General features: G+C 37.8%; 1 protein-coding gene across 3 annotated transcripts; it reads right to left on the reverse strand.

The window, feature by feature from the left end:
- Nucleotides 1–41,599: 41,599 nt before the first annotated feature.
- Nucleotides 41,600–96,846, reverse strand: VGLL3 (vestigial like family member 3). Of its 3 annotated transcripts, XR_005984726.1 has the most exons (5): nt 96,474–96,846; nt 81,970–82,252; nt 72,923–73,456; nt 54,188–54,366; nt 41,600–42,115 (listed from the first exon to the last, which is right to left on the reverse strand). XR_005984726.1 is itself a non-coding variant. In XM_041735037.1 (4 exons), the coding sequence occupies exons 1-4, from the start codon at nt 96,576–96,578 to the stop codon at nt 54,323–54,325; spliced, it is 966 nt and encodes a 321-aa protein (XP_041590971.1). In that variant the 5' UTR covers nt 96,579–96,846; the 3' UTR covers nt 41,600–54,322. The 3 variants fall into 3 exon arrangements, 2 of the variants coding, with proteins under 2 accessions (XP_041590971.1, XP_041590972.1); XM_041735037.1 differs by having other exon boundaries at nt 41,600–54,366; XM_041735038.1 differs by having other exon boundaries at nt 41,600–54,366; nt 81,970–82,087; nt 96,474–96,845.
- Between the last annotated feature and the right edge of the window lie 47,333 nt (nt 96,847–144,179).

Below are 144,179 nucleotides of genomic sequence, written 5' to 3' on the forward strand. Positions count from 1 at the left end.
CAAGAGAAAATACACAATTACTTTTGTTGCAAAAGTAGTTTTGAAAAATAAAATAAAATTTAGCAATACAGATGGCAAGAAACTAATTTCAGATCATCACATAGATACGTACTTTTTTTCTACCATGACAATGAAGAATGACAATTTTTTAAAAAGATTTTATTTATTTATTCATGAGAGACAGAGAGGCAGAGACACAGGCAGAGGGAGAAGCAGGATCCCTGCAGGGAGCCCAATGCCGGACCAGATCCCAGGACCCCAGGATTCCGCCCTGAGCCCAAGACAGACACTCAACCGCTGAGCCACCCAGGTGTCCCAAGAATGACAATTTTTAAGTAGTGGTGGGTTTTAGTGGCAGTGATGTGTTATTATAATCTGATATCTATGTTGGAAAGTTACAAAACTTTGGCACCTATTTAACTGCCCAGTGATCAAAATACCCCAAATTAGCATATATATAGCTTTGAAAATGAAAACAACTTCGTCTAAATTTTTTTTCAGAAGAAGATAATTTTGGACACCAGGGTGGCTCAGCAGTTGAGCGTCTGCCTTCGGCTCAAGTGTGACCCTGGGGTCCTAGGATCGAGTCCTGCGTGCTTCTCCCTCTGCCTGTGTCTCTGCCTCTCTCTCTGTGTCTCTCATGAATAAATAAATAACATCTTAAAAAAAAAAGAAAGAAAAAGATAATTTGGGGGGATGAACTGATGCAAACTGATTTTAGTATTAACCTATTATTCATGTTCAAATACACCTATCTACTTTCCCATTGGAATTCTAACTAAAAACACATTAATGATCTTTCTTCAATCAGCACATTTAGCCAAGGGATTAAAATGCCTCCTTTAAAGATAAACCACAACAAAATAAACAATATAACTGAGTACTGAGCCCATATTCTAAAACCTCTGATATATATTATTCTCTGATGCTAGGAAAAATGAAGTAAAACTTACATATAAGAAGTAGGCCAAATATTGTGCTGTAGTATTTTCTTCTATAAACTTGGCAAATAATTACTTTTACTATGAAACCAATAAAAGCGTTTGGTATGATCTCCATCACATTATTATTTTTTCAGCATGCCCTCAAGTTTCTCTAAGTTACACATGCTATTTGGAGAAGAGAAACAAAGTCAAATTTACTGGCACATAGCCAACGCTGTTAGAGTTTGCTTTTGCCTTTGGACTAGTTGATATCAGGATGGTGGTTGAGGGTAGGGTGGGGGTTGTTTTTAGGTTAACAATGTAGGAAGAAATACTTTTGGGGGTAAGAAAGCTTAACTTATATAATTATTTTTCAGTGAGCCACTTTGAATTAGGCTCTAGGCTGTTAGTTATTGTAGAAATTTGAAAATTCAGAGGGTCTTGGGAGAAAAGAAAAAAAGCACCCACCACTGAAATATTTAGAAATATTGTTTTTTTCCTATAAGGCTCAAGCAATTCTATTTCTGTCTCACTGCTATAGTCTAAATAATGTTGAGCTAAAATACAGAAGGACCTCATGGGTATAGCAACAGATGCAGTGAAACTCAGATACAATGATGATGATGTTGATGATATATCTAGCATATACAAAGTACTTAATATGTACCTGGAATTGTTCTAAGACACATACAGATAGATAAGCAGATAGATAAGCAGATAAACAGGGACATATTTAACACGTCACATGTATATGTGTAGGTACATATACACAGATATAATATAAACATGTATATATAAACAGATATATTTATATATGACACATGTATATATGCAGATATATATATATACACAGATATAATATAAACATACACACACAGAAACAGAAACAGAGAGAGAAATGTCTACCCCAATTCCTTATGTGACGAATACTATTTTATCTTAATGTCAAAAGTAGGAAATCAGCATCGAGGATCTAATAGCTTTTTTATGATCAATCAGCACACAAATTGTGGAGGCAGGGTTCAAAATCAGAAGCGGGAAAGCCTTAGGGTCTACATGTTAAATCTCTACACCAACTTTCACTGTTCACTAAAGCCCCAAACTCTTATAAAGAAGAAAAATTCTGAGTTACATCCCCTAAATCTGCCTTCAAGCAAATGACCTTGGTCATGTTATTTTTGTTGCTTCTCACTCCAAGTTGATAGACTTCAAAGTCTGCCATACTTCAGTTTGGATACTGACCAATGTATTATTTACTCCATGTGTGATTTGGGGTTAATCACTTATCATTCCTGAATATCCGTTTCCTCGTCTCTAAACAATGGGGAATAATCATTTCCTTTTACTATTGTATACAAAATTAAGCAAAGCTCAGTTTGATTGTGAAGTTCTTGACACAGGGCATAGAAATTGGTAAAGCAGAATAAATGGCATTATTATTAATATAATTACTGCCATCATCATCATCATCATCATCCTTTGGCATGGTGTTCAGGTTTTTTAGACAAGTGAATAATATGAAATACACATTTCCTAAATATATATTGAATAATGAATGAGTGTTCATGTTATCCTATAACTTCTTATAGAGTATCAACTCTATTTTATCAACATTGTTACTGTTTTAGAGAATATTAGCCCTATACATTAAATTGAGGAAGTATGCTTGGGATGTGCTTGGGATTTTTTGGGATATTTAATTTGTATTAATAAATTCATTTCCAATATGTACCCACTACCCAGCATTCCTTCTCGGAACCAAGGTATTCATGACTATATCCAATTGACTTCAATTTAATCCCTGATAAATTTTGTGGTTCAGCCCATATCTTGATCCAAGTCTTTTTATGCAGTAAGAAACCTAATAATTTCTATAATTAATTGCACTTAAGTATGTTTAAGGAAAACTGACATCCAACACAAGAAACACTTTGTCTTTGAGCCATCTTTGAGGAGCAAAGGTCAATTTTCAGAGATTCCAAATTTTTCATTTAGATAGTTGCCTGATCTTGAACACATCTAAAAAAAATTTATCATTCATTATATGTGTAAAAAAAACTTCACCATGTTGGTGATCCTGCTTTAAACAGGTTTAATATTGACATAATATTGTAAATGTAGTAACAAAGACTCACATTTTCTTTAATAAGAGGAAAAGTTTCTCTACAGATTCTTATTTCTTCCTTTTTTTTTTTTTTTTAAATATGTGACAGCAAGGATACTAACCTTTATATGTGAATCTAAAAGCCCTAAAATCTCATTTGGTTCAACAAACACCTATATGGTATCTATTAATAAAATTAGCTATTATTTATTATCCATTTCACATTTGATAGACTTTTTAATTTTGGAAATAATCCCATTAGGTATTTTACGGAAGATAAGGTATTACCTCCTTTAAAATAAGAAAACTGGGGCACCTGGGTGGCTCAGTTGGTTAAGCCTCCAACTCTTGATTTCAGGGCAAGTCATGATCCCAGGGTCCTGGCATCAAGCCCGCATTGGGCTCTATGCTCAGCATGGGGTCTGCTTGAGATTCTCTCTCCCTCTGTCCCTGTGCCCCATGTTCTCTCTCTCTCTCTCTCTCTCTATCTCTCTCTCTCTCTCTATCTCTATCTCTCTCTCAAATAATAAATAAATCTTTAAAAAAAAAAAGAGGGAAACTAAAGCCAAAGAGATGAATAATTCAAAAGACGCAGAGCTATCACTGCAAGTAAATGTTGCAAGCTACGGCAGTAGGAGACAACCAGGAACAAAATAGCTTTACTGGGCAGCCTAGGTGGCTTAGTGTTTGAGCGCCCCCTTCAGCCCAGGGTGTGATCCTGGAGACCTAGGATCAAGTCCCACGCCCGGCTTCCTGCATGGAGCCTGCTTCTCCAGACTCTGCCTGTGTCTCTGCCTCTCTCTCTCAATATGTGTCTCTCATGAATAAATAAATAAAATCTTTAAAAAACAAAAAAAAATAGCTTTACACAAGGCACAACATAGGCTAAGCTGTATAAGCAAGATACTTTGCATGCACAGAGTGGGGAGTACATGATGCTGATTTCAGAAAGCTAGATGGAATTGCCCTTTGGTATAACTGGAAAGAAAAAGTGAGCATCTGAAACTGTTGAAAAGGACTGTTGAGGCAGAAGAAAGAATTTAAGCAAAGGCACAAAGGTGTGCCAGTGTAAGGCAAAATCAGAAATGAGGGGGTCGTCACATGCAGTTGTAGTGTGGAATGCCTGAGGAGATCTGCTCTCTAACTTCAGTGCACATCACAATTACCCAGTTAGTAGACCCAAGAGTTTTCATTTCTAACAAGTGACAAGGTTATTCTAATGCTTCTGATTCAGGGAGTGTACTTCGAGAACTACTAGCTTAGGGGCATATGTGTTGCTAAGTTTACTTCAAATTGAAATTAATTGCAGAGCATAAGATAATACAATTGCTTATAATTAGTAAAACAAGATGTCTAATTTTGGCCTACAATGTTAAAACCCTACGAGTGAAAGTATAATTGAATATAACCCTGAAGGACCGATTGAGAAAGGACTTGGCACAATGGAGTCGGCAGTTCCTATGACTGTATATTGGAGTGTCTGCTTAGAGCCCTGAGGATGAAAGCACTGTTAAAATTGGCATAAGATCAAGCTGCTTGTAAGAACAAACATTAAAGCAGCAATCAGTGCCCTGCGTGTGGTAACCTATCAACAATACACCCCAAATAGAGCCTAGAAAAGCAAAGCAACACCATGTGACATGTGCTAAAGGGATGCTATGTGAAACCAAGAAAACTCTTTGAAGCATCTCATCTCTGTGAAGATCTATTGCAAGTGGTCTATGAATTTGTACACGGCCCAAAAATATCTAGCTGGAGTAGAAAGGGGGAGTTAAAGTCCACCTTTAATCCTCATCCCCTGATGCTTGACATGGAAACCACTGTACAGTTTTTACTGGCACAAAATATTCATCGGTCCAGAGGTACATCCATTTGTAATTCATCATCCCACTTCAGGAGTCTAGCTTTACATTCAAACCCAACAAGCCAAAGACTTTGGGCCAATTTGTCAGTACCTGAAATACAGAGAGAAAGCACCCACAATCATAATGGGATACTGTAGTAGCTGGTCACATGACTGTAAGTAAGTAACCGGTCTAATTCTTCTAGGCCAGTTTCCTAAAACATAAATTGACATGGTTGGAATAAGTAATCTCAAGTGTTCTTTCATCCCTGATATCTAAAAATCCTATGTTTTAGAATAAAGGAAGATAGTACATGAATAGAAAAAAAGTCATGAGCTTTGACACTGAGCAGATCTGGGTAGAAATCCACATTCAGAATACTTCCTTCCTGACTGGTTTTAGATGCACCATTTAATCTGGATTTCAATTTGCTCATCTGCAAAATGAGGATAATGATTCTTACTTCATAAAACTGAAGAACAATGAGTTCCAACATAAATACTTTGTTAAAGTCATTAAAGCAAAAAATTGTTTCCATTATTTGTCTGTCTTTGGTAAAATAAAGAACCAAACAGAAGAAAATTCACACCCACTCCCATATCACATCTCCCCTCGTCCAATCCTGAAAGGTTTAAATCTATAGTTAAATTTCCTTAAAAAGTTGGGAAGGAGGAAAGAAGGGATAGAAACAGATGGAAGAAATAAGGAAGGAAAAGATGTGGGGAAGGAAGGAGAGGTCTTTTAAATCTAGAAGAGAACTCTTCCTTTTTATTCCTAAAGTGATGAAATCAAATCATGGCAGTACAAATATAGGCCATGTGAAAAATTACTATAAAAATTAAATTGTCAATAGCTAAAGTATGACCACAAAAGGAATAAGCCAGCAGCAAAAGAAATATTTCACAGGTATCTGAATAGAGAAAAGATTTAGCCTTAGCAGGTAAAATTCTCAGAAGGATCCTTAAAAGATAGGAGGTGCTATACTATTTTCTAGGAATATTGGAAACATTGTGGGTACAGAGGGTCAAACCAAATCCTATTTGAATCTTGATTCTAACACTTGTACTCCAATAATGTGACATGGAACCAGTTATTTACACTTTCTCAGAGGTAATTCCCTCATTTATCAAATGTAGATAAGACTACCTACTTCCCTAATAAGTCTGTTGTTTACTAACCAGGCAACCCCATGACAAATGTAAATTTTCCAGCCCTGTTTCTGGGCCATCTCTAAGTATTGTCTCTTCTGGGGATTAAATATGATAATGTATTAAAAGTACTTGTATGTAGCACTCATTCAATAAATATCACCTTTATTAATATTAATGTTAGTATAAAAGTACTCAGGCTACATTCAGTTAAAGATATTTACCTGTAGATATCATCATTTCAATTATTTTACCACCCTGTGATCTTTAGCTTTGTGAAAATAAAATATTTATGCTTACCTCCAAAATTAGTAAAAGCTAAATGAAGATAAAGAATTTTCTACAGATTCTGTTTCTTTTCATGGGACATAAGAGAAACATGACCACTTCAAGATTCAGTTTTTCTATACAAGTCAAATCCTATTAGTAGCATTTCTCAGTATTTGTCAATTTATCCAAGCAAGCAAACAATAACACAGCGGTGCCTGCCTAAAACACAAGTAGAAGAGTCAGCTATTTATGTGTGAGCCCTGAACACTGTTTTTGCACAAATCCCAAACTGATAATGCCCCAACAAATATCCTTTTATCTCCTCAATACCTGAAATTCCAAATTTTAGTGTTTCATTGAGTTCAAAGCTATGATCCCCCTTATTATTATGTTCAAATGCTCCTGGAGAACATACTTTTCAAGATAATCAGTGGGTCTCCATACTTAGTCTCATATGTAATCATGATTTTGACCAACTGCCTCCCCTAACATAGTCAGTCTTATAATCCAGGTGACTTTTCTACTCCTTGTGGTTGTGTACTTAAAATCCAAATGTTAGCCCACTTGAAATGATTGAATAATCAGTACTACTATTCAGGCTACAAACTAAACCCTTTATTATTAGTAGTAATAAATATGTAGGTACATTGTGCAAATTTCAAAGAAAAACAAAAGTTAAAGAAGAAAATCAGTATTACCTTTCACTCAGAAGTATGTGACTAGCAACAGAAAACTCATACCTGACTATTTTCATATATCTTAAGTATTTTCCCTGGTGATTAAAATTTTTTGTAACTGTTTCTAATGAGTGTGTAAGATACATTCACACATTTTTTTAATTTTGTAAAACTTCTTAAAATCTAAATTTGATTAGCTGAGTACATCCTTAGTTTCAGATGTAGTGTTCAAGATGCAGTCACACATCTGTACTATAATTCGCTTCAACAACTCTTACTATTGATGCCATTTTTTTGGAATCATAAATGGTATTACAATAAAAATTATAAATAAACCTAAGAATTATGTATTATTTTAAAATAGCTTCTTAAGAGGGGAATCCCTGATCCAAGGTTAATAAATAGAGCTACTGTTGGTAAGTATTTCGCTCTCCAGGAAGATTGTACCAGTTAATGTTAAATAAGATCACTGTTTAAAATATTTCCTTCCAGTATTTCCACTGATGCCCCCCTGGCTCAGTGGATGGAGCACATGATTCTTGATCTTGAGTTGTTAGTCTGAGCCCCATCCACTGGGGAGGGGTCAAAATTTTATTTTATTTATTATTTTTTAATTTTTTATTTATTTATGATAGTCACACAGAGAGAGAGAGAGAGGCAGAGACATAGGCAGAGGGAGAAGCAGGCTCCATGCACCGGGAGCCCAACGTGGGATTCGATTCCGGGTCTCCAGGATCATGCCCTGGGCCAAAGACAGGCGCCAAACCGCTGCGCCACCCAGGGATCCCTCAAAATTTTAAAAGTAAATAAAATATTTGGTTTTTGGAAGATTTTATTTATTTATTTATTTATTTATTTACTTATTTATTTATTCATGAGAGACAGAGACAGAGAGAGAGAGAGAGAGAGAGAGAGAGAGAGGCGGAGACTAGGCAGAGGGAGAAGTAGGTTCCATGCAAGAAGCACGATGTGGGACTAGATCCCAGATCCTGGGATCACGCCCTGAGCCAAAGGCAGATGCTCAACCTCTGAGCCACTCTGAGGGGTCCCAAATAAAATATTTCCAATAACATTGACTTTTAGTTTTATGGAAGTATAATTAATTTATGTTCTTTGCAAAAAAATTAGAAAATACAGGAGAAAAAAGTTTAAATCTACTAAAAATGTTTATCATTCACAATGAATAATTGTTCCCCCTTTCAGCAGAGCTTTTGTATGTATACTATACACATAATTTTTCAAGGACAATTAAGAATATATACTTTGGAGCTCTACTGTTTATTTTTGACATTGTATCATGAGCATTTTCTGACTTTCAATTCTTTTTTTCCCTATCTCAAATCAACCCCACTATCCACCCTAATCAGAAACGGAGGAATCACTCCAGACATGACTTTGTTTTATCCAATACCAACAGCTTACCAGCTCTCAAATGTCCATCTTTAGAATAAGCCTCAGGAGCTTCAGCTTTCCTACAACCATATTTCCACTGATTTTCTCACTCCTGTTATTGCAAATACCAGGCTCTTTCTAAGCCTAATCCAGTTATTGTATATCCCACACTCCTTGATGCTGGAGAGTGTTCTTTCTGTTGTTGAAATAAAACCTTATCATTCCAATGTTTATAATGATTCGTTTAAGATAAAAATCCTGTTTTTTTCAACGTGATGTCTAACTCTTTGGCTTCAAGATGCCCTCAGGCAATGCCAAACCACTAGCTCTGCATGTTGCTCTTTCAGTGAGTATGAAAATTCCACATGGGAAGACTCTATAAGGACTAAGAACAGGAGCCCTGGAGGCACACTGCCTATATTTAAGTTCTGGCTGTGTCCACTGCTTACTCTGGGCAATTCACTTAACTTTCAGGTGTGAATCACATGGAAAATTAGGATAGCAATAGTGCTTACCCCGTGGGATAGTTATAAGGATAGTTACAAGGAGTTAACGTTTGTGACATGCTTAGCATAGTAACCAGCACAAGAAAGTGCTATGTGTCTATTAAATAAAGGCTTTCATTTTGCCTATTATATTGCTTAGTTCATACAGCCTGCTTAACTTCGAAATCTCTCCAAAAGTATTTCCTGAAATGAGACTGAGATGCTTGCTTCTACTCTTTTACCTTGGTCCTATCACTTTTCACACAGAAGTGATACTGTCTACATTGGTGACTTCCAAAACAGACAGTTGTCTGGGAGGAAGGTCATTCTTCTTGTCTTCACCTGGCAGCTAGCATAAAGGCTAAGGAATGCCCTGCTGCATGTGGTCAGTCACTATCTGTTTTGCAAATGGACCATATTTCAGAACTGGTGGTTTTATTAAGGTCTTGTGCACCACTTGTTTTTGTGTGCAATATGTTTTCAAGACCCCAGTTAATAAAATATTTTAAGGGTCAAACCTCACATTACAATAAATTACAAACATATATTCTATTTTTTAAAAAGAAACAGTGAAAACCCGCTTTAATCTAGTATTTTGCTGTTTTCTTCATGGAGCAAACAAGTAGCACATGTCATATATTAACAGCGCAAATTAACAACCAACTAGCCATATTTCTGAGATCATAAATTGTGGCAATCAGAACTAAGTACAATGAGAAGATGTGAAGGAAAAGAAAGACACAGATCTTACTTTAAAAGATCTTGCGGCTCTCTTTTGTTTCAGAACACACATCTACATGATTATTCAGGAATGCCTAAAGTCATGCAACAGGATAGAATTCAAATAATAAACAAATTAAGATGATGTATTGTCCACAGGTATAAAGAGGCCATAAATGGAATAAACAGGACAGACTCAACTCAACAATTAAACAGTTTAAGGGAAGTGAGATTTAATTCAGATTACAAGGACAGACAATTATATAAGAATTTTAAAAAAAGAGAAGGCAAAAATAGCTAAGGGAGATGAATAGCACACTTATAATCATGAAAGTGGAAATAAGATGGATAAACTGAAAGCTTTTTGAAGGATGTAAAACACCTGGCAAACTCTCTCTGCTTGATAATCAGAAAACAAAATAGGTGAGTACACTACAAAGCCTGGAAGTCTTTTTCCAGTTGTGTCTTCAATTAATAGGAAGTTAAAACACTTTGTAAAGAAAGAGGTCCCTAAAATATTTTTATAACCCCATTAACACTAATGTCACTATTAAGTCTCTATTAACAATAATGGCAAATAATGCCACAATAATATCATCACAACTGATTGTAATGAAAATGATGAAGATTATCATTATATGAATAGATGAGGGGAAATAAGATAGGAGGACAAATATAGATATTGTAGATTATGTTATTTATATACTTGAAAAACTGAACACCTGGGTATCTAAAAAGAATTATCCCAAAGAATATGCTATTCCTTTAGTAACAAAAAGAGCTTCAAAGGAAAATAAATAAATTCCAAAGTCTTTCTGGTCTCCAAGTCTCTTATACAAGAGGAATTTGATGAGTTAAGTACAAATGCATAAGAAACATGTGGATTGCATTTTCTTTAAAAATACACAAGGGCTTAAAAATTAAGGAGAAAAGTGTTTGGCACAATGCATTTTTCATGAAGCCAAACCAAAAACATTCAAGACAGTTTCAGATTGTAGTATGACCTTCAACATTGTTGTGTTTATATCTGTTACATTAATCTAAAAATAAACACTATTTTTAAGTAGGAGAGCTGAAGCAATAAAATATTCGCCAAGATATAGATTCAAATGAGTAAAAGTTCTGCTTTCTTTCTGCTTGCTTTCTTTCTTTCTTTCTTTCTTTCTTTCTTTCTTTCTTTCTTTCTTTCTTTTTCTTTCTTTCTTTCTCCTTTCTTTCTTTCTTTCTTCTTTCTTTCTTTCTTTCTTTCTCTCTCTATCTCTTTCTTTTCTTTCTTTCTTTCTTTCTCTCTCTCTCTCTCTTTCTTTTCTTTCTTTCTTTCTTTCTTTCTTTCTTTCTTTCTTTCTTTCTTTCTTTCTTTCTTTCTTCCTTGTCTCCTAACCAGAGATGCTCAAACAAATGCCCACCATATGTGTCATACTCTATGTCTATTCCATTATTTCTTCATAATGTTTCTGGTTCACATAGTAGAGGAGACAACATCTGAATATGTGTAAGAAAAATGTCAACCCTCCCCTAGTGGTAGGATTAACTTAACCACAACTTGTGATCTTCAATTGGTTTAAATGTATTCTCAATTTGAGTCATTTTTTAATACTTTCAGCCTGTTCTTTGTTCCAATCTCTGCCTATGTGTTTGTTGCAAATACACTTTCTGAGATGACATTTTGTTCCCGTAAATAGGCAAGCATGAAACTTGAATAGCTGGGTTGAGCTACACTGATGGGTGGGTCAAGGTGATGGAACCTACACCAGGATAGGCAAGATCCATGTTGACAGCCTGCAACAAGTGGAAGGAATGATGAAGTGAGAATGGGAAAATTGGTGCTTTTATTTTCATTGTTTGCTGCTGGCACACCTGGTGCCTCTGTTTGAACGGAGCATTTCAATGATTTGGGGCTGTTACTTTGTTTTTCTTGAACCAGAGTTATCATAATGAACATTTTTCTCTTCCTCAAATTGCCCCAGTTATCATTCATGGTCCTCAGCTCCTTCATTTCTTTTATATCAAGCATGAAGTCTTGTCAATGATTACTTTGCACCTTTCCTCAAAGACATCCTTTCTTTTTATTTTCCATTACCACCTTCTAAAATGGCCTTATCTCTACTCCTAAAATGCAGTTATAAAAAGGAAGAGATCATCTCTTTGTTTTCTGTTTCAAGGATGTCCCCATACCTATTGACAAGGATGTATTTCTAAAGTAGTTTTTATTCTACTACTTTTCTGCTCAATCTTCAAGGATATCCTAGTGCTTAAAAGCAAAAATTCTAACTCAGTATAGTAGGAAGTAGTATTTATTCAATAGTTGTTGAGAGAATCTATGTATTCTTCTCATTCATAGCCCTCTAACACCTATCTCCAAACCACCTCTACTAAATCTTGAAGCACACTAAGTTTCTGGTAGGCAGAATAGTTCTTCCAAGATGTCCAACCCCTAATCCTAGGAACCCATGAATATGTTATGTTATATGGCAGCAGAGAATTCGCTGATGTAATTAAGATCACAGATTCTAACATATGAAAGATAACCTGGATTATCAGCAGCTCTTAAAAGAGAACTTTTCCTGGTTGCAGGCAGAAAAAGATGGGAAAATGCAAAGTAAGGGATTTGTGGCAGAAGGGAAAGTCAGGGAGACTCCAACCTTGACCATAGTTCATGTGCTCTTATTGGGTCTCAGATAGAAGGACCTGGAAAGACCATGAGCAGCCCCAATCACACAGCCAGCAAGGAAACGGGAACCTCAATTCTACAACTACAAGGAACTGGATTTTTCCAAAAACCTGTGTAAGTTTGGAAATACAGATGGTTCTAAATTTATGATGATTTGACTTATGATTTTCCTACTTTACCATGGTTCAAAAGTGATTCACATTTAGTAGAAACTGTACCTCAGTTTTTATTTTATTTTTTAAAATATTTTACCTATTTACTTGAGAGTGAGCATGAGAGAGAGAGCACAAGCAGGGGGGAGGTGTAGAGGCAGAAGCAGACTACCCACTGAGCAGGGAGCCCAATGCAGGACTCCATCCCAGGGTCCTGGGATCATGACCTGAGTTGAACTCAGACCCTTAACTGACTGAGCCACCCAGGAACCCTGTACCTCAAATTTTAAATTTTGATCGTTCCTGAGCAAGTGGTATGCAGTGCAATATTCTTTCCTGATGCTGGGCAGTGGCCATGAGCAACAGTCCCTAGTCAGCCACACAACAGTAAACAACTGATACAATCATCTTGTTTTTCACTTTTAGACAGTATTCAATTAATTACATGAGATACTCAACACTTAATTTTAGAACAGACTTTGTGTTAAATGATTTTGCCCAACTGTAGGCTAATACAAGTGTTCTGAGCATTTTTAAGGCAGGCTAGGCTGTTATAATTTCAGTAGGTTAGGTATATGGTTTTTATTTTATTTTATTTATTTATTTATTTATATGAAAGAGAGAGAGCAAGAGAACACAAGAAAGGGGAGCAGTAGAGGGAGAGAAAGGAGGCTCCCTGCTGAGCAGGACCCTGAAATCCCAGGACCCAAGCCAAAGACAGATACTTAACCGACTGAGCAACCCAGGTCCTACTCCATAGGTTAGGTGTATTAATGCATTCCTGATGTACAATATTTTCAAGTTACAATGGGTTTATTGGGACATAACCCCATCATAAGTTGAAGACCTGTAGAGTCTTCCCAAGAACTCCTATAAAAGCCAAGTTTCCCAACATCTTTATGTTAGCCTTCTGAAAATGTCAAATCTCAGAGGACAGTAATTGGCCACGTTGGAATCACTGTAAGATAATAAATTTGTGTTGTTTTAAGCAAAGTTTTTGGTTGTTACATCAGCGACAAAAAACTAATATACTCTCTAAAATACGTTCCTTCAGTTCCATGCATGTATATCACTGCCTCTTTACCTGTGATTGACACTGTTTATCTATGGCAATATCACACTGTTTATATCACTTCCTTTCTCAACCCCAATCCACAAGACTTCTTTAAAAAAACCACAATGAGTCCCACATAGAAAAATTTTAATTAATCTGTTCGACTGAAAGGAACAATGTCTTTGTTTGACTGAAAAGAATAATATACCTTTTGGAGCACATGTATAAAACTTTGATTCATGACTCAGGATTTAAGAAAGAGAAACACTTTAAGCTAGTACATAGCAAACCTAAGTCTTCAGGTATAGTACATAGGGATCATGTTAAAATACACATTCTGATTTAGTAAGTCTGGGATGGGCCTGGAGAGTCTTCATGTCTAGTCAGCTTTCACTGCATTCTGCCATTTACTTTTTGTGTGACCTTGGGTAAAGCATTTCAAAATAGAAACATAAGTTTTCTATCTGTAAAGTGGACATTGTGAATATAAATGAGATCATGTGTATAAGGGAAATGTTTCTGTTTGTGCCCCACGCCACATGCCCGTGGCCCGTTCTAAGCTGCATTTGTTATAGGGCACAACACACTCACCACATCCCATATGAAACACAAGCCACATTCACTACTTCTATGGTACAGCAACTATATGCCAGTCAAGCAGCCCAGGAATGTGTTCCATGGACAAATCTGTCGATCAGTGGCGTTCAGGAGTTGGTGATGAAGGCCCAGGCTCTCGTTCTTCATCCAGGGGTACACTCAACACAGTTCTTAAAGAGACTGAGGCTCACCGTGGATGAGTCCAGCTACTTGCAGTGGGATTGAGTTCCATTGTTCTCAGTTGGAACAAGGTTGTTGTTTTTTTTTCCTTTTATCCTGTTCCTGCCATTATCTTCATATTCATTAGGAGTCTCACCTTCTTTGCAATGGGATCGGGGTGGAAGAGAGAGACAATTTGGACTTATGGAGTAGCTTTAATATTTAAACTGCCTGGGGACGATGTAAAGACAGTTTTAGAAATCATGGAATTACCTAACTTTTTATTTGCATTGGAAACTTTGGAGAAATAAAATGCCAGCCTGAAATTACTACCTAAAAACTCAGAGAATGCTGGGAAAGACAGAAGATCTTCATGGAAATGTTTTAAAGATCCTCATTTCCTACAGCTGAGGGTAGACACTGGTGAAATTCAAACCTAGAATTTGATAGTAAAGGAAAAACTGCAGGGAAGACAATGTTTGGCCTTAGTGGGTCTTCTATGCTAAAATATGGCCAAGATACTGATTATATAGGAAGCTGAGATCTAGCAATACTTGGTATACCCAAGGTGTGTGTTAGTGTGGAGAACACTAGCATCTTTGAGAAACTCAGTGTGACTGTCCTCTGTAGAAACCAAAATCACAGGAGATGATGATTTTATGAGAGACAGGCTTCTAGTGTCATTGAAAAGGACACTTCCAGAACAGCAAAAGCCAGGTACCTACCCATCAGAAGTAGAGTAAGCATAATTACAACAGAGCAGAGCAATATGAATATGGCACAAAAGGGGTCTTTCACTTGCAGTGTTCTCTTCTGACGGCTAAGAGACTGTGGTATGTTTAGCTAAGTGAAATAAATGAGCAGCCAGCAAGGGTGTTGCTTGATTTGCAGAGAAATCTCAAGGTTTCTCTTTAACCTATTCAACAACAACAACAAAAATCACCATTCCTTGCTCAGTTTCCAAATCTGAGCTGGCCTCAGATATAGGATCCTCTGACCAGAGTGAAGATCATTTTCTTGAGGAAAGATTGTGTTATACCACCAAAATAATATCAAATAAATGTTACACTAAACTTTCCTTAAAGGACCTCTGACCTTGTGCCAGAGTAATTGTGTATTGAGAAAAAAATATTCAAAATCTTTCAAGAGATGGTGAAAATGGAGTCTTCTATAATACTAAAATTAAAGTGACCCTAAACCCTGTACATTATCGTAAGGACAATTTCAAATGGTTCTAGAGAACTTTTGGAAGTCACTTGAAATTAGGAGATGGCTAACCAAGAAAGAGAAGGATCCCAGTACTGGAATATACAGATGTGGAAGACAAACATTGAGATGATTGACAACCATCACCTTCTAACCTCAAGTAACCCATTGGGGAGCTTATGATGCTCACTCCCGCAGCAGTAGACTCTGCAGAGTTCAAGGCCTTCAACCTCATTTGGAAAATGTTTCTTCTATGGGATGTACTAAGGGTTCTTTCAAAGCTAAAGTAGGCTTCAACTTTTGCCTACTCATTTTTGGTTCCTCATGGCTTTAGAGCAGCAAGTAAATAAAAGAATTAGTAAATCAACAGTGTCATTGACTCTATCATGAGTTTCTAAGGTCACTGCCACATCATAAATGCATAGAGGAATGTATTGGGCCCTGCGAGGGATCACTATGGTATCTGCTGGTGTCTCTATGCTCAGTAATAACAGAAAGGAAACAAGGCTTTTGTAGCAACAATTGCTTGATAAGGGGCCCTGTAACTAAAGACTCAGACACCCAAGGGACAAAGGACTAGGTTTCTTTTTCAGGTAAGCAGCTTATATGCCAACTGGAGAGCTGGCTAAGCATGAAGGGCCTCTAGGATGGATGGTATTGATGGGAGATATGAATATCAATAACAGACTTGGGACCCACCACTGTAGCAGGAACCTGTTTTATATTCTTTATTTCAATAGTTCGTGACCAGCCATAATTTTTCTGAGTTATTAAAAAGCGTGAACTTAGTGTGAGGCAGTGAGTTTTCCGAGCAGTGACCAGGGATGCTATGGCAGACAATGAGTGGTGGCTCTGTGTTAAGTTCCCTGAACCAACCTACAATTCAGCTGTCACTCCAGCAGCAGCCCACCTCAAGGGCCTGCTTCACTCCTCTGCTTTTGTGGAAGTCACAGCAAGCTCCTTCACTGCACACAGGACACCTAGGATTGCCCCCTGAGGCGCAGCCCTCAACAACAGACAAACATCATGATAAAGACCCCAGCTTCCTATCCTTCAAAGAAACAATTCTAAGAGTCCCTAGCAGGACTGAGCCTTAGTTGACCTCAGTGGTCAACTAAGATGCTGTTGGCATCTCTTCCTGCCCTATCTCATTCAGCTTGCTTTTCCATACAGTCTGTCTACTGTCATACTTCTACAGTAGTTTTATCAAACATGGAGTGTCACTAGGTCCCTTCTTCTCAGAGATACAGGCAGCTGGTGAAATCTTAAGAGAAAGGTCTGCCCCTTGCTATACACCAAATTCTTCCCATGAGCACCTACATGAATGTAACATGTTTTGAAATGTAGTCAAACCTGAAAGTAAAACTTTTGTTTGAGATGAAGGCAGTTAGAGCTTAAACTTGGGGAATTATAAAATTCCAGATTCAAGGTAACTCCTAATTGATTCTATTTAAAACTGAACCACTTATCTCAGGAAAATGAACTTGAATAAAATTCTAAGTAGGTAAGAGTATGAGTAGGCATGCTGTGATTAATTGATGTGAAACATAATCATTTTATCAGACTAGATATGTCCAGTGAATAAATATGAACAGTTAGAGTCTTTTATAAAACTTCCAAAAAATAATATATTTCTAAATATATTATTTTAAATATATTATTTCTGCATTGATTAGACTCAAAGACTGTAAAAGTAGTCCTAGGATTGCAGATTGTTAGAAAGTCCGGTAGAGAATGTCCAAACCATCCTCTGTCTCTTTGTCACCCTTTTGGCTCAGGAAAAGAAGTGTGACATTAAGGTTAAAACTAGAATCTGGAGGCAAACCATCCAGGTTCCAAATGTGGCTGCAACAAAGTTACCCAACTTCTCCAGCTACCAGTTTCTTACCTGTGCAATGGGGGTATTAATAGGAGTAGCCAGTTACAGGGCTATTGGAAAACTGAGTGACTTAATCCACAGATCTTAGAAGAATTTGTCAGACACTGAGTATGATAAATTTTATTATTTTTGTTTTTCTTCCTTCAGTCACTGTTTATTGAGTGAGTACCCACCAGATGCAATCACTGACCGGGTACTGCAAATATAAAGATGACTATCATGGTTTTTTGCTTTCAAGATGCTGAGAAGCTAGGAGGAGATGAACACAAAATTGCACAGGACAAGAGTGCAATGAACAGACTGAATAAATTTCTGGGAGCAGTCTCTACAGATTAGAGGATATTTTAACTAGCTTTTGAAAGTTAGGTAAGAGCTCTCTGATAAGATACTACTGTTGCTGCTGTTTCTGAGGATAATAAGAAATACTAACTAATAATACAATCTTTAGTTAGTGGCTAACATTTACTGGGTCCTTACAATAGGCCAGATAATCTGTAATATCAATATGTATTATTTTGCTTAATCATGAGAAAGTTCCCATGAATTCAGTTTAATTTTCATCTTGAAACTGAGATAAATCTGAATTTAAGAAACTGAGGCCCAGAGAGATAATGACATTTTCTGAAGGTCACTAAGAGAGTAAATGGCAGAGCTACAAAGTGAGCACAGCAGAAATGCATTTTAAGCATTGAGATAAACAGTGGAGAGCACACCTAATTATGAAATAGCAAGGCATGACCTGAATGAGAAAAATATTCAGAGTGGCTCTAGCAAGGAGTGCTTGAGATGTTAAGGATGGTGGAAGGCGATATAGAAACTTGAATATTTTGCTAAAAGCTGTAACATAATACAGAAGGACCCAGTAGGAAAGGAGACACTTGTGGAAGCTTACAAGGGGGGAAATAAGCGAATTGCAACTGTTTACTAAGAAATTTACATCCATTCATTATCTCATTTAATTCTCCCCAAATCTGTGATCCATATAATCATATCTTGTTTGTACAAAAAAAAAAAAAAAAAGGGAAGCTTACATTTAGAGGGATCAAGGATCAATCACTTTCCTAAAAATGTTGGAAAGATTATGTGGGAGTCAGTCACCCGAGACATGTCTTAATGGGAGGGGAGGGTAAGATGAGAGAAATGATAAAGTCAACAGTAACTGTAGTTCTGTCCTAGGGTATCAAGTAAAAAATGATACCATTAAGTAAGATTCATAAGAGAGTTTGAGGAGTAGAAGAGGACATAAAGAAATCAAGTTTTACATAAAGACTTTCATCATTATTGGACTTCCCAGAAGTTTTTCAAAGGGTAGTTGAAATATGCATCTAAATTCAGGAAAGAAGATAGATGAGAATGCCAATGCAGGTAATGATATGAAAAGCATTAATATACTGTACTCTTGACCTTTTCTGCATATATAACCATCATGCTGATTGACCTAAGGTCCAGGGCTGTAGGCATCACTGGGGGATGAGAACATGAAAGTGTACTTCAGAAGAAATGTAAAGAGAAAGAGGATGATAACAGTTACCCTGAGGATGATAACAGTTACCTTATCAGTAATATTTTACAAGACTATGGATCCTAAATTTTGTCATTACAGAGAAATAGGATGCTTGATTTCTTGAGTTTACATTAAAATATATAGGGTTAAACCAAGTATTTTGTAATAGGGAAAGCAACCATATTCTCCAGAGGTTAGTATGCGAAGGACCATAGTAAGTGAAATAACACTTCCCCTGATCCTGAAGGTTGGTCAGAGCCTGGAGAGGGAGACTGACTTGGGTCTTAGTATTTCCTCTCCGGGTTTGACTTGAGGATGAGGAAAGTCTATTAGATAATTGAAAGAGTACCAAATTCAGGGACTATAATGCACTTTTTCAGTTGAGATCATTTGAGTGGAACCACTATGCTCTGTGAACTTTGCTAATATGAAGTAGCCCAGGCCAGTAAAGAAGGTGGAAGAGCCCAGTAAAAGAGAAACATGGTTGACACTCTCTTGGGCCTGCCATAGTTCTTTAGAGCGAGACCATGCTGGAAGATACCAGGTCTGTGAGCATTGTTACTCTAGTAAGTTAGGATAAGTTTTTATATCACTATACTATATCACTTCATGAGTAGTGTGAGTACTTTTAAATAAAATAACCCTAATTCCTTCTTTCCATCCCTTGTATTGTTAATGTCATTCATTTCACTTACATATAAGCATATATAACAAATATGTGTATGATTCATATATAAACATACATAACTAAAACATTGTTGCTATTAATTTGAGGGGGAAAAACCTGTTACCTATTAGAACAAAGAATAATAAGAAAACTAAAAGTTGTTATCTTCATTTGTTCCTTCTTCAATGTTCTTCTTCTCTTTACATAGGTCTGAGTTTCTGACCTATATGATTTTTTCCTTTTCTCAATAGCTTTGTTTTATTTTGTTTTTACATTTCATGTGAAGCAGTTCTATTAGCAAAAATGTCCTCAGTTTTTGGTCGATTGAGAAAGTCATTATTTCTTATTTGCTTTGGTTTTGTTTTTAAAGATTTTATTTGGGGATCCCTGGGTGGCTCAGCGGTTTGGCACCTGCCTTTGGCCCAGGGCATGATCCTGGAGACCCAGGATCGAGTCCCATGTCAGGTTCCCGGCATGGAGCCTGCTTCTCCCTCTGCTTGTGTCTCTGCCTCTCTCTCTCTCTCTCTATATATATATATATATATATGTCTCTCATAAATAAATAAGTTTTTTAAAAAGATAATAAACATTTTATTTATTTATTTATTTATGAGAGACACGGAGAGAGAGAGAGAGGCAGAGACACAGGCAGAGGGAGAAGCAGACTCCATGCAGGGAGCCTGATGTGGGACTCGATCCCGGGACTCCAGGATCACACCCTAGGCTAAAGGCGGCGCTAAACTGCTGGGCCTCCGGGGCTGCCCTCTTACTCGTTTTTGAAGGATATTTTCAGAGGGTACAAAATTATACTTTGGTGGGGTTTTTTTTTCCCCCTCTCAACACTTTGTAAATATTTCATTTATTTCTATTATTGTTTGCATGGTTTCTGGGAAGAAGTGGGATATAATTCTTATCTTTGTCCCTCTTTAGTTAAAGGTATCCCCTCCCACAAACCTCCCCTCCCCTCCTCTCCCCACCTTCTCTGCCTCTTTCAGGAAATGATGCTAAAGGTGTAATAGTCCTTTTTTTCTTTTTAGTGTTTATCTTGCTTGGTGGTTTTTTTCTTCCCCTTCTTTTTTAAGATCCATTTATTTATTTGAGAAAGAAAGAGTACATGCAGGTGAAGAGACAGAGGGAAAAACAGACCCCCCACTGAGCAGGGAGCCTCATGTGGGGCTGGATCCCAGGGTCCTGGGATCAAGACCTGAGATAAAAGCAGATGCCCAACTAACTGAGCCACCCAGGCACCTACTGCTTGGTGTTTTCTAAGCTTCCTGGATCTGTGGTTCAGTGTCAGAGATCTGATGTTAATTTTGGGAAATCTCAGTCATTATTGTTTCAAATATGTATTCTGTTCTTTGTTATTTTTCTGATAGTCCCAGTACATGTATATCTTTTTTAGTCTTTTCTCCCCTTGTCCTTAGACATTTTTTTCTGTTTTTCTCAGGTTTTGCTCTTTTCTGTTTTTGAAGATTCTATTGATATTCCCTTTAGGTCAGAGATTCTTTCCTCAGCTGTATCCAGTCTACTAAGTTCAAAAGCTTTTTTCAGTGTTTTTGATCTCTAGCATTTCTTTTTTTGTTTTAATTTTGTTAAAGATTTTATTTATTTATTTATTCATGAGAGACAGAGAGAGACAGAGAGAGGCAGAGACACAGGCAGAGGGAGAAGCAGGCTACATGCAGGGAGCCCTACACGGGACTTGATCTCCGGTCTCCAGGATCAGGCCCTGGGCTGAAGGTGGCGCTAAACCGCTGAGCCACCCGGGCTGCCCTTTTTGGTTTTTTTTTTTTTTTTTTTTTTTTTTTTTTTTTTTTAGGATTTCCATTTCTTTGTTTACACTGCCCATCTGGTCTTGCACGCTGTCTACCTTATCTATTAGAGCCCTTAGCACATTAATCACAATTGTTTTAAATTACTGGTCAGATAATTCCAACATCCTTGCCACGTCTGGTCTTGATGTTTGCTCTGCCTCTTCAGATTGTGTGTTCTGCCTTTGACAGGATTGTGATTTTTTTTCTTGAGAGTTAGACAAGACGAGTAAAAGGATCGCTGTAAGTCAGTCTTTAGTAATGTGGAGAAGTGTAGGGCAAGGGGAAACTTTCTACATTCCTAGGATTGGCTTTTAATCTTTTAGTGAGGCAATGCCTCTGGGCTGTGAACTTCAGAAGAGATTCTTGGGTAGCTGGAACAGGGTAACTAGAGTGGGTTGGGGTTAAGCATTTCCCTTCTGCCATGAGCTGGGTATCCCCCTTCTCCAGGTCAATTAGTCTTTGATAATATCTCGGCAGGTTAGGACCTGGTTAACTCACTTCCCCTGAGGGCAGGACTTGTTAAGAAAATGGTACTCTGGATTATTTCAAAAGGTTCCTTCCCTTCTCCTGCCCCGCCTCCCCCCCCTCCAAAAAAAAACCTGCAGGAGGCCTCAGGGTATTTTTCTAGATAGTTACTGTGAGGAATTTTGTCAAGGTCCTGGAGGTAAATCAAATCGATGGCCCTTCTCCCCCTAAATACTCCTGGAGTTTTAAACTCTCAGGCTTTCCCACCTCACAGAGCCTCCAGAAACCTATCCATTGCAGTTCAGGTTTTCCTACCCCAACAACTGGTTCCTGTGATGCTTTCAGCTCATGGGTCTTTGTTCCCGCAGCCAGGATTCCCTTTATTCGCCTGTTTAACCAATCTCAGGGGCACCAGTTTGCTCTGTGTACTTTGCTCTCTTAGGGACTCAAGAGAATCGCTGATTTTTCAGTCAGTTCAGCTCTTTACTTATCCTTAGGATGGAATACTGACTTCTAATCCCCTTACATGCAGAACTAGAAACGAGAGTCCACCCATGTTCTCTTCCAGTGTGCTATCCACCTCAGGAGAGAAGGGTCACCATATATGTGCAGGCACACTTGCGGATGAAAGAAAAAAAAATCACAACAGCAAAGCCTTCTCTCCAAAATTTGAAGATAATTTGAGTATTATTGCATTCAAGAGGACTCCCTGGCTGGGAATTGGCAAAGGAAGCAAGAGAAAACACTCCCTCCCCTTTGTTGCAGACTTCTGGTAGTCAAGCAATGAAAAGAAGAAACCTTGGGGAAGGACCATCAGAAAATTACAGTTGAGTTGATGTTGCCCTCATTGCCTATTCATAAGCTCTCACAGACACAGAACCACATCAAAGTGCTGAGGATTTAAAATATATATATATATATATATATATATATATATATATATATATATAATCTCCCAGGGTTTGTTTGTTTGGAAATAAATATCTATTTGAAATACATATACTAATAAAATCTGATAGAAATAGCATCACAAAAATCTCTTTCATATTGTTAGGACTAGAAGCATCACATTAGATATACCTATGGAGGAAATATGTTGCAAAATTCTATACTGGGCACTTAAGATGGAGAAAATGCCAGAGGAAAATAAAATGTATATTGCTTAGGGGTCAGATAATGGGAGGCTACAAATAGCTAAGCAAGAGTAGGCTGAGGAATCATTGGTTGGTAGGGATTCAGTTCCTTTGTTTTGCTCTGAAAAAATATTTCCAGGAACTGCAAATAATGTTGAAATTTCCAAAAGTCTCAACTGAAAGCCAAGAGTTTATAAAAATGGTTGGACCATTTCAACTGCTACAGATTTTGCAACGATGCTATCAGGCATGTTCTTTTATACTCCCTGGACAATAAGTAGTAGGAGTAGGTGTAAAAAGGAACAAGCTTGTGAAAGAATTTAAAATTCTCTTCCCCATTCCCTAAATAAGTATTTATTTAACTGCCATAAGGAAGAAGAATGCTGTCATTTGAAAACATAAAGAATCCTTTCATCAGGGCTTTCTTTTGAAATTTAGACTGGCTATATAGGTAGACTCAAAAAAAAAAAAAAAAAAGAAGAAGAAGAAGAAGAAGAATAAAAGAAAAAAAAAGTCACTCTTTTTTCTAAGATTTTATTTTTAAGTAATCTCCACACCCAACACAGGGGTTGGACTCACAACTACCATGATCAAGAATTGCCCACCCCACTGATTGAACCAGCCAAGTTGCACCTTGAAAGAACAACTTCTAGAGAATTTGAAGAGAATTTTAACCCTGAATTGAAGGGAACAGAACCCTGTAGACTGTGATACCTCAAGATCTTATTAAGGAGACTGAATAGTAAAAAAGAGCTCAAATTTATGCCACCCAGGGTAACAAAAGAAGGCACAAAACATTAGAACGCTTAATGATGATAGAGGCTTTCACGCAGTGCCTCATTTATAGTAATTCTTTAACCTATGTATAAATTGGAACTCCTTGTCAAACTTGATGATTAAAGATGATAAAAACTAAACTCAGTAAAGATGGTATCAGATTCGGGGATCCCTGGGTGGCGCAGTGGTTTGGCGCCTGCCTTTGGCCCAGGGCGCGACCCTGGAGACCCGGGATCGAATCCTACGTCGGGCTCCCGGTGCATGGAGCCTGCTTCTCCCTCTGCCTATGTCTCTGCCTCTCTCTCCCTCTCTCTGTGACTGTCATAAATAAAAAATAAAAATAAAAAAAAAAAAAAAAAAAAAAAAAAGATGGTATCAGATTCAATGTCCACTAAAAATCAGAGCCTGATCCAAACCCACATTCACTTTTTTATTTGTTTTATTATAAAAAAAAATTTTTTTTTCAACTAATCATCACTTCCAGGATATTTTTTGGAGTTCTTCAAATGCACCAGAGGAGAAAATGTCAAATATCAAAGAAATAGTGAGGACTGGTATAATTGTGAGGGCACAGTGCACTTTTTAATAAGATTTTATGATTTAATATACATTTACCTTATCTCCAACCCATCCAGCTTCCTCCTTGTACTGTCGGCATCAAGAGGTTCATTTTCTTCTTGAACAAGTTTTCAGAACTCACTGACTTCTATTTCAAGTTGAGTTGCTTGGTTTCTACATTGCTACTTATCTATTATTCAGAAATTTCTATTCTTGAGTTCTCTGAATCTGGTATGTGTATTCTTGGATTTCTTTCAATCCCCCTCCCCCAATCCATCCTTCATTTTGCCATAATACACATTATTTTTTAAGGAAGAATTTACAGGTAGTAAACTGAGATTTTTACATTTCCGAAATGCCTTTGCTTCTCACCTTGATATTTTGCCTGAGGCTGGATATCAATTTTAAAGCCATTTATCCTAAACATTTGAAGGCATGTTCTATCATCGCATATCCAGTGATGCTTATGAGAAATATGAGCCCATCTTAAAACTGATCCATTGTAGGTAACTGCTGAGTGCAATTTTCAGTTTTGAAATCTCTGCCAACAAATTTTAAAAATCTTCTCTTGTTCTAAATTTCGTGATGTATCTACCTGTGTTCTCCACCCCACCCCCACCACTGAATGTTCTTTTATACTTAGAGAGATTAATTCAATTTCAAAAATACTGGGTTTTTTTTTTATTTTGTTTTGTTTTTGCCTTTCGGAAATCCCACTCTGTTTTCCCCTTGGTTATTTTATTCTCTCTTTATTAATTTCCCACTGCTACTGTAACAAATTACCACAACCGCAATAGCTTAAAACAATATAGTCATTATCTTGCTGTTCTGGAGATCGGGAGTCTTGAAATGAAGGTGTCAGCCCAGCTGCATTAGTTCTGGATGTTCTCAAGGGGCATCTATTTCCTTGTGTTTTCCAGCTTCTAGGACCTGCCAGCCTGCCTACAAGCCTTGCTTCAAGTCCCTTTCTCAAATCATCCCAACCCATACTTCCATCATCACATTCTCCAACTCTGACCTTCATGCCTTCCTCTTATAAAGACCCTTGTGATTACATTGGGTTCACCCAATAATAATAAAATAATAATTCAGGGTACTCTCCCTATCTTCAGATCTTTAATTTACAGCTGTAGATGCTGCTCAGTCCTGTATGGTAACATAGTCACAGGTTCTGGGAATGAAAACATAGACATCTTTGGGAGCCACCATGTTGTCTACCACACCCTTCATTTTCTTCATTCTGCCTTCAAAGAACTCAGTTTCACAGATGCTGACTTTTTTAGAATGATCATTTATCTCCAATATTGTTTTCTTATATTTTCATCTCCTTCTCTTTCTATATATATTCTGGTAATTTCCTTGATATTTTTTCAAGTCTATTTTTAGCATTTTATGTTAATGATTGTGGGGTTTTTATCATACACAGCAGCTCCTTTCAATTTTGTGAACTTTTCTTTTATAATAGGATAAACCTGGGTGCCCTTCATCTGATGTATATTTTCAATAATTCCATCTGAATTTCATTATTTAGAAATTAAATGTTCTAATGCTAGCCTCACTTCACTTAGCAATTTTTTCTTGTCATCTCTACTTCTGTATTGTCATTTCACTGAATTCTCGGGAAGTGAAATAAATACATGTGTCCTGTGTAACAACTTAAACTGGAAGTTCTATGAATCTGAAATTTAGTTTTACTATGCTTTACAAATAACAAAAGATCCTCTGTGACAGATGGAGGAAATAAGAAAACCTAAAGAAAAGCATCACTAGGAAGAGAAATAGGGACAACTCAAAAGGCAGATAAACAGCAGTGATGGCAGGAAAGAGAAAGAATGAAAAAAGAAAGAAAGAAGGAAAGAAAGAAAGAAAGAAAGAAAGAAAGAAAGAAAGAAAGAAAGAAGAAAAAACATCAGAGAGAGGTATCCTAGTAGACAGAAATCTTTACTATGTGGAAGAAAGCAATTACATGTGAGATGAATGTTAAACTGACCTCTTCACACAAGGATAGTAGGAGAAATACACATAAGGCAGTGCATAAAGGAATAGAGACCCTTTTAATCTGAGTGCTAATGAGGAATTAAATTTCAAGCATAGGCTTAGATGAGAATTAAAGTGGTTAATATTTAGGCTTTTAGTATTTTGAGTGCTAAAGATTGTTTAATGATATACATTTTAGTCCATATAAACTGGTTTGTGTTATGTAATACTTCATGTTCTGTGTTAAACATTCAACAAAATCCAACAAACATTCAACAAAATGTGATGTGTGAATATGGTGGATATTTTTACCATCTAATAAACATAAGTCGTGTGGTGTTTGGTAACAGTGTAGGTATGGAATTTGTTGGACTGGGGATATGACTCTACTTGCACTCAGGGCTCTATCTATTCTATAAGAGCCAGCCAGGTGACACTAACTGCAGACAATCTATCTCTGAGGCATCTTAATTGACAACATATAGCAACTCCAGCTTTGCCAAGGGAACTACTACATCACAGGATCTCATGTCAGCATCAGAAGCACAGCTGAACTAAAGCCAGAGATATAGAGGACACTGTGGCCTTCTGGGTTGTTCCTGGGCAGACATGACTGCCAGCACTCGGCCTGCAGATGGCAAGAACTTCATATTATTATGAAGTTCATATTATTATGACTCTAGGGAGGTATCAAAAATTATCCCCACAAGGCAGGGACCAGAGAGAAACCCTAGGGTAACAAAAGTACTGGTTGCCTACTTTTATCAACTGCTTTCAAAGCCCAATTATTCTATTTGGGTTAACAACTCTAAACTCAGAATCTGCCCCATCCTTGTGCAAACCTTCCTATACAACAACCTGAAACATCTAATGACATGTGAAATGGCTTAGCGGGGGTCCACTCCTTGTGTCCAGACTGTGTATGTTTGAATTCCATTTCCTCTGCTCATTTAGTCATATGTGAGCTTGAACATGTTACTTAACCCTCTATGCCTCTGTTTTCCTTCTGAACAATCAGGATAATAACAGCACATTTTTCCTAGGGTGATTGTGAGGATTAAGAGGGTCACTATATGCAAAGTCATCAAAAAAGTGCCAAGATAATTAGGCACTGAAAGAATGTAAGTGTTGTTACCTGTGCTTTCTTGTCTCTCTTCTTTCCAGAAATAAGTGAAGGGTGAACCAATCAGTGTATCAATATATTGATTAATAGTCTGCTTTTTGTTTTAGTGTTCATGAGGCTGACTGATGCTTGAACTACATCTGTGATGTTCTTGGACAGCTGACAACATTGCTACCTCATTCCCAACTCAAATGACCTTGTCCAGAAAGTCAGGCCCTGCCTAGCCCCTTCTGCTGTAGCTTCTTTGGTACAGAGTAGATCTGGACACCATGGCCCAAGAGCTTAGTAGAGGCCAACCATGTTTCCTACTTGCAAGCTCTTCATTTTATGTTTGGGTTTCCATTTTCTTTCTGCTTACATTTCCAAAGCAAAGCAACTATCTTTGTTTAATTCTCAAGGTTGTAAGGGTTAAACTATTCTCTCACTCTGCTATGAGAATTGCATTGCTCCCCACCCTCTTATTGGAAAGAGGCTTGCCTTTAAGAGAAAGGCAAACTTGAATACTACTGAGTCATGATAAATGATGAAACTTCAGCCCACAGAGCATTTATCTTTGAACATATTTTTGTTCTGACATCTTGAAAATATATTATGCAATTATCTCCACAAGTATTTATTTAAACCACTTTCCATTCCAAATGGAACCTCAGGTTATTATCATCATCCTCATCCCATGAACTCCTACTTGGTATAAGCTATTTTAAGGATATGGCTAGTAATAAGAACTGTGTCACAGATATTGGCCACTAAGAGGTTAAGACTGTTTTGGGAAATTGTGCAAGCACAGAAAAATTATGGTCCCAGACAAGATTTGCCAAGTGGCTTGTAATTGTAGCAGGTAATAGGTGTGATATACAGAGTATAAAGCAGTTTTGAAGGGTCTTAAAAGATAAGTAATATTGAGACAAGGGCAATAAGTACATCAGAGCATTCTTGACAGAAGAAATGTAGTCAGCACACATGGTGGAGTCTGGAAATCATATGTCATGCCTGAGAAACAAGACTCTACCAATTGTTTGGTCACTGAAGAATTTCAATATGGAATAGTTTTTCTATTTTATTTCATTTATTCAAGGATTTTATTTATTCATTTATGAGAGACACATAGAGAGAGGCAGAGACACAAGCAGAAGGAGAAGCAGGATCCATGCAGGTAGCCTGATGTGGGACTCCATCCCAGGACCCCAGGATCACACCCTGAGCTGAAAGCAGATACTCAACCACTGAGCCACCCAGGAGTCCCTCATTTTTTCTATTTTAGTAAAAAGTACAGAGTTCATAAGAGAAAAGGAAAAGAAGCCCTAAACATCAATAAAAACACAATATTAATGATAGCTCTTAGGTGAGTATTCTTGCTGTAAACAAATATTTCTTTTGCATGTCTTTCTTTCTCTTCCTTTCTAATGGCAACCTAATGTTCAAAGAATCCATTTGATTTTGTCAAGTTATATGACACCAAATGAGAACATCTTGAATTTGTTTTCATGAAACAAAGAAATAAAAAATAAAAAACAAAAAAATCTAGAATGATTATCACCTGAAGAGTATAGAAACTAAGAAGAGCCAGGTGGTGTATCCAGTATGAAATGGGTCCAGTGTGTTTCGAAGGCCTCTGCTTTTAGCCCATGTACTCGGCTAGTTTTGTTGTATTTCAAAATATGGTCAAGTTCTGTGGTGTATTGAACTACTTGTTCTTTTTCTCCTTCTCTTTAGTGGTTAAAATAAGCAAGAGAAATTGGGTGATGATCATAACAGGAAGAATGTGGGTATGGGAGGTGTGAGGAATCAGTGCCTGGGGCTTGAGTTGGTTCTTTTTAGAATGACTGGAAGTAACCATGTGGCCTGATGACCAGAACGCACACCAAAAATTTCAAGAAGCTTCAGTCCAGGCCCAGGGGAATAGTATTCTGCAAGTATGAATCTAATCATCCCTTACGTTTGCCAAAACAATTAGCCAGGAGAAGAATGTTCCTCTCCCACCGGGTCCTGTTTCTTTGTCCCAGGATGTAGTATTGCCTGTTGCTAATGAACCCTTAGGACTGCCTCAAACACACCCTGACAGCTGCAGAAGATTTTGGTAACAGCCCTAATTCTAGTTTCCCTTCCATCTGTCTGCAGATGTTTTAAATTTGACTCCTCAAAAAAAAAAAAAAAAAAAAAAAAAAAAGAAAAAAAGAAAAAGTATCCTACCAAGAGGCAAGTACTATGCTTGTATATTTCCCATTTAAAAAATGACAGGATTGTGATTTGCAAGAGTCTTGTAATTGTGGATTATGTTGGGAGTTTGACACTCATTCTGGACACGGAGATTTTTTACACTATTTGGGGTTGGATCGCTAATATTTCACTTAGATTTATTCAAACTGTCAATCATAAAGACATAGGAAATAATCAGAAATGTCAGCCATCATCCTGAAGGAAGTAAATCCTTTCAAAATTATTCATTGCTTTTATTTTTCTTTTTCAAAATATCTTTCAACTACAATAGGATGATACAACACCAGAATGTTTGTGTATCATGTGCCATCTGGATTTCCTTTATTAATTATATAATTCTTTCTACAAAATTTTGCTTCTGAGAATTGCAAAGCAATTTTAAGGTTTTATTTCAATGTTCCCCACATAGTTTAAGGGGGTTATTTTTGTATAAATAATATAACCAAGACAACTTAGGAGAAATAAACGTGATTAAAATCCTAGAATAGGGGATCCCTGGGTGTCTCAGTGGTTCAGCACCTACCTTTGGCCCAGGGCGTGATCCCGGAGTCCTGAGATCAAGTTCTGCATGGGGCCCCAGCATGGAGCCTGCTTCTCCCTCTGCCTGTGTCTCTGCCTCTCTCTCTGTCTACGTCTATCATGAGTAAATAAAAAATCTTAAAAAAAAATCCTAGAATATTTCAAAGAATTATAGGCTCATAGAATCTTTAGGGCCTCAAAGCTTTCTGGTCCCAGTCTCTCTTTTGCTAGGTGGGGGTCTTAGGTACAGGAAGGGTTGATCTGCCCCGACTTACTCCTTTAGTTTCCCACTAAGCCAGAAGGAGATACTAGTTCTCCTGATGCCTGATTTGATACTTCTTGTATTAAATTTTTCCAAAGATGTACTTTTGACACGTAAGTCACACATAGTCATTCTTGAATAAGTCAAGTTTTTGTACTGCTTTCATTCCTCTATAAATAAAAATCTCTGAAATAGAAGAAATTTCATTGGTAACATACCAAAGCAATATTTTAAAACACTTGCTTTGTGTACAGTACTGTAGAGCTTACCAAGAGACACAATCCCTGGTGTAAAAAAGCATTTTATTCCCTGGGGAAATAATCCTGGGGAATCAAAGCCAATGCATGTGAAAATATAATTAAGACTGTAAGGATGCATATTATAGAAAATGAAGGACACAGTAGATACAGGAGAGAACAGGGCTTCTCACTGGCTTTCAACAGGTACTGCATGAATACTTACTAAGGCATTGAGCTATATTTACTTGGAGAACTTTCTGGGAAGAGGAAGGATGAAGTCAACAATGTCACCTACTAATTTTCAGTAACAATTCTATAGTCTTGGGCTTAATTTGGTACTAAGTTGTGTGCTTTTTATTTTTTGTAATCTTTAAATCTTTATTCATTTATTTTAGAGAGACAGCTAGAGAGGGAGCATGAGCAGAAGGGGCAGAGGGAGAAGGAAAGAGAATCGAGCAGATCCTATGCTGGGCCCAGAGCCCAGCTCGAGGCTTGATTTCAGAACCCTGAGATCATGACCTGAGCGGAAACAAAGAGTAGGTGGCTGAACTGACTGCACCACCCACACACCCTAATTGTAAGCTTCTACAGCATATTTAAATGTAAAATAAGTCTGGAAAGACATTTGGGTGTTATGCATTCATTCTATAAACTTAATGATAAAATTATGGGTTATATTCATATGTGAGAAAAAAAATTATTTCTTTAAATAATTTTCTAAGTATTTTACCAGTAGCTTTCTGAGCTGTGATGGTAAATTTTATATGTCAACTTTCTTAGACCACAGAATCCAGATATTTAGTCAAATACAAGTCTAGATGTTGCTGTGAAGGTATTTTTCAAATCAGTAGGCTAAGCAAATCAAATTACCCTCCATAAGGTTAGTGGGTCTTATGCAACCAGTTGAAACGAGTGTTTCTTGCATTAAGCACCTGAAATTTGGTTATTGTAATCTCAGCATAACTTTCCTATCCTGGCTAAAATAGGTCTTAAGAGAAAAAACAAAAAACAAAAACCTGTTATCTCCCAGGCAGAAGGAATTCTGACCACAGTCTGCCTTCTGATTCTTTTTTTTTTTTAAGTTTCATTTATTTATTCATGAAAGACATTTATTCATGAAAGAAAGAGAGAGAGGCAGAGACACAGGCAGAGGGAGAGGCAGGCTCCATGCAAGGAGCCTGACATGGGACTCGATCCTAGGTCTCCAGGATCAGGCCCTGGGCTGAAGGTGGTGCTAAATTGCTGAGCCACCTGGGCTGCCCTGCCTTCTGATTCTAACTGCAGCATCAATTTTTCCTGGGTCTCCTGCCTATAAGTGTACCCTCTCAATTTGGAACTTGCCCAATGAATGAACAAATGAACGCAGGAACAAGTAAATAAATGAATGAATAAGTAAATAATACACACACACACACACACATTGCTTCTGTTTCTCTGGTGAACTCTGACCAATAATACACCATCAACCTACAAATTTAATAAAGTATCATAATAAAGGGCTATTCAAAGGAAGATTCATCTCAGTGGTTCAACAGAAAAACAAGAGTGACACAGAAATCAATAGAGAATTATCACTGTGTGTGACCATCTAACTATTGCCTTGGATTTTGGCTATTGGTATATTGTCTTGCAGGTAGAGAACTGCTAAGTTGTACCATTAAGGCAGAATAATTTGTGCTGTAGTCTCAGAGATGAATTGTACCTTGTCTCAGTTATTTCTTGGCTGTATATCTTGAGTAAGGCATTTACACTCTCTGAGTCATTATTTTTAAATTATAATTGATTTTAAAATTGCCTATAATAATAACACATGTATATAATAATGATAATAATAATAACAATATAACTACATTCCTATCCATAGGAAAAATATGCTATAATATTTTATTACTTTTACTGGTTATTCTCTTTCTTCCTAATGTGGATGGATACTTGATTTTTGGAATCCTTAGGAAAAGTTGTATCATTTTAGTTGGATGACTGTATTATTGAAGAAATACTTCCATGGTTAGCTTTTAGGTTTCTTGAAGACAGTTGGGGATTAATATTTTATTCTGTGCTCAGGATTTTGCCCAATAATTTACATATTTGTAGGTCCTCAATAAATATGTGTTACTGTTGGTGGCCGCAGCAGAGAAAATGTTCACCAAGTATTTCTTGCCCAGTTTTTCCCATGTTCTTATAGCTGGATAGGACCACGTGAATAGTTTGAACCAATTAAATATGGACAGAAGGAGGGACATGTTTAACTTCTAACAGGAATCCATTCTACATGGCAGAAACCGAAAAGACTAAGGATTCCAGCTGTTGGAACTTCAAGATGCAAAACCTTCCTTATTCTGGGTTCTAGAGTGATGGAAGTTCCTGTCAACTTCGATACTGAGGGCAGAATAAATGTTTCTTACATTAAGCCTTTGAGGTCTTATAATTATATTTCCAGCCTAATGTTCCTATCCTGTCTAAAACAGTGCTATGTAATGCTAACCCCTCAATAAGAATAATTAGAGACATTCCCAAATAACTGGATACTCCAAAAAAACACTACATTAAGTAAAATATAATGAATTATCTACAATATTTGTGCTGAGAAGACAAGATAATGAGATGACTCAGATTGAAAAGGGTATTTTCTTTTTAACCTTTTGCTTCTACATTTGTATTTAAAGTTTGATGTTTAAGGACTCTATATACTCCTTACTTCAAATAAAACTCATTCTGAAACTCTTTATAGTAGGCTTAATCAATTTTAGGGAGACTAACATATATTAAATGGGTTTGGCATTTTTAATTACAAGGCATATTTTAATATTTAAGATAAACCCTTTTATCTGTACAAATTCATAAATTTCGTTTCAGAAAGTTGAAATGCCATTTCCACTAACACTCAAATATCATTGCAGAGTTGAGATTGTGTCAGAAGCTAAAGAACAATATCCTTCAATTATTAGAATGTTTAGATATTGGAATGGTTCTAGAATGTGTTTGAAAGAAACTTAGAAGAGCTGTTCTAGTATTAGTAGAACAATTTCTATAACTCTAGTACTAGTTATATAAAGAACTATGACTGGGACATATTAGAATGGTAAGTCATTGGCAAGATCTTTATAATATTTAGTATCTTGAACCATAGAAGCCATGGTCTTGTCAAAAGTACAGATCATTTTAAACTCCAAAAAGTAAATTTCCTTACTAGTTTAAAGTACATTAGATCTAAGGGGGAAAAATCCAGAAATACATTAATTCTTTATACTTTCTAGAAATTGTAATGCTTATCTATATTTCCAATAATGGTCATTCTAGATTTTAAAAAGTCCCAAGTAATTTAACCTTGCTTTGTAATAATCTAGCTGGTCACAGATAGTTATTTAAAATATATGTATATACTAATAATGACTTTGGAAAAGTCATTTACAATCTAGAAATGTTCAATTTAAAAAGGTAATATGCCCCTTTTATAAAATTTCCCACGCAAATACAATCTTAACTCTAAGTAATTGAGCATGTAAAGCTAAATGAAACAAAGACATGTGAAAAAAAACCCTTTGAGATAACAGTACCAAAATTATTTTCAAAGAAGACCTGTGGGGCACCTGGGTGGCTCAGTTGGTTAAGCATTTGACTTTGACCAAGGTCATGATCTTAGGCTCCTCTGATGGAGCCCTGCATCAGGCTCCCTGCCAGGTAGGGAGTTTGCTTGTCCTTCTCCCCCTGCCCTTTGCCCCACCACTTGTTCTCTTTCCATCAAGTAAATAAAATCTTAAAAAAAAAAAAAGAAGACCTGTAAGGAGTTTTCATATAAAATATCTGTGACTATAAGTTACGTTCTGTAAGTCAGAAAAAAACTAGTGAAAGGTCAGATTTTAAATAAAAAAAACAAAAGCAAGGATGATTTGTGTAATCAGTGTAGGTGGTTAGCTCTAGACAGGGTATCTTCATTAACTGAGGGACAATTTTAAGGTGCCATCTGCAGAAAAATAATAGTTTATATGTGCATACCATTTTAGTGTCTCAAAAATGTGGGACATATATTCGTTATTAATTAAGAGAAATGTATTAAGCATGCACAACCAGTAAGTGATGAAGACAAAGTGCTCAATGCACAAAGATGTTAAAATGCAATTACATATGGTTCTGTCCTTAAAGTCTAACAATAAGATAGTAAAATAAGACAGATATGAAAATGAGAATATGTCTACTTTATTTTTAATTTTTTTAGAATATGTCTACTTTAAACTGTATACTAAAGAGCTATATCTTAAAGATGTTCATTTATTTTAAAATAAGTGTGAAATAATTTGAGGGAGTAAAATGAGAATTTCATTTATGTTCAAGTCCTACTCATAGGACAAGTATTGGTAGAAGAATCTGTTCCAGACAGACAAGAAAATTTTTGTCTAAATGAGGAGGATAAATCCTAAATTTTTTTTAAAAAAATAAAATTTTAATTGGGAAAACTTACATGTGCTAAATCAAAATCATGAAATGGAGTCAGATCTATATAGCTCATTATCTGGTATCTAGAAAATCAGAAGAAGTGAGCTTTCCATGTAGGGCAATTCCTTCAGCGGTCTTAATAAAAGTCTGAAGACCTTAAGATCTCTTACACGATGTACAGTAAACGCAGCTTGCTTCAAGGACTGAACTGAAGTGACCACACTGACCCTCTCAAGTTTGGCAGATAAGAAAGCAGAAAATTAGATATTCTCTCCTATTTTACCGATCCTGAGCTCCCATGAGATGAACTCATGCTTGAATCATGTTTCTTTCCTGGGAACTGACCTCAAGTAGCTGTAACTTCAGAGACTCCCCACATAACGAGCACTAATGAGGGACGCCTGGGTGGCTCAGCAGTTAAACTCTGCCTCTGGCTTAGGTGGTGATCCTGGGATAGAGTCCCACATCATGTTCCCTGAAGGGAGTCTGCTTCTCCCTCTGCCTGTGTCTCTGTGTGTCTCTCACAAATAAATAAACAAAATCTTAAAAACAAACAACAACAAAAAACAAGCGCTAATGGTACCACGTCTGTGGTGCTCGGGGGCTATGTTATTTAACCCTTATGGCTGTTACTCTTGCCCTTGGCCTATACCTCAGATGGTCAGGTTTATCACCTACTGGGGTATCAAACCTACATTTCTGAAGGATCTGAGTTCCCGGGCCCTGCCTCTATAGGTTTTGTATCATCTTCCATTGATCTTAGTATGAAATATGGAAATACTAAGATATATCCTCTAAGAATCCCCTGAATTCCATATACATTTCTTCTTACCACAAATTACTAGCAATCTATTTCCTCTTGGTTTTATAACCTTCCTCCATACCCATTGGTTCAGTACCATGAGGAGCTCAAAATAGCCAGGTGTTAGTCTCCACTCCCAGTTTAACAAAAGAACTCTTGCAGGCCCTGGTAAAAAAATGTTCCTTCATTAGGGACTGAGATCATAGCAAAGCAGCACTCAAATCTGTAGGAAGGTAAAGCAAAAACTTGCAAAGTGGATTTTTTATTGCAAAGAAGTCACAAATCTGCACCATGAAGAACACATGTGCTTACAATGTATACAGAGAATTTATTAGATAAGTATTTGTGTGTGTGTGTGTGTGTGTGTGTGTGCTCTCATTGGGGAATAGCACTTATTGGGGAGTAGCTCATAATAGACAAACAGTACAGCATACACTGCCTTCTGGATTTAGGAGCTTCTTCTGAATTCCACACTTAAGCAGGGTAGACATGGCCTGGATGCACCGATTACTGTCCCCCAAAGGGGACCTGCCAGGATAGAAGGCTGGAGGAGCAAAAGAGACCATGCCAAGACAGCAAATGAGTCCCAAGACCACATCACATTGCACATTTATAGGTGAGTCTAAGAAGAAATAGGAAAAAACCTAACTAGACTGAACAAGAAATACATCAAGTTATCTCTGGGCCCAAGTACAATGTTACAGAGGAGGCATTAAAATGATTCCAAGGCCACATACTGAGCTCCCTGAGAAAGTCTTGCATGCCGGGAATGCATACATAAATTAAAGCCTTTCTTGTTTCTCTGTAGGCTTTTGCTCCTGCTGAGCCAGCTCTCTGCTAAGATACCAAAAAGGGAGCAAAAAGGAGCCTCTGGTCCATCTAGATTTGTCTCTAATCAGGGTTATTCCTACCTCCCTAAGCTTCCACACCAGTGTCTTCTGATTGTGGCGAAGATGGCACCACATAGGAGCTATGATTTCAAAGCAAGTTCAGCAAACTTTGTGAGAGCATGTTGTGCAGGTGGCCCCCACATGGAGTCTGTGGCCATCCCACCCCTCTACCGGGCCAGTGGGTCCAGGGGTTAAGTACATTCGGTGGATGTGGCCGCGATGGTTTTCCTGGTTGGCAGCAGGGACCAGGGGCGGCGGGTCCTGAGGCTCTCCTGGAGGAAGCAGCAGGTGCCCCACTGGGGCAAGTCAGCTTGGGAACTATGTATCCATTTTTTATGGAAATCAATTTTGCTCCCCAAAAGTCATTTCTTCTCCTGAGAGATACATTGTGCAAGTCCAACAACCTGCCTTCCACCTTTGGATTTTCCGACATGGTGTCAGAAATGTTGCTGACAGGGCGGGAGTTGGAATCTTCACTTATTCTGTTTCCTGCTCCCTACACACAAATAACTTCCTAGGTTTTAGGTTATGTTTGTGATGCCTTCCTCACCAGACGCGATCGGCCACAATGTCATGGACTAGTGGAATGTGCTAAGGAATACCCTGGTCAAGGTCTTGAGGACTTTATTATAAACAGAAAACAGGAAAATTAAAAAGCCCCAAGATATCGTAGTGCCTGTACCCTATATTATATATTTATACATTCTGTACACTGACATCCCTGACAGGTGAAATTCTGCTAATCCTTGCAAATTATTACGGAGAAGAAATGATTTGCCAGCCAGCTTAATAATTGTGTACTAAGTTCCAAGGGCCGCTCTGATTTTTTGTACTCAGGATACGCGCCTGGAACAGGAGTTACAACTGGAGCCGTCACCTGCTTAAGTTTATGACACACCACAGCTGGGCTCCAAGGCCCCTCCTGCTTTTTGTAGATGAGTTAAATATAGGAGTCGGGAGAATTGCTATTCCTTCATCCTTTATTTCTTTGAAGGGAAAACTGATACATATTCAGTTCCTCAAGAGTTAGGGTTTGGCTTCTCGTTAACTTCTTGAGTCTGGATGGGCCCTTCCATGAACTGACAGGTGGCTCTTCTTATCAATGGCCACTGCAGGGATTCTGACATTTGCATCTACTTTACCCAATTATGTGAGCAGGAACCTGGACAGTAACCAAAGGATGGACTCAAGGATTTCATAGGCCCGCTGTGAGGTAGCTTGGGGCCAACACCATTCACCAGCCAACTTTCATAAGCTTCAGTGAACCATAATGGCACTTCAGGGGCACAAGGATTAGGGTTTACTCAACGTCAGTGCCTGGGATTTTTCCCTTTCTCCAGTGCAGACTGTAGGAAAAATAGCTATGTACCATATCAGGAGATGCTTAGATGTTTAAAATCTGTTCACATGACAGTGTTGCAAGGTTTTCTCAAGGGGGACCTGGTCTGTCCTTCAATCAAGGGGTTCAGGTTTACAGACTAGCTTGGGTGGAGGAATTGGGTAAGAGACCATGACTTGAGGCAGTGACTCCCATAAGATTTCTGCTCCATAAATTTCCCATAATATAGATCAAGTTATATTTTATTATTATTTATTTTCCTGGGACTCTGTAATCTATGAGCCATGGCCCAGATCCCTAATGGTTTTAATGTTTTACATTCTAAATGTCAGTCCATCCCTACAGCCAGTTACAGTAATTGAGCTGTTCCTATCTCTGATGGTTAAGTCCTGCCACCTGGCTTCTGTTGCTCTGGGATCCCACAATTCTCATTAAAATCATGTGAACTACGTCAAGAGTGGCAACTCCCACCATCACTCCCAATCTATGGGTGACAGCCAGCATCAAGTTTCAAAGATTCTGCTATTTCTCTCATAACACATTTCTCAATGCCCCAGGAATAGGAGTGTTTTCTGTAACTTTTAGGTAACATTGTCAGAAGGAGAGAAAGTAAGTTGTACATAATAAGTTTATCTAACATTATCAAATTTGTGATTCTGTTGGATTCCTTACTTTAAATAATTGCAGGGAAGTTCTGGCATCTTGACCTCATTAAACCTAGCCCCTGTGGCATCCATGCCTTAGTCGGTCAGCCAAGCAAATTTTGGAGCCATTTCCAGTCAGTCAAGTTAGTATATGAAATCTGGCATCCAACAGATCTAGCCAACCTAACTTTCTATTCCATCTCCTTGGGCTAACATGCTAAGGATCCATTCTTTTGCATGCTTCTCAGTTTCCAAATGGTAAATATGAGCAAATTCTTACAATCCTTGTGATGTGTAGGCTATCTTCTCCCAAGATAACTAGCGATTCTCCCCTGGGTCTTAGTGGAATCTGAGGAATTGCTTTGAGTAATAAATGAATTTTAGGATTCAATTATGGAATTTATTTAATTATATGATTCCAGAATTTCCAGCTTCATCTAAGAACACCTAAATGTTTCAGCTGGCATCTAAAGGAATCATTCCTTCCTTACTAAATCCCCTAAGATTAATGGAACACACTTGTTAAAGTTGTCTGACCATTTTACTTCCTAATTCTCCAAACTGTACCAAAAGATTTTAGTCTTGATCATCAGCCATGCTTCCTCTGTGTCCATAATGAATAAAAACACTCATTTAAATCCGTCATGAAGTTTTCTGGGTTTCTCCCCTTGTATTTTGACCAACTCAAATACTTGGTCCTTCCTCCCTTCCTCCCTTCCTCCCTCCCTTCCTTCTTTCTTTCCTTCCTTCCTTCCTTCCTTCCTTCCTTCCTTTTTTTTTCTTTTTTTTCTTTCTTTCATTTCTTTGGAAAACCTCAGTGCAGTCCCAAATACTTTTCTAACCTCTGCAGTACTGGTAACCATTGTCACTGCCATAGTAGCCAAGTTCAGCAGACTTCATTTCTTAGTCTCGGGATGGTTCAGGTGCTTGTGATGCCACTGCATATCATGGATTACTAAAGTTCCTCTCTCTGCCTGCATGGGGTCATTCCTACACTCATGCTCTCACCTGGAAACTCTATGCCACAGATCTTTCTTGAGAATTTGTTTCCTGGGACTAATCCTTATAGGCAAAGTGTTCCTGCCACATTCCAACCAAGTAAGTAAAAACCACTCTGAGTACTTAAAATAGCAAATTCAACTTAGGAATATGGTTACACAGTAATAGAAGAGGTAAGGAGATGGTGAAGCAAACCAGAGAAGATCAATGTCAAGGCCATTCCCATGTGTAGAGGCAAGATGAGAAGCAAAATTCAGAGAGCCTAGGGCCAGGGCACCTGGCAGGAGCTAGAAGGCTGGTGGGAGCTGAGGCCAGACAGGAGCCATAGTCATTGCCAGAGATGTAGCTACTGCCAGAGATGCTCTCCAACTGCACACAGGGCAAGAGGCAGCAAAATATCATGGCTTCTCTTCACCTTCTGGTTCCATGCTTTCATCTCCTGCCAGTGCCACGGGTCAATCCTTCTGCAATACTGAGTAGAGCATTGGAAGATCTAGGAAGAGATCTGAGAGCACACAAACATGCAAAAAACAATGTGGTTGCCCTTTCTAGACCTGAGTGGTTTGCTCAGGAGGAGAAAATCTTCTTCTTTCCACCTCAGAATAGACTCATGGCTCTGTCACACAGAAAAAAAAAGCACTGCCCAGTGAGGAGAGCATCAGGCTCCCTGTGTGCAATCTACCTACAATTAGAAGGGTGAAAACCAACCAATCATGCATTAGGATATTTACTAGGGGGAATAAATTTTTTTTGTATATTTTCTTATTGGAGTTTGATTTGCCAACATATAGTATAACACCCAGTGTTCATCTCGTCAAGTGCCCCCCTCATTGCCCGTCATCCAGTCACCCCATCCCCCCACCCACCCCACCCTTCCACTACCCCTTATTCGTTTCCCAGAGTTTGGAGTCTCTCATGTTCTGTCACCCTCTCTGATATTTCCCACTCATTTTCTCTCCTTTAAGGGGGAGAAATTGAGGATAAACAGACATTGACTTATAGAAATGAAGGAAATAAAATAGGATTTATTTGGAAAAATTATTGACAGAACATAATGTGATTGAGATCCAAACAAATGGTACTTCCAGACCAAGGAAGTTGAAAATATTTTTAGGGCACAGGGGCTGTGTTCATTTAACTCATTTTATCCAACATAAGACATGGCATCATGAGGAGATGGTAAATGATTTCAGATTATGGTGATGAAGCGTGAATGGTGTAGGTAATTACATGAAATTTTGGACAGGAGATTTAGTCAACAAATGTTTATTGATATTGAAGTGTATTCAATTATTAGTTTCCAGTGGAAATCATAGAAGCCAACATGGTTTGTTAAAATTAAGCTGGACATGTCACAAGGATTTTGTTTTTTAAACCATTTAGAGCTAAGTAGAGGGTAAGACTAGATAACTTATTATGTCTTTAATGATATATGTCTGTAACTTCATCTACTGTGTGGACATAATTAGTAATAAGAATGCTGTAAGCGAATTCTTTTTGATTTGTACATTTCTATTTTCCCCAACTGAATAATTCAAACCAGCAAGTGGAACACATGGGATGAGCAAAAACGTCTAAATTACACACAGGTTTGAATATTGGCTCCTTAAGGGATAAACTGTGTTAGAAATACAAATTCCAGAATGTTCAATTTCTGGAGGAATTGTGTCTCTCGCTTTAAAAAAAAAAAAAACTTCAGATTTATATAAATACCAATGGCATTTGTTGCAAAAATATTTTTTGGAATTTTTCTTTGTTCCACTCTGTACAATATTGTCATGATTGAATTTTTCATAGCTCGGACTTACAAATTGACATCCGAAGAAGTTGTCAAATAATCTTTTCCAATTAGGTTGTTCTTTCCAAAGTATTTTAGCTCCAGGAAAATTTTAATTCTAATGTCTAAATAGGTTAATGTATTTTATTTAAAGAAAACACGTGTAGAATCTCAGAACTTTTAGAACTAGAAGAAGCTTTAAAGATTGTCTCATTTAATGTTGTATTTTACAGATGAGAAAACACACCAAGGACATTTAGTGATTTTTACAGAAGCACATGAGTTGTTAATGATAGAACTAGGTCAGAAATTCATTTTTTTTTCTCCAGATAATCTAAGAAAGCATTCTTTGCTTCATTATGCAGTAAGACTTCATTTTTTTGAACATGCTATATAGTGGTCATGAATAGTTGCAAACATCATATAGTCTTTTTTTTTTTATCCTTAAGATAAACAGGACTGTTTTTTTCCAGGAGATAATTCATTCCTCACTGTTCTCAGCTTCAGGCTATTTGTCCATAAATTCTTCAGTTCAATCATCTTGCAAACTATTTTCTCCTTGTTTGTCTATGTTGAATTCCTTCCAAAAAATTTCAGCTTTTTCTTCTGTCTCCCTCTCTCAGACTGAAGCCTTTTAAAATCTTGGTTATTCGGTATGGAACTCTTATCATCTTTGGATTTGTAGTTTAATGTACTGTAACAGACAGGAACCAGAAAATTAAAAGTGTGAAGCCACATATTAATGTTGTTGTAAGTAGGACTTCTTTTCTTTTTCTTTTTTTCTTTTTCTTTTTCTTTTTCTTTTTTTTCTTTTCCTTTTTCTTTTCTTTTCTTTTTTTTTTTTTTTACCATGGAAACAAATTTAAGAGGTGTGATTTGCTCTAAGCTTAGGAGGATAAAGCTTTTGGGTCCTTTATTTGAACAGGCACCCTCCAAAGCTCTGAGATGAATCCTAGCTTTCATCTTCACATAAGTTTTTGCAAATTAAAAAAAAAAAAAAGCTATTTTAACCACAATCATATAAAAAAAAAAACCTTTTCCCCTCGGATGTTCCCTCCACCACCTTTTCCTTTGTGGGGTGGGAAAGATCTACAAGATACATGTAGTTTGAATTTGGATTAGGGTTTAGTGGGAAATATTTAGACCATTCTCAAACACTTACAGATATAAGTAATCATATTCTAGTGAAAAAATGGTGTCTCGGAATATTGTAATCCCTCACTATGTTGTTTCAAGAGCGGCTGAGAACATATTACTCTATAAACAGAACCTACGTATTCTACCACCAAATAAGAAGCATGTTTGAAATATGCTAAGGTTAAAATGAAGATAAATGTGCTAGTTGCTGGAAGAGTAGTATGTTATGCTATCCATGTAGCTTAAGCACGTAGTTAATACAAATTCACATGATTTTTCTGAATTTTGTATCTATAGTATTCATCAACTTTTCAAAATTCTGTTGTCTCATACATATTCTAAATACATACTCACTTTCATAATTTAGTATGCTTTTCTATCTTCTTACAAAACTCCCTTCTGGCCCCCTCTCTTCCTCAGTGCTGCCTGCCGAGGTGGCAGCCATCTGCTACTGGATGTCATGGCTGCCCTCAGACCTCTGGTAAAGCCCACGATTGTTAAAAAGAGGACCAAGAAGTTCATCCAGCCCCAGGGAGACCGATATGTCAAAATTAAGCGCAACTGGCAGAAACCCAGAGGCACTGACAATAGGGTGTGCAGAAGACTCAAGGGCCAGATCTTGATGCCCAACATTGGTTACAAGAGCAAGAAGAAAACAAAGCCCATGCTGCCCTGTGGCTTCCCAGGTCTCAATGTCAAGGAACTTGAAGTGTTGCTGATGTTCAACTAATATTACTATGCAGAGATTGCCCACGATGTCTCCTCAAGAACTGCAAAGCCATTATGGAAAGAGCAGCCCAGCTGGCCAGCAGTCACCAATCTTAATGCCAGGCTGTGCAGCAAAGAAAATGAATAGACAGCTTATGTGCATATAATATTTATGTAAAACCATAAAACTACAAAAAATAAAAACTCCCCCCTCCACAACTTTTATAGGTTTCAGATCCTAGATCAGCCCTTGGGTAATGAACTTGCCAAAGTTAATCCTTTCTGCCTTCAGGTTGGCCTGGTCCTGACATGCTCCAGGAGCTAGAATTCAGTAGGCCTGGTGGAGGAAAGACCTACATGAACAACCAAAGAAGTCAAAACAGACAAAAAAACTTCTTCTGAGAAGTACAGGAAAAAGATCAACATCAAAACTATTGAATTCTATTGACAGGTGTAAGGGCATCATCACGGGGCCAGGGAACACAGGTTAAGTTCATAAGCTTCACAGGTAGGCCCAGACATACAAGCAGAGAGCAAGAAGCAGTAGTTGCATCTAGGAATATTTCCTTGAAAAAGCTGGCTTTCTTAAGACTTTTTATGAAGGCGCGCTGCCTAATAGGAAGGTAGTTTGGTTTAACTCAAATAGTACAGATGCTGTATCCACTGTCAGCTGTCTAGGCTAAAGAATTTAATATCCATATGACTTCAAGATCATGGCCCCTGGGGATTGAAATCATTATTTTACTTGCATACAGTTGATCTTGTAGAAAAACTAGATGCAGAAGAAAAAAATATGTTACACACACACACACACACACACACACACACAAGGTTCTGGAGTTCCAGGAGCAGAGAGATTTCTACTGCTCCATTTTCATAGGATTTGGATGAAAAAGAAAATGGGAATTATTCCAGTTGGCTAAGGAATTATTAAAAGATGCTCACAGCAAATACCTTCAGATGTGACAAGAGCAAGAGTTTCAGAGGGTAGTGTGGTGGTCTAAGATTCTTTCTTTCTTTCTTTCTTTTTTGTTAAATCTGGCTTGATTTGGTTGGATCCCCTGCTCTGTCACTTCTAGTCAAGTACCCTTGGGCAAGGGCTTGACTGTTTTCCTAAGTCCCTAAATTCCCTAAATTCCTAAAAAATAAGATTAATAAAAAGATAAACAATAGTATTTACTTAGTGGTAAATGATTTATATATGTTATTTAATTCTTGTGACAACTGTATGAAGTACTTTTAATATCTTCATTTGACTTAAACTGGCTTAAACTTAAAAGAAACTTAAAGAGGCTGAGGAAATTGTCGAAGGACATCCAGCTTCTAAATAGCATGGTTTTTATATTGCTAACTGCCTCCCAATAGTGCTGTCTACATATTGCTATTTGTGAGAATTCTTTAATATAAATTCATGCAATGCTCATGATATATAGAGTTTTAATAAATACCAATTCCTGTCTCTTTGTACAGTACTTTTAGTTTTCTCAAAATAGTTTACATTTATTTTATTTGATCTTTATGTTACTGATAGGGAAACTGACTAAATGATATCAACAAATTATGAGTGGAACTGGTCCTAGGTCCCAGGGTTTCTCGCTTCACATTTGCCACCTTTTCATCTCCAAACTTGTCAAAATGCTGTAAGAAGAGGCTTTCATTTTTAGCCTCTTTTGGGTCCTCCCTTCCTTTTTTGGGCTGTAGGTAGAAAGGCATATGCTTATTTTGCTAAATGAATGAGTGCCTTGATGTTACAGAACCTGATAGCATGCATTTAAAATGATTACTTTGTGTTCTTTGGGAACATCATAACAGAAAGGACACGCAAAACCAGACGTTCCCTCCCCTTGCAATGACAAGCCTTAATGGAATCTGGCCTGCAGAGTGTCTGGGCTGTGTGCGAGGCTGGTGTCAGAGCAAGTGCAAGCAAGTTGGCGATGCTCATCTTTTAAAACATCGCGTAACTCGAACAGTCCTTCAAGGCACCACCCACCTTTTCCAGGGGGAATCTGCTGAAATGATTCTCTTGGAAGCAGCATGGAAATAGGGGGTAAGGGTGTTAAGTATGTGCTTTTATTTGTGGATGGGTGAGTGGGTGGGGACAGGGGTGGGGGTGGGGGTAAGGGAGATGGAAGCAAAGATGGAAAAAACATCCACCACTGCCACCAAAATATTCTGCTCAAGGATGAGGGAGTACACCCTACAGCTGTTAGCACTGTTTAGCATATTTTGCATATTTACATATACCAAGTATTTCCAAACAGCCTTGTATTTGTTTTAAAATCCCACACGAAAATGTCTGGTAAAGCTGTCACTGGAAAGCTTATTTTCTTGGTGATGTTTGGAAAACTGTTTTCAAGATTCTGTATATATACATCATAAACCAAGCAGAAGAGTTAACTGTCATTACCAACATTATACTCTATACTAGTCCATCTACTCATCCGACAACACTCAGAGCAAAACACCCATGTTCTAAGGCAAAGAAAACACCATTGGTTGAAGAGGATTTTTCACAATTACTTTTTTGGTTCTGTACAAAGTGAAACACAGAGCATCACCCAGTGATTCTCAGTCTCAAAGCCACCAAAGTGTGATTTTCTTAATTGCTATTGACTTTCATCTTTGATTTAGAAATGTTTTATTTTGGGGACTTTTTTTTTGGTAAGAAAAATGATTAATACTGGATGGATTTCTCATATAGCCATTTTTTTTAAAGAAACATTAAAACACACATAGCCCATTTGAAAAAAATTAAGGAACTTCCAGCAGAAGGAATGGGGTAGTTAAAGGCTATATTTTCCTTTTAGCAAGATCCACAATAAAAGGATAGAGTGTTGTGTTTAAAGGGGAACAGATTTTGTATTTTTTGGCATGATAATAAATCCTCTGTTGCTATATTTGGCTCCCTGCAAATAGTCTCCTTTACAAGTGCAAAGCAAAGATCAATGCTGGTGTTCTCCATTCAGCCATAGCCAGACTTGGGATGGAAAGTGAAAAAGTTGTGCTTAAGTGTTGTTTCTAAGACAATCTAGCTCATTTGCTGATCAACAGCATTCCAAAGCATAGGTACCTACTTTACACTTTAAATGTATCAAAACATGTTTGCTTTCTGTAACGGTTGTTCCATTGCTTAACTGATAACAGATGCAATGATTCACTCTGGACAAAAATGTAAAAGCTTTACCATGTCAATGTGGTCATATATATTTTGTCAAATGTGTATAAGCAGGTCAAATGAGATGCTTGGAGACTGAGGACATCATAGGATGATCATACGTTCCCCAAAAAGGAAGCAAAACAATTAAATGGTAGTTGATTATCCCCAGAGAAAAGACACTTCAGCTAGGAAGAATCTGCACCAGATGTCCTGCTCTCCACCCCTGCGAGTGCTCCTCTGACATAAATACCGCAGAGTCCTTTAGAGTCCAAGGCACTATAATAACCACATGACATGTTTGAAATAACAACAGAAAATCCCTTCGTATGCAATTATTTAAGTGAATGAAGATGAATCCTACACAAATGACCATTGCAAACATAGAATAAGCCTTGCTGGTTTCAGTGATACACTAAAGACTCCCAGATGACAGGGCTGATGAAAAAATACGCTGAAATCTACTACTAATTGTGGTAGTAGAATAATGCCCCTTCCAAAAAAAAAAAAAAAATCCTAATCTCTAGAACCTGTAAATAGGTTACCTTATGTTTAAGGACTTTGCAGATGTAATTAAATTAAGAACCTTGAGATGAGGAGACAATCCAGGCAGACTCAACGTAACTACAAAGGTCTTTAAACATGTGAGAGAGAGGCAAGAGAGAGAGGGTCAGAGTGATGCCACGTGAGAAGGACCTGACCAGGGGCTAATTGCTTAGAAGATGGAGAGGAAGAGTGCCATGAGTCAAGGACTCCAGAAGCTTGGAACAGCAAGGAAAGAGATTCTCTCTTACAGCATCCAGAAGGAATGCAGCTGACACTTTGATTTTAGCCTGACAGCCGTGCTGAATGTCTGCCTACAGAGTGGTTAAGATCATAGATTTGTGTTGTTTGAAGCTATTACATTTTTTTATAGTGGTAATTTTTTATAGTGGCTAAAAAACCCTCATAACACTAATCTCGTTTAAATATAGCATACAGGGGCACCTGGGTGGCTCGGGCAGTTGAGCATCTACCTTTGGCTCAGGTCATGACCCCTGGATCCTGGGATCCAGTCCCGCACCAGGCTCCCTGCATGGAGCCTGCTTCTTCCTCTGCCTGTGTCTCTGCCTCTCTACCTGTGTCTCTCATGAATACATAAACAATCTAAATAAATAAGTAAATCAAACAATTAAGAATGCCAAATTATATCTCCTATATGTTGGAGGGTCTACTGATTTAAACACTTATTTCTAGACTTTTGCACTTTTATACGGAAGATTCCTTTAAGAAGAAAGTAGAGTCCACTGTAGGGAAACTCTAGCTTCCTTCAAAAATATAAGGTCTTGGAAATTTCCTCTCCAGGTGCAGTTCTTTGGTGCCAATGAGTTGTTAGGAAAGTTTTCTTTCTTTTTTTTTTCTTTTTCCATAACAGTTACAGCAGGTTCTGTATCAAGTGTAAAAACAAAGCAACACAAAACTCATAAAGAGTCTACTGATAAACTTAGAAGCATTGTATTAAAAAATTCATTCTCAAGCTTCCTGCTGTTACGTAATGAACATAGCCCATTTCACTTGCTCTTCCATTATAAACACCTGTTTTATAACCCACTCCTCACTGTAACAACTAAATTCTTTGGCCTTAGAAATTAACCTCATAAAAACAGACAAGTAAAACACTAGATGTTTTAATTTCCAAAGATATTTATAAATTGCTTAATTGGATAAGAAAACAGAGACTTAGTTAATTGTCAAGAAATGCAGACCAAAGCAAAATGCTACATTAAAATATAAGCATTAAATTCACATTATTTATTGAACAAATTGAAGATGACATTGTTTTTACTACAAAGTCCTCCACCATCTTTTATCACTGACACGTAGTTATGCGACCTGCATTTGAGGAGTGAACAGAAATATGAAAATGTCTTTTACCCTAACCCCAAGAAAAGTAGAAGAAAAATTAATATTTTATAATTAGCTTGTAAAGCCAAAAGTTTTATGAATTTTGTAAATTAAGACTGACAACATGGGTAAGATTAGTTAATTAGTCTTTCTTTCTGGAAATGTAAAATTAAGATAGCATAAAATTTGTTCATGAAACTAACAAGTCTGGAATTTCATTATATTTCAATGTTGTAAGATAATATTTCTATTAATAGTTTTCAGTTTACCTAATCAAATGACAAATGTAAAGACTTTCACACCGTTAATTTTTTTATAAAATTACTTCACCTTACCTAGATTTATATGATAAAAACAAATTAATTCATGTTTTCCCTTTCAATATATACACTTTAAAATGATACAAAGAATTCACATGAAAACCTTTCCCTATATTGTATATCCAGAAAAATGTATGGAAGAGTATTTTTAAATCATATATAATATATAAGATTGTAAATATCCTAAGAAATTAAATCATGTGTGTAAATAATCATTATTAATTTTTGCCTTAGCCACGGCTTTAAAAAAATGCACATCTCTATTAGTATAAAGGGATATCGTTAGAAAAGTTCACATCTTGTGCATACATCAAAAAAAAAAACCCTAAGAAATCTTATATTCTAAAAGTTATTCTTAAGTCAAAATTTAGTAGTCCAGAAATTATTAAAAAGAAAGCTAATTGATATTAACCTGCCCTTTTCTAGAAGGTATCCTCACTTCCTTATACAATGGAATTGGTAAATTACACTTAATTCAATTAGTATTTCTTGGACCTTTAAAGGTAGATTCAGATAAATTTATTGGATCAAACTAATTTGCAATTTCAAGTGAACACTAGTTTGATCAATTATTTGAAACTAAAAATATTTTTCAAACAAACAAAAAAGCATAATGGACAATAAAGGAAATAAGAAAATCACGATATTTTAATAATAATGGCTATTTCTTTATTTTGGAAAAGTGGATAGGGTGAAACTCCCAGAGGCACTAAAAGAAAAAAGCCTGCTGAAAAATTCTAGAAGTTTGTTCTGTGATCAATGTCCACGACCATGTTGCCAAGGTAATTAACGTTTTGAAACTCTTGAGAATGAGGCTTCCCTGCAGGGCCCACCCCATACCCCAATCTTTGATTATCCATTTTTGTATAATTTACACACTTGTCTTCCACATACATTTTTGAACTAAAAGTATAACCTTATTTTAATACTTTAATAAGAGATTTAAAGAGCTCTTAGGCCATGTTTGTAGGGAATAAATTTGGATTTTTCAAAGAAGCCTTCAATTTTCTGAAAGATGTGTCTTTTATACTGGAGGAAAGAAAACATAAAGCAAAACAAAACCAGGTCCTTAAGATCCTGTACATTAAAATCGGTAGGCTGATTTCAGTCTTGGTCTCATAGAGTTTCTGCTTTTCTGCTGTCCTTATGTCTGCTGTGAAGGTGATCGATCACAGGGATTCTAACTGACATCAATACTCTTTTGTAAATGCAATGGTTCAAGTGAACTCTTTCCATCTTCAATAACTGACACAGTGTCAACATCTGCTTCCAATAAAATTGTTTCTTTTTCTCTCAAGCAGAGTAAATCTGCTGAGATCGTAAAGGGATTTTTTTCCCTCCCCTTTTCATGCAAACGATTTTTTCCACCATATTTTGCAATTTTTCCTCCAAGGCAAGTAAAAAAAAAAAAAGAATAATTTCAAAAGAGATGTTTTCAATTCCAGGTGCTAAGGAAGACCACAATACAATGGCAAAATATAAACTTTGGTGATTTAGAAAAGGCGTTGCCTTAATTTGGGAGAAAATACTAAATAAGATCCTGGATGAATGAAATTTTGAAATATGTAAGAAAACTCACAATTGGACCTACATACCACTAAAAGGTTAATTTATTTTCCGTAATAAATGACACACTAAAGTAACAGAAATAATTAAGAAATTTGCATTTTATCTTCAACAAATAGTAGTGGACAAAGATTTTCTTGCAACAATTTGTTATGAAAAAGCAGTCATATATCTATCTATTTGATTGCTGCAGAAAAGGATATGGTAAGTATAAAGAAGAGACATTTGGGAGCTCAATTTTATGACCTACTTACTTGACAGACATTTGTGGTACCTGTCATTTATTGAACATCTACTATGAAACAGATATGATTGATCATATACATATAGATAGGTAGATATGATTTCCACACTTTGCATCCTACTGGTTAGATACTATTATCTCACTTTACTCATAAGATAAATAAACCCCAAATGACACATATCTAATGGTGGCCAGGCCAAAATTCAGACCTGATGCACAAGCCAATGCTCTTTTCCATGAATTCATTCTGCTTCTCTATTCATCCTGCAGCCAAACACTCCAATATATAAACTTTCCTTTTCCACCACTTAATGCCACTGTCCTATTGACTTAATCTGGCAAATATTATGTAACAAAGGGACACTCACTAAGAACCGAATTTAGTTTCTTGAAATAGAGTTTCTGACTGCAATTTTAAATGACAAGTATAACATTAAACCAGATAGCAAATGCAAAAACTAGATAGATCCTGCCCTATTCTGCAGGTCTTAGAATAGGAATAGGAAATATGAGTTTGCAAAATGAATAATGAGCTCCTAAAGGTCATGTTTTATGCCAGTGCCTAGAATTTTTTTTGTTTGTTATAAGGTTAAAAGAACTAATTCCTTAATTATTTGCAACCCACTGGTTCTCATTTGCAAAATGTAGAGTAATCCTGGACATTTTGGCTTAAAATAATAATGTAAATAATTTTAAGAGGACAAAGAAAGAAAAAAAATTGGAGATGAAAGTTAGGAGGGGAGAGTTAACCTTCTTAAAAAAAACACTGGTTTTTAAAACACTTAGAGGCTCTTTTCAAATAAACAATGATGGACAAAATAGCCCGTTGATATCTAAATTATCACTTTAATGCTGTTCCCTAACTCATGTTAGTTTAGTGGTCCAAGCCTAGATTAGAGGTCAAATAAATGAGATGATTTCATAAGGTCTAGCTCACAGACCTTTAAAAACCTTGAATGAAGTCTGATTTTTAAAATAGTCAAAGGTGGAGTGCTTCCAAATGACTTGGGGAGGAAACCTGTAGCCCTTGGTAAAGCAGTATATAAGCCTCCAAGTTCAACAGCATCATTCTGATGTGAGAAAAGCAGGCCCAGAGAGTGACAGCATTTTAAACTTAAAATAAATTCAGAATATCAAGCTAAATTGCAACTCATCCTCTTTCATAACTTCTGGTGGTAAAGGTAATATGATCGTAGTAAGGGGATGCCAGGCAAAACAAATGAACCAACAAACAAAAACCAATTAAAAAAAAAAACCTAAACAAGGGAATGCCAGGCAATTATAGAGACATTAAAGAGTCTTTTTACTTGGACTTTGATCCATTCCTTGTCTGTGCAAGGATCTAATCGTTGCAATAGGTCAACAATGTCTTTTCTCAACAGGAGATCCCACTTACAAATCTGTCCTGGATACAGCACAATTCAGGCCCCCAACTTTTCTTGGGCCCCAGAACCCAGGAATGTGTCACACTAGAGTTACCAGGGGTATCACAGAACACAGTCCAAATTCAGGGTGAAGTTAGCCAGTTGTCTCTCTCTCCTTGAATTCAATTCAATGGAGACTAAGGAAAGGAACAGAGAGTTAATAATTTTCTTCTCCCTTAATTGGGAAAATCCAGTTGAATGAACTGAATGAATTGGGCCACAACGCTGTTCTAAGAGAAACGGCAAAGGAAGTTAATAGGTTCCAAGGGAAGAGGAGGAAAATAAATAATCCCCAGTGAGTCATCCCATGGGAACTGCCGAATACTTGTCTTTGAAAACTTAGGAGTACACAAGAGGAAACCAGTTTTAGAGATTCATTTAACTTCATGCTCCACCGATTGGGCAAAGGACATACAACCGTAACAAGTCAAATTATAGATCAAAATACAGATAATTTAACCAAGCCACTCCCTAGAAATCTAAATTCATATCATTAGTAAGTTGAAAATTCCTTAAGTTTCGACCTCACATTAGGTAAAAATATGCATATTGTGTTAAGAAGAGTCTGATTAAGAAGAAGCAACTTATAGTGATAAGAACACAAGACAGTATACAAAAAAAAAAAAAAAAAGAACACAAGACAGTATATAGACATAACTCACCAGAGGCACAGGAGGCGGGGGGGGGGGGGGGGGTGGAAACTAATGTAAAAAAAACAGAGATAAGGGAACTACTTTATATTATCTGTAAGAACCCTGCTTAGCTGAGCAGAGGTTGTACTGTTCTTATACCTAAAATGTTTATGCACAAGATATACAAATTTAAAATAGAAAGTGGTATGTCATTGAACACTGTATTTCATATGGGCAAAGACAAGGATGGGGCACATTTAAGAACATTTACCAAACTAAAACTTCTATATAACACTAACTTTTTAATGTGGCCCATCTCTGGAAGCAGCTGTAAGAGAATGGACTTTGCATCAAAATCCTTAAAATATTAGTAACTGCTACTTTTATAACCCTAATCTTTTCCTAACAGGGTCTTAATGATAATTCCAATTTCATCTTATTTAGATCCTGAGGGTCATGCCAAGTTGAATCCTGAGTTTTCAAGAATAAATTTCTAAGAATAAATAGTCAATTTATTATCTCAATTTAAGTACTCGTGGCATAAATTCCAATTTAAATTTCATTTTGCTCTAAACATTTTTCTTAAAAGAGTTTAATCTACTAAAACCAGATTTAAACAAAGAATACGGGGAAAAACTTACATTTAAAATATTACATATAATATACTATTTTTCAATTTACAATGATGAGTAACATTATCAAAACTAGCCATTGAATTAAAGGCTTTGTGACGTGTCTAGTACCTTCCCAAATATTACCCTTCAAACCATCTCCAGGGAAAAAAAAATCCACTTAAAATATGACCTTCAAAATTGCCATGACTGAATAATTAGAAATAAGGAAACTAAGCCATCGGCAATCAAAGGTAGCACAGATGGGTAAATGCGTTTATTTTCCAGTAGTTGGATAAAAACCGGTTCCATTTATAAAGTTGGATGGGCTAGAAAGACAATTATATTCTCTAGGCAAACTCTCCATCTGACTTCCATGTTTCTGCAAACCTTCATCTTAGCCAATCTCCAAGTACTCTTTCGGACAAACTGAAGTAATGTAATACCTTTTTTTTTAGTGAGGTCATTAAAACACTTCCCTTTCAAGCTATACATATAACTAAAAGCTAAGTGAGCTAGCATGGAATTAAATCTTCACTGAGATTTAATGTAGAACAATACTATATTGGCTTGGCTACGGTGCTACTTTTGTAAAAAAGGAGAAACTATCAAACACTTGAGGTAAGCTAGAAAGCACAGAGCATATCACAGACATCTTAAAGACAAGCATTTTCAACATTTTTGCCAGTGCTTCTCTGAGAGCAAGTTCTTTAAACAGAACTTAACAATTTTTACAATATTAAAAAAAATACATCCCTCAAAAATAGCCCATCAATGCTAAAGCAAATTTTTTGTATTTCTACAAAAATAGATACACATAGAGCTACAAAATTGTATTCCTGAAGGAATGGGCATTTTCATTTGTGGTTCATCTTTTCCTGACAAGGTTGGTTGGTTCAAAAAGGAAAACAAACAAACCCCAAAACATCAAAATGAAACAAAAATTAAACCATGTATTCATAAAAGCAAGACAAAAAAAGAGAGTTGCACAGTTGGCAAAGGCTCAGATGAGGGGAAAATACAAACAAAAATGCTTTTCTTCAATGTCTAGGACCCACTCTGCTTTCTCAAAGAAAGGCTCCAAACCAAAGTCAGCTGGCTGATGCTTCCTCTTCTCCTTCCATGTCTATTGTGTCCCACTGCAGAATGGAAAATCCTGCCACCATCTTTTCCAGTGGGCCCATGGATTCACACTCCAACCTGACTTGCTAATACTGTATTTCAGTACCAGGGTGATTCCTTGTTCTTGTCTTGATGCTGTAGACCTAGAAAAGGTAACAATGAGAGAAACAGAAGGCCTTAATACAGGAAGCACTCGAAAATGGGCATCACCTACAATCCACTGGATATAGAAACCAAAGAGATGAGACAATCTAGGCAACTGTGGGGTATGGTCAAAGGATGACCTGATCTCTAAAGAAATTCTGTTTGAGCTCACAATTTTAAAAAAGCCAACCAACACAGCAGTTGGCAAAAACTAGACTAGCATAGTGCTATTTGTACATTAGACATTCTTCTTTTTTTTTTTTTTGACACAGTAGAAATTTCTTACTATGGTTTTTATTTTCTTGGAGTGTGAGTGATAACAAATAAAATAAAATAATATAAACAAAACCTTTTTATTTCTAATTTGAAAAGGAGCTGATATTTGGAGAAAACAAGTTAACCAATCTTTGGGGCATTTCAGTTAATACTTTTCAGCAATAAAAATGATAGTTTTGAACTAAAATTGTGAGTAAATTCTGGTGCCATTTTAAAATATAATCCATACCACAGTGGTATTGCTATCAAATCTGATGAGGAATTAGACATGGTTCAAAACTGGATCTAATAGTGTAAGTAAAATAGACAACTGGCTCATAGATAATAGCATAAACCTATATTATTTTTATAAATTTACTTTTTTTTTAAATCTTCTTCCAGAAAATATTTAAGATGGCTTACAAAAATTTATACTTAATAAGAAAATAAAATTTACAGAAAAGTTTTTAAAAGTAGTGACAAAAGGAAAACAAGTGAACATGTAAGAATTCCAACTCAAAGCTAAAGTGATTAAGAAGTTTATCAAACAGGAAAAAGAAAATGTGACTCTGATTTGGTTCCAATAGTCAGCTGACTAATTTCTGATGTGGACAATTAGCATAGCACCTTCAGCTTATACCACTTGAAATCACTTACCTCAGTTTCCTTTATTTTTGCCATAATCGTTTGGAAGAGGAAAGACCAAGTAATGATTGTCTGTAAGTTGTTTACAACCAAATACCAAAACATGAAGGAAGATTACTGAATAAATGGGCAGAAATGCAGCACGACTGGGTGTTCAGATCACAGGATGTTTTCTTGATCTAAAACTGTTGTATGTCTGGGCTGGATGTCAGAAATGGAATGGTTAAATTATAATTGTTACTAAAACAGTTGCAGTGATTTCATTTCTTGTCCCTCCAACTTATCAAAGAATTTTACAAAACAATGGGTGTCATTAAAAAACAGACAAAATTATTTAGTCATTTATGGAAGACATAAAGACAATCTATGTAAAGACTACATAAAGGAAGAGAGAATAAACAGAAAAAGACAATGAAGTATCTATATCCTGTAGCACTTGCATACTGGGGGGAAAAGCAACATTTTCTAAAAAAAGATTAGTTCCATCTCAATTTTTTTTTTCTCATGCGGCTAGTATTTTTTTTCCATGCAGCTAGTATTATGTTTAGATACAAAGTCAACAGTTTTCCTTTCAAAAAGAGAGGAGACAGAGGAGAAACAGAAGAGGGGAAGGAAGAAATAAAAGGATTTGGGGTATACTAGTTCCCTCTAAATTTGCTCTACGCGTTTTCAAATGATTTTATGGTTAGAAGAATTTGCAACCTGACACAGTCTCTGTTTGGTGACTTTCATAATCTAAACCACCTTAACTGACAATCTGCTGACTGCATAAATATTGTTTTCATTATTGAAATGTCTCATCTTCTGTATGACTCAGTATTTCCACACTTGAAGACTCCATCAATCTATAGAATGTCAGCACGGCAAGTCATGAATAGTGTTGGAATCATCAAGTGGTTTGAGTGTCTTTCTTTTCCCCCTTAAATAAAGGCAATCCCTAGTTTGCTTTGCAAAGACATATGACTTTCAAAATCATGTTAGGCTTTTTCTGCAGAGGAGCACTGCATTATTTACCATACCTCTACATTCTCCAGCCAGAATAACGGAGGGCATTCTCTCATTATAACTTCATCTTTTCATTGTTTTTATTCCAAGTCTTTGCATTACTTTAATGCAAAGGATTTTAAGGATTTTAATCCTTAAAAAAAAAATCAATTCATCTATAGCCTAAAAAAGTAAATATCTAAGTGGTCCTTATACAAGGTTTAGCTTCTTGGTGATGGTACATTAATTCAAGCCTTTGATTTAATTACCAGGTATTTCAAAAATACCCATAAAATTCCACAAGAGGCATTAAAAAACACAAGAAAGTGAACAACCACAAACAAAAGACCCTAGTACTAAATAAGTTGCAACAGAGAAGTGGTGCTAGGGTTTTTCTTGTTAGACAACTGATGAAGACAGACCAGGATATTTAAGAGTTAGCTGGTACGTTTAGTTTTCTCAGTAAGGGTTGAAGAGGACAAAATCATTGACTTTTATCCTTATGAGGTCTACATACAACATTTCTTGCCAGAACACAAAATCCCTCTGCTATATTGCTCCTATTCAGGCTTGTTTTGCCTCTCACTTTCCTGACAAAAACCTATAGAAAATTGGTTCATAGCATATCCCGAAATCTCCCCACTGGCTGTCTGAAATCACCCATGTTTATCTTCTTGGTATCAGTAACTCAGTTTTAATTTTATTGTTTAGTCTGTGAGATTTTTAGTAGAAGACAAAATAAACATCATAAAAATGTCAGTGAACGTTTTCTTACAGCTGAATATGACAGACACTGTGTGAAGTGCTTTTCATGAAATATTTTATTTAATGTTCCCAACGATGCTATAATAATATTTATTTTACAAATGAGAAAATTGAGACTAAGGGAAATTATGGAACCATTAAGTGGTAGAACTAGGATTGAAAACAAAGTAGTCTGGTGTCAGAGTCAAAGGTCTTAACTATAGCATATATAGCTCCCCCCCATCTGGACTATATTTGCCAGACACTATCTCACTATTCTACACTACCACAACTCCGCAAGTCAAAATCCTTTCATTAAATCAACTTGATGAAAAACACATTTTTATATTCCTTTTTGCATTGTTTAGAAATAACCTGATTTAACAGAAACAATATCAGAGTTAACAATAGAACTCTCTTACTAACCTTTTTAAACTATACATCTGCAATGTTTTTTATAAGATGCAGTAATTGATTGCACAGTAGTTTATTAGACTTAGATGAAGACTCTTTCAGTTGTGTAAGAGGATTTTCCTGTGTTTGACATATAACCCCCCTGCCACAAAAAGAAACCTTCCCCAGTTTGAACGCTGATGGCAAAGGGTGGCATTTGGGTCATGAAGTTTTCAGAAATAGGACCAGAAAACAAAGACATCAGATCATTGGCTTTTCAGAGTTTGAGAATCTGGGATTCAGTTTGGAAAAAAGCTTGAAGGGAAATGCAAGCCCACAGACCCAGTTTCTCAATTCGATTCCAACACCACTAACACCTGACCACCAAAAGAACAAGAAAAAAAAAATCTAGACGTAAGAGAGCAAAGGAAGAAATATGGACACAGAAAAGAAGTATATGATAATTAGAAGCAGGAGAGAAGTCTTAGTCAAGGAAAGAAGATTATAACAGAATTTCCCTTTAAAATTAGAAGTATTTGATTATATAACAAAGCATCATAACTAAGATTTTTTTAAAGATTTTATTTATTCATGAGATACAGAGAGACAGACAGAGACAGAGAGGCAGAGACACGGGCAGAGGGAGAAGCAGGCTCCATGCAGGAAGCCTGATGTGGGACTGAATCCCAGGTCTCCAGGATCACGCCCTGAGCCAAAGGCGGCGCTAAACTGCTGAGCCACCCAGGGATCCCAGATTTTTTTTTTTTTTGAGGGTAGGCAAGGATGGGCAAAGGGAGAAAAAAACTCAAGCAGATTCTGCACTCAGCACTGAGCTCCACATGGGGCTCCAACCCATGACCTTGAGATCACAACCTGAGCCAAAACCAAGAGTCAGACACTCAACTGACTGTACCACCCAGGTGCCCCAGAGGTTCACCTCTTACAAAAGGCTCCAGGAATAAGGAAGTAGAGATGGCAACAGGGCTTGTCTAAGGAGGAAAGGCCTGGATATTTCCAGCTCTGTAGTTTCCCTCCACTCCTAGGTGTCTTATAAAAAGATCTTAAAGTTTCCATAGGATCCCCCCAAAAAAAGCACATGAGTGAGTACAGAGAAAATGCTGACGGGCTTACTAGTTTGTCTGATAGCTATGATGTGGGTGCCCCACAGCAGAAGAAATGGCACCAGCCAACCCAACTGAGAATCTTGGAGGGATCACAATCACTAGAAGCTGAACTCAAACAGATCATCATTTGGGGGAGTACTGTACAGAGAATGAACTGAAAAACAGAGTTGGTGGAGGGGATAGGTTTGGAAACAAAGGCCAAGATAGGAAGGAAATGACAAAATCAAGAAGCGGTCAGCAACCTCTTAATTGACAGTTTTTGTGATACAATTGATCTGAGAAGAAGTTTCAACTTTAAAGTGGACATTTTACTAAATAAACTGAGAGCAATGGAGATGCCATTAAGTTGGACTAAGAATACTCAGAATTAATGAGGTTAACTTTTCTGCTATTGGGTAGAAATAAATAATTTAGGTTACTGAAAAGCTACACTCCAGCACACCTAAGTTTTAGGGAGTGTTTGCTTGTTGCAGAGTCATATCCATTAGAAAAGCATGTCCTACTTCTAAGCAAGCATAATCATCTGACCACACCATTGACTATATAGCTCTTAAGTAAGTTGAACATGGTTCCAATTAATTTTATTGCTATAGATAAAAGAGGTAATGTGGTAACCATACACTGGGGAACACACTGCTGATAAAAACGGAGAAAACATGAGAACACAAAACCTGGAAGTATGGGGAGAACATTTTACAACCTGAAATTCAAGAAATACTTCAATACATAAAAATAAATTTTTCATATCAAAGCTATTAAGAGTCTAGAAACTCTTTATGGTCAAAATGCTTGCCATTAGACCAGTAGAAGCTGATAGCTTATTCCTTCCTTAAAAAAAAAAAAAAAAAGAGAATCCCCTGCTCCATCCCTGCTTTAATAAAGATAAGTCATATTTACTACAAATATAAGTATATATGACACTATGTTGGATGCTTTATCAAAATATCCAGCCTTTACTAATAATTTGATACCTCACACTGACACAGTGACAAATGATCACAAAGTGATACAAGAGACAGTCATATTCTCTTCTCTTACTTTATAAAATTATCATTGGTAATGATCATACAACTGCATTTGTTTGTGCCCCAGGGCAATCAGTTTAAATGCTAGTTAAGAATTTCTAAATAAGATCTAGGTGGGGGTAGCACCTTAACACTAAATGGGGGAAAGACAAAAGTGGGGGGGGAATAAAAATGAGAACTATCCATTCAGGAACTACCACTTCATTTCAAGTAAATATTTAGACCATGTTTAACCACCATGGACACCTTCCCTCATTCTTTTTAAATATATCTTTCTTTTTCAAATTTCAAAACATCATAGATTTCTTGTTTAATAACAAGTCATAGGGTATTTAGAAAATGTAAGTTCTACATGACATCCCTTGTCAAAACAGAACTCACTGGATATACTTTAGATGTATGTACATACACCACTGTTTATACTATGCAAGAACATGTTTATTTCATTAGCAATATTAGCTTGGAAAACCGTTTATTCCATGTCAGTCCATGTAGATGAACCCTTCTGGAGGGATGCATAATATTCATTCTACCCTGCAGTGTGAATTACCCAATTCTCTATAGATGTACATCATTTGGAGACACACACATGTGTACAAATATACTTGTTATTTATGTGAACATTTTGGTAGATAAGACAAATTCCTGGAAATATGTTTGTATAACTGCTGAACCTCAACATATATGTACACTTACATGTGCATACTTCATTGTGGGTGCCAAGTGTTTCAGCAAGTGTGTACCAATATTCGTATGATTTTTTACTACTTATTATTATAGATTAAAAATATCTATTTCAGTTTGTATTTCTTCTCATATTAGTGAAGGTAAACATTCTGTGATTATGTCATTTCTTCCTCTGTGTTTTATCTTTGGCCAATTTCCTATGCATTTTAGAAAGCAACTTCCTCATTTATTTCTAACTGCTTTTTGTACGGTAGCTACTCAAGTATTATTTTTCTCGTATTTTATAAAATATTTTAGCCAGTTCAATAACACTAAGCATCTTCATGATTAGGACTTCAATGCTGGACAATAATTCTTTTTAAAGTCATCACAAACAAAATGTACTCTTGAACCAGACCAAAGATTAAGTTTATTATGACACGTGATTTACAATTACCTCCTTATCATCTTGCACACTAAAACAACTCTTGCACACTAAAACAATGGTAAAAGGTATTTAACTATGGCAGTGAAACAATTTATTAGCAGAGGGATGTCTTTCTGTGTATAAAGATATTTTCTTGAGGCACATTTAGAATTGACTTAAAATTTCCATGTAGTAGTACTGTCAGAAACAATGAGGTGAAAACTGTCTAAACTTGCCAAAGTATCTTTAAATTCAAATTCAAAAGACAAATAGAAATGTAAAACCCGCTGAACCCAGTAGACAACAATTTACTAGGTTTTTGTAAGGAGCACAGCACCTGCACACCTGAGGCAACCACTGTAGGTGGCCAGTGGGTTGGTGCCCAGGTGTTCCCCGCTGCTCCTGCTTACCCCACCCCAGATGGCCGCCCTGCCAGTCTGCTGCCCTGCCTGCCAGCTCACCACCTCCCTTCCTCCAAACCACAAACTCTTCCGTGGGCACCACTGCCAGCCCTTGCCTTTAGCAACATCCATGTCCTTAGACTTGCGGAGGTTTAAATGGCCAGCTAGATGGAGACTGGCAAGTACTTAAACCATCAGGACATGGAGTTACAAATCTGAACCAGTCATTTTAAAATTGACCTTGTGGGGGCATCCAGGTGGCTCAGGGTGCAGTCCCAGGGTCCAGGGATCAGTCCCGCCTTGGGATCCCCACAGGCCTGCTTCTCCGTCTGCCTGTGTCTCTGCCTCTCTGTGTGTCTCTTATGAATAAATACATAAAATCTTTTTTAAAGGGATTTTTAAAAAATAAAAATAAAAATAAAAATAAATAAAATTGACCATGCAGACAAATACAAAACAGAAATTAACAGAGTTGGGTTGTTTTTGGTCATAGTGACAATTTACTATGCTCAAAATTTGAATATCAATTCGATAATCTCTTAGGTGAGAGAAACTGGGAGGTACAATATGGAAATAGACACTGCTCACCAATTCCAAAAGCAGATACTAAAAACAAACAAAAAAAAAAACCAAAACATTGAAGACAGAAACAAAGAATAAAGGAAAGGGGGAATGGGGACGAAGGAAATGGAATACCCTCTGTAATTTCTTCTAGAGACTTTCTCCCAGAACTAGAGAGGATCAGGACCAAAAAATGCTTGGATCGCTAATTGTAACTGAAACCACAAGTTATAATACTCTCAAGAGATTCTAACTATCCAGACATCTGTTGGATAAAAATGCAGCCAAACATGCATCTTTAAAGAGGTTCGTAGATTATGCAGTGACAGGTTTATGATCCAGAAAATAGATAATTCAACCAGAGGAAGAGCTAATCTGGATTCACTGCTTACCCATAAAAACATAATTAGGGATACAACACCAATACAGGAAACACCGTACCTAGAGGTAGGAGTTATTTAAAGACTCCAAAATTTTAAAAATTACTTCAGAACCACAGAAATACAAATGTATTTTTATATCCATTTAAGTAATCAATCTCTCCATTAAAGCTAATTGTATTGGAAAATATTCTGTAAGAATGAGATATATTGCATATCAATTATTTCTACATAGACATCAGTAATTTTTCATCTTTCTTATTTGTGGTATAAACGCAAGTTTGTTCTGACATTTTCCAGAAGAGATTGTCCAATCCAAGCAAACATAAATAGGGCTTCAAAGATTCTGAAGATGCCAAGCACCACCTGATACTGCCCAAGCAAAGTAGCCATGAAAATGGGCATTATAACACATGCTTACAGCTGACAAAAATTATGAAAGTAAATACATAGTATATCAGGCTGTATCCAAAAAAAGAATGGCATATTTTGCCTCTAGCAGTCTCTCATAAGACTTTTTTTTTGTTATCTTTTTGCCAAGGAATTCACAACATGTTGGCCACAGACAACTGTTTGTGAAACCTTATACTGTTGATAAATAAGAACAGAGTTAGATAGCCTGGAAAGGAATAAAAAAGAATCTGTAAATTCCACAGGCCGTATAGAATTTTTGTATATAATTTTTGCATCTTATTTGAAAACTGATGTGAAACTGTCTGGGACAAGTTCTGAAACAGATTTCTTCATTCAAGCTGTTTCTTTTAGATGTACCCCTGGAGATGTGATATAAGAATTAGCAAATCATTACTGAAAAGATAATTTGTGAATATAAAATATACTGACCCTGAAACAGAACTTTTAATGCTTTGCGTGGTTCTCCATTCAGAGTCACATTAGAATATCCTGGGAGTTTTTTTCAACCTCTACACCTCTCCTCTCAGATGAGAACAGAAGTTTCTCTTGAGAAGAAGACATGGTTTAGTTTGAAAAAATACCTAACTCCCAACCATAACGAGTTGATGAGGACTCCTTTAAGAAAACAGTCAAAAGATGATGGGGTTGCCTAGTTTTGTTTGCAGTTTTGGGGAAAATATTTTAGAAAGCAAGAGATGCTATCCAATTTATATAGCAATAAATAGAAGCTTATTTACAAAATTAATACTGCAATGGAAAAATGAATCAGTTTTTAGTTCACAACTTTTAAAGACTAGCATGTATTAATGGGGTTTGGGTGAGTTTAGTTATATACCATCTAACTGCCTCATTCTGTGCATAAAATTTGTTTCATCTATGTAAGTGATGAGGGCAAATTTCTCACTGTATGGTGAGACAAATAATACTTAAACCCAAGGGGATAGGATCAATTTTTTAGTACCCTCTCATTCCACAGGGCAGTGTTATAGACAGGAAAAAAAAAAACTTGTTTAAATATATCTTGAAGAGGCACATCCTAAAATTCTTTCAAATCCTTTTCTTCTTGGTTCTTTCCTACACCTCTCCCACTGTCTGTGCAACCAATACAAAAGCCCATGGTTTTTATTGTATGGCCAATACCAGCAAACAGCAGTATTAGGAAATTTAGCTCTAGCAAATATCACAGCTATTCTTTTTTTTTTAATTTAAGATTTTATTTATTTATTTTAGAGAAAGAGAGACAGTGGGGGGGGGAGGGGTAGAAAGGGACAGAAACCGAACCAGACCCCACAGAAACCGAACCAGACCCCACAGAAACCGAAACAGACCCCACGCTGAGCACAGAGCCCTATGCAGGGCTGGATCACATGACCCTGAGATTAGACCTAAGCCAAAACCAAGAGTTGGATGCTCAACAGAGTGTGCCACCCAGAAGCCCCAAATGACAGCTATTCTTGAAGAACAGAAGCCAATCAAGGTAGAGTCAGGGAGTGCCAGAAGCATTCAAGGCTTACATCTTAATTATTCATGATGTCTCACATCTCCAGTTTGAAATGCAATGTATTCAGTAAGAGTACTGAGAGCTTTAGTTCTCCCTCATGTGCACCATCTAGAACACACAACCATGTGCAGTAGTTCATTGGAATCTCTCAGCTGTGGCAGAGTACGGAGTATCATCTCCATTCTGCATCAGAGGAAGAGGAGGAACATCAGGTTATGAAACTTGCCCAACAACAGATAGCTAGCTAAGTGGTGATGTGGGTCTTAGAATTTAGTTTTTGGTCCTCTGCTTTTCCCATACACATCTCTAGACACACATTTCTACATGTCTGCAAAGATTAAAGTTCTCTATACTGACCATCATTTTTATGAGCTCCTAAGTGGGGGGAGGGGTTACTAAATTACTCTCTCATCTCTCCTTGTCTCTTTCTCTTGCACACACACCATTATTTGTATTATTATGCAAATGACCCTGAAACATTTGGAATCCTCTCAGAAGGCTCCTGCATTTGCTGTATAAAGTAGGAGGAGGACCTAGGAGACAAAATCCCCACGATTTGGGCATTGTAACATGATGGCACCATTGAGTGGAGGAAGGCCCAGAAGGCAGCATGGGCAAGATCTACAAGACTGTGGGAGTGCAGGGGAAATTCATTAAGGCTCTACAGAATCCAGCCATGGATACTTGAAACTGACAGCAGTGCTCTGGAATGCATTTCTCCCTCTGAATCACCATCCAGTTACTTTTCATGCAGATCTCACTTCTGGCTGTGATCTCCTGATATTCTGCATGCATCTCAAAGATGGTTTCCATTACCCTTCTGGTCACAAAATTGTCATTCTGGACATATGCCCTATACAACTAACACCATTCAGGAGTGTGTAAATATTTTAACATACTTCTGATGTTTTTCTTTTTTTCCTTTCAGTGGAAAATAGGATTATGATATATGCCAAAGGAAAAGAGAAAGGTTTGCAGAAAGTGTTAATTAGTTGTTAATTATTAGAGTCTTTATTGTTACCAAATCATAATAAATTCTAAAAAAAGTCCAGAGAAAGTATTAGTTCAAAAACATCCTAACATATTTTTTTATAATCTGCAACTATTGCTTTGTGACATCTGAACTATCCTAATTGAGACGATGTTCTCAAGGTAAGTATCTAGAAATCTATAAATCTTTACTGAATAGCATAATTGCCACTGCAGAATCACATAGTCCCAGGGCTGGCTTCTACATGATATGGTATTTAATATGTCTACCTGCTGAAATCAAATGATGAGAAGTAAGTTTCTGTGCCTATTCTATTTTAAAACACAATTGCGGCAAATTTCCTCATCACTTACAAAACTTACTAACAAAAAAAAAATTACTAACAATGTTAGGAAAGGTTTCAATAAATCACTAACCCCATAGCCTTCAGAATTCAGACAATGTATATGCTCCATGAGAAGACATGAAAAGGAAAGGAAGGAAACTGCTTTTAGCTGAGCACCTACCATGTATGTTGCTTTGATGCTCTCTTCTCTAGAATAAAGACTATCTTAGTGCTTTAATATTTTATATAAATCATACTATCCTGTCAATTATTACTTTAGCTTTCTGATTATTTGTGTCCAAAGTTACCACTTTTCTCACTCATTGTAAAGCCTGGAACTGTGGAGCATTATGATGTGTCATGTAAATATCCAAGTGCACTGGGTTGGTAACTATTGTTTCCTATAGTCTTTTTTTTTTTTTTTTGTAAATGTATATATTTAGAGAGAGAAATGGTTTCCAAGAGGTCAATGGATATAAAGCTCTATGATTTTAATCCCTTTGATATCTCCAATGAAATTCAAAATTTAGTAACATTTTACAAGGGGATGTTAAAATAGTTTAGCATGGTTATTTTTGAGAACTTTCATGCAATCAGTCTCCGTTGCCCAGGCTTGTCAATGCCAGACCACCTACAAGAAAGCGCAGGTCTTGAGATGTGATCTAGAGAGATGGCAAACTTACAGGATGAATGGAAAAGCAAGTAGTAACTTGATGCCCATTTCTCTTTCATGGAGAGAAATTGCATATCTGCTGCTCTAGTTCACTTGTGCAATGTAAAGCACCCACAAAGTATTAAACAAGACTGACCACCATGGTCTTAACAACTGAAGTCATTTGATTAGCCTATTTCAAAGAGAGAACTATATAACAATTTTGAGCAGTAATGGCTTACATTGCTTTAAGTTACAATTTTTGCCTTTTGTGAAGGAGGCCCTTTGCACAAAATATTCAGACTAGGGGATTCAAATTAAATGCATTTTATAAAATGTGCATTCAAATTAAATGCATTTTATAAAATGCCTTATATTATAAAAAAAAAAAACAGGTAATTCTTTCATAATATTATCAGATACTTGATGTCTGAGGGGAAAAAAAAAATCAATATAAAGGGTATTTGGCTACTCCTAACTTCCCCATCAGTACCCAGTGCTCCTATCCATTATCAAAATTTAACTTTTCAAAGAATTTTTTACAGACTTCTTAACAGTAATTCTATTCACAGGTTAATCAGGCCCATTATTATGAAAGTCTCTTCAGAAATAATTCCAGGGCAGCTCAGGTGGCTCAGCGGTTTAGCGCCGCCTTCAGCCCAGGGCCTGATCCTGGAGACCCGGGATCGAGTCCCAAGTTGGGCTCCCTGCATGGAGCCTGCTTCTCCCTCTGCCTGTGTCCCTGCCTCTCTCTCTCTCTCAATCTCTCTCTCAATCTCTCTCTCTCTCTTTCTTTCTGTGTCTCTCATGAATAAATAAATAAAATCTTTTTTTAAAAAAAGAAATAATTCCATTTATGCCTTAACATATGAGAGAATACTAGAAACATAGCTTCTTGTACTTATGGAAAAATTTCACAGCCTGTATCCAGCAAATTATGTTAAGATCTAGTAGCTATTGTAGTTTCCTTTTTCTGTCTAACAAGGGTCCATGTCCCATTCCTGTAATACATAATTTCGACTTCACTCAATAACTGTAAATATGCTAATTAGTGAGAGATAAACCAGATACTGTTTAATATTTAGCTATAATCATAGGGTAGAATCAATTGATGATTTCCTCATCAAATCTACCACTTATACAAATGTATGGCTAATGCTTATGTGACAAATTTTTTAAGAAGCCAGAAGATACATCAGTATATATTAATTCCCTTTTAGAGCCCGATTTCCCAAATCTGAGTTATAGTAGAGAATGTTGTTTTGTTTTCTAATGTTAGGCCACTTAAGTGTATTTTAGAAAAAAAGAACCTGTTTATGTATATTTTATATTGGTTATTATGGCATTCCTCAAAGTAAAAAATAAATAAATAAATTTGTAACAAAATTGTAGCTAAAATAACATGAGGAATCCTAAGAAAAATAAATCTGTGGCTCTGCAGATGAAAACAATCTCAAGCCATGAGCAGCTTGTGTTTACACAGAAGTCATACCACAAAGCATGATCCTTTTTCCTTTTGGTAAATTTAAATATAGTGGATGGAGTGGAACTTATAAATAAAACCAACTTTGTATTTCGGTAAAAAGGCTTCACTAACAAATCTTGACTTGCATAATTAGTTCAAACTAGTTGGGATGAATTACATATATTTTACATTAAGTAAATTATTGGCAGTAACAGGAAATACGAATGACAGCATTTCAGTGAAATGAATTGCATGGTAATGGTCACTGAAAGGTGAATACTAGAACAGAATTTACTTAATGTCATCATAAAATATCTGAGTATGATAGAGATATATCTTATTTATACATGCATCTCTAATAACATGTTGTATCATAATAAATAAGATAAAATCAAGAAATATAGAAGTATATAAAAGTTCTCTCAACCCCATAATCTCATCCCGTGGTATATACCCAAAAGAACTGAGAACATCAATTTATAGAAAGGCCTGTACATGAATTTTCATAATAGTATCATTCATATTAGCTAAAAAGTAGGAAGGAATGAATGAATAAACAAAATGTGCTATATCTATATAATAGAAGCGTATCTACTCCTAAAAAAGAATGAAGTTCTGCTACATGCTACATTGATGAATCTGGAAAAGATAGGCTAAGTGAAAGAAAGAAGATAAAAAAGGCTACACACTGAATGATATATTTATATGAAATGTCCAAAGTGGAAAAATCCAGGGAGGCAGAAAGTAGACTAGTAGTTGCCAGGGCACAGGAGGATGAAAGAATATATATTGGGTATATATTTTATATCCCTAAAATATAGGGATTTCCTGAGGTGATGGAAATGTTCTAGAATTAGATAGTGGGAATGGCTGCACAACATCATGAACATACTGAAACCACTGAGTGGTACCCTTTAAAATGGTACACACATATATATAAAGATTTATTTGAGAGAAAGAGAAAGAGCTTACAGTGGGCAGGGGCAGAGGGAGAGGGAGAGAATCTCAAGCAAGCTCCATGCCCAGCCACAGAGCCCTACGTGAGGCTCAATCCCATGACCCTGAGATTATGACCCAAGCCAAAATCAAAAGGCAGAGGTTTAACTTACTGAGCCACCCAGGTGCTCCTCAATAATATATTTTTTAAGGATTTTATTTTTTAAGTAATCCCTATACCCTACATGGGGCTCAAGCTCACAACCCCAAGATCAAGAATCACGTGCTCCACTGACTAAGCTAGCCAGGTATCCCATCAATAATGTATTTTCTAAAGCCATAAAAAGTGGGGGTCTGGTCACCTTCCTTCCATATCTAAAATTTATGGAGAACCTATTATCTGCTGAGCACATTTGTAAATGATTTACTTCATTGATTCATTTAATCCTCAACACAACCCATCTTTTAAAGAAAAGGAAGTTGAGGTACAAAGAGGGTTAAATAATTTGCACAAAGTCCTGCAGTAATAAGTGATAGAGCTGGGCTTATAAAACCAGGCAGTTTTGCTTCAAAGCTCAGGCCACACACTAATTGCCAGGAGCAATGACCATTAAAAGATGTGATATATATTCCCAGCTAATTTTTATTGAGGGAGCGCAGGCAGACACATGTATATGTGTGGGTGTAGACCGATAAGAATTATACATGTGGAACTATACTAGAGGTCAGCAAACTATAGCTCACAGGCCAAATCAAGCTTGCTTCTGTTTATATATAGCCCATGAGCTAAGAAGGAAAGAATGGGATTTGTATTTTTACATGATTCAGAAAGAAGGGGATACAAGAAACAGCGTAGTGTCTCATGACAAATAAAATTCACTTTTAGTGTCCATCAATGAAGTGTTATAGGGACACAGACATCTTCATTTATCTGTTTCATCTGTGGCTGCAAACACTATGCTATAAAAGCAGAGCTGAGTAGTGGCAACAGAGACAGTTGGACCCTGCAAAACATGGAATATTTCTATCAGGACCTTCATAGAAAAATTTTGCTGACTCTTGGATTATATTATAAATGATACTCTAAAATTTTGTCACTAAGCATTATACCACTTTGAACCTTCCAGATTTCCTTAATTTCTTTAATGGCTGCAAAATAAAAATGCACCTAAAATTATTAAACCTTTCCCCTACTGATGAAAATGTCATATCCTTTACCAACCACATTGCTCTCAAAATAGTTGGATTAATTTATTTGCCTCCTAATGGAATGTGAAAATTATCTACATTTTGGTGGCCTTCATATGTACTTTGAGAATTTTCAGACCTGTATCACCTGAATACAAGCTCTTCCCTCAACTGCTCAGTAGCCACCCAACGTTGATGCTGAGTCATGAGCTAAGCCACTATTTTAGACTACCTGGTCTAGTCAACTTTGTATATTCTGTATAGAGGAACCCACTTCACATTCTTTTCAACTGTCCTACTTTCTTGGCTTAGGGCATGTTACACAGAAGCTTCTGTTCTTATTAAGTAGTTAGAAAAGTGGAAGGGTAGCTACTATTCTTTAGTTGTTCCCCTGCAGTGGATACTGCAGTGGACTTCAGATCTCTCCCCATTCTGTGTTGAGACTTGGGAATTGCCTTCAGCAGAACAAAGTCACTTTGCCTAATGTCATGTCCCTTTTCCAGAGACAAACACATCCAGTAACTAACTGGTTAATGCAGATGTATAAAAGCCCATCCACCTTGACTTACGGAAGGATAATTAAAAAGTACCACCCCAACTCCAGAGCTCCTTACAGAATCCACTAGGTTCAGCTGAACTTAAGCAGAGCGAGACTTCCCTTACACAATTCTCTCACTGCACAAAGATGTTTCCCTGAGAACAATACACCATAAATTGTCCACAAATAGAGTCTGGTTTTCAGGGAAACTGACCTAAAACACTCCTCTTTAACTGTTCCTCAACACAAGAAAGAGAGATTTGATATTTGATATGACTCTTAAGTTTCGGGGAAGAAAATGAGTACATTATGGCTCAACCCTCCCACAGTCTCTTTGGGCCAGCATCCACGCAGAGAGGTGCACACTCCTCCTGCTACTGTACTTGTTGGGGTAAGCACACTGGGTTCATGTCGCAGCCTATGCTTTCTGATTCAAGGCAAATTTGGGCAACCATCAATTTCTTTTCATAGTAATGAGGCTTTAAACTATGTGACAAGGAGGGGGTCTAAGGGAGTCTTCTTGATTTTTTCTAGGATTGAATCTCCCAGAACCTAAACTTAGGTGAAGATACTAGAAGTCCAACTGTGAGAGTAAAGCAAATTGAGGATCTCTTGCTCAGCCTGATCAGTGATTAAGCCAATGATGTGATCTTCATCTGCTTATTCCTTTGTCTTTGTTTTCTCAGTTGGATCAAAACTACGGGACAGGGATGAGTCATGATCATAATCCTAAACCACACTGACGAAGAGCAGCACTACATGCTTCCATAGGCAAACCTTCATTCCTTATTATTAACTATTAACAGTCTAATATAACAGTCTTAATATTCAAATTTATCTATATTTACAGGGAGGTAGTACCCTAGCAATGTCTTAAATTTGGGGCAGGTTTTAATTCAAATCCAGTTTGGGCATTTTAGATTTAAGAAACAGTTTTCAAATAGGAAAACTGAGCCTTGCTTCCTTATTGTTAATGCATCTAGGAACATCCAGCTCAGATTTAGTTTAAGAATTAAAAGCAGTAATACAAATAGCATGCCTCTGGCACTACCTTGTATGTAGGTACTCAGTAAATGTTGATTCACAGCTTAGTAAGTATTAAGAACTATTTATATTATGCCCAAATGGGCCCACTGTAGGTTTTTCAAAAAGAACAAAAATCATCTCTCCTCCACTTCCAAAAGGTAGGATGACTTTTCATACTGAAGAGATCATTTCAAGTCAAAATTCCAAACAATTAGTAGGTAAATAAAGCTCACACCAGAAATAAGGATATAAAAGAAAGCCCAGAGAATTCCCTTGTCTCTTCTACTATTTGAGGAGACACTGAGAAGATAGTGTCCATGCACTAGGAAGTAAACCCTCACCAGACACTGAATGTGCTGGCACCTTGATGTTGGCCTTTCCAGTCTCCAGCACTGTGAGAACTAAATGTGTGTTGGTTAAGTCAGCCACTGTATGGCATTCTGTTATAGCAGCCCAGACTGACTAAGAGAACATTTCCTATGCCTACTAAGAGCACTGTTAGCTTTGGCCACACAGATACCCCAGAAGTGAGAAAGGGAAGAGCCTCCAAGGACTGGTTGCCTACCATGGCAGTTACCAAATTCAGTCTCTGACCAGACCTAGTCCCAGGCATCAAACAACTTAAGAATTGCCTTTATTCTGCTTAGTACGTGGCAAGGAAGGGAAGTGTGCAATTAGCCCTGGCACACTCTCTTCTCTTAGAGAGAGAGAAGCAAGTACTCTGATAGTTTGTTTAGAAAAAGCAGCTTGAACCCAGGGACTTAATAAGAAGCTGAAATGGGTGAGTTGAAGCAACAGACAACAGTGGAAAGTTAGGTGGAGAACCAGTTAACCAAGATAAATAAGAATGTTCACTTATTCAGAGTGAATGCAACTTGATGTGAAGCAATTATCACTCTGGGAGATTTCTGCTGTGAACCAGCATTCAGATGAAAGACCTTGCACATTAAGAATAAAACCAAGGAAAACTAGAAAAACTAAGAAAAGAATGAGTTTCTATAAATTCCTGGAAAGAAAGTCCTAATAGGTCACAAAGTATTCCCGAACAAGAACCTGGAATCCGGGGTGGAGGTGGGTGGCTTTGGAATGTAAACTCTGGGGATGTAATCAATGACTTGATCTGTATTTTTAGCCTCTGATGCCTCTGATTTTTGTGAACTCAGAACTATTAATACAATTAATACGAGTAGTCTGGTCTAAAAACCAAGATCAAACATTTACCACCATGACCTTCAGAACCAGCAAATTCCAGAGAAGAGCTAGCTGACTGCTCTGTGAAGAAACATTTACCTGACCAAATTTACCAAAATCTGTTGAATATAATCTTTATAGTCATCTTTTAAGTCTCATGCTATTTAAAATAGAGATAGAGAAAGAGAGGAGGAAGAGGAGGTAAAGAAAGGGAGGGAAGACAAGGGAAATGCATTCCTTTAAAATATGTTCCCTAATTCTTTTCAAAGGACCATGATTATATTTCATGGATTATATTCCAGAAAGCTGTTTTATTAATCATATGTAATACCTGACAAAAAGGAGAAAAGGTAAAATTACCAAATTTCTGAATTCTACTAGGCATTATACATTGTATAGGGCACAGAGACAGGGGAGATTTAAAGAATGTGCTCAATTCTTTGTAAACATAAGGTTAGTAGAGATTCCAGTTCTAAGGACCAGATTACTAGTTTAAGACATGGGAGAAAAGTTCCGACCCCTCTCTCAAGCTCACCATACTTGTTTCTGCAGGAGTGCAGGAATTACCGCAAAGTGGTTAGTTCTCTAAACATATTGTCAAAGCTTAATTTTACACAGAAGAGAAAAAATATTTCAAAGTATTTGAAAACATCCTCCATGTATTTGTATTTATTTCTCTACTTTTCTTTCTTTTTATGGAAAGGAGAAAATTTCCCAGCTCACCTGTTTCAAACCCCACACTTGGCACTAAGTCCACGGTTCCATGAAAGGCTCCGGCCCATGCTGAGGTAGCAGTGGTGACTGTAGTCGGATCTGTCTTTGTGATGTCACACTGGGGAGCAGGAATCCTGGCTGCACGCACTGATGGCATCAGCAGGGGCCCATAGGACGGATCCAGGGCAGAACCAGCAGAAGGGTGATGGTGGTGGTGGTGGTGGTGATGGCGTTGGTGCATGTGGGCATGGGGGTGGTGGTGCCTCATGTACACGTCATGCATGTGGCTGTAGGACGGGCTCACCTGAGATGCCAAAGGATAGTGCCAGGACTCGGATGCAGGACGGTGAGGGGCTGGGCCAGTCTGATGCAGCCCATGTCCCGGCCAGGGGCTAGGGTCGGCTGCAGTAAAGGTGCCAGGGGGTGCAGTGACCTGGAAGTCGGGATGAACCCCACCTAAGCAGGGTGCAGATGGGGGCTGGTAAGAGCTGGTCCAAAAGGAAGTCGGGAAACTACTCCGCTGGTTTGAGAGAGCTGAGCTGTCTGAGAAGACAGAAAAATTATTTACATAAGATTCAGTTCCAGGACAAGACTTGCCTCTACTTGTTCAATATTTTACAAGCAGACTAATTAGTATGCACTCTTTTCTCCCCACACAGAGGTAAATTGATAGCAGGTAAGTCTCTCAGATCCCATACCAAGTCATTGCACACAGTTCAAGGTGCTGAATGAGTGCCCCTATCCCTTATTTGCTTAGCTTATGTAGTCACAGTCTAAGCTGAGGTTTGCCAAGTCTGAGATTGAAAAGCTTCGTTTCCTGCTGGGCGGCTTGCCTCTCTCAGGTTGTCTGAGCAGAGGTCACAGGTACATACATCACGAGGAAAGAAAGCTCATGCCATAGATATGATGCAGGAATGCTGGAAATGTTGATGTTTATCAAACTTCTCACAAATGCAAATGCAATTTTCATTCAAACAACATTTTAATGCTGAAAGTAATAAATGGAAATAAGATCATACTGAATTAAGCTCACCAATACTCATTTCCCACCAAGAAGAGTGTAACCGAAGCTTATTTTTTTTCAGTAGAGGTCTGGGAGTGTCTGGACGGATAATAATAAATGTTAATATTTAGTTACAGCAACCAAATGTCCAATCCTAGTCCAGGGGCTTTTCATGGATGATATTATTGGATCCTCATTCTAGCCCTCTGAGGTAGTTATTGTTATTACCCCCATTCTAGAGAAATGGAGATTGAAGCAGGGAAGAAGCCCAAGATCTCACAGCTGGTAAGAAGGAGATGAAGCTTTGAAAACAGGTAGCCTGCTTCAGTGCCTGGCACTCTTCCTAACTGTGGCACAAGAGGGCACAACTGAAACCGGGACAGGAACACCTAGAATTTGGTGGGGATTCTCTGGAGACTTTTGAGGGTAAGAGATTCAAGTAAGGCTGACAGACATGAAGGGTTTAGGCAGAGGAATAATAATAATAATAAAAAATAGCACTTAGAGATAAATGAGGGAAACTGCTCCCCATCCCCATCTTCAGTTGAATTTCTCCACTCAACCTCCATAACATATTTATAGATGACTACTACATGCCAAACATAGGTCAGGGATGACCAAACAGATATCACTCTTAATCACAATCTAGCAGGGGACAGGTAAATAAGTAAACCTGTGCAATGTGACCTGATAGGGGCTCTCATAAGGAGAAAGCATAGAGAGAGGGCACAGAAGCAGCCTAAGAAAAAATAAAAGGGTAAGAAGAGTTAGCCTTGTGAAGAGGCAGGGAAGAGTGGCTTAGGCAAATAAAAAAGTATGTGAAAAGGGCCAGAAATTACACACACACAAAGTAGCATAGGAGGAACAAAAAAGAATCGTGTGGGCAGAAGATGGCAAAAAAATTAAACTAAAAAGTCAGACTGGGTCCAGGAAAAGATCCAGATGGGCCTTGCCAACCATGTAATGACTGTGGGCACTGTCCTGAGGAGATGCTAGTGACCTTTGAAGGGCTTTACTCTAGGGAATTATATAGTCAGATCTGTGACCAGAAAGAGCCCTAACTCCAGCGATAGCCTGTCTAGGGTTTAAAGAGCAAGCCCTGGACGGGGAGTCTAGGGAGCCCGGCAGAGAGCCAGCACCTACCAATCACCTCATCTGATTTGACCTCAAATGGATCTGTTGGTCTCTCTGGGGCTCAGTTTCTTCCATATGAGGTATTTGAATTACAATTCCAAATATCTTCTGGCTCTCTATCATTCTGTGAGGTGGCCTATGATTTCTATCTAAAGACGAAGAGAAGGTTCCTTAGCACATGAATCGTGCATGTGTAATAAGATACTGTTTTCATACAGGGTTCCACACAAAAGAACCTAGCTGCATCTTTTCATTGAGTGAAGACTAGCCTAAGAAGTACTCTGAAATATAAGTATTCAGAAGTCTGACATGTCCATGTTCTCACTTCATGAATTTCCAGGACACAATTTTCTCACCATAGAGGAAAGCTGCTGTGACTTGAACCAGGCACCATATACATAATTTGACTAACATATTTAGGATATTGCCATGGTGTTCCAATGTCTCCTTTCTCCAGCTTCCCTGATGACTCTACCCCTTGTTCCCTGTTAACCCTACACCAGGGCGATCCTCATTCACCCTATTCATCCTATGGATGGGCAGCTCTTTGGTGTCTCACATTCAAATCTGTTCCCCAAAGAATCTCCAAGGATCTCAAGACCCTTGGGGGAAATTAAAAAAAAAATTCTCCAAGAGGCAAAGGATGGACGTGCACATTGTTCTTCAAGTCTTCAAACAGTCCAGTCAAACTTTTGATGGAATGACTTTGCCTTGTCACCATCACATCCATCAGAAAATAGAACTTAAAATCAAACTCACTGGCTTCGGGGCACGTATGTTTTCTTTCAGAATTGTCTCCCTCTGATATCTAAAAAGTAGCTGCTAATGACCAACAAAGTCGTGTAAGCTGTGAGAAGAAAATTCAATTTGCCTTCAATGGTGGCCACTTGTAGGATTTTGTGTCATACCCACCACGATGGCTGCCAACATTAAATTTAGAACCCACACAAAAAGTTACAGAGGCTCGTTACATGCAGCTTTGCTGCCCTGAACCTGCCACTTTGCTGTCACAGGTGAATCTCTGGTACCAGACTGAACCTTCATTCTGCTTATAACTTTCATCGCCTGTTGGAGCCAGAATCCCATTATGAAAACTGCTAATCCCCTCCCCCCTCCAGGTACATGCCAGAGATACTGAGCTGCCCTTATTAAAATCCCCCATTAAAATGTCAAAACTACAAAGTATATGTCATTTTGCAGGATGCTTTCCTTATAGTTCCTTTTATTTATATATACGTGGACCCAGTTTTATTTTATAGATGCTTATGCATTTAGAGATGCATGCATAAATATGAATAATGGGCAAATTCCTTACCCAAAATATTACCCTATTTATGAATCATTGTATTGTAATTAGTGAACACATTGTCAATGATAGTGGAAATCTATTTTTAAAAATGTGCTCCATAAAAAAATAAAATAAAATAAAAAATAAAAAATAAAAACGTGCTCCATAAAGACTGAACAAAGCTTTAAAATGCCTCAGCGAAAAATAAAATTAGAAGCAATTTAATGTTTTCCCAGTTCATATGTCTCCCAAGATTAAAGTCTGCAGAGATCTCTGTGGCCCTTTTCAAAGACATTGTTGCATTTTACAAGTAAATGAAACAATATTGAAGAGAAAATATGTTTATGGATAGTCTACACTTCAAAACCACTATTTGGTATCTTGGTTGTTAAAAAAAGATCTTGATACAAAGAAACATGATATGCTTTGTTTGAAGCCTGGGAATCAGTGTGCTTATTTCATATGTAGGCAAATTCTTTTTCGTTACATGGACATGACTCTTTGTTTAGGAGTACTTAATCAAAGCCACATTTGATGAAAAAGCATATGAAAAACTTGTGTACAAACTATTTCCATGGAATTTTACTTTTCAGGTTAATGAAGGCAATTTAGAACTGTCAGATGTTACCATTCTGGTGGTGACTCTGGATTCAATGGTACTCAATATTTGGATGTTAACACTGACATTATGACACATGCAAAAAAAATCTAAATACACTTAGGTTCAATTTGCATTTGGAATTAAAAGTCTCTCTGTCTCTCTCTCTCTCTCTCTCTCTCTCTCTCTCTCACACACACACACACACACACACCCTTATTTCTAAACAAGAAAGTCAAAATTGTTATGTTGTCTAATACAACCTACCCAAGGCATACTCAGTAATCTCACTGTGTGAATTATACAGAAAATACCTTAAAGACACGGAAGAGTTCAACATGGAACATCAAGCTATTTCTTCAATTTCATAATAGATGGGATACTTTTTGTATTAACTCTAAATACTAAAAAAAAAAAAAAAATCTCTAAGGACAAACAAGCCAGAGAAAATTCAAAATTTAGTTTAAAAAATCAAACATTTTACTATTCAATTTTGAAAAAATGAAAACTATATTAAAAGGAAAATGGGACAATAGAATATTGTAAAACATGTATCTTAAATCATCTTTAAAATCTCCAGGAAACACATTCTTAGGATAATGATACAACACATCAACGTTAAAAGACAACATTTACCTTTTTATTAACTTAAGTGAAAAAATGCAATTCAGCTCTTAATCCAAAGAGTTCCCATCCTCTAATTTAATTCCCATCTTCTTATTCTGCTTCCCGTGAAAACAAATGGTGGGGTCAGAGGTGAAAGAATACATTTTCCAATGTCTTCTGTCCCTCAGGAATAGGCATCACCAGTATGTTCAAAGACTGTCCTCTACTTACTTGATTCTAGAGTTGCTCACAATGGATGCTGTGACTAAAATGAGAGTTTCAAGGAGTCGGGAGGTAAGTCAGGCCTCACTTTCCTTCCACGTGTTTGTCCTAAACTTGCCAGCATGGATTCCCTCCAGCGCCTCCTGGAGATGCAGCTCAGCTGTCTTTCCCTGTGTCACCCAGCTCAAGACCCTGGCCCTCCTTTCCTTTCCCCTCTCTTGCTGTTTTAGGTCGATGCTCATTTTGAGAAGTCTTTGCAATGAGAATGAGTTGCTCTAAGCAGATACTATATGTCAATCAAGCAATAATTATTTACCTTGTAGCAACAACAAACTATCAAGTTCATCATTCAGCAAGGTTTTTAAGTTAGTGGTATTTTTATTTTGTTAAGGCTCAGCTGGTCCATTTTCCTGCACATAGGTGCATGCGCACACACAGACACACTTCCTGTAATAACACTTGGGCACTGAGATCAATGCATAGACATATTTAAAGCCAATGTTTCTGTTTAGATGGGGATAAGAGGGCAATCAGATCCTTAACGTTTTCTCAACTGAGAAGCCCTATTCAATCCCTATAAGATTATATACTGAGATAAAAGGTAATTGAAGTGATATTGTGCTAAATGAAGTACAAATATTTCCTATCAATTGTTTGCCTAAAAGCTGCAAAACACCTAAAGAGGACTTTCCTAACACCCATCAAGACACACACTTAAAGTATGACCATTATTCCATTATTAGCTGACATTCTATCTTTCTCTAACGATTTTCTGTGGACATATATTCTGCAATCAAACATAACTCAGTTTTAAATTCCTTTGTAGCACTATAGCACTTGTGTAGCACTGTAAAAACTTCATGCCATAAATTAGACCCTTTGACTTAATACAGCTGGCTAGCAGCTCCTAAGTAAAGTATCACCACCAAGGCCATCAACATTGTCAATAACGCTGAGTAGCTACTTTATCCAAGACACTGTGTTTTTAACCAGAAATGCAAACTTTCAGAAAACAATGTTTCGGATAAAAACCCAAGGTTGGTTTTCTATGTGCCGAATGAGTGGAAACTTACTTAAGGAAGAGAGAAAAGGCATCTATCTGATCATTGAACACCTTGCATAAAGCCCTGTGCCACAAAGCATTCATACACATTATTAGAGAATCTTTATGATAACCCTGGGAAATGTGTATCAATAAACACACATTATAGTTGAAGTTGAGGTTGGAGAGATTTAAATAATTAATTCAAGGTCATGCAATAGTCACACATACTAAGACCCTAAAATGAACAGAATCCAATGCCTGCATTATCCAAACCTGTGTTACTTTGGCAATTAATACAAAATTACTAGCAACTCTCTTCACCAAACCTGGGAATCTCAATTTATTATACCTCTCTTAAAGATATTACTTTCTAAATCTTAAATTACATTTTTGTAGATCTCCTTTCAATCACATCCAAGTATATATGTTTATCAAAACTCAAGTAATTCACAACTAGAAACAACTACAGCAAAGTTCTATCACAAATAGAAAGTAAATAATACACTTGAAATCACAGAACTTTACAGAGAAAAGATTTTAAAGGTTATTTAATGCAACCCCCTTATTTAACAAGTAAGGAAACCATAACCAAAGATTTCATACTTAATGCTCATAAATCTTATACTGAGAAGCTTTTTGTGTTCTCATCTGGGGCAAATGGCATGAAATTGATTCATCTAATTGAGTCATAATTGTTCAATTCATATTTATTCTTGATTTTCTAGACAGAAATGTATTATCTTGAGTATCAGGAAAAATGAGGTGAGAAAACCAGGTATGTAGTATGTAAGTCTCACTGGGAGAGGAAGAGATGAAAATTGAAGAGTCTGCTGGGTTTGCCTGCATTACCGTAATACACTGAACTGAAAATCCTCGTCTCTACCTAGCACTCTGCTTTTCCTTCCACTCTTGGCAGCACTCTTGCTTCCTACTGAACACTCTAGGCTCAGTCCTTCCATAGAGCCTTTGCACTGCCTCAAATAACGTCCCCCCCAGGACACTCTGACTTCCTTCAGGTCTGTACTTACATGTAACAGACTCAGACCATCGATCATCACTCAAAGAAAAACACCTAGCATTTCATTATATACATACTATCTGTCTCTTCCACTAAAAAGATCCATGAATGTAGAGGCTTAGACTCTCCTGTCCAGTAATATATTCCTACTCCCTAGAACATAGTGGGATCTTAATATTTGCTGCTTATGTCAATGACTGAAACAGGAGGTAAACTTGAAGGCCAAATAGAGGAGAATCCCAAGAAAAGTGTAGTAATAGTTACAGAAACATTACCATTATCCAGCCTTTCTATATGGAAATTGGACATCAGTCCAAGGATCTCTCTCTATTCAGTCGCACAATTGACAGGAAAAACACTGGACTGTAGAGTTTTTGCATATACACAACACCTCACTTGAAACTCTCCTGGTTATAATGCTATAACCACATCTATCTGTAATTTCGAGCTCTTGTTTCTACATTCCAGATTCAGTGACTACTAGGTCATATATGCCACTATGCTTACAAAAAAAAGGTAGGCATTGTATTTAGTACTTTCATAGGACAGATTATCCTGGTGTGATTTATTATTGATAAATCAGACTAATTTATTAAAGCAGCCAGCTAATTTATTGAATTTTTCCTGTTTTCACTTCCACTCATATTAAAAGTATTTAGCACAAGCTACCAAACAGAATATTGGTTGATTTCACCAGCACCTTAGGCTTCCAAAGACTAAGTTCTCAGTTTTGTGGGAAGTCTGTAAATTTTACTAATCAAATAAGCAATTATGCTCCCCAACTCATTTCTATCAAGGCCTCCATCATTTGGGTTTGTCTTCCACCTTCCTCTTTATAGTCACTACTATCTCAGTGTTGTTCATATGTACTAAGAAGAAAGACAGAAGGCAGGCGGGCAAGCCAGCAGTCAGGTCAGGCCTGGCAATGTCCTACAGCCATGAGCTCTCCCACCATAGAGCAGAAGCATTCCTCTAACGCTGAAAGGGAATGACCATATATCACCTCTCATCTGCCCTCTACCAGAGGTGGCCTACCACAGATGGCCAGCCTTTCCTCACCCTAGGATCGCTTGTGGGCACTTGCTAAGATGTGATTCCCAGAGTCTCCCTCTGAAGAGACTGATTTACTAGGTCCAAGTTAGGCACCAGCGTCTTTGCTTTTAAAGGCACTAGGTTAACGATTTTCAAACTTGAGCCTTTATGTGAATCAACTGGGAGGGCTGCTTAAAACACAATTTGCTCTGCCCTTGAGTTTCTGATTGAGTATCTCTGGGGTGTGGTCCAGGAATCTGCATTTCTAGCAAGCTCCTGTGTGATGCCCATGTTCCCAGTAACTGGAAAGCACACATGGAGAATGATTTTACTAGAGGTTTCTTATAACCAGGTGAGTTCAGAACAAACTTCCATGACATATTTCTCTCAAACTATCATTGAAATGATGTGCTATTTCTCCTTGACCTTATAATTTGCCCAATTAAGATGTCATCCAATGATTTTCTGTGAGCCAGGAATCAGATGCAAACACATCTCTGTGACCTCCGTAGGGAGGGAAGTAGAGAATAGGATGGCCAAGCAACTGCTTTCCTTTAGTAAGGTAAAAACAACAGTCTAAACCCTGTAGACACAGTCAATAATGTCTGGACTATAAAGGGAAAGAGCTCACACCACAACAAAGCAGGACAGAGAGAGCTATCAAGAGAACACAGAAGGCTTTCAAAGTTTGTACTCCCGGGTCAGACTCAGATTTCTGCTATGTCACCACGTAGCACCTTGTGGAATGAGCAAGAGCTGATTTCTAAAAGCTGATATGGGCACGCCTTTTATTTAGAGATCCAGATTGGGCCATTGGGGCTTAAGGAATGGTGCTTCACAGCCCCATCCTGCCACTACAAACTCAGGCTGGTTGCATCACTATTTTCCATGAGGAATTTAAGGGGTGTGACTGCATCCTTTCCAACCCTGCATTCCACATGTGACAAAACTGATCCAGCTGTTTGTCTGAAAGAAATTCCTTGCTGTCCTTAAAAATTAAAAAGCAAGAGGATATCCATCCTCCAGGGGCAAGTCTCCAGCTGGAACCTGGTATAGGCAGTTGCGAAACAGAGACAGTGCCCTGGAGAGCATCTGCTTTTGAATTCTTACCTCGCCATAGGGGGGTTAGCCCCATCTTGCTTTTTGAAATGGCAGATTCTGGATGGAGGGTGCTGGCTTGGCCCAAAGCTCTTGAGAAGTGTTCATCCACTACTGACCCAATGTCTCCCTGGAAATAAGTGAAAAGGACACAGCGAGAGTTAAGGTACTCCATCTCGGCAGGCTGGTCTTTCTCCTCCTCCTCCTCCTCCTCCTCCTCATCCTCCTCCTCCTCTTGTTTGCTGGGAAGGGTGACTTCCAGAGAGTCCTGCATCTTGCTGTATACCGCTAACTTCTGGGATGGAATAAACAAAACACGGTATCAAAGACAGTTTGGAAAAAAAAAAACGCATTAACTACTTAACTTTTCACTTTAAAAAAGCTCAATATTAACATATGTTTGCAAACTGATTCTTCTTTGTCTGCTTTACTCCATCTTTCCCCTCCCCAAACCAGTCTTCAACCTTCCCACCCTGAAAAAAAAAAAAAAGCCTGTTATTTCAAATTTGGCAAAAAAAAACCAAAACAAAACAAAAAACATAAATTATCATTATCTGACAATATATTTTCAGAGTGTAAAAGACAGGTTTGTTTGGTTTTTCTGTTTCAGAATCTAAATATACCAAAAGGAGAACGACTTTTTTTTTTTTTTTTGAGAACGACTTTTAAAAAGGGTCAGATTCATTCCAGTTTTTCATCAATTTTCTATTTTAAAGTTTTAATGTACGTCAACATTAAAGTTTGGGACAGTGAGGAATGGGGGACAAAAGGGAGCCCCTGGGGGAGGGGTGAAGAAGAAAAGAGTTTTCCATAAATGAAATAAACTAAAATAAAAGCAGGAATGTAGCATCTTATAAAAGGATTTGGCAGATGTGCCGACTCATTTCTCCAAAATCAAACTAAAATGACAAAATAAGTCTGTGTGAAGATCCATTTTGCATGGAACATATTTTGCAGATGTCCCAATTGCCACCATTATCATGGAAGGGAAAAAAATAATATTATGGCTTATTGAAAATAATACAAGGTGCCACCAATGGCTAGGGTGGCTTTCAAACAAAAATGAGAACGTTTTGATAATTTTAAAATGTTTTTAAAACATACAATCATAGCTATAATAATCGTTAATAGATATGACATCAGGCACTCATAAAACTTTGAATTTACTACCTCATTTAATTTTTATAATTCTGTATTATCGTTATTATTACTATTTGTATTTTATAGGTGAAGAAACAAAGACACAGAGAAGTGAAGCAACTTGCCACAGATCACAGAGCGTAAGAGTGGTAGAGCCAGAACACATAATAAAAACACACAAGTATATTTATGTGTGTTTAGAAGGGGAGGGAAGGCATATTTATTGTGCGGGGAAAAAATCACCGAAATGATACGTTATTGTTTTCTGGCTGGTAAGTTTTGCAGTTGTTATTCCTGCTTTTCAATATTTCCAAATGTTTTTCATTGGGTATATATTATTTTTATAAGCAAAACTTCAATGTGAACTATATATATAAGACAATGCCAAAGATTATAAAACTTATGATCCTCATGATGAAATGAGCTATCATCTGTATATCTGAAAAATCTGATTCTTTGTTGTACCATTTTTACTTCAGAAAAAAGTGCATGCTGGCAAATGAATGTGAGTAGAAAAAAAATCAATCATTCTAGAATACTTAGTAAGCACACATAACATTTGCAAATGTTATCAAAACACATAACCCAGAGTCATATTCCTAATGTAATTACTAACTTCAAAAATCTATACCCCAAATTATAAATGCATCATTCAATAAATTGAACCTTTTCCCCCTAGCAATGAATATGTCATTCTTGTGTGAGGTGGGCCCTGAAATGTTCAGGCATATTATGAGCTGGTGGTTATTATGTAGGGGCTGTTATTTATAAACATATATATTACATTATATTGAAAATCTGTGCCAATGTGGTTATCACTTGTTGATGAATAGATAATTCATTCTTGTGAGTGGAATATGCCTCTTTGATGAATAGGCGATTGTAATGACTATGTGGTTATATTTATTACAATCTGTTTTGCACAGGTTTGAACATGTTTATATTTAACTTCAATAGTAAAAACACCACAGTAACAAAGGTTATGTATACAAATAAGAGGATTGAACTACATGGCCCCTAAAGTTATTCCTGACTTTAAATTCTATTACAGAATAAACAAATATTATAATTTATTAGTCAAATCACAGTATTTGACTATTTCTCTGTGTGCATGTATATTTATCTGAAGTTATGCCATTAAGCATATATACACACTCTCTGCCAAGTACTCCAACATATTAAAAAGAAGCACTTTTTTTACATAGGAAAGGAGTTAAAACTGATCTAGAGAGTGACTTCACTGTCCACTGGTGATCATTACTATCTCCGAAACTGATTTTTTTTTTCTCCCTGTTAATGTCTAGCTCAGCATCAGTTTGTGAGAGTCAGGTTTTGCATCTAATTGTTTCATTTGTTTAATTTTAACATTTATTCTTTAAAGGAAAGAGCTCTGGGATGTACTAATTATCCAAGGAAAGGCAATGTTTTATTTTATCCCAATTAGCAAATAACTCTTAGATGAAATAAAATTAAAGTTTTATATATACTTAAAAGATTTACAGCTACAAATATGGATATAAAGGTAGCATAGTGACCATGACCAATAATAGCAGTAATAAAATATCTTTATTAATTGATGGCAGTTGAATTTAACCTATAGATTTTCAATTTATTACACAATTTTCTAAATGCTATACAATTTCACGCTACTCTGTTTGACCAAGTGTTGAATGGTTGGATACAAATAAGTCTAAAATTTACATGTGAAAAATTCAATATGAAATGGGGAAAAAGCGAACAAAATCAGCCATTGTATCAAAATACCTTTTATTAGTCCATTTTCTAAAAATGATTCTCCTGTCTATGGATGCATTTATTCCCAATACCCTTATATTTCATAGATATGTAATATATGTCTGTATATACACATATGCTTTTACATAAATATATAGTGATATATTATTTCTTTTAATAGGAAAACACCTGTGATTTTATAAAAATATATGTATCCACTCTATTTAAATACAGTTTTTTGAATAAATATAAAAGATTTTTTTTTCCACTTCCAGCTCTTTAAGATAGGTCTTCTATTAAGTAAATAAATTTGCTTGGAGACTATCAAACAAATAAAATGGAGAGGGAGACTGTGATACACCTACCAATAAGCAGGATATAAGGCCTATCATTCTCTCATACTTTTTTCAGATAGAGTTGAGTCAATTTTTACAAATTATAGTGAACCAATTTATATATTTACATTTACCCCCCCACACACACACACACAGAGGCACACACATTTAGCTTCACCATCAATACACACTGGTCAACATAAGAATTCTAAAGTATTCAAATAGCCTGAAAGCTCCCTAAAATGCATACTTTTAATTTCATTGGAGAACAATATAAACAGAAAAGGCTACACATCATACATGTAACCTGAGTACATCAATGAAACCAGCAACAGATCAAGGAGAGCATCCTCAGTCCCCCAGAGGCCCCACTTCCTTCAGGCTACTCCCTCTTCAACAGCAACCACCACCCACACTTTCTATCAATGTCCATTAGCCACACGGTCTTTTGTACGTTACACAAATGGCCTGATACAGCTCTCACCCTTTTGCATCCGGCTTCTTTCACTCAATATCACGTTCGAGATTCACGCATGTTGTCTCATGTAGTTGTAGACTGCTGAATCTCATTGCTGTGTAGCCATCCATTTATCTACTGTACCTGTATCTACTTACAGGCATTTGGCCAGTTTCCAGATGTGGGCTATTATGAATGGTACTCCTATGAACATGTGAGTATGTTTTTTGATGAATATATGCCTGCATTTCTTTGGGGTATATAGTGAAGAGAAGACTGCTGGGTCACAGGTACGGATGGAGGTGGTTCACAGATAGTGCCAGTTTCCTCAAGTCACTTCAACCACCTGACACACGCGCTGCTAGTTGGTGAGAGTTCCTGTCGCTCGATATCCCTGTCAGCACTTGGTATTATGTGTCTTTTGTCAGTTTTTGCTCTCCTGATAGATATCCCGATTTTTTTAACTTTTTTTTTTCATTGAGGTGAAATTAACATAAAATGAACCTTTTGGAAGTGAATGATTCTGTGGCATTTAGTACATTGAGAATGTTATGCAACTACCACGTCTAGCTAATCCAAAACATCAACCCAAAAGGAAATCCTGTACCTATTAAGTATTAACTCCCTATTCTCTGGCTCCTCCCCATCAGTCCATGATAACCACCAACCACATTCTATCCCCATGAATTCATCTATCCTGGATATTTCATATAAATTGAATCATATGTATGTGACTGTTTTGCTTCTAGCACCTTGCTCTTAGCATGTTTTCAAGGTTGATTCACATTGTACCAGTACCTCATTCTTTTTATATATAGCTATATAGCTGAACAATATTTCATTGTATGTATATACCAGTTTGTTTATCCATGTATCCATAGATGGGCATTTGAGTCATATCCACCTTCTGGCTGCTGCAAATAGTGCTGTTATGAATACGTGTATACATGTATTTGGTTGCATACTTCTTTTCAGTTCTCTTGGGTAGGTATATGTGAGAGCTGGGTCATATGGTAACACTATGCTTAACTTATTAGGGACCTGCCAAACTGTTTCCACAGCAGCTGAAAAATTTTAGATTCCTACCAGCAATGTACTAGGGGTCCAATTTATTTACATCCCTTGGCAGAAAAGTAACACTTGTTATTTTCTGGACTTTAAAAAGAATTATTATTACAACTGTAGTCATCCTAGTGGGTATGAAGTGGTACCTCACTGTGGTTTTGATTTGCATTTCCCTAATGGCTAATGATGTTGAACAATTTGCATACATTTAAAAATATTAACTGTGAGTACAAAGAAAACAAGAACAAAATTTAAACAGCAATTGACTCATATGCTGACAATCACACCATCTTAATATTCTCCTCTATAGACTCCCAAGCCTTAGCTACTTTCCTATATCTACGCCTTGGTGCCTGTAAATCAATTCTTAACCTATTTTTAACTAAGTGAATTATTTATGTGCACTTTTGTCATATTCTGTATTCACTTGGTGTTTGCTCATTGGAATGAAACTTGCCTGGCATTACGTTCTTTCTTGAGAAAAATATATAACATCCAAAACGCTGAGATTTGAATAAATCTCAAATCATCAGAACCTAGACTTCCTGATTTGAGGTCAAAAGGCAATCTAGTTCATATTTTTGTTTTGTCAAAATGCACAATCCCTTCCTAAAAATACGCAAATCTCAGAAATGTTCATGCTTTTCTTGCGAGTCTCTGAAGAATTGTTAACCAAAATAAGGACGTCATAAGCAGGGACTTCAACACCTCCAAATTGGTTTATTTAGTGTACCTTAAGTGGCTTATCCCCATTTCAGAGTAATGACAATTTTCCCCCAGGCGAAATACCCCTGTGCTGCTGAAATCACAGCCACCTTCTCCTCCGAGAACTCACTCTCTAAGAAGAGAGGTCGCAGCAGAGCAGGGCAGCAAACCAGACCAGCCACCTCAGCCTTGGCCTCCAGCCTGGAGGTCCACAGGAACAAATGGTCACAGGGACATGCAGGCGGAAAGGGCTGCCTGACAACAGAGACTTCCACGTCAGGAGCCAAATACCACTAACTCCCCAAGGCTTACGCTTACAAAATGCCAAATGATTACTGTGCATATGTGGAAACTTCTTTTCTTAAAAAACTAAAAGTATTTTAATGAATCATTGGATATTTGGAAACAGCCCTTTTTTCATTCTTTTTTCTCTTTTCTTTTTTTCAATTTTACTGGCTCTCTTCTCTACATGCAAGGATTCTTTTATGTTCAAAGACACGGTTGGCACCTTTAAGAAAGGATCACCAGCCTGCAGTAAATGTTTCAAAGTGTGAAGTCCATAAAAGCAGCTGATTTGTTCTTGATCATATTTTTCCGAATTTACTTAGTAACAGATTTTTTTTTTTTAATATCTCAGAGAGACTTGAAATTTTGATCCTTAGCCTGCTTGGAAAAGGAGGAATCAGGTGAAGGGAGGATGGGTCAGGATGAAGAGCTATGCCACAGAACTTTTACACATAGTATTTTGCTTACCGCTCTCTCTCTCTCTCACACACACACACACACACACACACACAAATTTTTGTCCAAATCATTGTTTCCAGTGTACATATTCAAAAACTGAATAGCTTAGCTAAGATGATCTAGTAAATGGCAAAGGCAGGCTTAGAACCTATTTCTGTCTGACTACAAAGCATGAGCCAAGAAAATAGACGAAAGGAAACAAGATTCTATATATTTATTTTAATTGAAGAAATAAACAGAAGCCCACAATCAGCAAGGCATCAAAAGGCATCACATAACTAAGGAGAGCCAAAGTTACTTATAAGATCAAAAAAAAAAAAAAAAGAGATGTAAACATGTATCAGAATTACGGGCTGCACTGCTGTTCAATATATATATACATCTACATTAAACTGAAGTCTGTATCTAAAAAGATACTGTCCCCTTGGCAAGTCAGATACATAATACAATTGCCTCCATTTTTCTGGAAATCCTGTTCTGAAAATGTAAGCCGAGCCAATTTTGTGAGAAGCAGTCAGAACTTGAGATTCTGTTTGTTTTGTTTTTTTATTTTTCTTAACAGTAGAGAGGGACAAACCAAAAATAATATTAACTTGATCGGCTATTTTTGAACACACTTGCCTCTCAGTGATTCTGGTCATTATCAAGACTCAAACTCATCCTTTCCAAGGATAAAAAGCTTCCAGTTTTGAGGATGTTCAAAAAAAAAAAAATGTGCCACATGCTTAGAGAGATTTTCAAAATTTGCATTCCCAAAATACTTTAAGCAGTGATCACATCACAAGGGTATGCGTTCTCTCTTTAACTACTTTGAATGAAACAAGTTTCCAATGTGTGAATTTCTGATATGTCTTCATAATCCTATTACTAGACATAAGATATGACTTCATTTTTAAAAATTCATCTGTTATTCATCGAATTGCTAATTAACTCCTCTCTTCTATCAGTATCTGTGCAAAGACATGGAGCCACAAGATGAAAATCGTAGCCTATCACTGAACTCAAGCTGCTCATAGTTTGTTGGAAGAGCTTTGTACGATCAACAGTAAATAAGGAGAACCTCATAGTTTATCCATCTGGCCACTTGTCTAATTTCTCCAAGTAGCTAATACTTAAAAATTTTTAAATAAGAAAAGTAAAAAGGTATCATTAGGTAAATTACTTATTATTTCCTTGTTTCCAAGGAAATCTGGACAAGAAGGGAACACAACAGAAAGACAACTGGAATAGGAAGGAGGATTTGACCAAAATGAGTTCATGAGTCTGGGTAAGTCACCAAACTGTCTGGCCCCCAGCTTCCTCTTCTGAAAATGAGGAATTCTGAGACTTGATTATCTCAGAGGTCTCGTCCAACTCTATATCCTAATAAGCAACATGCTGGAGCTCTAGACAAATTCACACTTAATTTTGTTTCTTACGTTGGCCGCCTCTTCTGATTTTGTAGGACACTGGCCAAAAAAACTCTACAGACCATCGAAGACTAATTCATTTCTGGACACGGGTCATCTAGCCCAATTCCTAGGAATTTGTTTTGGTATATCCTTTATCTATGTTCATAGTAACAAGAAAGGATGCAACCTTCAACCCCTTCACCCCTCACTCCATCCCCCATGGACAAGTGTTTTGGCATACTAAAACAATATAATTCTACAAGAAGAGGACACCTGTTTAAGTCATTCTTTTCTTTCTTTTTCTTCCATTATACCAAAGCACAAGACAAATGAAAAATAGTCCAGTTACTCCAGTTCGGACCACACTTTTAAATTTTGGCATCAATCTGGTATCCACTGAAATATCTAGAAATATGGCATATATGACTCGTTGTTAGCAGCAGATGCTTGGGTCTACTTATTAAAGGCACTATTGGGTCTTCCTAAATGAATAGTTAAAGCAGAAAATTAGCTGCTTAAGAGCTGCTATTTGAAAGATTCAGGGCGAAGTTTTGCCCAAAATCATTTCCTTCACTGTGTCTGCCAGAACCTGAAATTCAAGTATCAGACAGCTTTTGTTTCTTGAATTAAAATATTTTTCTGGAAAAAAAATAAAATAAAATATTTTTCTGGAGATAATACCTTAAATGATTATCTATTACTAGATGAATAAGTTTGGGATTTTTTTTTTAAGCTAGCTGGAAACAGGGCCTATGGATATAAGATCCAACTTTAGCACCCATGTTTTAGAATGACAGACAACAAGACTGGATGCACAAGTTTGCTTTAGGATCTGCCCTGAGCGTCCTGAGCATAATATTTTTAGTCTCATTGAACAGTTCCCTTTGCACAGAAGGATACAAGACAGAAATATATATACTACCCGAAGAGGTCAGTTCAGCATCTTTGCTATCACCTAAAGAGTCACTGTGCACGACTGTAAGCTTCTACCCTCTGAACACCTCGTTTCCTTTGCTGCCATTCCCTACTTCGTGAGATGGGAGACTTTATTAAGTACTGGGTGAAGCAGGCCTTCTTTGCATTTGTCCAAAATACCTCTTCCTTTCCAAAGAGTGTCACTTTGTCTTGGCATTTGGTTTCCTGGTCAACATATCTTCACTATGCATGGTTTTATGAATTCCAAGCCTTCCTTTCTATCCTTATTGTAATCTCTCTTCTGGTTGACTACCAGAGACAACAGTTTAGTTTAGTTATTTTAAAGTTTAATTTTTTTCTTTAGTTTTGAATTTTCTGGCTGGGAAGTTATTGGGAGCACAAAACTCTGGGGCACATTAAGCTTCTAAGCCTCTGCAGTCAGGTTAAATTCTGTAGTGTGGAAGCACAGGGGCTGTTCTTTCTCAAAGAAGTCCTGTATGAATTCTCTTATAAATCCACATACGTCCTTGCTTACAGTTGCAAGAAATTTGGAGCTTCCACCTTAAATAAATTGGCTGTGCACTGAAACTACTTACGATATAATTGTATTCCTTCCATTTAATGAATTTAAACTTACGTTGGAGTAACAGTAATATATGCGGCACTTAAAGCTGACTGTTAATACCACTTCCTGAAGATGATTTTAAAATAAATAAATGTTCATTTGCTAAGTGGATATTTAGCCCTCATCAACAAAGGACGCAGAATGGATAGCAAGAGTCATCAGCATAATACAAATGCTTTCAAAAGGACTTTGGAATGCCTAAACTAAAAAAGTACACTACCAAGGCCTTGGAAAGAATTTCAGGCTCCAAGGCCAAAGAATCTACTGCATATTAATCTTCTTTATCAAAAAGTTGATTTGGAGCATTAAAGACAAAAATAAGCCTATTGTGCAATAGTAAAAGGAAAAAAAAAGGTTGGGAGACTGCATGGCACGGTGGAAAGATGGGGAGCAGGGGATTTGGTAGTCCTAATTTTGTCACCAATGAGCTCTTAAATCTTTGGCTAGCCACTTCATCCCTGTAAGCATCCATTTTCCCATTTGCAAAAGGAGGGGGGTTGAAGTATGTTTTTTCAGGGTGTCTTCTTCGACAAAAAATAAAAAAAAAATTAGAAAGCTTTTTATGACCTAACCAAAGTGGCAAAGTCCAGAGAAATAGTTTGAAAATAGTTCTACCTCCTAAAAGCATCTGATTCTTTTAAGTGAAAGCATGCAGACAGATTCACCCACCCAGCTGTCACCCCTGAAGAGGACACAGTAAATATGCTCTAACTTACATGAAATCCAAAGTGTAATTGTTAAGAACCCCTATGCACAATTAGAAAACTGGAGATTTTGTTTTCTGTTTTCACCACCTCATCAACAAACTACACCATTCTGAAAGCTTTAAGTACCTTTCTACTGTTGACATTTTGAGTAAATGGGGGGGGGCAGTTTCAGACAATAACAGACTGTCTATATTTAAGATGAGAAGTCCCCTGGGTATGAAGGGAATCTATGATTTCATTTCATATCATTTCCCTCAATTTTTCCTGACACATACTTGGAAATTTCTTTCTCTTAGTTCCTACTGTCACTGTTAGAATACAAGCACATTCCTTTCTGGACACGTTCTGCAGTGTCATCATGCCTTTGGAGTGTGTGCTGAGAGACTAAGTCAAGAGTTCTCTTGAGGAGATGTTAGAGAGATGGTGGGCATGGGGACCAGGGAGCTTAGCATCTCAGCCGATCCTGGCTGGCTAAAGCACACTGTGAGACTTACAGCCATGCAATTTCCAGGCATTAATGTCAGGGACTATAAAATGTTCTCTGCAGACATCCTTACACATCATTTTGCTTCATGAGCCTACTGTATGCCTAAGTAACACATCACAGTACACCCTGGTATACATACAGTTAACTATGTCTTTAAAACACCAACCTACTACCCATCTACAATGCATAATATGCTTGACGAAAATCTGAACTTAAAATTCCAACTGCACACTTGTGCTTTTAAGGGAAAAGCAGAGTACACATGCCTGGAATACGGTGCTCTACTATTTCAAGAATAATTTTCAGCTATATGATCATACATGAAAAAGGAAAAATATACCTACGTATAAAATCCATCCCATTATGCTATACTTACTTAAAACGACTTCTGAGCTATACAAATTTGAGGGGGGGAAAATAAGTTCAAAGATACACCACTACAATTGATTACAGAAGTAATACAAAGCTGAAATGCTCTCTCTTCTAACATTTTATCAGTGACCATTAAACCTTCTTTATAACTCTCAACTTTTTTTGCTATTCTTTTTTCTGCTCAACAAATCAGTTTTTCAAATGCAGTAAGGAGTGGTAGCCTTTATTTTTGTCTCCCAGGCAAGATGCTATTAGGGGTCACTTCCCATGGACAGAGAAAACAATCTTCATGGATAATAATGATAAAACCTTATGGAATGCAAAAACAACCAAAATATGTATTCTCGGATGACTGCAGTAGGGCCAAGTCAATACTAGTCCCATTTCACCCACGCATCACATAGCCTATAAATGCTGTCAGCCTGATAAGAATTTCCTGATTTACTCTTTTTTCCAATAGAAAATATAGGTCATCAAAATAAACTCCTGACAGTAAAAGAACAGTAGTTACACTATCAAGTCCCTTTATTTCGCTAGCCAGTTATAGTCAGTTACCTTACTTAACAACAACAGAAAAAGTGACCTCCAACAAGCCATTTTAGTAAAGGGAACATGAAAATTTCCAAGCACATCTCTCAGCTAAGTTCTTAGAGTCAACTCAGTCTAATTATGTACTCGAAAGACACCTATGGAACCCTAAAGTGTGGCAAAGTTGATATTCACTAGTAGCGCAGCTCACAACGTGGACAATTCAAGCAAAAAGGAAAGTTCATTCTTCAGTTTGTGGATGGTCTTAGCAAAAGAGTGAAATTTGGGGATTAAGTTGCAGCGCTATTAAAAAATTAGAGTACTAGAGTCATTTCTTACTGACAACTGAATTTTATGACTAGTAATTTATAATTTTTCTGATGCTGAATTTTATTTTCTACTTCAAGAGTATTACAACCCTAACCTCCACCACGGATTCATATATTAATGGAATTATTTTCACAATTCTATAGAACAAAACATAACTTCTATAGTTCAAGTTATTTTTTAAGGGAAAAATACTTGTCTGCCTGCTTAGTAATTTTGAGTCTGTTGCTTGTCCACATTCCAATTGACAATGGAAAGCCTCTACAGTCTCTGAGATGGAGAAAGGAAGGGAGGTAATACGATGGTTCATCTGGGACTGAGTGTTTATAAAACACATAATAATGATATCAGGAATCTCTTTGCCTCACTTGCCTAATTTGTACCTAAACAGGTTTTCTCCATTACTTAATACCATTTATACTTAAAATAAAAAAAAGCAAGCAGCATAACCAAAATGTTTAAATCTATCACCTTTGACCATAAATTACAAAATACTTTCCCATTTCTCTTTCCTAAAAGTAATCTTGCTTTCAAATGCTAAAGCTTCTGAATATTAAAAAGAAAAGAAAAAAAAAGAAAACAAAAGAAAAAAGAAAAGAAAAGAAAAGAAAATAGCAATAAAGTGGGGCTCCTTCCTCTTTTGTTCTACTTGGTCCTGTTAAGGTTATACTGTTTAGCAGCTAACTCTGGGGCATGTACTTTGCTCCAGAATCAGCTGAATTTTAGAGTCCCTAAATTCTAAACTGAAGTTATGATTTCTTTTCAAAGAGTAGCGCTACAAATCTAAGCCAAGAAACAGGTAAAGGGAATACAGAGATCAAAATTAATTATATAAATTATAATAAAGAGCCAAACCCTTAAGACTACAATAAAATATAGTTTCTAAGAAATTTTTAAGAAGCCAGTCAACAAATTCTGTCGATGGTGACTTCCAAGCTGTATCTAGTTCCCTGCTAAGTGTCTCCACCTCGGAGTGCATGACTCGTACTTTCTCTCTCACCAAATTCACCGCCGCCGTCCCGGACTCCTGAGGACCCTACTCCGTGCAGGCTGGTGCGCCCTGTACCCTGTACCCGCACACCCGCACCTGCCGTGACAGCACTCCCTAAGCTCACACTCTGCACTCCCTAAGCTCACACTCTGCACTCCCTAAGCTCACACTCTGCACTCCCTAAGCGCACACTCAGCCCTCCCTAAGCGCACACTCAGCCCTCCCTAAGCTCACACTCTGCACTCCCTAAGCTCACACTCTGCACTCCCTAAGCGCACACTCAGCCCTCCCTAAGCTCACACTCTGCACTCCCTAAGCTCACACTCTGCACTCCCTAAGCGCACACTCAGCCCTCCCTAAGCGCACACTCTGCACTCCCTAAGCTCACACTCTGCACTCCCTAAGCGCACACTCAGCCCTCCCTAAGCGCACACTCTGCACTCCCTAAGCTCACTCTCTGCAGTCCCTAAGCGCACACTCAGCCCTCCCTAAGCGCACACTCAGCCCTCCCTAAGCGCACACTCTGCACTTCCTAAGCGCACACTGCACTCCCTAAGCGCACACTCAGCCCTCCCTAAGCGCACACTCAGCCCTCCCTAAGCGCACACTCTGCACTCCCTAAGCGCACACTCAGCCCTCCCTAAGCTCACTCTCTGCAGTCCCTAAGCTCACTCTCTGCAGTCCCTAAGCGCACACTCAGCCCTCCCTAAGCTCACTCTCTGCAGTCCCTAAGCGCACACTCAGCCCTCCCTAAGCGCACACTCAGCCCTCCCTAAGCGCACACTCTGCACTCCCTAAGCGCACACTCTGCACTCCCTAAGCTCACACTCAGCCCTCCCTAAGCGCACACTCTGCACTCCCTAAGCGCACACTCTGCAGTCCCTAAGCGCACACTCTGCACTCCCTAAGCGCACACTCAGCCCTCCCTAAGCGCACACTCTGCACTCCCTAAGCTCACTCTCTGCAGTCCCTAAGCGCACACTCAGCCCTCCCTAAGCGCACACTCTGCACTCCCTAAGCGCACACTCTGCACTCCCTAAGCGCACACTCTGCACTCCCTAAGCTCACTCTCTGCAGTCCCTAAGCGCACACTCAGCCCTCCCTAAGCGCACACTCTGCACTCCCTAAGCGCACACTCTGCACTCCCTAAGCGCACACTCTGCACTCCCTAAGCTCACTCTCTGCAGTCCCTAAGCGCACACTCAGCCCTCCCTAAGCGCACACTCTGCACTCCCTAAGCGCGGCGCACACTCTGCTGGTGCCCGAGGAACGTCCAGGCCCAGTGCCAGGCCGCCCACACCGAAGCCCCTTCCCGGGGGGCTCTATCATCTTCCTGGCTCTGGAGCCCTCGGGCCCACACGCTGTCGTCTCAGCGGGGTGAGGTCCACCACCTGGTGGCCTGAGGCCACCTCTCGGGTGGGGACACGCGTCTAGCGGCCTCAGCCGTAACCCCTCTGCGACGGGCTGGAATGAAGCGTGAACGAGGAGGTCCGGGGTCAGCTCCAGCCGCCGAGTCACCCCCGGGGCCCGGCGCCGGCCCCGCTCCCGAGCAGCCCGGGCGGCCTCCCCTGGGCCGGCGACACGGTCCGTCCTCTTAGACAGGAAAGCCCTGAAACACTCCGCCTCCGCGAGGAAAGGACACCCGATACGGAGGAAGTTTACTCACAGGCTCCCAAGGCGGACGCCCCGGAGAGTCCGAGAGCCGAGCCCAAGGAGCCAGCACGGCGGCCCCGCGGGGCGGCCCGGGGCTTCGGCGGCAGCGGCTGGCGGAGCCCGGCCAGGGTGGCCCCGGCTGCACCGCCCGCCCGCGGCCCTTCCCCGTCCGCGTCCGCACTGAGCAGCCGCCGGCCGCGGGGCGCTCCCGCACGCCCCGAGCATCCTCCGCGCCCCGCGGCCGGCGGGACGTCGCCCGAGTCCCCGGCGCGCACTCCCGGGCCCCGCCCCGCCCCGCCCCGCCCCGCCCCGCGGGCTGCCGGCCCCGCCGCGGACTCACCTGCCCGCCAGGTCGGGGCGCCGGGGCGTGGCGGGGCGCGGGGGCGGCCGGGCGCTGGGGCGCTGCATGCGGCTGCGGGTGGTGCATCAGCCCCGCGCAACTCATGGCAGCCGGGGCAGCGGCGGGCTCCGAGCTGCCGCCGCGGGGGTCGCTGCTCCTGCCGCCGCGGCGGCGAAGGCGGGTCCTCGGCGGCCGCGGGCTCCGCGCGGGGCGCGGGCGCGGGCGGGGGCGGCAGGCGGCGGGGGCCCGTGCGCGGGCACCTTCATCTTCAGCCCCTCCGGGGGCCCGGCCCGCCGCGCGGCGTGGGCGTCACGGGAGGCGGCGGGGGCGCCGCTCAGCCCCGCACACGCGCGCCCCACGCCCGGGGCTCCTGCTGCCGCCAGAGCCCACGGCGGGGCGGGGCGGGCGGAGCGGGGCGGGGCGGATTGGAGCGGCGCGAGGCCCTCCCGCCTCCCCGCGGTGGGACGGGGTGGGACGGGGTGGGACGCGGTGGGACGGGGTGGGACGGGGTGGGACGCGGTGGGTCGCGGTGGGACGGGGTGGGACGGGGTGGGCCGCGGTGGGCCGCGGTGGGCCGCGGTGGGCCGCGGTGGGACGCGGTGGACGGGGTGGGACGGGGTGGGACGCGGTGGGACGCGGTGGGACGGGGTGGGACGTGGTGGGTCGCGGTGGACGCGGTGGGTCGCGGTGGGACGCGGTGGGACGGGGTGGGACGGGGTGGGTCGCGGTGGGACGGGGTGGGCGCGCGGTGGGACGGGGTGGACGCGGTGGGTCGCGGTGGGACGCGGTGGGACGGGGTGGGACGGGGGGTCGCGGTGGGTCGCGGTGGGTCGCGGTGGGACGGGGTGGGCCGCGGTGGGACGCGGTGGGACGCGGTGGGACGGGGTGGGACGCGGTGGGACGGGGTGGGACGCGGTGGGACGCGGTGGGTCGCGGTGGGTCGGGGTGGGACGGGGTGGGACGGGGTGGGCCACGGTGGGCCGGGGTGGGCCGGGGTGGGTCGCGGTGGGACGCGGTGGGTCGCGGTGGGACGCGGTGGGACGCGGTGGGTCGCGGTGGGACGCGGTGGGACGGGGTGGGACGCGGTGGGACGCGGTGGGTCGCGGTGGGACGCGGTGGGTCGCGGTGGGTCGGGGTGGGACGGGGTGGGACGCGGTGGGACGGGGTGGGACGCGGTGGGACGCGGTGGGTCGCGGTGGGACGCGGTGGGACGGGGTGGGACGCGGTGGGACGGGGTGGGACGGGGTGGGCCGCGGTGGGCCGGGGTGGGACGCGGTGGGACGGGGTGGGACGGGGTGGGTCGCGGTGGGTCGCGGTGGGACGCGGTGGGACGCGGTGGGTCGCGGTGGGTCGGGGTGGGACAGGGTGGGACGCGGTGGGACGGGGTGGGACGGGGTGGGCCGCGGTGGGCCGGGGTGGGCCGGGGTGGGACGCGGTGGGACGCGGTGGGTCGCGGTGGGACGCGGTGGGACGCGGTGGGTCGCGGTGGGACGCGGTGGGATGGGGTGGGACGCGGTGGGACGGGGTGGGACGAGGTGGGACGGGGTGGGTCGCGGTGGGTCGGGGTGGGTCGGGGTGGGCCGCGGTGGGACGCGGTGGGACGCGGTGGGACGCGGCGGGGGGGGGCTGCGGGCGCGGGGGCCGGGCACACCCACGCCGACACCCGCCTCAGCGAAGGCCCCTGCGCCAAGAGCTAAAGCGGGACCCGCGCAAAATGAAACCGGGGCTAGCCCGCGCCACACACGTCCCAAGTGAAAGGGGACTCCACTACACGGACGCGCAAGCCAGGCAGGTGCCGCGGCTCCCCAAGAATGACCTCGGCTCTAAGTCTACACCTTCAGGGTTAGGACACTTGAGGGACGTCGACCTTTCCTGGCCCTTCCCACCTGGTTCGCACAGAGTAACAGACAATAACAGCTGCTCAAACCCATTCAGCTACTACAGGTTGATCTATTTGCAAGTGGTTTATAATCCGCCCCCCCCCCCGCCAAAATAAATCCCTTTGTACGAATATGACTTTATTTTTATGTAATCAGGTAAAGTAGCAAAGAATTATTTTCTGAATAAGCAAACTCTTTGAAGTTTAACAAGTATGTCTTGTTTCTTTACTTTCAGAGACTATCTTTTGCCTGAGACAAAGTCAATCGGGATGTCACATGTACTGATGTTAGGGATTGAATTGTCTCTCTCCAAAATTCTTATGTTGAAGTCTAATTGCCAACGTGACTGTTTGGAGACAGGGCCTATTAGGAGGTAATTAAGATTAAATGAGGTCATAACTGGAGTCCTAACCTAAAACTGGTAGCCTTATAGAAGAGGAGGTGACAGTACGGATGGCTGTCTGCAGTGGTACAGAGGAAAGGCTTTATGACAGCCAGTCATACGCAGCCAGGTGCAGTCTATAAGCCAGGAAGACACATCTCACTAGAAACTAGCCTTGAGGGCAGCATGACATTGGACTTTTAGCCTCCAAAGCTGTCAGAAAGTAAATTTCTGTCGTTCAAGGCACCCAGTCCTGTGTTTTTTGTTATGGCATCCCTAGCAGACTCATAGACATATACACTATTAATAAATTGCTAATCTTGATAGGAATGTGTATGTGTGATACATGACTATACGGACTCACATACATAAATGCATGTATATTCACACACATATACACTTATACAAATACAGGAACTATAGTAGTTGACAGGAACTCTTTGCTACTCAAAACAGCTCCTATTCACTCATTTATTCTTTCATCCATTGAATATTAAAAACATACTAATTAAGGGCTTTCACAGTTTGGATTTTGTGCTTTTTGTAATGAGGAGGTATTCTTATCAATAAGACATATGAAATTATTTGAAATGTTTATCGCTCTCTTTTCAAAAAATGACATCCTCTGGTCACCCTTTCCTGTGTTCCAGATTCATCTATTTGGCTTCTACTAAATGTTTCCATAGGAACTTTAGTCATGATAGCACTGATATTTTCCCACAGCCCCACCTGATCCTCCTTTTTTAATTTCCAGCTCAGATATTAAAACTCCCATCTACCAATTGCCAAGCTAGAAATGATCAGACACTTCTTTCTTCTTTTTACAGTCCCTACGTCGGGTCTTAGAGTCCACTTGATTCCAACTTTTACACTTCTGATTCTCTTCCTTCATCTTCTTCTCTCTGCTGCTATAACCCTTAGTTCACACAGCATCTTTCATCCAGACTCCTGCAGAGGCTTCTTCCTGATTTCCAAACCCCAGGTTGAACCCTCTTCTGATCCATTCTTCACACAGTTTATCCCCCTACTATTTTCTGTCCCAACCACTGCAGATCCAACAGAGTAATAATGTTTTATCCCTCTTTAAAAAACTTTTGTAATATCTCCCACAGTCCCAAGTCTTGAACCTTCAAATTCTGGTCCCTGCCTATGTCACCAACTTATATAACTATCTATTCAGCCATGTGCATTGAACCTCCCTTTCCAGGAAAGAGCCTGGTGTCTCCTATGACCTTCCTTTTTTTATGCATGACCAGAAGTTCTGCACCAACACATTCTACCTTCTTCACTTGTTACCTCCTTTTTGTTTTTTAGGGAATCATCTTCCAAAACATCTACTGAAGACTAGCTTTGATGCCTCTACTCTCAGCAACTCCACCATACCAACTACTTGATCTGAAATTGTATATTTGCTTTTTCCGCCCCCCGACATGACCATGGCCACTTGAGAGTGGGGACTGTGTTTTTTTTTTAATCTGTGAATCTCAATCATATAATGCCTGGCTTAATAAGCATTCATTGAAGAGTATTTTTAAAAGGAGTAAAAAACATTCTTCAAGGGGCTTAAAACCTCGTGGAGGATCCACGCCCATCAGTGAAGGTCATAATTCAGAACATGGGGTTTCAGATCTTGCATCAGGATTTCCACATCAGAACGAGAAGATCCTTGTGAGATGAGAAACTTTTGGACCTGGAGTGGAAAGTGACTAAATTAGGCCACAAAGCTAGTTTGCAAGGGCACCCTTTCCTCTATTGCAAGCCTCCTGTTTTAAACACTTAACACTTCCAACTATATCTCCAAATAACTTAATTATCTGCAGCTCATTGTTTTTAGTATAATTATGTGTTCAATGTATCTCCCACAATGGACTTGCAGAGAACATTTAAATGGGAATGCATAGTCCACATTTAGAAGATGTTCAGTATATATCTGTTGACTTAGAAAATGAAGCCAAAACTAAATCCAAAATGTCCATACGCCCAATTTCTGCATCTTCCTTGTTCCCCATATGGCCTCCAGTATGTTGAAAATATTTATTATATGACAAAGATGTAGTTCTTGGACACTAATAAGTCATGGACTCAAAAGCCTGGAGGTATTTGGCAAAATCATTCTATAATGAAGTATCTTTATTTTGATACCTTTCCATTTGTATATTGTACTGATGGGGAAAAAATGAGAGACTAACAAAAAATTCTGCACAGAATTAGAATCTAGGAGAGACATGGACTGGACAGAGAGGGAAGATAAATTGTCAAGGGCTGGGAATCTTGGTTTGCTCATTAATAGAATGTAGGATAATTCCTGTTAAGGAAAGTTAAGTTGGAGCTCTGGTAGGAGAGCACATATACCTGACTTCCCAGGTAGATGTTTAGGGTTTTAGAGTAGAAAAGGATCAAAAAGATCATCTAGTCTAAAATATCTTCCAATGATAAGCAAACATGTGGTCTGATTAACATCTACAGAATTGGAGGCACACTACTACCAAAATTATAGGCATAAAGTGGTATGCACGTGTGTGTATGTGTGTGTGTGTGTGTGTATCCTTTTAAGCATATACATTCCATAAAAGAAGAGGTTTTAGATTAGATCATTTGGTCATCTTGGAGTTTTAGAAAAGGGGTGGGGAAGAAAAAATGTAGGCCAATTGCATTTAACAGTAGTGAGTCACACAGATCAGAGAATGTGATCTGATCACTGGTGTATTCATTGTCATGTCTATTATGCTGAGGTGTCCCAATTACTTGGAATAAAATAATAATGAAATGGAACTTGATTATTTGTACTTCTGAGCTAAAATTCCTTAAATTTTACCCTTTTATATTTTTTCTTCCTTCCCAAACTGTTCCACCTCCCTTCTGGTTCAGTTGTGATGTGGAACTAGATCTTACCCAATGGTGTTTATCTTCTTACGCTTTTCTATCCCAGCCACTGCAATTCCAATAGAATACCAAAATTACCTTAAATGTTCCCAACTTCTCTGAGACAGGGGTTTACAGTCACTGTAGTTTTGGCTCCCCTCACCAAATTTCCCAGCATGTTTATAATTTTATAGCTGGAATTTGGTGGTGTGCAATCCACAAACCAGTTTTATTTAGAAGGGGTAACATGAAATGGGTTTTTCCAATATCTCTTGGAATGAGATAAGGCAAAAAAGAAAGCAGCGTTCTTTCTTTTCTTGAGTGATGATGGCCAGGTTCGTCTTTAACTTGGGGAACCAGCATAAGGAACCATTGGGAACCAACAGTCCACACACGTGGATTTCTCAACCTGTGTATCTACACCGTCCTCTCAATTCACCTTACAGCTGATTCTTGACTCACCCTCTGGCCTAAACTGAGGCCCCTGATAATGCAACCCATTCTAGGAATCATGGCTCAGAAAGTGGACTTGGGTCATCTGCACAGGGATTTCCCAAGTCTTTAATACAGAAACATGGTTGTTCTAGGCAGAATAATGCTTCTCCAGTCCCTGAAGATGTTAAATTCTAATCTCTAGATTTTATGAATACTCTAATTTCACATGGCAAAAGGGAGCTAAGATTGCTGATGGAATTAAGGCTACTAAGGAGCAGATTTTAATAAAGGAAAATTATTCTGGATTATCTGAGTGGGCTGGAGGCAGAAGAGTGAGTGTCACATTGATCTGAAGTGAGAAGGACTCTACGGGCCCTTGATAACCGAAAATGAAAAAAAGCAACAAGCCAAGGAATATAGGCAGCTTCTAGAAGCTGTAAAAGGCAAGACAGTGGCCCGAATGCTGCCAGAAGGAACAGAGCCCTGCCAACATCATTTTGGACTTCTGACCTCCAGAGCTGTAAGATAATCAATTTGCATGGTTTTAAGTCCATGAGTTAGTGGCAATTTGTTACAGCAGCAATAGGAGATTAATACAATAGTTTAATGGGGAAGGAGGGACTAAAAGGAAGGCCTTTGGGTGAGCATGTCCCCTTTGCCCTATAGATTCCCATGAGGAGAAGCACAATAGGAAGAGGGCCAGTGGGAGTAATCTAAAACTCAGAGGCCAGAGGGGGGCTCTGGTTGCCTGGATCTAGGGGTGGTACCTGTAATACCACTGGAATGGTTGTAAAAAACAGGTCAAAACTCACATGTAAAGCAATAAACCACTTTATTCAGGTGATCCTTTGGGATCACCTGCCTTAAATGGGCCTTCCTCAATGCTCAGCAACTTTACTATGTATATCTAGCATGATTACCCACGTTGCCTTACAACTCTTGCCTCCTATCTCCTCCACCATCTTCAAATCCCTCAAATTCACTTTCTCCATGTTCTCCCTTTCCATTACGTCTTTAGTCTGCTTGCAAACAGATTTCTGTCTCATCACCCCACAAAAAGTTTTTAAAGTCTAATAATGATGACACTAACCAGTTCAAAGTTCATTTTAAAACTGCATCCTTGGGATCCCTGGGTGGCGCAGCGGTTTGGCGCCTGCCTTTGGCCCAGGGTGCGATCCTGGAGACCCGGGATCGAATCCCACATCGGGCTCCCGGTGCATGGAGCCTGCTTCTCCCTCTGCCTGTGTCTCTGCCTCTCTCTCTCTCTCTCTGTGACTATCATAAATAAATAAAAAGTAACCCCCTTTCTTTAAAAAAAAATAAATAAAAATAAAAATAAAACTGCATCCTCATTGATGATTCATAAATTTTGACATTAAGGATTAATCACTCCTTAAAATTCTTTCTTCTCTTGACATCCTTTGTTGGCATTCCCCTGTCTGAATCTGTCTACTAACACTTCAGCTATTCTTTCTTGGCTTCCTCTGCCAATTTCTCCTCTACTTCAACTCTAAATATCGAGTTTCTTGGTTGCTTTGTCCTAGGACTTCTTCTTACCTTATTCAAGCCTCTCATCCTAAGAGACCTCATCCATCTTTAAATCATCTATATATACAAATAACTCACAGAAATTTACCTTCAACCTAGAGCACTTGAACAGAACGCAAGACTTATAGAGTGGAGATATATCTTACATGGAACTCTAAAGTCAGTAAATAAAGCAAATGAAACCATATGCAGCCCAATTATTACTGAAAACTTCTTCAGTACCCTACAATAAACTGGATGCACATGTGCTGAGTCTTATTAAGTTCAACACAGATACTTTGAGCTTGAGCATTGAAAAGACTACCTTTTCTTGGATTGAACAGATGAAGTATGGTCCATGTTTAAGGTGTCATGTCATTTATGCTAATTTTTAAAGGCTAGAATCATACTCAAATTCACAAGATATACATAATATGAGAGAGGCATGTGGGAATTAGACCAACTCAAGGAATAATAGATTCATGCATTCCGTCTTACCCTTACTCTGGGCTAGGTCATCATCCACCCAGTTGAATCTCTGTTTCTGTTTCTCTCTCTCATTTCTTCTCTCTTCCCCTGCCAACTTACCTCCATACCCTTCTACCCATTCCATACCCACCCTTCTCTCCAATAACTGCCTGCTTACCACCTTCCTTTTGAAATATAGGTTTTTGGGATCCCTGGGTGGTGCAGTGGTTTGGCGCCTGCCTTTGGCCCAGGGCGCGATCCTGGAGACCCGGGATTGAATCCCACGTCAGGCTCCCGGTGCATGGAGCCTGCTTCTCCCTCTGCCTGTATCTCTGCCTCTCTCTCTGTGTGTGTGACTATCATAAATAAATAAAAATTAAAAAAAATTTAAAAAAATGAAATATAGGTTTTTTCCTAACTTTTCCCCCTTTGTTTCTCCATAATGATCCATACAGGCATAAAACATATATGTTTTCTTCACTATTGTATCATGGTACAAGTATTCATTAGAAATTTATTGGATGAGGCAATTATTTTGTACTTTATTAAGGAATAATTTCCTCTGGGGTTCAACATAGTCACAGTTGTAGGGATAGGCTTAGTTTAAAAGTTGATTTTCACCACTTGCCATGTAGGTCATAGACTAGTTAGATGATTTAAAGCATGTGCTTTTATAAGAGGATGAAGGATAATGGAGGGGTTTATATAGATCAGGTATTTATGATTTTTGAACTTCCATGGAGAAAATAGTGATAAAGAGAACTCACACTTTATAAGGCTCTGCGATGGGCCAGACATTTATGTTAAAATTGCTTTTATCTCACTCATTTAATTCTCACAACAATCCTATGCAGTATTTGTTATCATCATTTCAGATATGGAAGAGCTGAACTGCAGAAAAATTAAAAATTAAATATTTTAAATATCACCTAGCTCGTGAGTGGCTGAGCCAGGATTTGACTGCAGTGTTTGATTCCAAAACACTCCAAAAAACCGTATTACCGAATAATTAATGGGTACTAAGCCATTATATAATATATATAATGTTATATAATATATATAACTTCATATATATGTGTGAAGGACGTAATAAGATAGATTCACCAAAGAACTGACAAGCCTCAGAAAAGACTTTCTAGATTGATTGTCTAATGGGACAATTTAATTAAAACTTCTGCCAAGCATGGGTTTCCAGCTTTAAGAACTAGTTTGGAAAGAAGTGGAGGAACTCCTGAAAATTCCCAAGTGCAACAGAAGAATGAATTGTAAAGGATTATAGGAGCAACTTATAAATTTTCTTTTTGGGTAGAACTGAGAACTTTTATCTCAAAAGTACTTTTCTGGTTAATTTTTCTTCTTTTTGTTTCCTTCATAATGTACTAAAAATTGAATAGCTTGTGATATTACCAGAATCATGGCCATGGTTCCAGGAAACAGGGACTTTCAGTGGAGTAAAGAAGAGTGGCCAGAGTAGGCAGGTGGACAGGACAGCAAGTTGTGTAGGAGAGGGTGATTAGAGAAGTCACCTGTATTCCTGAAACACTCAGCATGCTCTCTCTGCGGAGGTGTTTTTTGTTTGTTTGTATCAATCTTGGCTGGAATTGTAGGATTTCATAGTACTCTTGATCTGGTGTATTTTATAGAGATTTAATAATGGAGGAATCGAAGTTGGGAAACAGTGAGATGAAGAGTATCAAGACACTGCTTAGCCTGTACTAAAAATTAGCAAAGAGAACATACTTAATCGTGAAATAGAATCATCTGTCCTCATGGAAGATAATGATAGACCATTGTGTACCATGAGTTCCTCGCCTGCTTCTTTGCTGGTTTTCAGGGTAGTGATGGTAGATCTGAACTAATTTAACTACATTGTCTCTGTCAGCCTCTTACAAGTGGAATATAATCACATGAAGTCTGGCCTGGGTTTGGGTATAGTCCTATCCATGGAATGGAACAAAGCTAAGTAGACCAGGGAAGATTAAACCCTTGATCTTGGCATCATTAACATTCTGTTCTAATGCATTGGGCTAACTAGCCACAGACAAAGACCAATTGGACTAATAACTCACAGCAACCAGAACAATGTGGTTTGAATTTATTTCTCATTTTTAATACATTAGTTTTATAATTTGATTTAAATATTTTAGGGTTAATGAAGCCAAAGGCCCATGTTGCTGTCATTCAGAAAAGAGAAAGCAGAGAGGATAAGCTATGTCGCACAACTTCCCATGATCACTAGGCACAAAATGGCACAAAGGACTGTGCTGTCACTTTGTAAGAGAGGTGTCAACCTGGAACACTGAGAGTCAATCACCATTTTTGTAAATAATTACAGTTAACAAACACAAAAGAGGTTTTGCATTTAAAGAAGCCTTTTTGAACCACTGTGAAGGCCAACAACTTTTATGAAACAAACAAACAAAAAAAATCCTCAACTCTTTGTTGTTTGGCTTTGCCAAATTTCCGTGCACTGTGCTTGATAAAAAAAAAAAAAAAAAAAAAGTGAAGTATGCATGGTTCTTCAAATCCTGAAAGTAATTTATTTGCGTCCCAACTGCCTATTTCATTCCCATTAAATAAAGAGATCATTGGAGAGGATATCTTAACATTATTATCCCTGTGGCTTTAGATGCCTAGAGTTAATTCAAAATCCCACTTACTTCCAAGGCCCATTATAATAAGTTGTACCTTTTCTAGAAAGCATATCTTAATATTTTAAAACTGGCTTCTTTTATGCCATTATAGTTTGTACTGCCTGCACCTTATATTTTGTGGCTTGATATATGCAATTATTATTGTTATTCTTTATTTTGCCTTAATCATTTCAATTACCATATTTGCCTCCCTTATGAAAAGATAAAACAATAAATTCCCTGGGGGAAAAGGCAGAGTTCGATGTTTCTTTGGTGACTCACACAGCACCAAAAGTAAGTACGGTGTAAACCTGCTTTCATTAATTTGAATTGAACGACTCACTCTGTGATCTGTGAATGTTGTGGAATTGTTAATCTATAATGTTCTTGTTGGTCTCTTTCAACACCGAATAGGAAGAACACAGACACTAGGAATATTTTATGTAAACTTTACCCAGAAAATATACCTTTAATTATCATTTAGCCTAATTTCCCATTCCTTCTTTGAGAAGTAAGTAACGTCTTCAAACACATGTCTCTTTTCATATTGTCTTTAGAATAATGAGAAAATGTTGGATGTGATGAGTATTTTCGATACTTTTGAAAACATCTTTTTTTTATTTTCCAAGGATTTTTTTTAAGATTTTTTATTTATTCATGAGAGAGAGAGAGAGAGGCAGAGACACAGGCAGAGGGAGAAGCAGGCTCCATGCAGGGAGCCCGATGTGGGACTCGATCCCGGGTCTCCAGGATCAGGCCCTGAGCTGAGGCAGCACTAAACTGCTGAGCCTCCCAGGCTGCCCTATTTTCTAAGGATTTTAATGTGAGCAGTTTCTTTAACAGAGTATAACTGTATTACAACTGAAAAATACAAAATTCATTGAGATTTCGGAGATTCATATCATCTCCACTGACTATAAATTACAGCTATTCATCCTTCATATGTTTTTTTTTTTAATTTTATTTTGTTTTTATTTATGATAGTCAAAGAGAGAGAGAGAGGCAGAGACACAGGCAGAGGGAGAAGCAGGCTCCATGCACCAGGAGCCCGACGTGGGATTCGATCCCCGGATCTCCAGGATCGCGCCCTGGGCCAAAGGCAGGCGCCAAACCGCTGCGCCACCCAGGGATCCCGTCCTTCATATGTTAATGTCCAAAAAGATTACAAAATCAAGTCCACGCAGGTCGTATAGGTAGAGATAGATTCCCTAAAGTTATCTAACCATAAAACTTGATCAGATAAGGAAATAAAGTAACAGTAATAATAGTGATGATAATAATAATAACAGCAATAATAGTTAGCTTTTATATAGTACCTGCTCTGTGCCTGGCACTTTACATATATTGACTCATTTAATTCTCATAAAAGCTTCATGAGGTAAATACAATAATTATCTCCATTATACATATTAGGAAATCAAGGCATCAAGTGGTTAAGTGATTTCCTCAACATTATTCACCCCAGTAATGTTTCCACAGTCCAACTCTTTGTGCAGACCATATCTCAAAAGGGATGTTGAAAAAAGCTGATGTGGAATTGTGGCAATTCAAGATGATTTTACGCATTCTATCCTAGGAATCCACAGTCTCTTGTCTACAATCTTTTCTTAGCAGTTGAACAAATAACATCATTTCTAATGTCTACAATGATGTTCTGTATTCTAGATGATAGTGGTGTTCACCAGAAGAACAGAAACAGGTGACAACAACCTACATACACCACCTTCCTGAAATCTCAAAAAGATACAGTAAAAGCAAACTAAATAAAACAGTATCTGTATTGCCTTAATACTTGTTTCATTTTCTTACTTATATACAAATATGAATTTTATTCATTTCTTAAAAGTGAATAACTGAAAGAATGTTATGTCTGCTGCCAATTTTGTGGGATTAAATCTCATAAATTCTCAAGGACTGAACTATTTGTTTAGACTTTCCCTGGAAGTACACCATGTTCTCTATGGATAATAACAAATATTTAAAAAAAAACTGAAAGCGATTTCAGAGCATTTGATAATCAGGTCATGACATCATCAATTTCAGATATGCTGGGAATATGAGGAACTTGATATGAACAGATGGAAGAGATAAAGAATTGTGGGAGCTATTCTTGAGGCAGTGTGAGGTACTATATTGAATATTAATTGTTACTTCAAGCTCAGGAAATGTGCAAATACTGGTCATCAGCTACAGCACTGTTTCTCAAAGTGTGGTCTACAGTCATGCAGAATTGTTGTCTACAAGCTTTTTTAGAAGTAGAAACTCTTAGGCCCCAGTCCAAACCTGCTGAATCTGAATCTACATTTTGATAAGATCTTCCAGGTGATTCCTATGCACATTAAAATTTGGGAAGCACTGAACTAGAGTGTCTCTCTACACTCAATATCAACATGTAATATCAAACCACTTACATTTAACCTAGCATAATTTTAAGACCCACAACCAGCTGGTAGAAATAGACTAATGGTGATATATTTTTGGCAATTTAAATATTATAAAACCATTTTTCAGGCATTTAGCTCACTTAATATCCTCATTCTGTTATGAAAAAGTTAGAATATGTGTTTTACATGGTGAAACTGTTGCTAAGAGAGAAGTGATAATGGGGCCAAATACATGAAGGTGGTAATTTACAGTCAGATCTTCTACACCTCAATCCAGTACCTTTCCCATTCACAAGCAAACCATCTGCAGCTGTATCCTTGGAAATGCTAAAAGGTTGATAATATTTTTCTAAGACACAACTTATTCCCTGTTAAAGCACGCAGTCCTCCTAAAGGCAGAAAAGGTAATCTCAGTCAAATACAGTAAATTCAGTCACTGACATGTGTTCTCAACTTTTTCTGGGTATGCTCATGATTTCAGGCTAAGGTGGACGTTTCCTATTTTCCCCTTCTCCTGAAATGGTATTAGACTCTTTGTAGGGCACAGGGGGTGGGGAAACCCTGCTGGGGAGGGGGAGACCATGGTTGCCTCAGTTCTTAGTCTTGACTTTCCACAAAGCCACCTCCCCTTATTTCCCATGCTATGGTGACATTCTTGGGAGGCTGCTGCCTCTCAGCATGTGAGACAAAGGGCAGAGACACAGGTATTGTATCATTTTTAAAAAAGATTTTATTTATTTATTCATGAGAGACACAGAGAGGCAGACATAGAGGCAGAGGGAGAAGCAGGCTCCATGCAGGGAGCCTAATGTGGGACTCAATCCCAGGACCCTAGGATCACGACCTGAGCCGAAGGCAGACGCTCAACCACTGAGCCACTCAGGTGCCCTGTACTGTATCCTTTCAAATTTCATTTATGACTGACTTTTATTGTTCCTCCGCCCTTTTCAGGACCAACTCCAAAGATGAGGGGTGGAAGGGGAGAGGACAGGGCACAGAAACCTACTCTTCCCGGTGTCTAACTCTCTAGCTTCCTCTGTAAGTCCATTTCTTCCATCCCAGAGAATTACTATCTCTTCAAGGGCAGGAAAAACTTGATCTTCAAGTATTCTTTCATGGCTTTTTTTTAAAAAGCTTAAAAGCCAGGAATTTGTTCTCTAGTGTCCATAGTTGCCACTCCCTCTTGAGGCAATGCCTGTGTAAAGTCCAGTGGCCTAAATGGAGGAGAGGTGACAGGCTAAAATGGAATGAGGTATGGTAAGCTCAGTTAATACTTAAAAATATTGTCCTTCCTGGTGTCCTGTAATTCTCATGAGATAATATGTAAGGCAAGAGGTATTGGACTAGAGTCTCTAGAATTTAAATCATGACAAATTCGGCTCACTCCATCGATGTTTGCCTGACAACATCTAAGGTACTATATTCACCTCTTAGTGGTTCTCTTTAAATGTTATTGACAATGTAAGGTGTGACCATAGGAAAATAGTCAACATGATAAGGTGTCTGAGAATGATTTCATGTGTGGCCTGATTGTGGGGATTATGATCACTTAGCCTAGGAAAAAGAAAGACTAAAGGGAAATAAATACTGGAATGTCTATCATATCATGTGGGAAAGAATAAACGCTTCTTGTTTTGTTTTGCTGTAAGGGAAGACAGAATCAATGGATTAAGTTCAAAAAATCAGATTTTAATTCAAATTAAGTACACTGAAGACAATTCTGCCGTTTTCATTTTACTCTTGCATAGAGCAACAGTATAGAAGAGCCTCAAATCCTGAGATATCACTTAAAAGAGAGAGCCACCAGGAAGGCAAGTGTCCTGAGCTGGATTGAATGATAATGTGAGAAAGAAAGAAACTTTTTATTAAGCAACGTCATTCATTAATGTTTTGTGGTTTTTATGTTATCACGACACATTCTCTACTAGCCTAACAGAATAAGGAAGAACTTTCAAAGAAGTTCAGCAAAGGACTGAATTTCCTGTGCAGAAGTAACTACCCCATTTTGGAAATTATCAGGCAGTAAAGAGTATACATTTATTTTAAAATGTATCCATAAATTATTTATTTACTAGACTTTATGTTCTGTGAGTGCATACTATGCACCACTTATTCCATCATGCTCTTCTGGACCAAAGTGGTAGGCAAGAAGAGCATGACCTCTCGGTATTTGCTAGTAGTTCTGACAGGTGATTCACACCATTTGCTTTCCATTTTAAGGTTTTTAGTGTCCATTTAATAAATTAATAGAATATTGCTACCACCACATCCTATGGTATAATGTTCCCGTTGCTATAATATCTAGCTATCTTCATTTTTTCTATATACATGAGAAGGATATGTTTGTATATCTATATGCACATTTTTATGTTTAGACAGGTATGTTTTTACACTTCTGATAATTCACCTACAGATTGTCAGGAATTGTGAAAATTTTGAAATTCTATCCAACTTGCTAGTTCACAAGTTAGCTTGGAGGCTAGCAGAAGGCAAAAGACTCCTGCATTAAAAACAAAGGACACTTTATTATTCATAGCGAATAGCTGCAGCCAAAATATCAGCATTTGCCCAACTCTCAATTCCTACAGAAGGAGGAATGATGAAGTCCAGGTGACATATGCGCATGCAATGGGATACATTACAGAAAAGGAATCCCAAATTTAGAAAATGCCAGTCTTTCAGAACTGGCTACAAACAAGCCTGCCCACACTTTGTCCCAGAGGGAAGCATTAATTCGTTTATAATGGACAACGATGTCTCTCTCTGCTCTGGAGGAAGACATATCTCTGTCTCCCAAGGCTGTTCTGTACATAAACATCTTTGAAAATATAATCAGAACAAAAGGCTGTCAGTGCTTCCGTTCACAAGACATGCAGAAACATTAGAGGTCCATATAGAATTGTCTTGTGATGATACCCACTGGATCACAGACTGCCATGAACCAGAACTAAGCCTAAATTTCATCACTATACCTTCAATTTCTGGGACCCAGTAAAAAGGAGCTACCAGTTACTGAGGTCTTATCATATGCCAGGATTTTTCAAACATTGCATGTGTTAACTAAATCCCAGCAACTACAATATAGTTAAAATATTATCTGCACTTTACATATGAGGAAGCTGATGCCAAAAGTGTTTAGCAACTCATTTAAGAGTTCTATTAATAATAGTCAACTCAGCTAATAAGCTCAACTAATAAGTGGTGCAACTTAAGTATGTCTTGAAGAAGTGAACTGAATGAAAGGATGGATAAATAAGTCTGGAACAGAAAAGCATCTGCAAGTATATGCATCCAACTATGTACCAGGTTGCAATTTTGAGTTTTGAACCCAGTGCAGTTCTGTCCTGGACCTCACATACTACTAAAGCCACACTAAAATCAGACGCTAATGCATCTTGTTAGAGTACTTGCTGATTTCTGTAACTGCAATCTGCTCAGAGACTCTACGTGGAAGTCCATACTGCAGCATGTCTAATTGAAACTTTATTGTCTAGGTTTCATTTGCCTGACTTGGCCAAACTTCATGGTAAGAGACTAATTCTCTGAAAAAATATGAGAATTTATTTCATACTCATTGTTCTTAGCAGTATGTTCATTGGCAGAACATTAAAAACAAGTAGAATCACTCAGTTTTATTAGCTGTGGAATAAACGTACAATGGAAAAACTAGCTCATGACTGAAACAGAGAAAAGTCATTTCTGTGCTATGTCACCATTCCTGGATGTAGACAGGACTGTAGCTACACAAAGTACATACCACACTATGTCCTAATTTTCCTTTTTCCAAAATTGCCATCTGTTTATTTCTAATCTCCTTCTTTATGGGATTCTCTCTTTTGTCCAGCTGTATACATAAACTGACATGTACTGGGGTAGAAGGAGACTGAAAATATGTATTCATGCATATCAACAGTAAATATGTGGGGACAGCAAGGTGGGAAAAGGGAAGCAAAAGTTCAGAAAATTAGGAAAAAGGTACCCATAACTCAACACTACAACACAGAAGCATTATCACATTAATTTATATACATATATATATATATATATATATATATATTCTTCTTATATTTACTTTAAGTTATTCATCGAGAAAGTCACACAATATTGAGCACCTGGTATGTGATACATACACTTCAGGATGCCAGGGATTTAGGGGTATACAAAATGAAACAAATATTCCTTCTGCACATTCTAGAGAGGGCTTTTTTAGATGGTATACATCAAATTTTGAAAATTCCTTTTTAAACATATGAACAGATGTTAAATGTTCCTCTTTGGTTTTTATAACCATCATCTTTAAGAACTGAATTATCTTCCCTGAATAGCTAATGACAAACTGTTTTTGTATCATTGTTATATATTTCTTTGTTTCTCTTCTTTTAAGCAAATAACCCCATAATGAAAATCCAGACAGATCATTTTTTTCCTACATATTTTGTAGAAGTGTACTCTTTCAGCACACATTTCTCCTGGACTTCTGCACACTGCCGTTGGGCCCTGTTCTGCTCTCATTTTGTGCAAGAGTCACATTTAACACATTGACATTTCTGCCAACAGAATTGCCATTGAATGACTTGAGAGGTAGCAAACAGTGATGCTTCGGAAATCTTCATCCATAGCTGATAGTTGACATTTCGAGGTTAAAGTTCCATCTTTGTTCTCTTTTAAAATGCGCATATCACTCTAATACTAATATCTTGCAAATCTATAACACCTTTTTAAGAACAAATAGAAGGCAGCCTTGATAGGTAGAGGAATATGGCAGGAGGCCAATGCGAACACTGTGCCCTAGGCATAAAATACAGGCAAGTAAATTTCTCTGTGTGCACGTGTGTATGTTATTGCTTATTTCACCATTACTGTGAAGTATCTAGTGTGGGATTACCTGAGATTAGAGAATTCTGTCCAAGTGTAAGCATATAAGTAGTTAGCTGGGCAAAGGGAACAGGTGTGACTCTCATTAGCACAACATTTTTGTTGTCTGAAGTCAATAAATAGGAGTGATTTTTATATATCATCAGACTGTTATAATGCTTAAGGGGAAGAAAAAGCTGGAGATGGGGTAGGTTTATAGACTGTTATAACTGTAACATCAGTATAGTTATTTCATTTTCATCCTCAGATGAAGGAACTGAGGAACTTGACCAAGTCATAAAAATAGTACAATATTTCTAATCTAGTATCCTTTAGGCTCCAGCTTGCTGCCTCCATACCAGGGTGAGTTTTTGGACACTTTATAGTGGCTGTTGAAAAATTCTATAGTCTTTTGACTTTTTGGAGGAAAGAGGAAATCAGTAAATGCTTTTAATTTTATTTTTTCCTTTTGACCTGAGATTTTAAAGTGTTTCATGAATACACTTTATATAAATATGGAATAGGATGAGAAGAGGAATAGGAAAACAACAGAGTGAAAAAATTGAAAGGAAATTCGGTGAATTAAGTCATTCTTCTTTAATTTGTAACAATATATAAAGCTTAACTTGTGGGGTTTTAAATTTTTTTTCCAACTTGTGTCTTTGATATGAAAATTCAAAACATTGCATTCCACTGATGGGAGCTATTCTCTCCTTTGGGGGTCCTGCTTCCTGGAACAAAATGGAGCATCTCCCTTTCTCTGTTAGGAATTAGGCCAGCCGTGAACTCTTGAGTTTCTTAAGGCAAAGTCCTATCTGTCCTTGAGGCAAGCTAAATAATTGTTTTTAATGCTAGTGGATTTAATTTCTGTTCTAACAGATGATTATACTCTTCTCCAAGAATCTGATAGTACTATTATGAGAAATAAAGGAGCAGAAAAACAATTTGTTTGTTTTCTTATGAGGGAGTGAAAGAGTGTGGGTGAAAATTCTTGAGGATACTGGAAAGTTGGGAAGACTAATTAGAGGAGTGCAAAATCCAAAGGTCAAGTGCATCTAAGCATGGTCCTCTACATGGAGCTGCTTTCAGAAATTCCTGGGGCAAGGAGGTAGGGACAAAGACCTTATAGGAAGGCCATTCTAATACCCAGGTGTTGTGCCAGACAAGAAAACCACCTTTAGCCATCTGTCATCATTACATGATGGAAATACCCCCGCCCCCTTGCCTGCTGGTGACTTAAGCTTGGAGTGATTGAGAGCCATGATACATGTATCATCACTCCAGTCTTCCCTGCTAACCTTATTTCATTGTTATTTAGGCTTATTTGAGGCTGACTGCCCAGATTCCCAGGATATCTGTATGCAATAGATTATAAATTGCTTATTACTGAGAAGAAATGTGAGTCTGTATTTGGGAGCAGAATGGAATTTACCAAACAGAACTGGAGGCACTTAAATACATCTCATTACTCTCCCTTTGTGAAAGTTGATCATTTTTGCTATCGATTTTTCTGAGAGGGTAGATGAATACTTGGATAAAAGTATTTTATTTTTGATCATCATTTTTGATGATTCCATATGTCTTTCTTATCAACTCCTTTGGTCCTCAAAGCATTTGTGATTTAGGAAGCCAGAAGTAAAAGGCTATAGTGCCTTTGTACACACTATTAGGTATGAAGTGGCAGGCAATGTTTCTTAGTAAAGCTGCCTCCGGAATGTATAATAGACAGGAAGTGTCATCATGCTGCACCAACAGCAAATCCAGTTTAGATTCAGTGTGCAAACAGAACAAGACTCTTCCCACCAAAATCTTACACAAGATTATAGACACATGATAGGGAAACCAGAGCATAAGATGCATCCCCTCTGTCTACAGTCTTTAGCAATCTAGAGAGTAGAGCTGAAGTGTTGCTCTGCTATATTGGGGTTCACAAGAAGAGATTAAGAAATGTGATTAGCAATAAACTCTTTATGTAAAAAGATCCTTAGTAGATCAGACTGCATAAGAATGTCTAATACCTCACAGTACAAGTGCACATAATAGTCCTTGATAAAGTCCCCGCCAGAAAATACCCATAAGCAAACAGTGTGATTTGGTTTTGTCTTAAAATATTTAATAAAAATTAATCTGAATATTTATCTTAATTCACCAGTTCTTCAATTGAATTACTTTAATCGCATAAGACTATTTTGAACAACAACAAAAATTTAAGTTATTTTCCCCTATGCTATTATAGCTTATTTTTTTTACTATTTACTGGATTATTAGTGGAAATAGCAAAGCAATCCTTTCCTTCTTTTTCTGTATTTACTATGCTATCTTGAAGTGAGAAGCAGGGAGAGAGAAAGAGAATTAGAGAGACAAGAGAGGGATTATATTTCATTCTTTTTTCTCCACTCATCTTTCTGGATAATTATTCATTCTTGAATAATGCATGTCAGTTGAATTTGCACATGTTTACATAATTTATAAACTGCCAGAACACAATTTTGTGCAACTAACAAATTAAAATATTATGCCCATTAAAATGTACATTCTTTATTTAGACTATGCAGTATTTCTTAGGGCATGGGAATGACTCAAAAGCATTTTATAATTCTTTATTGAGGCCTACCCCTCTTGTAAAACCTGTGAGCCATAAACTCCATGATACACATTATATACTGAGGCTTATTTCCTCAAAACAAAATTAAAATTAAATTTATTATTTGTAAGATTCAATATTTAGTTGTAACTTTCAGAAGTTATATCTATATTAATGAATTACTGCTCCCCCCCCCCAAAAGACTACATATAAATGAATAGTTAAGTTGCTTAGTCTACGTTAATTTGGTTACATATTTCTAGGCCTAGGTTAGTTTTTAAATGTATATTAAGTAATTTAAATATGAAGTTATAATTTATTTTTTTAAGTATTTTATTTATTTATTCATGAGAGACACAGAGGCAGAGAGAGAGGCAGAGACACAGGCAGAGGGAGAAGCAGGATCCATGCAGGGAGCCCAATGTGGGACTTGATCCCGGGGTTCCCAGGATCATGCCCTGGGCCGAAGGCAGACCCTCAACCACTGAGCCACCCAGGTGTCACTGAAGTTATAATTTATGAAGTAAATATGATTTCCTATTAACTCATGTATGATAAGGCATAATTTATATAAAATAAAATTTTTCTTTTTAGGGATATATTTAACAAACTACGCAGTTGTGTAACCACCATCACAGTTAGGAGTATAGAATACTCCTTCCAAAATTCCCTTGTTTCCACTTGAAGTTAATGTCTCCTCCACTGACCAGTCTGCCAACCACCTCTCTGCTTTCAAAGTTTGTCCTTTTCAGAATGTCATACAAATTAAATAATATGCTCTAAACCATTAAATCTGGCTTCTTTCACTTAGTATAAATAATGTCTTTGATATTCATCCATGTTGTTGTTGAATGTATCATTAGTAAGTACTTTGCTGATTTTTTTTAAAATCCTGAATATTATTCTATTTGTAGATGCAGCACAATGTTTTTCTGTTCACTAGTTGATATACATTTGTATTGTTCCCATTCTTGTGATTATTGTGAATAAATATTTATTTCCTGCCCCTCACTGTAAGATTACATCTTCTCCTTTTGATATCAGGGTTCTCCAATAAAATGTGAGCAAAAGTACTTGTGCAGCTTCTGAGTAAAAGCTTTAAGGAACAATGCACGATTCTTCTTCACGATTTTCCCTCTACCATGTAAACAGCATGTCCCAATAGGGCTGCTCCTTGAGCCCAGACCTGGAGAGAAGACACATGGAGCAAAGAGCCACAGTCAACCCATCGCCCACCTGTAACTTGAGAGATGATCATTTGCTGTTGTATGCACCAGAGGCTTTGAATTTGTTAACTCAGCATAACCTAAGAAAAACTACTGATAAAACCTTGGAAACTCCTACCTTTCTTAACTTCATGTAATATTTGACATCCACTTCCTTGAACTTATTTCCTCGCTCCTCTGAGCCTGATATAGAACTGTCTTCATTTCCAACCCCCTCTTTGTTACTTCTTCATTCTTATTTTCACTGGGTTGTCTTTCTGCTGCCATTCTTCTTTAAATCACACCTTTATATCTTCATAATAATGTGCCATGGTAGATGTTTAACTAGTCTCACAGTTCTGAATCTATCATCTCCTAGCCTAGATGATACATTCATGGTACTCTGTGAGCCTTAAAACAAACAAATAAACAAACAAAACAAAAACAATACTCTCCTAATACTCTTGTTTCTGTTAGAAAACCTCCAGTAACTACTCATTAATTATAGGGTTAATCTGACCACCTCACCTTTGTTTACAAGGTACTTTTAAAAAAAAAAGATTTCATTTATTTATTCATGACAGACACAGAGAGAGAGAGAGAGGAGAGAGAGAGAGAGAGGCAGAGACACAAGCAGGCTCCATGCAGGGAGCCTGATGCGGGACCAGATCCCGGGACTCCAGGATCACGCCCTAGGCCAAAGGCAGGCACTAAACCGCTGAGCCACCCAGGGATCCCCAACAAAGTACTTTTTATTCTTGAATTCCCTCCTCTGTCATTTCCACCATTACAAACACCTTCTGATACTCTACTGAATGAACCTTTCTTCCAATCACACAGGAATACTCGTTGGTTCAGGTTTTGCAGAAAGTATTTCTATCCCCTTTGTGCCTATCCTTTCTCATGATTTAAAATTCATCAAGACTCTCTAATTTCATCATTGTAGGGAAAACTTCCTACTGATTCCACTCAGCTACTATTAGATCCTCCAAGCCATGCTCCACAAAACAGCTAGAATGACCTTTAAAAAGACATTATCTATCCTTCCTCTCTACCCTACTTAAATTATTTCACTGGCAGTTAGGATAAATACTGAAGTCTCCAGACTTCAGTATTGGGAGGGGAGGTTGGTCCCTCCCTACTTTTTTTGGTCTCTTCCCTCTCTAGCATTCTGGCTGCACTGGTTCTCTTTTTGTTCCACTGAACATCAGGTCTGAGGTCCAAACTTCTTAATATATGCTTTATTACAGTATCATTTGCCTACCCTTCCTCAATGTACTCACCAGTTACAATTTTACATTTATCTCTGTTTATTACATCCTCTACTTGTTTGAGCTTCAGCACTGTAGACCCATATCATCCATGGAACAATATCTAACACATTATTTGCTGGATATTTCTCAAAGACTGGCAGTACATGGTGTGTAGAGCTTTCATTCAGTATCTGTAACATTACTGATTTGTAGTCTTGTATTGTTGATCTGTGGTTTAGATCTATATCACTCTGTATTGGCATTTGTCTCTTGTTTGCATGTCTCATCACTGTATCAACAAACACAGACACCTAGTAAGTTCTATGCTATTAGCTGAATAAATGAATAATTTCTAATTATTCTCAAATATGAATACTATTAGACTGAAGGTTAGTTGATGGAACAATATTGACATCAATATGCAGCCACTTTCAGAAACTTTAGCCCACAGTTTCATTTATATATCCAAACAAAACTGTTTAAATAAAACCACTGAATCTGCAGTATCATCAGCACTAGGTTAATGTTGCCAGATAAAACTTCAACCATGAATAACTTTTTAGTGTATGTTCCCAATATTGCATAGGGCAGAATTATACTAAAATTTACCTGTGGTTTATTTGAAACTCAAGTTTAATGGGGAATCCCTTATTCTTACTTGCTTTGTCAGGCAACTCTAATAATGATAGTCTCTGAAATGATAATGTTTGCTCTCCATTGAGTGTTGATCATTAATCACACACAGCATCAAGTGCTGTCTACTGATTTTATTTCATTTTTACAACTAAGTAAGTAGGTCCTATGAACATTTACTTTAAACACATGGAGAAACTAAGGCACAGAATAAAGAACCTGCACAGTGTTACACAAATGTTAAGTGGCAAGTCTTATATATGTTTCAAGGTGTTTAAGATCTTAAAGCCTATACTCATAACCACTGTAAAATATCACCTCATCTTGCACTATCTAAGCCATTGAAAACACACCAGGCAACTCCAGAGACAATGAGACTTTTGTCATTGAGCGCTCTGAGTATTTTTAACTATGGTAAACCAAAGATCCTGACGTAAGACCCAGCATTGGATGTGTGAAACAGCAAATGCATTTCTGACACTCCCTAAGAAATTTCAGGTCATTTAGCCACTATATGGATTCTGAATTTACGTGAATATGCTTCAGTATCACTGTCTTTGTAACTTATTACATTGACTCTATAATTGCCCATGAGTTAACATAGAGAAAAATCTAGATATAGTTTATAAGGACAAGGTAATGTATACCTCTCCTGGTGACAAAAGCATCTCCTAGATCAAGTTTTCTCTGAGGATTTATAAGATGTGCACCATATTCACCATTTTATTTCAATGGTAACTTTCTATATTGACAGACCACCCAGTGCTTTCCAGTATAGTCATGTAAATACTATGTGAATGGGTCCAGTTTTTTTAAATGTTATTACTTTTTAAGTATTAGTTCCAATTTCTCTCTCTTTAATTTAAATTATTAGGTGACTTTAAAATAGTTCCTGAGTTCAATCCAAAAGGCAGCCTGAGAAAATTGATGGATTGATTCTTGTGCAGAGTTTAAATATCAGTTTCAAAGATGGAAAGAAGAAATTTTAAGGTATATCATATATCAATAATGTTGGCCCTTCAAGGTGTTGTGCATTCAATCATCCTTTTACAATCATCTTTCAAGGAAAATGAGACTTCTTGGGTTTCAATCCAAGTAAACCTCAGCTCCTTCATCACTAGATAACTTTCACTAAGCGGTGGGTCTTAGACACAGATTTAAAACGGTTATGTCCCACACTGAGCCCATATGTGTTCTCTCTCTGATTCATTTAACTTAGTTCCCTCATTCTTTTTCACCCTCTTCACATTGCTCCCATGAGATCTTGTCACTCAGCACTCCCAGGGATAAACTGCCCCTTTCTCTGATGTGGTGACAGTAATACAAAGACAGCAGTAGAGGCTCTTGAGCCAAATCCCAGATCTATTTATTAGCTGTGTGACTAGGCCTCAGTATTTAATTTTTCTCTCCCTCCATTTATTCACTTGAAAAAATCACAATAATGGTACCACTAACTTCTTAACAGTTGTTACAAATATTAAGTGGATAATGCATGAAGATCATAGGTAAAGACTAAGCAGTCAAATGCTAACCTATCATTATTGCTGTCATTTCATGGCAGCAAAATGTGAATAACATACCTTCGTAAACAAGGGGAAAAAAAAGTCCCAGCTTTACTTGTCTATTAGACTACACTCTAATCTCTCCTCTCAATTTTCCTATTAATAAGCTGCCTCTAATGTAGTTACTTATTTTTTTATTTCAAAATGCACCACAGGAAAGTCATTAAATTTGATAGTATCAGTGAAGAACACAGAGCAGTACATGTTGCCAACTTTGCTCACTTCCACCCTTCCCCACACCTCAGCACTTTCACCACCAGGTTGGACCTGTACTTGAGCTCAGCCTCCTAAAGTAAAATAAATGTGTTCATTTGCTCTTCCAGAATAAATTTCTCTCCAGAATAAAAGTATACTCTTCCAGAATAAAATTCTCTCCTGATTTAGAAGAGAGATTTGGAGCAAATACTTCTCATTTTGTTCAAAACATTATCATTGGGTTTTGTGAAATAATGGTAGAATCATACCACGCCAGGGAGGAAGACATGAATCCTCTCTCTTCTGTGTTGAATGCCACTCTACTACCCCTGCTGTATTTTTTCAACCTGATGGAAATACTGTCCATTCATTCATACCTCATTAGAAATTCCATCATATCTGGGATATAATTACTTATTCAGATCAAAACAATCTCTCTCTCTCCTCTCTCTCTCTCTCTCTCTCTCTCTTTCTCCCCCTGTCTCCCTGTCTTCAGACTTCACCATTATAATGCATCATTCTGTTAGGACACAAAAGCCTAGTTTTCCCTTCCTAGCAGTATGTCTGTGTTTGTGTGTGCATGTGTGCGTGCCCATGCATGTGGGTGTGCATGTAGACATGGGAGATATTCGTGTATTTCCAGACCAAGGAGAAAGTCCATATTTGCACACTCATCAGGTAGAGTTTCATATGCCTGCATCTTAAAAATTTGTCAGTGCTTGGAGTAGCAGATATTTTGCCACAAAATAAACTTTTGAAATCTTTATGTTCAGCAAAACTGATTATAGACCCACAAGTAGCTGCTTATGGTGATTGCAACAATATCTCCATGTTGGTACAATTCTTACTATAAATGTTGTTCTTAACAAATAATAGGTGTTTCAAATCCTCTTTTGCAGGAAAATAGTATTTGAGAGAGTGGCACAGGTTACTGTTAAGTTACATATTTTTTTATTAAAATAAATACCTATAAAGCCTCTTATGCAAAAACTCTGCTGAATACTTGAAAAAAATGGGGAAAAGTCATATGTATATTAAGCATTCAATTCTTAAATTCATTCTTTTGATAAATGTTTGTTAAGAAACTACTATATTTCAAACTTTGGGCAAACAGGAAGGATAGATACCAAGCAAGATATCCAGTTTCCTACTTTCATGTAGTTTTTGTTCTAAAGAAGACACTTATCAAGTAAATAATATTTTCATTTATATAATTCTGTGAAGAAGGTTTAGTTGGTTCTGTGAAAGTGTGCATTAGACTGAATGAGGAATGAGGATGAATCAAAAAAAATCTGAAGACCTAAAATTATCACTTCAAATTAAAAAAATACTAGATTATCATTTGGTCTGCTATTTTTTAAACTAAAAATGGATTTCCCATGTGTTTATTAGATTGACCTTTCATATATAATTATCGAAAATTGTAGTTATCTATATTATGCCAGGTTAAACCAGAATTCTCCTTGAAGGAAAAATCTGTATTCTGAAATCTACTGTTTTCATCAGTGGGGAGGGTTAGGATATAACTTCTTTAGGAGGATCATAGCTCCAAAATGTAAATGTGAGTTAATGAACAGATATGATTTTATATAGTGATACCATATTAAGTTCCTTGAATACCATTGCTTTAGGTATTAGGAAACAATAGTGGCATTTTTGTATGCAATACTAATGAATTTATTGTTTTTAGTGGTGAACGAGCAGTGCTTCTCAAGCAGCAGAGTGACAAGATCAGAAGTACTTTTTAGAAATTCTTCTCTGCTGTTAGTATGACCTACAATATGAGAATCAGGCAGGCCATGGTGAACCAGACAGATGACTAGAGCAATAATCTGGCTGAGAGATGGTATCACTTCACACAATTCATAATCTGGAATTATTAGATCTGTGATAGTTATTCCTAATGGGAAATAACAGGGAAGTTGAATACACAGAGGATTGTCAGATTGCTTTAGACCAATAATATTGAAGCACAGCACCAACTTTTAGTAAAAAGTTAGCATCACGGGTGAACAGTTTCTGACCAAAGAAGCAGGAAGCCATAGCTCATGGGATACAACCCGCATGACCAGCATGAATTTTGATCTGAGACCCACACAGTGAAAGTCAGGGCTTCAGATTTTATATAGTTTCTTAAACATCAAACAAAAGTTAAAATGTTTAGGCTTATTTATATTCCTGTTCTTATCCTTTACAGATGACTTGCATTTCTATATTCCTTTAAGCTGTGGTCACCAATGTCAGTTCCTTCACAGGGGCAGCTGGTGGAATCAACAGTTGCTGGGTGAACTCTCTGCTTTGGGTTTCTAAGCAACATACTCTGCATGTGGTCAGAGTTAAAGTTTGTTGTAGTCCAGGGTGTTTTGGCTGCTGCAGAAAGGTTTCTTTTTGTTTTATTTTTTTAAGTTTTCAACCATGTCTATTGATAGTTTATCATCAAATGCATAAAATTGCCTACCATAAGGCAAAGTTACAGATCTGAAAGAAAATGAAGACATGAGCAGAACTTTTCTGAATCTATATAGAGACAGTCATTTGTGCTATCCTTTGAATCAATTTTCCTGTTTCTCTGACTTTATGTTTTCCCATTTCTAATTTCCTTTGTTTGTCAAGTAAATCAATGATATCTTTCCAGGTATGGAGGTTGGATGGAATACAAGGTAAAATGAGGAGGGTCTCCCTTTAGTGTGCTGCTAAATTCTTTCATCTAGCTGAGTTTAGTCCCAGCTGAGGAAAATCCAGCCCCACTCTCCTTTTGTCATCAAACACTGGCTGCTGTTGGGAGACAGAAACCTCCTATAAGCACACGTTAAATGCATGCATGGATTTCCTCTGGCTCTGGAATGCAGTAGAGCCTGCAAAGCCTGTAGAATAAACTCAAGGATGTCTATTCCTATGCTGTTGAATCCTATTTGGGGATGGGAGTTTGGATCTATCCTTGTTGACCTGAATCACTTATTAATTTTTCCAGGCTGTGAAACATTAAAAAATCTAATCATGGAAGATGGTGATTTAGTCCCACCTCTCTCATCTCAAACAGATGTGGATGACTCCAGAACATAGCTCCTAAAACAGGCTTCTCCCTTGAGAAGAAGGGGTCATTAACTTGTATGATTTATTAGGTAGCAAAATGGAGTTCTGAAATAATGTTGGATTGGAAATCAAAAGACCATTCTCCCTCCTAGCAGATACCAAGTACATTCACACTCCTTCATATTTCTCTCACATCAGGTTCCTTCTTATTTTCTAGTGGATCAGATCCTCATTTGTACCTTACAATCCATCCATAGTAACCTATCTGTGGTTTGATGTGTTGTGATTGTGATTGATGTGTTTGTGATTGTGTTTGATGAAAACACAATACTATTTCGTGCTTCTCTTTTGGTTCTCTTCTGCCCACCTACAGGGTCCTTTTTCTCTCCTGTTTATCTTCCGAATCTTTACTTTTCCTCCAAGATGTTATTCTGAAGTTACTTCTTCTGTGAAAATTGTTTCAATAACTCATCCTTATTCTCTTTTAATACTAAGATCCTTGCTCAGAGCTGCATATAGAAGCTACTTGATACATACCTTTAGAACAAATACAAGAAACCTTTGGTCATAACCACTGTTTTTAATTAATTAGGTTATGATTTTGAGCAAATTTCTTTCTTTTGCTAGGAATAAGTTTCCACGCCAAGACACCTGCACCCCGATGTTTATAGCAGCAATGGCCACAATAGCCAAACAGTGGAAGGAGCCTCGGTGTCCATCGAAAGATGAATGGATAAAGAAGATGTGGTCTATGTATACAATGGAATATTCCTCAGCCATTAGAGATGACAAATACCCACCATTTGCTTCAACGTGGATGGAACTGGAGGGTATTATGCTGAGTGAAATGAGTCAATTGGAGGACAAACATTATATGTTCTCACTCATTTGGGGAATATAAATAATAGTGAAAGGGAATAGAAGGGAAGGGAGAAGAAATGTGTGGGAAATATCAGAAAGGGAGACAGAACATAGAGACTCCTAACTCTGGGAAACGGACTAGGGGTGGTAGAAGGGGAGGAGGGCGGGGGGTGGGAGTGAATGGGTGACGGGCACTGGGGGTTATTCCGTATGTTGGTAAATTGAACACCAATAAAAAATAAATTAAAAAAAAAAAAGAAAGAAAGTTCTACTGGAATACACACACACACACACACACACACACACACACACACACACACACAAAAGGAATAAGTTTCCACATCTGTCAAATGGGTATAAACTGAATGATCTCAAAGATTCTTTCTATGGTAGTCATTAGAGTCATTAGGGCCGTTCATGAATATTCTCATCCTTCACTTATCAGACCTGTATTAGACTCTAGTGACTCTAGTGAAAATGATACATGCTCCTTGCCAAGGTGAGACACTGAACTGCTTAATTCTTTCTTCTCCCTCCTTTCCTTGTAATGACTAGAAGCAGGGGTTGAAATAAGACTATATACCATGATGGTCTGTGTTGGATAAATAACATGAGTGAAAAACTTCTTCTCAGATTTCAGAGTTGTACCACAGTAAAACATACCTTTTCCTAAGTTCAACTCATACATTTTACAATTCTATTTTAAGAGAAGGTGCACACTTTGAATACAAGTCTAATGTCAGGTCATAAAAGTTATGGTTTCCAAAAATCTATTACATTAATATGTATTATATAAGGGTTATTTTAAAACTATCAACAGCACTTGAAGCATTAAAATGTGCTTCTATTTAATGTCAGTAAGCAAATTACAATAAAATAAAAGACTTCAAAATTAGTTTTATATAAACCATAAAGAGAAATGGGGTAGAATGGGAACTATTTTCCTCTTCTGCATTGAATTTATATTCAGAAAAGATGGTTTGGTTGCTATATTTTGGAAAACAGTGTTGCACATGGACTTAATTTTACTAAAAATGCAGTGTTTGTATATATTATTTTCCAAGTCATTCCTCTTTCCATGAAATGTGGCTAATTTCTCCCTTTTCTGCTGTAATACATTTTCACAACTTCATAAGTTATATGGTAATTTTTTTAATATTAGAGAAAAATTTTAAATATATTTTTCTAACTTTAAAGCTATCACCAAAACATTAGACCAATGTCAAAACAATCCAAATATTTTTAAAATTTAGGCATCCATATGTTTCTAATTTGAGAGACCCGTCATTTGAATAGACTGAACAACCAAAGATAGCTGATATTCTTCAATTTTATTCAGAAAGTTTTATAATGCCAAATTGATTTAAAATCTATTTTAAAATTTATTTGAAAAAACATATTCTTCTAAGGGAAAATCCTTCAGTTTATCAACAAATCACATCTTCTCTTGCCATTGGTTGTAAAGATTTTGCTTTTTCTAACTAGACTCTGTTGGTAGAGGATGAAGTTACTATTAGTTTTTGATCCATATCTTATACAAAACACTTCAGATCTCCATTTATTCTTCATGCTAACTAATAATAAAGCAGTCCTATTTTCATAGTGAAATCTGAATCATACTCCTTAACCAATATACCAGGTTTAAAAAGCCCTGGGACCACTAGGAATGGATTTGTGATCTGATAAGCTGAGTTCAATTCCTAGTGATAAGCCGACCAGCTGGTATTCTTTGAGAATTACTCATCTTCTAGAAGTCTCTAATTCTATATTTACAAATGTGGGTATTGATAATTATATGTTTCAGACATTCGTTAGGAAGGTAAATGGGATGTGACATTTAATTCTAGAACTACATGTTCCATAAAGCCATTTTGCTTTTCTCACTCTGTAGTGACAGTGCCCACCATGCCTGACACAGAGGAGGCTTGTATGTTTGTTGAGTCAGTGATTGAATAAATATTTTATCAATACAGTGGATCAATAATAGAATAAAGAACTTTACATAATATATAACGTATTGGAAAATTTCTATAAATGATAGCCATCATTATTACTATTATTACTATTGCATAATATGCTATCTTCTTTTACCCTTACACTCATTCAAGATTTTGTGGTTTGGCTCTTTTAAGAAAATAGTTTTATCAGTTTTCACAATTTTGATAAATCAAATGCCATGACCTAAGATTCTGGGCTACTATGAAGAAAATCCTTAACCTTTCTCTGATGAAAAGTCATTCATTCTTTTCAATATTTGATGTTAGTCCACAAAGACTATAATCGTCTTTACTTTCAGGATTGAATTCACTTAAGATATGTTTATTCTACTGCCTTTAATGAAAATGTGAAGTCTGATAATTAGAATTTATCTAGTGTAAGATGTTTTAAGCCACCTATTCTCCAGATTTTTTTTAAGTTTTTTTCTAAATTTTTATTTATTTATGATAGTCACAGAGAGAGAGAGAGAGAGAGAGAGGCAGAGTCACAGGCAGAGGGAGAAGCAGGCTCCATGCACCAGGAGCCGAACGTGGGACTCGATCCCGGGTCTCCAGGATCGCGCCCTGGGCCAAAGGCAGGCACCAAACCGCTGCGCCACCCAGGGATCCCTGTCTCCAGATTTCTTTTCTTCAGTCACTTTCCAAACACTTTACTAAATGCTCCCCAAATTCATCCCCAAACATTCAGCACATGAACACATACAGCCTCTCTCTCTCTCTCTCTCTCTCTCTCTCTCTCTCTCTCCTCTTAAAACCATCTTTCTAGAGATTAGAGAAGAATTTGACAAGATCACGTTGTGGAAAATGCATCACCATATAACCACACTTGTTTTTTGCCTCAGAGTGTTGACCATTTCACTTGTGGACTATAAAGACCTAAAGCACTGAACACTACACCCCTCCTGGAGTTGAGCTCCTCAGTAGGCGAGGCTTCCTGCTCAGGAATTTTGTTATCCTATGAAATTCTGTGATGAGCCAAACAAATAATGAGAACTCTGAAATCCCTCAGCATATCAGAGCACAGGCAACTCTTCGGGATGCAAGGCAAATCAAAAAACCTGTGGCTATGGTATAATCCTCCCTAAACCCAATTGATTACTAAAACTATGCTTGTAGATCTTGAAGGAAAGGATAAAGGAATCAGACAACATATATATATATATATATATATATATATATATATATAATATATATATATATATATATAATATATATATATATTTGCTGTCACCATACATATCTTCTTAAATATTCCACATTTGTACATTATTTTTCTTATCATTTTATGCTATTCCAGGAGTATTTGCCAGTGTGGCAGTACCTGGGTATCTTTGTTTCACTACTAAACAGAGAAATGCTCCATTTCCTTTGAAAAAAATAGCTAAGTCCCAGCTGGGATGAAACAGCTACTTTAAAATTAGTTCTATAAAGGGTTTTTACAAGTTCTGTGAAGAAACGTATTTCTCTCTCCTATAAATCAACTAACAAAAATCCACAGCAACATACCGAAGAATTACAGATAAGAAGAATAAAGGATCTCAGTTCATTCTAGTCCAGAATTTCTTTCGCAAGAAGTGTATAAATTGTTTTAACAGGTCCATACTTCTAAATTATTACAAACTTTATTGTTCTTGGTTACCTGGCCCAAAAGCAATGAAGTAACTCTTTAGGATAGGATAGTGTCTGGAGTCTGGCTGCCTGAAGCAGGAAAGCGTGTTACACACGTTTGCTAAAATTCTCTTCTGAGAATCCTACCACAACATGTTCATGTAAGATTTTAATTTTTCTAACAAATGAGAGAAGCTCTTTGGTTTGGCCCATAGATTGTCCACTGCCCACTAAAATGTCTAGTGCACAATAGTTGCTTCCTGAATATTTATGAAGCAAATGACTGGAAGAACACATTCTCTGGTAAATCGATGAAATAGGAAATTAGGATTAATTTATAGTCATTCAGTTTTGCAACAAATAGTCGATGAACAACTTTAGAACACACCAGCTTCACTCTTTTTATATTAATTATGAAGAATTTGATGCACAGAAAATTGCAATGTCAGCTACTTATCCTCAAGGGACCCAGCATCACCATGGTCTTGAGGGATTCGGGGACGTTCTTCCAGAGAAACTGACCTACATGCAGAATTGTACAAAGTAAGAGCCAGACACAACACTGGTGAAGAATTTTACTTCAGGTCACATCACAAGTTTCAGAGTTGTGAAAATCCAGTTCTCTTGATGATCAGGTTGAGTTATTCTCTTTTAGCATCAACTGTGGTCCAGTCTTGCAATAAGAAATTCCTCTTGTAAACAAATAAACAGTATCCCCCCCCCCACGTGTAGGGGATACATTCCAAGACTCCCAGTGAATACCTGAAACAGCAGAGAAGACTACCCTGTATATCTATGGTTTTTTTCCTATACATATATATCTATGATAAAATTTATCAATTAGGCACATTAGGAGATTAACAACAATAACCAATAATAAAATAGAATAATTAAAAAATAGCCATAATAAAAGTTATGTAAATGTGGTTTCTCTCTCTCTCCCAAAAGATTTTATTATACCATATTCACCCTTTTTCTTGTGATGATGTGAGATGATAAAATGCCTGCATGATGACATGAAATGAGGTGAATGATGTAGGCATTGTGACGTAGCATTAGGCTACTACTGACCTTCTGCCAATACTCAGGAGGATCATCTGCTCCCAGATGGTGGTTTACTGTGGGCAACTGAAATCATGAAAAGCAAAACTGTGGATTAGGGAGGACTGTAGTATCTCACAACTCTCTCCTGTTCTTCCTCCCACTTAGACCATAAGTCCAGAATCAGTCTGAGCTTTCTTTCTGCTTTAAGCAGCATACTTTCCAACAGCTCCCTGTGTTTCCTCCCTAGCCATCCACCCCAGTCCTTTCCCAAGCCACATTTTCATTGCCAGTTCTTACTCAAGCTAACAACTCAGTCAACAAGCATTTAATGAGAATCTAGTCACATGTGCACTCATTTGCAGTGCTCACAATCCTTCCCGTTCACACATTTGAGTTTGGGTAAACTGGATGCAGAAGTTTATAAAAGGCCAGGAAACTCTAGGCCATACTTTCAACTAAAACAAATATGTTGTATTTCCAGGATGATGTTTTGTTACCTCTCAGAATAAGATCAAGAATTTAAGCATTTCTGCCAATCTTAGTAGTCAATTTGCTTTATACTGTAAATCCAAACTTCAAACATCAGTACAGTCCCCAGTACATTCTTCTACTCAAAAGAAAATAACTTAAATGATTTTTTTAAAAAGCTGTATCTAAGAAATACCTTTAAATCTATGCAGTTTGGGGAAAAAGAGGAAAGATGCTTTGCTTATTAACCAAGTATTTTATATCAAATGGAGTGGGTCTTTTAGTTAACATGTCTTACCTATTTTTCTCATGAATATGGAAAATCAGGGCTGCAACACAATATAGAAGTTTCAAATCTGATATTTTGTTTTTCTAAGTATTTAGCAAATGAATAAGTACAAGAATTGTCAATCCATAAAACAATTATTTTCTAAATATTTCAAAATAGGTAAGTAAAAATAACGTGGAATTGTACCAATTTGCCAGTTTGATAGATGTAACAAGATACAACTCATTTACAAAAACTTACTATTTTTATTCTAATAGCACAAGGAATAAAAAGGAAAGAAAACAAATTGTTTCTATTTGTATCCGAAGACTACAGGTAATGTGTATGAAGAAGGAATAAAAATCCTACAGACTGGGATCCCTGGGTGGCGCAGCGGTTTGGCGCCTGCCTTTGGCCCAGGGCGCGATCCTGGAGACCCGGGATCGAATCCCACGTCGGGCTCCCGGTGCATGGAGCCTGCTTCTCCCTCTGCCTGTGTCTCTGCCTCTCTCTCTATCTCTCTGTGACTATCATAAGTAAATAAAAATTAAAAAAAAAAAAATCCTACAGACTGATAAGTAGAAAACTCAAGACTAACGGCCATTGAAAGCCAGTCATAATCCAGGACTATCTCCAAATAGAACAATGACTCAAAGGTAGATTCACCCACTTTATGGGAAAAGGATGAAAAAGATTTAGCACTTGAATCGTCTGTAAATATTGCCCAAATGAGACAAAATTTAAAGCAATGCTACTAAAATAATAATAATAATAATAATAATTAAAAAATTAAAAAATAAAACAATGCTACTGAAACATCTGAGTTTTACTCACATTATTTAAATATATAATTCTATGTTGTGGTTCATCTGGGAATAAAATAAAACTATGAAAGATTTATTAAAGTGAATGGCAGCTAAATGCCTGGTCTATTACAAAACAGCAGTCAAGGAATCCTTGACCTAGGTCTCCTGTCAACAATTCTCCTTCCAGAGAATACAACCTGATGCCACCTGAAAGGATCATGGAGTGATTCCTGACATTTGTTTTTTGTTTTTCTTTTTTAACCTACCCTTGACTCAAGTGTAGGAATTCTGGAATGAAGCATAGACCACTCCAAAACATTAGATATCTGGTATCTTCCTACATGTTTGGTGAAAATACATTAGCACAAAAATAACTGAAAATTATAATCCTGACCCAGCTTCAGTGGGGACTCATTACTTTAAATTCTTTGGAAAACAGAGTAGTGTAAAATCAGTAAACAAACCAAAATATCTGCAAGGGATCTAGTACAATGAACGTATGCAGATAAACAGTTGAAGAAGTTGGTGCTCTGTACTTCTTGCTGACTGAATTTTCTGGTGCTCCTTGAGTGTCTAGGCAAGAATATAGGTCTTAACCATCATAGTACCAGATCTCATCCAAGTCATTTCATGTGTTTAATGCAACTTTCCTTTTCCACATTGGAAAATCATGTTGTAGGAGTGGTCAAGTGTGTGTGTGTGTGTGTGTGTGTGTGTGTGTGTGTGTGTGCAGGCACTATGTTGCTTTTAGATAAAATAATTGCAGAAACTTAGGAACACAGAAGGCTGATATTGAGGTCTTCCAGGGAGAAGCTATTCTCCTTATCTGTGAAAAAATGGTGTAGTAGACAGAATAGTGTAGTAGAGCAAATAGTGCTCTCCCAAATATATCCATACCCTATGTCCTGGAACCTGTGAAAATGTTGCTTTCTGTGGCAAAAGAAACTGTGCAGACTTGATTGATATAAAAATCTTGAGATGGGGAGATTATTCTGGATTATTGGTGGGCTCAATTTAATCACAAGTATTCTTATAAGGGAGATTCAGAAAGATTGGAGTCAGAGGAGATGTGACAATGATAGCAAAGTTAGAAAGAAATTTGAAGATGCTATACTACTGACTTCTAAAATGAAAGAAAGGGCTACAAGCCAAGGAATTCAGGTTGCCTCTAGAAGCTGGAAAAGGTAAGAAATAGATTCTTCCCTAGAGCCTCCAGAAGGAGTACAGTCCTTCGTTTTAATCTGCTAAGACCTTTTTGAACTTCTGGACTGTAGAACTGGAAGACAGTAAATCTGTGTTGTTTTAAGCATTAGATTTGCAGTAACTGGTTATAGTAACACAGGAAACCAATGTAAGTGAGCACTGTATATTGAATAGCAGTCTCTGGTGCTATCCTGCTTAGATATGAATCCACATAACTGTGTGACATTGATCAATGTAAGTGTGATTTTTCTGTGTCTCAATTTCTTCATCTGTAGAATAGGAATGACAGTAATTACTTCATAGAGTTAAGGGAAGGACTGCATTTAAAATATGATCCTATGCAATGAAACGCCGGGACACCTGCACCCCGATGTTTCTAGCAGCAATGTCCACAATAGCCCAACTGTGGAAGGAGCCTCGGTGTCCATCGAAAGATGAATGGATAAAGAAGATGTGGTCTATGTATACAATGGAATATTCCTCAGCCATTAGAAACGACAAATACCCACCATTTGCTTCAACGTGGATGGAACTGGAGGGTATTATGCTGAGAGAAGTAAGTCAATCAGAGAAGGACAAACATGTTCTCATTCATTTGGGGAATATAAATAATAGTGAAAGGGAATATAAGGGAAGGGAGAAGAAATGTGTGGGAAATATCAGAAAGGGAGACAGAACATAAAGACTCCTAACTCTGGGAAACAAACTAGGGGTGGTGGAAGGGGAGGTGGGCGGGGGGGTGGGGGTGACTGGGTGACAGGCACTGAGGGGTGCACTTGATGGGATGAGCATGGATGTTATTCTATATGTTGGCAAATTGAACATCAGTAAAAAATAAATTTATTTAAAAAATGCAAGTGAATACTTGAAAAAAAATAAAAATAAAATATGACCCTAGAATTAGAAAAATCACTGAAAAAATATATTAAGGATTTAATTTATTTGACAGAGTAAGCCGGAGAGCCCAAGTGAGGGGAATGGCAGAGGGAGAAGCAGGGTTCCTGCTAGTCAGAGAGGGCTCAATCCCAGAACCTTGGGATCATGACCTGAGCCAAAGGCAGACCCTTTAACTGACTGAGCCACCCAGGTGCCCCTGAATATATATTTTTAACTACTAAAAGAATTAGAGCAATTGGTATATCTGTCAGTAATTTGGTTCTACATAGCTGTCACCTGTTCAGTCAGTGAATGAATTTCAACTTGGTCCATCAGCAAGGTGATTTTCTGTCTACAGTATATGGAAATGCATTGCCTCCTGGCCTATTATTTTCCTGTTTTGCTGGGATGGTTCATGGCCTATTTCCTGCCACAATGCTTGGCAAAGTTATTTCAAATCATCCAGAGGCAAGAGTAGTATATTCAAGATTCCAAAATTAAATCAATATAGAAAAAGTGTAATAAAAGGTAAATTGAAATCAAATATAAAGTCAGAGGCACAGGAGATGTCAAATTTGAGCATTGAAAATATCAGATTTTGTTGCCTAATTCAAGGTTGAAGAAGGAAAGTGACAGAGAAGTAGGGAAGATATGGTAAAGATAGCAAATATTGGAAAATCTATACAAATGTATCCAAACCATGTTTTGTAGTTATGGAATCTCCCTAACCTGCTTTCAGTCCAGAAATCCAAGGATCTCTTTCCAATAGTCAACTGGTCATCTTTACATATCTCCTCCCTGTTTTCTTTATCTTGCTTGATTAATTACACTAACATTCCATTCAGAACCTGGGAGATAGCATCAACCTTTCGCTCATAATTAATGCATAATGTGCCAAGTTTCATCAATCCACATGCCAAGAAAACCTCAACTGCCTTCTATCTCTACTCCCATGGTTTAAACCATAATAGTTTCTCATCAGCTTCCCAGCTGGTCTGTCTGCCTGCATTCTCAACACCTTTCAAAGAATCCTAGGCATTCTACCTGAGTTATCTTTATAAAAATCAAATTTGTTCGTACCACCCCTCTGCTTAAAATATTTTAATAGATCCCTACCAACTGCAGGATTAAACCAACGCTTCTTGGCAAGGACTTTAATATTCTAGCTGTGCCTACTTTTCCATCCTCATGGCTCTCTATCTGCTAATTCCTAGGTGACTGTACTCTAAGTTATCTCTTGATCTTACTCAAACATACAATCCTCTCTCATCCTTTCACAGGATTCTATTTACTCTTCCTTTTCCTAAATGCTCTTCTTTCACTGTGTATCTGGCACATTCTTACTATCCTTCAAACTTTGTTAAATGTTGCCACCTTTGCAAATAGTTGGAAGTCTTCCCTTATTGCAAGATGTTTGCTTACACATGGGTGTGTTAATAGTTGATATAAATCTTGTACGTATATAAGAAATCAGCATACAAGAAACATATCTTACTTTTCTGTAACACAATAATTTTATATTCAGCACTCACTCTATCAATGTAGAAGAAAATTGTTTTAAGCCAGTTTAGGCTCTCTGCCTCTTTCCCTGGGGTTGGTGCAAGTTCTGGGAGACTTAAGTAATTCCAAATACATAGGGGGTGGGGAACCGCATTTTTTAACTCTTCCATCCATGCATTGCTGCAAATAGTCCTGAGTCATCAGACCACTCAGCTAGGCACTGAAATTCCTACTGTTGTGGCCCCTGCCAGTAAGTTATTTCCTATTAATATAATGCTTCCATGATATGTTAGGATCACAGAAATTGCTGCAACAATTTCTATGGTTTCTAGGCCTCTAGGTCAACATCTCAAGACTCTTACCATAGACAAGAGGTACATGATCCACCTTTTTCTCCATTTCTACATCCCTTCCAACCTTTGTTCTTATCTTTGTTTATCTGTAATTATAATTTTTATCATATTCGTTATTATTTTTTATAATAAATTTATTTTTTATTGGTGTTCAATTTACCAATATACAGAATAACACCCAGTGCTCATCCCGTCAAGTGCCCCCCTCAGTGCCCATCACACATTCACCTCCACCCCACATCCTCCTCCCCTTCCATCACCCCTAGTTCGTTTCCCAGAGTTAGTAGTCTCTCATGTTCTGTCTCCCTTTCTGATATTTCCCACACATTTCTTCTCCCTTCCCTTATATTCCCTTTCACTATTATTTATATTCCCCAAATGAATGAGAACATACAATGTTTGTCCTTCTCTGATTAACTTATTTCACTCAGCATAATACCTTCCAGTTCCATCCACGTTGAAGCAAATGGTGGGTATTTGTCATCTCTAATGGCTGAGGAATATTCCATTGTATACATAGACCACATCTTCTTTATCCATCATCTTTCGATGGACACCGAGGCTCCTTCCACAGTTTGGCTATTGTGGACATTGCTGCTAGAAACATCGGGGTGCAGGTGTCCCGGCGTTTCATTGCATCTGAATCTTTGGGGTAAATCCCCAACAGTGCAATTGCTGGGTCGTAGGGCAGTTCTAGTTTTAACTCTTTGAGGAACCTCCACACAGTTTTCCAGAGTGGCTGCACCAGTTCACATTCCCATCAACAGTGTCAGAGGGTTCCCTTTTCTCCGCATCCTCTCCAACATTTGTGGTTTCCTGCCTTGTTAATTTTCCCCATTCTCACTGGTGTGAGGTGGGATCTCATTGTGGTTTTGATTTGTATTTCCCTGATGGCAAGTGATGCAGAGCATTTTCTCATGTGCATGTTGGCCATGTCTAAGTCTTCCTCTGTGAGATTTCATGTCTTTTGCCCATTTCATGATTGGATTGTTTGTTTCTTTGGTGTTAATAAGTTCTTTATAGATCTTGGAAACTAGCCCTTTATCTGATAGGTCATTTGCAAATATCTTCTCCCATTCTGTAGGTTGTCTTTCAGTTTTGTTGACTGTATCCTTTGCTGTGCAAAAGCTTCTTATCTTTTCTATCTCTCTTCTCTCCCACTGGAAGAAATCATGGAAAAGGGAATAATTTTCCCTTTATATATTTTTATCTATATCTCAAATCTTCTCCATGCCCTTCAAGGCCTTAGGTATCTGAACAAAGCTAGGAGCAGCTCAAATATTTTTTTTTCTTTTTAAAATTGTTATTGGTTTGGTTGATGTGCCTGTTGTGGTCACTGTGCTTGTATATTGACATTTCCCTCATGGATGTGACGAAGACAGCAAAGTCTGCTGACATCCAGAGGAAGGGAAAGAATAAATCCAGGTGGGAAACACAAAAGGAAATATCATTAAAATCTTTACAATACTGTTCCACCCCACATCACAACTAAGATATGAAGTAAAGACAAGTGACAGGATCCAAATCCACTAATTTCTATCAAGGATGTTTCAGGTCAAATTGCAAAGTGGAAGAAATTGGTCTTGGGACATCACATCTCTTCCATCATCTCATCAACTCTTCTCTCATTTTGGTTTGCTGGTTTCCTCCCGAATCCATGAAGATATGCTTTCAGGAGAAGCTCATTCAATAATTTATTACTAAATATAAAAGCTTTAATAGTAGGAAATTCATAACAGTTGATTTTTGCAGGTTAATCTCATACATATTACAGAAGTTACATTTAGAAGTTATCATGGACAGAGAGATAGTTAATGAATATATACCCTGATTCTGAAAGAAAAAATAAACCCTTTTTATTTTGTCCATGATGTTCAAGGGGCCAGACCAAGAAGCTAGCTAAGAAACAGACATACATGAGATTACAACTACCACAAATTTTGTTGTCTGCTTTGTAGGCAATCAGAAAACGTAATTGCTAGTAATTCTTTCTTTGACTAACTTGTTATCTAGTTGTGCCAGGGGTCACTTTGGGTTCACTTACTCATCATAATTTGGAAGAATAATTTCGTGGGTCCTTTCTAACTGCCAGGCACCAGTGCTTGGTTTAATTTACATGGTTACAAAGGATAATATCTTTTTTTTCATTATTCCCGTATGAGTGTTTATGCATAGGAGTTTTTATACTATCTTGGTAGAATGAAAAATGTCAAATATATCAAAACATTAATTTCTAACCAAATTGGGAATATTAAGCCAAAAATTATCAACTTTCAGAAAAAATAATCTGCCTAAACATATGATTGTAGGCAATGCCCAGGCTTAGGAGAAAAAAAGTCACTTTCATAGAGAAGAAATCAAATGTTATTTTGTATATACAAAATATATATACAAAAAACATATTCTTTTTCATAGAAAAGAAACCAAATATTATATATATGTATGTATATGTGTACACACACATTTCTAGTCTTTTATTAAAGTTGTTAAATATTAAATACTTTTTAATGGACCATTTCTATACATAATATGCACCAATGAAACACATATTTGAGTGTTTTTAAATTGTCATTCCCAAATTTAGAGGCGAAGGGTAACTTTTTGGTTCGTGCATAAGGCCAAGACAAAACCTTGAAATAGACCCAAACCATTTGAGGGTTTAAGTATCCTCGTTTTTCTGGCTGTGCATTCTAGAAGAGCCTACAGATAGCTAACAGTTTATATTTTACAGATTTCACTTAAGGGGGAAAAATTGTTTTCATGACATAAAACTACTTTTGGTAGATATAGATAAAAATGAAACTGGAAGGTGTACTTCAGTGTTTAGCTAAGGGGGATGTTTTATCTATTTATAAAATTCTTTGTTGGTCTTATCTGATTTTGACTTGAATGGCTCCCAATTCCATTTGCCTACTTTGCCTAGACTTTCTGATTTCCTTCCCTTAACTTATGGTTAAAGAAGTATGTCTACTGAAAATTTTCAGAACTCCATGTCTTAAGACAATTAAATATTCTCTTCCTTTGCCCATCACTTGTCTACCAAAATCTCAATTCAAAAGAAAGAAACATATTGTGTCTCTCACAGAGCTTCCACACTTAGGAAAAGTATTAAATTGCTCTATTTGCCACCTTAAAGAGAAGAATTCAAATCCTCTTACCAAATACATTTTAAGTTTCATTCATTCAGAAGACTAGTTACCCATAATAAAAACAGCTTGATTTATTCCTGGTAGTTTTCCTTCATTGTTTGACACTGACCAACAGGCAGAGATTATATTTGCCACAGAGTGATGCAAAGTTATCAAAATACATATAAATGTTAGGCCCTTACTCAGTGTAGTTTCCAAAATTGTGAAAGTTCATTATCTGGAAAACACTAGGAATACACAGATAAGTAAATGCTAGATCTAAATTTTCATAAGATTTGAGATTAATATTTTCAAAACAATCTTTAGAGTTTTCTGAATGAGTGCTTGGTTTCATAAGATAGTTAATAATGGATTATAAAATTGATTATTGCAATTTTTATTTCAGCAAATAATTAAAGAAGAAAATATTTGATTGGCTTACACTTTACATTACATGTGTATACCTATATCTGTATCTATATCCATATATGTATCTCTACCTATATGTATACAGAAGCATTCGGTTATTGTGTGATACAATATTTTGTCCACTAGATGGGTCTCACTTTCATATTCTTCAAAATAAGACATCTATTTTTCTGTATTCATTCCAGTTGAGCTCAGAGAGCTACCTGTTGGAGTTACAAACAATACCCAACCAGTACTCTTCAAATGTGCCAAGGTCACAAATAGTCAAAAAAAGAAAAAAAAACAAACAAACTGAAGAACTGTTCTATCTGTAACTAAGGATAAATTAAATAATTAAATACAATGTGAAAGTCTGGATCCAATTACAGAACAGACAAAAAGACAGTAGGAAAAAAAAAAGACAGTGGAACAACTGCTGAAACTGAATGTCTGTATATTAGTTAATAGTATCATAGGGATGGGTGGCTCAGTGGTTTAGTGCCTACCTTTAGCCTGGGGCGTGATCTTGGGGTCCCAGGACCCAGTCCCACATAGGGCTCCCTGCATGGAGCCTGCTTCTCTCTCTGCCTGTGTCTCTGCCTCTTTCTCTCTCTCTCTCTCACTCTCACTCTCATGAATAAATAAATAAAATCTTTTAAAAAATAGTATCATAGGGATACCAATTTTCTAATTTTGATTATACCATGGTCACATGAGGTGTAATTATTAATGGAAGTGAGATGAGGAATATGAAGGAATGCTACTATTTTTTGCAAGATTTTGTAAGTCTACAACTACTTAAATAATGTTTTTAAAAATCAGCGTTACAGAGTTGAAGTGAATGATAAATTAGAAAAAATAATTATCAGGAGTACTAATACTGTGGTTAATGAAAAGTAAAAATTTAAGGCTTAAGAAGTGGGATGCTACAAAATGTTTATAGTATGCTTTTCAAATCCTGTAGTATGATTTTTTTTTTATTAATTTAAGAAGGTGTAGTTAGTAAAGATAACAATTGTTGGTTTGGTCCACTAAAACAAAAGTAATTAATCAAGGAAAACAAAGCAATAAAGGGTCTGTTTCAGACAGCCCTTTCATCACATAATTTTATAGTATTGTATTTCTTCTCTATATTTTGAATTATTGCTCAGTGCAGATATATAATTTTTTTCTGTCAGAAAATACATGTGAATAGTATGTTTTCAGAGCCTGTGATTACCTAAAAATTAATTATTCTTGCATTTCTAAGTAAATGGCTATATCAATTTATAATTATCAAGTCAAAACATATTTTTCTCAAATTTCTGAGGTTCCTTTTTAGTTACCTGTTTTATTTTTCCTGTCAAGAAACTTTTGGAATTCTATGTATATCATGGAGATTTAAAATGTTACTATTATATATCTAGGTATAGGTCTCTTCTTACTATTATCATTATTGTTATTATTAGCATTACTTGATACATATTAATAATGGATATTTTCAATCTCTAGATACATGCTTTTATTTAAGAGAGAGGGAGTGCACACATGCTCATGCAAGAGTAGAGGAAGGGGTAGAGGGAGAGAATCTTTCATGCAGACTACCTATTGAGCATGGAGCCCAACACAGGATTCCATCTCACAACCCATAAGATCTTGACTTAAGCTAAACCCAAAAGTTCTACACTTAAGACTGAGCCACCTAGGTGCCCCTCTAGATACATGCTTTTATTCATCACAGAGAAGTTTCATTCTATATAATCCTTTGGCTGCTTATGTTTTATTTGCTATGGTTTATTATTTAGAAACAATTACTTATATGTTGCATCTATATTCTCTATCCTTCATATCTAGTAGTACATTTCTTTCTTCCTTCCTTCCTTCCTTCCTTCCTTCCTTCCTTCCTTCCTTCCTTCCCTCCCTCCCCCACCTATTTGCTATTCTTTCTAAATTCCGGATGTTTTCATAATTTTCCTCTACTTTATTATTTATTTGAATTGTTTAGATTCTCTTACTGCATTAGATGCACATTTTAATTTGACTATTGCATTTTGACTATTGTGTTACTTTTCAACTTTGCTTAGGCATATCACAATAGTTTTTCCCTAAAGGATATCATGATAGTTTCTGACATTTATCAAAGTTCTGCATTTCCTATTTTGCTTTAAACTTCATCTTCATTGGTAATTTTTCTAAATTATTTTCAAAATTATTGAGATGTCCCTTGACAGATGAATGGATAAAGAATATATACACAGTGGAATATTATTCAGCAATCAGAAAGGATGAATACTTACTAGTCACATTGACGTGGATGGAACTAGAGGGTATTCTTAAGCTGACTAAAATAAGTCCATCAGAGAAAGACAATTATCATATGGTTTCACTCACATTTGGAATGTAATAAACAGTGCATAGGATTATAGGGGAAGGGAAGGAAAATTGAATGGGAAGTCATCAGAGAGAAAAACCATGAGAGACTCTTAACTATAGGAAACAAACTGAGGGTTCCAGGTGGTGAAGTGAGTGGGGGGATGGGATTATGGATGATGGGCATTAAGGAGGGTACATGAAGTGATGAACATTGGGTGATATATACAACTGACAGATTATTGAACACTATATCAGAAATGAATGATGTACTATATGTTGGCTAATTGAATTTAAACTTAAAAAAAGAAAAGAAAATTATAACTCTTTGTATGCAGCATTGATACTTTAAAGGTGATACTGATAAACAGCAAAGGTATCAGAAATTAGCAAAGATGGACAGAAGTTTCAAACTATGCCATATAAGAATGAATAAAAGTATGAAAGTTTAAGAATAAAAGAGAAGAATCTGTTCAGTATCCTGACTATGTTGCAACATACATGGGTATACACAGGTGAGAAAAATTGTGCAGAACTCACACATGCATAATGAATACAAATAAAACTAAGGAAATCTAAATAAAATCAAGAGATGGTTATTACTGCTAATATTTTGATTGTACTATTATACTATAGTTTTGCAATATGTTACCATTGGGGAAAACTGGGAAAATACACAAAGGATATCTCATATTATTTCATACAGTTTCAGGTGAATCTATAATTACCTCAATTAAGACAAAATGTTAAAGCAAAATAATGATACCCCCCAATTTTTAAAGAAAGAGAAAGAGAGAGCCAGGGCTAGGGTCTGAAATGAAAAGAAGATAAATGTATTTTTTTGTGGTTCCTAAAGAATCAGGACTTTTTTTCTATAAAAGATCAGACTGTAAATATTTTAGGCTTTGTGACCAGTAAATTATCTGTTACAACTATTCATCTCTGCTTTGTTTTCATGAAAGTAGCTCATAGTAAATAAATGTAATGAGAGGGCAGCCCAGGTGGCTCAGTGGCTTAGCGCCACCTTCAGCCCAGGACCTGATCCTGGAGTCCCAGGATCCAGTCCCATGTTGGGCTCCCTGCATGGAGCCTGCTACTCCCTCTGCCTGTGTCTCTGTCTCTCTGTCTCTCTGTCTCTCTCTCTCTCTCTCTGTCTCTAATAAATAAATAAATAAAATCTTTAAAAATAATAATAATAAATAAATATAATGAGAATCTGTGTCCCAGTAAAACTTTACTTATAACACATAAATCTCAGTTTTATATAACTGCCATATGTCATTAAATATTATTCTTCCTTTGATTTTTCTCACCATTTAAAAATGTAATACCTATTCTAAAATCTGTAAGATGATGTTAAAAGAAATTAAAAATTACATAAATAAATGGAAAGATATACCATGTTCATGGATTGGAAAAATGAATATTGGTAAAATGCTACCCAAAGCATTCTACATATACTACCCAAAGCAATCTACAGATTCAGCACAAAATACAGATTCTTCATTAAAATACCAATAGTATTCTTCACAGAATTAAAAACAAAACAATCCCAAAATTTGTATAGAACCACAAAATATCCTGTATAGCCAAAGCAATCTTGAGAAAGAAGAACAAAGCTGGAAGTAGCACAGTAGTCTCATATTTCAAACTATACTACAAGCTACAGTAATCAAAACAATATGGCACTGGCACAAAAACAGACCTATAGGTCAATGGAACAGGAAAGAGAGTCCATAAATAAAGCCATACTTACATGGTCAATTAATCTGCAATAAAGGAGGCAAGAATACACAATAGGAGAGACAGTATCTTCAATAAATGGTGCTGGGAATACTGGACATCTACATGCAAAAGTATGAAACCATATTACTTTCTTACACCATACAAAAAAAAAAACTGACAATGAATTAAAAACCTAAAAGTAAGTCCTGAAGTCATGAAATTCTTAAAAGAATTTTAAGACATCAACTGTAGCAACATTTTTCTGGACATGTCTCCTCAGGCAAGGAAAACAAAAGCAAAAATAAACAATTGGGACTACATCAAAATAAGAAGCTTTTTGCATGGAGAAAGGAACCATCAACAAAACTAAAAGACAACTTATTGGAATGGTAGAAGATATCTGTAAGTGATATATTCAATAAAGAATTATCTAAAGTAGATAACGAATTCATACAACTCAACATCAAAAAAATAACAATATTTTGATGAAAAAATGGGCAGAGGACCTGAATAGTATTTTTCAAAAGAAGACATACAGAAGACCAACAGGCATATGAAAAGATGCTCAACATCACTAATCATCAGGGAAATGAAAATCAAAACCACTTCACATCAATCAGAATGGCTAGTATCAAAAAGAAAAGAGATGAAACATAACAAGTCTTAGCAAGAATGTGGGGAAAAGGTGACTCTTATGCATTGTTGGTGGGAATGTAAATTGTGGCAGCCATTACAGAAAACACTATGTAGATTCCTCAAAAAATTAAAAATAGCAATACCATATGACTAGCAATTCTACTTCTAAATTGTTATCCAAAAAAAAGAAAAACATTATTTTGGAAAGATGTACATTCCCTATGTTTATTGTAGCATTGTTTACAATAGCCAAGATATAAAAGCAAATTGTGTCCATTCATAAATAGATAAAGACAATGTGGTATATATACACAATGGAATATTACTCAGCCATAAAAAAGAATGAAATCTTGCCTTTTTGACAACATGGATGGACTAGAGAGTATCATGTTAAGTGAAATAAGTCAGATAAAAACAAATACTATATAATTTCATTTACATGTGAAATCTAAAAAAATAAATAACAACAACAACAACAACAAAAACAGAAACAGAGTCATAAACACAAAGAACACACTGGTGGTTGCCAGACAGGGGATCAGAGGGGGAGGAAGAGGTGGGGTGGAGAGGGTTGTCAAAGTAGTTG

Source organism: Vulpes lagopus, chromosome 20 (assembly GCF_018345385.1).
Source record: "Vulpes lagopus strain Blue_001 chromosome 20, ASM1834538v1, whole genome shotgun sequence".
NCBI classification, from domain to species: domain Eukaryota; kingdom Metazoa; phylum Chordata; class Mammalia; order Carnivora; family Canidae; genus Vulpes; species Vulpes lagopus.

Excerpts from the sequence above, each read along its gene's own strand:
- VGLL3 (XM_041735037.1), bottom strand. The coding sequence starts at position 96,578 with ATGAGTTGCGCGGGGCTGATGCACCACCCGCAGCCGCATGCAGCGCCC. Across the intron at positions 82,253-96,473 it reads CGCCCCGACCTGGCGGGCAG|AAGTTAGCGGTATACAGCAA; the intron begins GTGAGTCCGCGG and ends ATTCCATCCCAG. Across the intron at positions 73,457-81,969 it reads GCTAACCCCCCTATGGCGAG|ACAGCTCAGCTCTCTCAAAC; the intron begins GTAAGAATTCAA and ends CTGTCTTCTCAG.